Raw genomic sequence first — 120,570 nt, forward strand, 5'->3', positions numbered from 1 at the left:
AACCAGCATCAGCCAGCCTGAACCAGCACTCTGTCCGACAGGGATTCAAATCTTCACACATTGAAATGTATACTGTCACAGATGCTGATGATGCGATTGTGAGCATCGCAGATGCTAAATTGTATCTCTGCTAACTTCTTATAACCCAGTGACCTAAATATATCAATCCCATCTTACGCTATGTAGAACTTGGCTTGTAGTTGTTCAGAAACACACATGCAGGCACAACTAGAGCAATCAGTGTCAAGTGCATTGAGCTCCTCTGCATGGTTTCACATGCAGATGAGCATATGTGCGTTTCACTTCCTGTCTGTGTCAAGAGCATTTGTTTTCCGGTCCGATAACTCCGTTATAAACACACCGAAGCTTCCCACCACAGCTGAACACATTGCAAACATGATAACACAGATACAAGTGATAATAGTCCATGAGAAAGAGGACATGTGTGCCATCATCTTCCTGGTATTACGCCCCCATGCCCTACTTATTATCTTTCTCAAGGATTTTCTGTGTCAGTATTACATCAGTTAGCATAGTCACACATCAGAAATTTTATTTTATTTCATGAAGTACCCAAATGGCCTCAGCGGGGCCTTTTATGAGCAATGGCAGGTGGGCATTATGAAGTTGAAGTGAAGTGCATAGCGTGATCTCAGTGTCAGACTCTCTCGGCAGGTTCCCATGAGTGCGGACAGCAGGCGGCTGTTTGTTTAATACGATGGGATAAAATGATTATATAAGAATGAGCCAGGAGCCGGGGGAAGATGAGTCGACCTCTGCCCCGCTCTGCGGGAGACCGGCGGGATGTCTTCTCTCTCACAGACCCCCGCGATCCGAACATCAAGAAATCCTCAGACATTCTCCAGAACCTTCTTGTCTGTTTTCTTTACATTTTAATTTTCCTTTCATTTCAACCATGTAGTCAGGTTCTGAAGTTTACCTGGGAGATATTCCAAGTCATTCGCCATGCAGACTAGTAAAGATTTACTTCTGTTGCGATTAACTTTTACAACTTAAAATTTGGTGTTACACTGGGAAAAAAACTAAAAACGGTAACCTAAAAACGGTAACTCTAAATAAACTTGTTTTTATTACAGTAAAAATGTTATTATATGAATGTTATGTAACAAAACTAATTTTTATGGGTTAAATCAACAGATTTTTAAGGTAACAATTGCAGGTTACCACTTTTTTATAGTTTACAATAACTTTCCCGGATTTTCCAAGTGCTCAAGTTGACAAAAACACAGTTTTGATTTTTTATTAATTTTAAGGCAGTATGAATGTTTATTTTTTAAGTTGAAACAACATTATTGTTTACAGTGACTTGATTTTAGATCACTGAGGCACTTCTGAAATTATATATAACTATTAAAATATACTGTAGCTTTAAGTCTTAAAGGTCTATTGTATTGTTGTATTGCAACTAAGCTGCAAGAACATCTGGTTACGAAATTTACATCTGACCACTGACATTTACATGTCAATGATACCTATTATGTGTACCAAAGTCTGGTTCACCCAGTTGTGGTGAAGTAAAGTAGTTGCTATTATTCCTAAACAGCAAAAGAACTAAAAATAAGAGTTAAAAAATATCAGTTTACATACAATCTTAATAATAAAGGTTCCAAAATGGAGTTTTTGGCAAAAAGGTTCCTTTTTTTGTTTTTTTGTTCCCCTTTCAGTGAACAGATCTCAAAAGAAACATTTTTCTTACTGTAAAGAACATTTTCAAAATCTAAAGAACCTTTTGTGGAATGAAAAGATTCCATAGATGTTAAAAATTATTTTTGGATCCATCAGTGCCCGTAAAGAACCTTTATTTTTTAAGAGTGTAGCGTTTACAGGATGAAATAAACTCTGTAATTTAACTGATGATTTGAAAGGATTGTAAAAAGGTTAATTTGGACCAGTCTAATTAAAGAAATCAACCACGAATTGCGTAAACGATTGAGTAAAGAACCTCCCTCGAGTATTTACAGAACAACGTTTAATTTACTGTCAAGACCAGCTGCAGCTCAGAAAAAAGCCATGGGTTTAGTTTGCCCTTTCACACACTAAACATTTCGGTTACCTGCTTTTTTCAGCTAAATTCACTGTGATCCAAGTACTCAGAAGAAGAGGTGAACCAGTTCAGAAGGCTGTAAGTGTTCGCAGATATAATTGGGCCTCCTTTAGTCCACTTTCAGGCAGATAGTTTACCAAAGGAAGAAATTCAGCACCAGTACACCTCTCTCTGGGATAAGACGCCCACAGTGAGGGTAAACTGTAAAAACCTCAAACAAGTGACATAGAACCATAGGATGACAGCGAAAGATCTGCCTTGATTAAGATATCCAAACACATGATAACACCAGTCTAGCGTAAGAAAAACACTGACAAATCTGTGTTCATGGGAGGCTATCACAGAAAAAAAGCACTGATTTCCAGAAACAAAACATTGTTGCCCATCTCAAGTTTGCAGGAGTCTTTCCAGGATGTTCTGAAACTGTACTGGAAAAATACTCTTTGGACAGATGAGATCCAAAAGAACATTTTGGTAACATTCAATTTTTTTTTACATTGGTATTTTCCCCTTAAACTTAAAATTCATGTCATCAACACTTACTTTTTCAAAATATCTTCTTTTGTTTTCACATACTTTTGTTCAGCATTATTAATGATCTAGGAAGGTAAAAGCATTTGTTCAATAAAGATATGAACATTTTGAGACCATATTTAAGAAACAATTCCTTCAGAAATCAATATATTTCCAATGGATTGACAGTTGAAAGCATTTATTCACTAAAATATGGTACAGAAGAACATTATGAAACTACATTTCAGAAACCATTCCTTCAGAAATCAAGATATTTCCAATGGATTGGCAGGTAAAAGCTTTTTTCAATATGGCACTGAAGAACAATTGTAAAGCACATTTTCAGAAACAATTCTTTCAGAAATCAAGATATTTCCATTGAATTGGTAGGTGAATGCATTTATTCACTAAAATATGGCTCAGAAGAACATTATGAAACTAGATTTCAGAAACCATTCCTTCAGTAATCAAGACGATTCCAGTGAATTGCTAGGTGAAAGCATTTGTTCAATAAATATGGGACTGAAAAACATTTTGAGACCATATTTAAGAAACAACTTCTTCAGAAATCAAGATATTTCCAATGGATTGGCAGGTGATTTTTCAATAAAATATGGCACAGAAGATCATTATAAAATTACATTTCAGAAACCATTCCTTCAGAAATCAAGACAATTCCAATGGCTTCACAATGCATAGGTGTTTTTTGAATGAAAGAACTGAAAATCTGTATCTTCAGATAATACATCTGATGGTTTCCCCCATTTAAAGAGTGTCATTTCTCCATGGATGCTACCACTTTCAAAGGCAGAGCTGGGATTTCTTCCATCCGTTTTTCACACAATGTGGAGACAGAAAAATGCTTTTGTTGATCCAGTCTTACCTATGGAATCGGGGCGTCGCCTGGGGCCCCACGGCCTGTTTCAATAGGTCAGACATTCCAGCATCCGTGTTCTTTTGTGAACTCCAGCTCAGAGGCTGCAGTGGCCTTTAATCCGAGGGTAAATCACCGTAGACCAGAGTCCCGTACGGCCCTGCTCCACTTCCACTGGGGGATTTGGCTGATTGGGGGGTGACGAAGAACTTCTGTGTGAAGGTGGTCAGGCGAGTGATTCGTTTAACTTATGCTGGAAGCGAAAGAAACAACAAACTCGATTCGCTGCCCTTGTCTGCCGTGACTCAAAACTGAGCGTGCTCTCCCAGTGTGGGGCCGCACTCATTCCCGACTCGTTTAATCTGTCACTTGTGTCTAACGTCATCCTCTTTTTGTAAAATTCGTCCTTTTGTTCTTCACAGCTCCTCTCATAGTCATGTGGACCCATGATCTTATTCACTGACATGGAAAAGTCATTGTCTTTGACATCTCAATAGACATAAATAAAGTGTTTTGCTCCAAGAAATCTCATAATCGACTCATTTAGGAGGAAATTCTGAGACAAAAGTGATTGCTAATTCATACCCGAGAATTTTGTTACCTCTCCTGAGCAATATAAGGCAACTTCTAAAACATTTCCTCGCTTAAAATAGGGCACAGGGTGGGTTGTGGTCTATATTTGTGGTTCCTCTGAAGTCAAATTGTTAGATACAAAAACTAGATATTCTTTTACCACAGAGGAATATGTTATTGTTTAGATGCTGATCTTACGTAAACGTTTTATTTAAGTAAAAGTGTGTTTTTTGGGGGGGTATTTATAACCATTTTTACTACAAATACCATGGCTAGTGTAGTAAAACCATGGTTAATTCATGGTTACCATGGTTTAACTATGTAACCATGGTTTTTTGGTTTTATTTGTAGTAAAACCATGGTTAATTTTCTTAAGGGGAAGAGCCTTTAACATCCATAAAATCTTAAAAATAAAGGGAAAATAAGAAATTTTCACAGTGATGCCACAGAAGAACCATTTTTGTTTCTTAAAGAACCTTTCAGTGGACAGAGAAGAACCTTTTGTGGCATGGAAAACATGCTCTTCATGCAACCATCGATGCCAATAAAAACCTTTAATTTAAAAGTGTAGAAACTTTCCATTTCACAAAAGGTTTTTAAGATTATTAAAATGTTATTTTAAGAACTGATCGCTGATATTTATCTTTGGAACCCTTATTTTTGAGAACTTCTGAAACTCTAGACGAGATTATACTGTGCCTGTAATGCGAGATTACTCTGGTCTTTAGCTCAAGAAACAGTCTCCATTTGCTCTCAGTGCTGTTTAGGAGACACAGATGTGATATTAAAGGTTTCATCTGTTAATTGTATTTCTTGTGAGCAGGAAGCAGGCTGTGAACGCCTTCATGAGGCTGGGAGAGTCTCTCTCGTCTGGGTCAAGGCAGGTCTGTTTGTATACAGTCGCGTCAGAGGCTCCGCCCACGAGTGTCCGGGGCTGATGCAATGCGAATATAAACCGACCTCAGCAGCATCAGAACACGACTGTGATACCGGACGCGCCCAGAGGACATCTCTAACATTAATATTAATTTTACCGATTATAGGGTTTTAGTATTAACTTACAGTGTTTCTATTTATGTTTAACATAATTTAATAATTTTAGGATATTTATTTATTGTCTACCACGGTATATTTTTGAAGGATCAATCGTTATTGGTTTAGTAATTGATCACTGGAACATTCTTCACTGGGAGGCTTTGCTAATTTTTTCCATTAACAGCTGAAGAAACGGATTTGTCTTTTTTTTATTCTTGAGGTAAGATTTCATCCCGGTTTGACGTTATTTAATGTTTCTGAACAGTTATGATTCCCTGGCCTGGTTTTAAGCTGGTTGCACTGTTTTTGGCGTTTATTTTATTGCTTTATTTGATTAATTTAGAGTCGGTTTGTCTCGGCGTGACTCATTCGTGTTTCATCATATTTCCATAAATCCGTTCAAAAGGATGCATTCGTTAATCAAACATACTCATCTAATGATCTGAAATACTGATATGTTAGAAAACGCTGTCAAAGGCTGGATATATTAAATGAGGTGATTTAACGGGTTTTATTGGCGTTTTATAAATTTTTCCGGTGGTTGTTGATAAAAGCGGGGGCGTAACGTTATCCTTCACACACTGAGCATATGCATATGTTTTTATTTTATCAATGTTATTATTATTATTTTATGTTATACAATTGTTCACGTGGCTTGAAACGGACATTTAATACGTAAGTTTCCTTGTCACGGTATAAAATGGTCATCAGAATCTGATTAAATACATTAAACGAGTCACCCAACAGGAATAAATACCTTAGTCGGTTATGTTCAGCTCAGTTTTGTTCCGAATATATAAATATAGACTGAAGAGATGCCGGTATTAATACTTGATGGCGATGCGGCGGATGCTGATTTTGTTGTCGGTGCCAGTTTGTAATTTTCCACTCAGCACTCTCTGGGTCACGTGACCTGATCCCAGGTTTGCTGAGGCGCGGCTCCGCTGAGGGGACGTGCGTTTGCTAAACCGCAGGAGCGCGCATCGACAAACCTTCAAAGATTTCTGGAGACGCTATCGATTGTCAAATAACCAGTATGGAGATTGCTTTACAATTTCTGCTTTATGAAAAAAAAAAAGATTGCATAGCATATTTAAGGTCAAATGCGTGCAAATCTTTGTTTAGGCTATATTTAACTAATCATCTTAACATGCAAAAGTGTTTCTATCTTGAGGAACTTACAGTAACTCATTCAAATATTTTCCAATGAACGCCATTGTTTCCTCTTATGTAAAGATGTTTCTGCAATGCTGTTGTTGGTATTTAGAGACTCACCAATTTATCAGCTACATAGAAAAGAGTGAATGTTGGTAAACAGTAGCCTATCAGTCAAATCTCTCACAAAACACCAAATTAAAGCCTCATAGGTGTGTATGTCCCCCCCCCCCAAAAAACCCAATTTTTTCCCCACAATGGTTAAATAAAACCTAAATCCTTGCATAATAAGGAGACTATTTAATTGTTTTACATTACAGAATAATCAAAGTCCCTGCAAATAAAAAGATGAGTCGTTTTGAATACGCTCCAGACATGGACAGCGGTCACTACAGAAATGAGTTCAGCAGCTCTCAGGACTATCTCACCAGAGTCTCCCTCAATCGGTAAAACTTTCATTTGATCTAGACGAGTCACTAGTAGTGAATTAGTGAATAGTAGTGAATAGCCTCTTCAAGATTAATCGCTTTTGGTATTCCCCAATTGTAAGTCGCTTTGGATAAAAGCGTCTGCCAAATGACTAAATGTAAATGAATAAATCATCTCTTATATCTAGATATCTAGATCTAATGCACTGGTGTGTTTACAGAATGGAATATACCAATGTTATAATGGCATCCAGAAAACTGGACATTTTAACATTTACAATATTTAATAATAATAATTAATTTGAGGTAAAATGCTTGCAAATCTTTGTTTACGTAATATTTAACTAATAAACTTAAAGTGCAAAATGTTTCTCGCTTGAGGAACGTTAAGTAAAATCAAACCTATCCTTACATAATAAGGAGAACATTTAATTGTTTTACATTTACAACAACACAAACAAACAAACAACACCCCTGCAGCAGTTACTATGAGTACATGAGGTATCTCAATGGGTAAAACTCGCTTCATTTCACCTAGACAAGTCACTATAAGATCTTGCATAGAAGATTTTTCTTCTAGTCTTTAAATAACATTATAAGCACAACAAGAAAAATGGACGTTTTAACATTCTTAGAACATTAAAAATAAACATTCAATAACGTCATATTTTGGGTCACATGACCCGATGCCTGTTTGTGGAGCTGAGGCGCAGCTCTGCTGAGTAATGTGTGAACATGCCCTTTTCTAAAACCATGGCGCACACATTAACAGTCCTTCAAAGATTTCTGGGGACACGCGATCGACTGTCAAATAACCAGTTCGGTTATTTCTGGTTTTGAGACAAGAACACCCAAATTATAATTAGACTACAATGAAGATGTTTCAGTAATAATAACATTTAACTAATTTGAGGTAGAATGCTTGCAACTCTTTCTTAATAAACTTGTTTTACATTACAGAATGAGCAAAGCCCAAGCAAATACAAAGATGAGTCGTTTGAACATCGCTCCAGACATAGACAGCTGCAGTTCCAACAGCAACGAGTACACAAGTTATCAGGACTCCAAAGTCCCCCTCAACGGGTAAAACCTGCTTCATTTCACCTAGACGAGTCACTATTAGTTAATAAATCTTCTCTTATGTTGATCTAATGCACTGATGGTGTGGTTACAGGATGCAATATACCGACGTGGATGCGGAAAGCCAGAACTTCCTCACTGATCACCAACTGGGGAAGAAGAAATATGAAGCTGAATATGTAAGTGGTTGATCTGGTGTGAGAGGTTTCATCAGATAATGCCGTTTTACACGTATAAATCTCACTGTTCCTGTTTTTCAGAGCTCTGGTTCGGCGTCGTTTGGTATGTCAGTGTTTAACTTGGGCAATGCCATCATGGGAAGTGGAATCCTGGGACTTGCCTATGCCATGGCCAACACTGGCATCGCCATGTTTGTGTGAGTATCGAGGTGCTTCTTTATATATCCGTGCTGCCAAAAACATCCGTTTTAAAACTTTACATGCACATTTGCATGAGCTGATACCACCCAACTTTTCCAGTTTTAAAAGAGTTAGCAGTGAGTTTAGGGCTTTTGTAATCTATGAACACAATGTACACAAACGTCCCCGATTTACACGACTGCTAATTACCTGATTAGGATAATTAGTGCTGTTAATGAGTACAGCAATTTGCCCCAGATTCTGTTCGGTGTAAATCTGCTGCAGTCAGTCGGTTCGGCTCTGGTGAAGGAAGTAAATGCAAGTCGTGCTTCTTCTTAGTGTTAACAAACAAAGTCGTACGTGTTAATCTGGTGATAGAGGAGTTTCTGCCGGTTATGTAAAGGTGTTGCAGGTGGAGCAGTGCTGCGTTTTTAAAATCGAGTCTGTCCGGATGCCAAATCTCCAGGAGTCCATCAAAGAATGACTTCTTACGTGACTGAAACAGGATTTCCAGTTTGCACAGTAAAATTCTAATGATATTAAACCAGAATTTGAGTCAGTGCATTGCTTTGAGTCAGAAAACCTTTACTGTGCGGTCGAGGAATGGGTTAAATAGCAAAGATGTGACTGTCAGCTCCAGGCATGTGAAGTGGAAATCTACTGAAGGTCAGGCAGGTTATAACGGGATCAAGCGAGCTGCAGACAGTGGAATGAATGAGTGTGTGAGAATATAATCACGTCTAATCCATAGTCACCTCCCTCTTATGAACACGTTTGTGTGCGTGTTCGTAACGTGACTCATTACAGATAGTCAATTATGTCCAGTTGTCAGGCGAGAAAATGCTTGAGGTCATCTTGTCTAACACTGAAAGTCAACATGAGCTTTCTGTTTTTCTTAATGCATATTCCTGGACTTTCTGTGCACAGTTTGTCCATCGTAATCTCTAATGAAAGCACAGTTTTTCATATGTAAATGCTTCATGGTGACTTTAACGTTTGGTGGTTAAAGAGAGCACTGCAACCCATGGGAGAGTTTGAAAGCGATTTTAATAATTCAGACTGTGTATTGTTCGTTTCTGCAGGATCCTGCTGGTCGCCGTGGCCATTTTCTCCCTCTACTCAGTCCATTTGCTGCTCAAAACGGCCAACGAAGGAGGTTAGATTCTCTCTGTGTGACTATGTTTCTATTTTTAACCGTGATAAGTATAAGTTTTAATGCTCTGTCCCCTCCGTCCAGGTTCTCTGGTGTACGAACAGCTGGGGTACAAGGCCTTCGGGATTCCCGGCAAACTGGCAGCGTCCTGCTCTATCACCATGCAAAACTTTGGAGGTACGACTAGTAATGTGAATCCAGCTAACAGGGAACGTTTTTCATAAATGTGAGGACAAAGTGTTCTTAAAGGAATGTTTATGGAACGTTCTTGTAACTTTATTAATATTCATTATACACTCTCGTAATGCTGAGAGTACATTTGTAGTTGCTGAACATTCTGAGAAATGTTTTTGTAACCTTTAATCACAACATGAAAACTAGACATTTTTAGAAGTTTTAGAATATAAAAAATATATTTTTTTAATTAATTGATAAAGATAAAGAATTTTTTAGAACCTTTAAATAACAATATAATCAAAACAAGAAAATATTAGCATTTTAACGTTCTTGGAACATTAAACATAAATGTTCAAATAATGATATATTTTGGGTGAAAAAAATAGTAGAATGTTGCAAGAAACGTTTTTGTAAACTTTAAATAATGTTATAATCATGACAAGAAAAGAAAGTGTTTTGACATTTTAGAATATTAAAAATAAACATTGAAATAATGTTATATTTTGGGTAAAAATGAAGTTGGTAAAATGCTGCAAGAAACAAAATTGTAACCTGTAAATAACATTATAATTGCATCAAGAAAACTGGACATTAAAACAGTTTAGAATATTAAAAATAAGCGATCAATTAATGTTATATTTTGGGTGAAAATAAAGTTAGTAGAATGTTGAACCTTTAGATAACATTATAATTGCATCAGGAAAACTGGACATTAAAACATTCTTAGAATATGAAAAATAAACGTTATTTTCGTGTGAAAATAAAGTTAGTAGAATGGTGCAAGAAACGTTTTTGTAACCTTTAAATGACTTTATATTTACGACAAAAAAACTGGATTTTCTAATGTTTCAGAACTTTAAAAATAAACATTTAAATAACATTTTATTTTCAGCGAAAATAGTTAATAGAACATTGTAAGAATCGCTTTGTCACCCTTAAATAACTTTGTAATCACAACAACAAAACTAGGCATTTCAACATTTTAGAAACATTTCAAAACAATGTTCCCACAACGTTTTTATAACCTAAACTTGTTACTTGTGAATGTGTGATACTTTGGTTTGTTTTAAGGCGCTAAAGTGTTTTCAAACTCTCTTTCAATCCCAGCTATGGCAAGCTACCTCTACATCGTGAAGTACGAGCTGCCCATCGTCATTAAAGCCTTCTTGGACATTAACGACAAGTAAGATTTCATTGATTTCCATCACGTATGTGCATCCGTCTGGCTCTTAGATGATGTCTGGAGCTGTGCGAGGACTGGACAGCACAGGCTGATGTTGTTGTGTTGTATTGGAACGTTTTCCAGCTCTGTGTAGAATAGTGTGAGCGCTTCATTGTACAGCTGTCCGTTCAGTGGGGGTCTGAACGTCTGTTCAGAGACGTCGATTTAGAGCTTTGTGACAGTGACCTAATGCAACAAACACTGACATCAAAGATTCAGGCCCCTACATGGAGCCCCTGCACACAAAGCTACATGACAAAACTGAAACACGCTCTAGAGTTTTGTGTTTGTAAAACACGATGTTGCAGAACAGCTGCGTGTCATTTCCGCAGCATGCTAATATCGATGTCTGTGGTGTTTTTTCCAGTGCGTGGTACACTAACGGAGATTATCTGGTGCTGATCGTCACTTTGGCTATCATACTGCCGCTCTCGCTGCTTAAAAACCTGGGTAAGTGTTCCCAATGTTATTCTAAAATGATAAATAAATGAAATTGTTATAAACAAATTACTGTAATAAAATTAAAGAAAGCAAAGAAATGTGACAGTTTTCATGTTAATAAAAAATAAATACAATTATTAATAAAAATATTCAATGCAAATATTATTATTATTATAATTATTTATTACTATTATTGCTATTAAAGTATAATTTTTTGTGGAAGTTATGAATAAAATAATAGATGCAATCATTATTAATAAATTTGTATTATTTTTATTATAAAAATTGTCTGTAAAAATAATTAAATAATATATAAATAAATGTAATACAATTTTTAGAAAAATTATATATAAAATATAAGTGGGTGACTTTTGTGCTGATCCTCAAGATTCGTGTTTCAGGTTATCTGGGATACACTAGTGGTTTCTCCTTATTGTGCATGGTGTTCTTCGTTATTGTGGTGAGTACTGACACATTCGCCTTAAATTGCTCGTTTAACATAGAAATAAATACGCAAATGAAATCTAGAGTGTCACTCCAGCTGCTATTGTTATTCTGATGAGACGATTCCTCCTGCTGTTGTTCTTCAGGTGATCTACAAGAAGTTCCAGATCCCCTGTCCGTTACCGGAGAACTTCATTAACATCACAGTGAACGTCTCTCGACCACAGGTCAACACTACAGATGAAGAGTGCTGCAAACCCAAGTACTTTGTCTTCAACTCACAGGTGCGAGATGGTTATTTGCATTAGGATATTTACATTCGAGAGAAAGGAGTGTGTGGTGGTCTAACTTTATTGTTTTATCTTAGACTGTGTATGCGGTGCCCATTCTGACCTTTGCGTTTGTGTGCCACCCGGCTATTCTGCCCATGTACGAGGAGCTCAAAGAGTGAGTGCGACTTGAACGCTTCAGTATAAAATGCTTCATCGCTAGAAGTTGCGTTTTGTGACTTCAACCTCGCTATACAAACTAACTCTTTCTCTGACTTTCTATCTGCAGTCGTTCCAGAAGGAAGATGCAGAATGTTGCAAATGTCTCGTTCCTGGGAATGTTTATCATGTATCTGTTGGCTGCTCTGTTTGGATATCTGACCTTCAACGGTGAGCAAAATGCAGACGCACAGCCACATCAGAGCCTGAACGTCTTCCAAATGTGTTACGACACATGTTATAGTCCAATGCCAGGTTGAAATATACAGTGAGGCAGTGTTTGTTTTAAACGGAGGTGTGTCTGTTAGAGGGCACCGGATTGAACCGGCAGAAAGGCTCCGGACGGTTTCGTAAGTTTTGGGAAAGAGTCAGAGGCGTTCAGCTGTTTGCCGCAGCAGGAATAGAACACCATGTTTGATGTTTTTATGTTTCCCCGATAGACAGGAATCGTTATGCAACGCAGGGATTTCTCAGACTCGGCGAAGGGAAAATAAACATTTTTGTGGGATGGTTTGTTTGATGTACAGGACAAAGTTACAGCAAATTTGTTGACAATAAAATGTGTTTTTGACCACTCAGAGGAGCGCAACTAAAACTAAACCTTAAAAAACATGTTTGTTACTTGAAAAAAAAAAAAAAGCATTGACTGAAAAAAATAATAATATTAGAAAAAATCTACTTTTTTATTTAAAATGTTGGCAGGGCTACATTTCAAATTTTCATTTGGTTAATTTATTTCTTATTTTATTGTTTTAGTTATTGAAGTAGCAAAATAACTAAAACTACATCTGAAAAAACCCTAAAAATGACAATAGCACTACAAAATTGCTAAATCTTTAAAAACGAAAACAAAAAATGTAATAATAAAAACTAATTCAAAGTATAATAAAAACTATAATCACATCTAACAAAAATATGTTTTAAGAATATTTTACTAAAGTTTGCACGAAGTTATGAAAATGTTATTTCTGAATGTTCTCTGAACGTTCAAAATGTCACGTTTTAAAAAATGTTTATCCTTATGCAAAATTTAAGGGAACATTCCATTTGATCATTTTGATACTTTTAAATGTTCTCTGTACATTCTAAAACGACCTTTAAAGGCCAACTCACACTGCACTGACAAATGCCAACAAACTAGTCTAACTAGATCAGTGTGTTACCCCTGTTGGTGTTGGTTGGAGTTTGTTTTCACCCGACTGAACATGCTTTTAAAAAAAACTGTAACTTGAATGCAAAATGTAAGTCGCTTTGGATAAAAGCGTCTGCTAAATGCATAAATGTAAATGTAAATGCTTATAGATATAGAGTTGGTCGGTGTCTGTTGGGGCAGTGTGAACATGACAGTTATTTTTCAGAAGATTCTAAATCCAACAGTCAACTTGAGCCAACTTGTTTGTTGGAGTTTGTTAGTGTTTGTCTGTGCGGTGTGAATTAGCCTTAACATTTAAAAAATGTCAGGCGAACGAGAAAAACAAAAAAGTTCTGCAAACAATGATAATGTTTTTGTGCTAAGGTTTTGAGAAAATTATAAAGACCAGATAACTTGGACGAATGTTTTATTAGCTGGGATATAACCTCATTGGACTGAAATAGCACTTCAAATCTATAGTAAGTCTAAAGACTGTGTTTTTTATTCCGCAGAGGCCGTTGAACCCGAGCTGCTGCACACTTACTCAAAGGTCTACAGCTTTGACGTGGTGCTTCTGATCGTGCGTTTTGCCGTCCTGACCGCCGTGACGCTGACGGTGCCCGTAGTTCTCTTCCCAGTGAGTATTCCAGCACATTTACAGGCCTGGAAACGTACGTAAACGTTGCAGGAGTGTTGACCGAATGTTTTTTTAATGTTTCAGATCCGCACCTCAGTCAACCAGCTGCTAGGCGCCTCTAAAGACTTCAGCTGGCCGCGTCACATCTGTATCACCGTCGCTCTGCTCGTCTGCGTCAACATCCTCGTCATCTTCGTTCCCACCATCAGAGACATTTTCGGATTCATCGGTAGGTGTGATACAGGAAGTGATGTCATCACATGTGTGTGGCAATATTATTGCAATATCATGTTTTATATTGTAATTTCAGTTATTTTGTAATAATTTTGTATTTCAATATTCTCATATTATACAAATATATTTGTATTTATTTTAAAACATTAATATGTAACCTCTGAACTGCATTATACAAGTTTAGCATCATTAATATACAATTATAGTTTTATTCATATTTTGAATTTTATCATATTTTGTTTTTATTTTTATATCTTCTGATTTTATTTTAATTTCAGTTAAAAATAAGTGTTTATACTTTTTAGTAAACAAAAATGAGAAATGTTGCCTTGTCAACAAAGTGAAATAAAATTAGATTCAAATTTTAAATATTTGATTTAATTTAATAATGTCTTTATAGTTTTATTAATTATGATTTTAGTTTGAGTTATTTTAGTAATAATAAATTAGAAATGTTAACTTGTCTACAAGCTGAAATCAAATAAGCTTGCATCTTTTTATATTTATATTTAAGTTTTTAATTAAAAATTTTTTTAACAATATTTTTTCAAATTTATTTGAGTTCATTTTTTTTTTTTATTCAAATGTTTTTTCGTCTCTGTGCAGGTGCGTCCGCTGCTGCTATGCTGATCTTCATCCTTCCCTCGGCCTTCTACATTAAACTGGTGAAGAAGGAGTCCATGAAGTCAATCCAGAAGATCGGGGTAAGACATGATCTGACCGAACATGTGTGTTCTTGACCTGCGATCGACTCAGTATGTCTCATCACACTCTCCTTCTTCTCAGGCCACTTTGTTCCTCATCATGGGAATCATGGTGATGATCAGCAGCATGGCTTTGATCATCGCGGACTGGATCCACAACGCAGGATCTTCAGACGAGCACGCCGACGGCCACTAGTGGGCGTGTCTTAACCCTGATTGACAGGCAGATGGGCGGAGCCGATTCGCTTACGCTACAACTGAGAACTAGAAGAAGCTGCTCTATTTTCAATGCAGAGCAAAGACAAACATCCCATTCTGAGAGAATGTCCTGAACTTTGTACAGTATGCTGTTAGGCCACACAGATGGTGATCCACTCGTATTGTTGTGCTTCTTTTTTTGTTGATTTGCTTTTCTTTTGTGTTGTTCTTCCGGTACAGCTGAGTTTTTCGGTGGTGCGTCGCACAGGAACATGTGCAACATGAGCATCGTATTCAGGTTAGGCGTTTCGTACTCACAACCAAAACTGATTTCACGATCAACACTGAGCGGAGCGTCGCCTGCAGATGCGTGTTCGATTCGTTTGTACGTTTGCCAAAAATAACAGTGTTTGTATGTAGAAATGCACTTCCTCTTTTTCAGCAAATGTGAAAAAACTGTAATTTCGCACATTTTGGCTGTGCTTTAAACGCATTCGTTTTTGATGCCATTTATACTGTACTACTTGAGTCACCTTTACCTGTCGTGTAGATCTACTAATGAACAAATTGATTTGTAGTTGTTGATTTCACACAGGAACGGCTGAGTGAATTTACTGTAACTTATTTAAACCTGGACGACAGCGATAGGTGCTTTAAAGTCAACATGAGCTGAAGCAAATAGGGAATGTGTGCAGAACATCCTGGCAATGTTTTCTCAAGCACACTTATTCTAGTAACGTTATAAGAACCTTCCAGTAACGTTAACAGAACATTTGTTCAAGGTTCTCTGGTCTCTCAAAATATTAGCGTAAAAACATTATTTATACATTGTTTATAAACACTTCAGTTGGACATTTATCTATAATTTTTTAAACACTAAAATGCAACATTCTGAATTTTAAACAAACGTTCTTCTAGTAACATTAATAGAACGTTCGTTCAAAGTTGGACGTTACTGTAACATTTTTTAAATGTTGCTACTTGTTTTAGAATGTTCAGAGAACATTCAAAAGTAACTTTCCTATAATGTTTGAAAAATTCTAATTCGAATGTTCCATTGACGTTCGCATAACCAACAAAAAAAGTTGATAAAACATTTATAAAAATAGACGTTTTGAACGTTATAATCAAAACTACTCATGGTCTAATTATAAACATTTTGCCATTGCACAATATCTGAAATAACTATTCATCTGACATCACATCAAGATGTTTACCAATAAACTATTTAATCATTGTTTTAGACTGTCGTAGGTTATTCAGCCTTTCTAAAACATTAAGAAAAATGCAATAATAATGATAATGGTTTCACTCAAGTAAACGAGTTGCTGGTTGTCGTTTCATGTCGACTTTAAAGCTTCACAGTATGATTGTCATTTGTTTTGCTTTGTAAACCGCAGAATCGAATGGCAGATCGTTGTTACCGAGGGGAAATGAGACTGTTAGTGTTCAACTTGACTTACCATTCAGTGTTTGCCATCGGCAGCTTGAAGTTATTCCCTGAACGAGAGACTGATAGACAGAGGAGTGTGTGTCGTCCACTAATCAGCCGTTATGAGTGTGGTGAATGGAGAGGTCACATGACCACCGTCTCACACACACACACACACACACACCTCACTGTGCTTCCAACAGTTAAACCTCATATGTCATCCAACCTGTTACTCTCCAGCTGTTATTTATGGAAAAACATCAGTGTAATTTAATATATTTTACTATATTTATATATATATTGTATATATGTGTACATACCACTAAATGAAGTGTATATATGCTGTCATTTATTCTTGTTTTTTTTCTCCGTTTTGCTCAACATGTTTGAAATATGAAAATAGCTTTAGATGTTCCTCTGTGTCGGGGCCCCTGATCGGCCCCTCTTCATCTGGCTGTGAATGTCAAACTAAGCACAAGGTTCCTATCGTCTTGTGATCGCCCCCGACACACACACACCTTTTACATTACTACTAAAATGCTGTACTCAAACTCGAGAGGGGTGAAGCGCTCCTCATGTACAAGAGGCCATTCCTGCGAATGATACGCTCTTGTTTCAATGAAACACTATGTATATCATGTAATTAATGTCTATTAAAGGTTCATGATAACCCATACACGTGTCATTGATTTTATTTGATAGAAAACTATTATTTCATATTGTTTAGACACGAGACTGGTCAAGCACACATCGTTTTACATATTCATTTATTTACAAGATCAAATATTTCAGAATGAGTCCCATTGTTTTAGTAATCATTGGTTACACATAATAAAAGCTCAAAGAAACCTGAAAATGTAATAAAATAATGAAATTTAGATATATATTTTAAAGTATTATTATTAGAAAGTGTTCATTTTTTTATTAATTACTTGTATTACATTTGAACAGCATACATCAATATTTTAGTGAACATTGATATTATACCATATTTAATCATTTTTATTTAAAAAATTTTTTTTTCATATTTTCACACATGAATTAAAATGAATAAATTGACAGGACTTGCTGTTGTGTGTTTATGTGTTTATGGACAATGTCGTCCTCTGATGGACACTTTTTATAATCCTTGCATGTTATTGTTCATCCGAAGCATGCCGCTTGGATTATATACATTATATTGTAAATTTTTAAAAGTGTAATCACTTGATCGCTTTAAACAGAAACACGCAATAATATTTATGAGAACAGTAAACACTATAAACACTTTAGCTTCGAGGTCAACAAACGATAGAAAACGATTTTGGTGGAAAGGAAATTTAGGAAACAAAAAGAGGAGGAGCCATGCGTCAGCGACGTGCTCTCTTATTGGTCAGATTTATTATAATTTATGTCTAAGGGACCAATCAGCTCTATTGATGCAATTAACATAAAACATCCTGAGATTTAAAATAATACTCAAGGAAGGATTTATTCTGGCTCTGACACTTAGTATAATATATCAGAAAAATAGTATAGAAATTAATTAATAAAAATATTTGTTTGTTGTGAAGAAATGGTTTATATTATATTATTATTATTATAACGTTACTTATTTTTTTTTTATTTTTTTTTTCGTGACGTATTGTCAAGTATGGTGACCCATACTCGAAATTGGTGCTCTGCGTTTAACCCATCCAAGTGCACACACACAGCAGTGAGTAGTGAACAAATGCACACACATACACACACGCACACACACACCGTGAACACACACCCGGAGCAGTGGGCAGCCATGCTGCAGCGCCCGGGGAGCAGTTGGGGGGGCACCTCAGCGCTGGACATTCACTCCCCCCACCTACAATCCCTGCCGGCCGGGGACTCGAACCCGCAACCTTTCGATTACGAGTCCGACTCTCTAACCATTAGGCCACGACTTCCCCTATTTCAGCTTTATCATTTTTTTTGTTTATTTTTCGTATTTCCATTCCTCGTTTAAATGCATAGATATATATACTGTCAGTATATATATCTATGGTTTAAATGTACTGAGCAAGTGGAAGTCCCTCTGGTGGATTATTTTAAATGTTTTATCCACAGGAAGAAGCATCAGCCGCTCTACCGAATTCTTCTTCTGTGAACCTTAAACCCTACGTGATGACGCGGTGAGTCTCCCATCATGCCCCGTTGCAGCGCCACCCAGCGGTGAAGAGGCGGAACTGCAGCTACTGACCCACATGTGGCCGGACGCCTTCAAATTTATCGCAGCTACGAGCCCAAATGCTCATGAAAGTACACGAAAAGTGTGTGTTTTTGTGCTGAGGAGCGTCCTGCGTGCTAGTATATGATCTGAAGCCCGTGGAGGGACGTGCGCGGAGGTGAGTGTGTGCTAATGACAGCAGATGCTAACACAGCTAGCCGCGTCACACTGATAAACAAGAGTCTGAACTTATAAACACGGCATGTAAACTGCTCGATATGTGTCTATGTGTGTTACCCACACTAATTATTCATATAGGACTAACTTAAATGAGTATAAAGCGCTGTAAAGGCCTCTATTATCGCTCAAGGCTGCTAATGAGCAACTCAAACTTCAGCTGTTCTGAGGAAATAAACAAAGCAAATAAAGACACAGTGACTGAGTTGCGCTGTCATTATGATGATCTTTATATATCAGAGTTGTGCTTTGTTACACATGTTTCTTCTTTAAATGTGCTGGTACAGTAAATCAGGGCTCAGAGCTGCTGTTACCCAGAGCCAGAGATGCAAGAGGGGCCAGGAAAGGGTGAGTGGGGTTTATTCATATCTGGACATGATGCTTTTTTAACTTTACATGCACTAAACTGAACTTGGCATGTAGGACTGAGCTGCTGATTTTAGCTGGGAGATGCATGTTATATTTTATTGCATCATTCTGTAAAAGGTATTTAATAAAACTTTGATTTTTTTTCTCCAGGCGGGCAGAACTCTGATGAGAGTTTGGAGGATGAGGAGGCTCCGCGGTGCCCGATATGTCTGAACCGACCCAGACGGACGGATAGAGCCATACCCGACTGCTGCAGACACGTCTACTGCTCGGCCTGCATCCTCCGCTGGGCTCAGGTCAGCTGCCACTTCTGATTTAAAACACTTATGCATACACATATATAGAGTTGAACAGCACATTAGAAGCTGTAAGCCGTAACAATTTTTCACAATATGACAGTTTTACTGTATTTTTGAAGAACTACATGCAGACTTGATGAGCAGAAGAGACTTATTTAAAAAAAAAATCAAACTATAACATTTAAGATGACAACAGTAGTCAAAAATCAAACAATAATAACTATATACAGTATATACATGTATATAATAACTATATATATGTAACAATAACTATATCCAAGCAACTGAGTCCTTAGCCATCTTCAAGAACCGGTTAAAAACACATCTCTTCCATCTTTATTTGACCCTCTAACTCTAGCACTCTCTATTCTAATTCTATTCTTTAAAAAAAAACAACACTTGCCCCTTTTAGACTTGCACTTTATTCATTTACAAACTGCTTGTTTTCTTTAAAAAAAATAACTAACACTAGCTTCGCTAATCTTTTTTTATTGTGTCAATTTCTTTCTTTTTATTTATTATACAATTAACAAAAGCAAAACAGGCCTCTAACACTAGCTTGCTCTGTTCTTGTTCTATTATATCTGTTTTCTTTTTATTTATTATATAATTATATATAAAAAAAAAACTTGCTAGTGTACTGCTTTAAGCTAACCGAGACTTGTCATAGCACTTGCATATCATTGCTCTTTTGTTGATTTTGATTGCTTCCATTGTCCTCATTTGTAAGTTGCTTTGGATAAAAGCTTTGCTAAATGTAATGTTTTACGTTTTAATAGTTAAGTGGTCTAAATGTATTTATATCGCCTGTGGGAGGTGTAGGACCATGAAATGTTCGACCGAACAGATTATAAGATATGAGCTATCTTTCATGTAAAATTCTTAAATTTTATCTATAAATTCAGTTAGAATAATAAGACATCATTAATATGTAATGAGTATCAACAAAATATGAAACCAAGCCACCAGTAGGTGGCAGCAAGTCACTCAGTGAAGCATAAGTGAACGAATGAGTCACTGAATCATTGACTCACCTGATTTGTTCAAAAATGCTGAAGGATTCAGTAATGAAACACTGTTGTGTGTTGGTTGGAGTTGGCAAAAGTTCTGCTGTGGCTTTGTTTGAAACTATTTTCACTTACTGTCAGTCAGTCGATGTTTACAGTGAATGTACTAAAATTAAGTCAAATCAAAATTCTTTCACTTGCCCCTTTGAAAAATCCACTTATCTCGGACAAGCATTAATGTCGAGTCCTGATTTATATGTGTAAACCAGAATATCTGTGAAAGCTTGTGCATGTGGTTTTTGATCACTTGATCAGTTTCTTAAAAAGCTGCACAAAACCTACAAAGTTCAAACTCAATTTGTGCAATAGTTGTTTGACCAGTGAATATAGTGTTCCTTTATTATTGATCTGCTTTTACGGTGGAAAATGTGTAGCGTTTGGTTGCTTAACGCAGTCTTTTAAATGCCTCAAACCCCAAAAATAACTAGCATCCATTCTAAAATTAAAATGGCATCAGTTTCTTATACAAAGACCCAACTTATACAGTGTAAAATTATTACTGGAAATATGCCAAAGTATTGTTTGAAAAATTTAGTTTCTGTTAAGTTACGTTATAACTTATATTAGTTACATTTATAATAGTAACTATATCTATCTATTTGTATTTGTTTACTCATTTTTTATTTATTTTATTTTAATCTAATTTGTAATTAAAAATTTATTTTAGAATATGTGACCCTGGAGCACAAAAGCAGTCTCAAGTCGCTGGGGTATATTTGTAGCAATAGCCAAAAATACATTGTATGGGTCAAAATTATTGATTTTTATTTTATGGCAAAAATCATTAGGATATTAAGTAAAGATCATGTTCCATGAAGATATTTTGTAAATATCTTACCGTAAATATTTCAAAACTTAATTTTTGATTAGTAATATGCATTGCTAAGAACTTCATTTGGACAACTTTAAAGGAGATTTTCTCAATATTTAGATGGTTTTGCACCCTCAGATTCCAGATTTTCAAATAGTTGTATCTCAGCCATATTTTGTCCTATCCTAAAAAACCATACATCAATGGAAAGATTATTTATTCAGCTTTCAGGTGATGTGTAAATCTCAATTTCGGAAAAAAAACACTTAAGACTGGTTTTGTGGTCCAGAATCACATTGTTTTTTTCTGTATTTTGTTATGGGTCCCCTAGCACTGTGTGTTCCTGTGCTGTCAGATATAACAGTCTGTATAATCTGCACACTGCTCAGGTTGTAATGTGTAATGTTGTGTGTGATGGGCTACAGATGGTTCAGTCCTGCCCGGTGGACCGCAGACCCTTCAGCGTGATCTACCTGCAGGGCATCAAGGTCAGACGTGCTCCTGATGTCCTGTACATCTCAGTGAGAGGCACTTATTCCTGATGAAACTGAGCTTCTCCTCTCCTCTGCGTTTCAGCTTCCTGTGAAGGCACTCAGACTGTCAGAGCCGCACACGTGCTGCAGTCAGGATGGCGAACGAATGTGTGGTGTCTCTGTGTAAGTGCAGTGTGTTGGTGTTTGCATATGTTTGCATATGCTGTTTATCTGATTATTTAATAGGTAATTGTGTCGTTAACAGGGGAGAGACAGGAAACACAGAGAGAACGCAAGAGAAAAGAGCTACCGCCAAACAGAAATGCCACAGAAAATGTATGTGCTTCGTTATTGATTCATGTCTTGTTCATGAGGTGGTTGCATGGTAGTGAAAGCGTGATATTTCAATATAAAAGAATATTCAAGGTTGAACTTGTTAATTACAACAGAAAATACTTTGGATTTGTTAGGTCATAATAAATTAATGTATTGTGAACCAGAGTTACTAACTAAACTAAAATTAAAAGCTTTTTTTTTTTTGCATGAAATAAAATGCCTATTTAAACACAATTTTTTTTTTTTTACATTGCATTTTAATTTATTTTACCTTGATGTACTAAAATAACTAAAAGAAAAATAATAAATAAATATATAAAAAGTAATAAAAAATACAAAACAAAAAAAACCACAAAACTTTAACTAAAATTAAAATGGAAATAAAAAAATATGATAAAAATAAAAAAAATTATTAACATTTTATTAATGTTAATAAAAACTGTAATAGTATCTAAATGTGATCCTAAAATATAAAGAAACATGAACATAAATGAACATTAATGTAAATTTCAACTTCAAATGTTAAATATGTTGATATTTTTTATATTTTAATTAATTCATTCATTTTTTTAAATTCCGAGTCTGCCAAATCTAGTTCTATATTTCCCCATATATTTATTAATTGATTGCTGTGATGAGCTCTGTATAACAGAACAGAAAAGTGACTTGAGAGCTCTCCAAATTTATTGAGATAAATGTCTTTCCCCCCCACAGTAGGTGATTTGGATGCATCTGTGGATAAAAACAGAAAGGTGAGTCTTTAGCTAAATGTGTTTGGGTTTGGTCTTATTTATCACATATGGACGAAACAGGAAGTGTTAAGTAGTATTTATGTGTGCAGGTGAATGGAGACTCATGCCACTCTCTTCTGCTCACTAAGCATTTTCACTCATCACTGCCCAGCCAGCAGGGAGCGACGGTTGGCACACTGACACAGATCATGTAAGCACACACTGACCTAATGGCAGAACACCATGTGACTTTTGTTTTTGTTTTTTTTTCTGAGCAGTGTCTCTTGGTTGCATGTTAAAGTGGTTTCTGTTTTGCACTGTAGGACAGGATCTGTTGAGGTTTCTGAGGAGGGACCAGACGGCGTCCAGTGGAGGAGAATAGAGAGAAAACGCAGGTGGCTTCCTGCCTCTGTACCTGTTCTCTCTACAGGTGTGCCCAGGTGAGAAGCATGTTTTCGATCAGCTTTTATTTTGAAAATGTTAATTTGAAATGTAGTATATGTACAGTTTGACTGCTATTTCCTTTTGTATGCATGTCCCTTATTTTGGCTTATGAACTTATCAACTTTAAGGGTATCAATCCGTTCGCACCTGCTTCTATCAGCTGTCTCTGCCTCTCTGAATCTGCTGCTTTCTGAACACACAGGTAAGTCCACTCAAAACCAAATTGTCTTTAATTTATATTAAACAACATACATAATTCTCAAGTTGTTATTTGAAATTTGCTCTTTAGTTTTTATTTACGTTTTTTCACCTTGTCTTTTCAATTGAGTTTTGTATTCATTAGTTTTGTTTGCTTTATTCTTAGTTTTTTTCTTAGTTGTCTAGCTTCAGCTTATTTAGTTTGTATTTTACTTTGTTTTTTAGTTTTATTTTATTTATTTATTTTAGTTTTAGGGCTGCCAAAGTTAATTTGCTAACAAGTATTACATTTTGTTTTCAATGCTATTAAATGGTATTTTATTTTGATAAAACATTCAAAATTATAATAATAAAAGGTTTTATCTATTTTTATCTCTAAATAAATTAAATTAAACTTGAAATTGAATTAATTTAAAATTTAACAATTTCCTAGTGCTATTTTGTTATTTAAGTTACCAAAAATGTTTTAATTTAGTGATGTCTGGGTTAATTAGCTTTTTGTTAATAGGGCCCTATGAAATCCATTTTATTTTTTCCCAAATTCAGTTTTATTTTTTTCTAAATTCATTTTTCTGGATTTTCCGTTTTCTTTTTCGTTTTAATTTTTCTGGACTCCTTTTTAATGGTCAAATGAAATTTTATTAATCAAAAAGTATGTCTAATTAATTAAAATCATGAAACTTATACAATTTAACATTTAATTTATTAAAAGTATAACAAAAATGACGTTTATTTTTTTCTCACCTTATGTTTTGTTACCAAATTCTGTGTTTTAGCATGTCTAATTATTTGAATGCATACAAACAATTTTTATTTATTCTTACAGTAGCCTTATGAAATGTTGTTGTTTTTTTTCCACTCAGAAATTCTGTGTTGTATATTTACATTTTACTGGTTATCAGATGAAGGCATAAAACATTGATTTAATTTATATTTTAATTAATGAAAATTAAACATTTAAATTTTTGGCAAATAAAGGGGATTTACTATTAAAATTAAAATATTTTGTGATTATTAAAAAATAAATAAATAAAGTTGTATTATTTTTCAACAGTAGTAGTAGTAGTATTACGTATATTCTACTAAATAATAGAAATATAGCCTATTTCTGGCACAATGTCTTTTATTTTGACGGGTTGCCGTGAATACCTTTAAAGTTCTGTGTGTGTTATATGACTCTAGTTTTACTCAAATGAAATGGCAAAATGCTCGTAAAGTGACTCTGTCAGATCAGTTTTGGAGATGTTGTTCATGTATTTATGTCCTCATTGAGACGGCAGACGCTGAAATCACCGCGAGCGCCACGTGCGCTGTGTATATAAAAAAAAAAAACGCGTGTCTGCTCCTTTCATACAGAGACATGCAGAATTCATATTTAAATCAACTTTTGCGGCTTAATATTTACAGATACTAGTCCATATCGCGATTTGATTTAAGTGTAATGACCTACTTTTGATTAATTCATCCAAACTTTGACAAATTCCGTGACATTCCGCGTTAAACTGTAAATTCCGTTTGTATGACTGGATTCCGTGATTCCGTCTGCGTTTTCTGCAACGCGGAAATCATAGGGCCCTATGTTAAAAATAATAAATCTGTGTTCCTGTATTTTTTTTTATTTTTTATAATTTTTTATATATATATATATATATATATATATATATATGAGAGAGAGAGAGAGAGATTCTGGTAAATATCTTACCTTTTTTAGGTTTAAGGTTTCAACTTTATAATAATGAAAGTTTTATGAAGTACGTATTACAAATGAAAACTAAAATGTTGTGCCCATTTTATTTTCACTTCTTCCCGGTTATGTTACGTTAATTTTAATTTCTTTTAGTTTTTATTAACACTTATTTTATTTCCTATGATTATTAGTTCCTCATGGCATAGTTTGTGCCGTCACCTGCCCCAAAGGTGAGGAAAAAAAGGGAACCAGGGGTTCTGGGTCAAAGAACTCAGTGAAACCAGCAGAAAATGCTGCTGCTACCAGGCGCTCCTCTAGGCATAGTCGGTCTGAGGATTCCTCAGCCGCACAGTCACAGCCAACAGATTCAGATACCACGTCTTCTACACCACAAACCATAAATGATACTCATGCTTCTACAAGCAGAGGGCAGCAGGGGAGCAATCCGAGGTCTGGAGCAAAGACGAGAGGACGTCCAAAGAAGGTGAAGGTGGAGAGACCTGAGGATGAGAAGCAGGAAACTGAGGTTCGAAATCATGATGATGGAGTCACAGAGAAAACAGAATCAGAGGAATCAAAACCAGACCAGAAAGCAAGTTCTGATCAGATCGATGGTGACCAAGAGCCAGTCGATACGGAGGAGAAGATGGAGGTGGAGAATCAGACGAGTCCTGCTGAGGATGAACGTGCCTCCTCTGATGCCAGTAGCCAGGAAGAGGATACGGCAAAAGTAGAAGAATTCGTAACTGAGAGTACGGCTGGAGATGAAGACAATCAGATACCACAAGAAGAGAGCAAGCAAGAAGTGGAGACAAATGAAGAAGACCAAGTAGAATTAGTGAATGTTCCACCAATACAGGAACAAGATTGTCCATCTCCTTCCTGTGCAGAACTAGAAGAGTCTCAGTCTGATTCCCAGGATGCTGAATCATCTCTGCAAGCAGAACCAACAGCTGAACCTCCTACAGATGCTTCCGACCAGATTGTAGATCCAAAACCAGAGCCTGACACCACGGAAGACTGTTCGGACGAGCAGGAATCCAGTAGTCCTCCACCTCTCAAAGAGTACAAGGCCGCTGAACCGTCAGTTCCAGAAGAGAAAGGCGTGCCAGAATCAAAGGACACTAATGCAAGTTGTCCTCAGGATAACACGGACCTCATTCCTATGGAGTGTGATTCTCTTGCATCTGAGATTGAAGCCCACATTGCTGAAGCTGAGATGGATCCCACTGGGAACACACCTCAAATGGATGATCCAAAGCCCAAATTTGACTCTTGTAAGGAGGAAAAAGGCTCAGATAAGAGGGAGCGGGAGGGACGATCCCGCAGGTCACGCTTTCACTCGCCTACAACCACCTGGTCTCCCAACAGGGAGTCTAGGAGCGAAGGGTCTCGCAGGTCAAGGTCTCGATCACGGGATCGTAGCCACAAGACCCGGTCCACGTCTCGAAACCGCGAGCAGCAAGAGGAGGTACGGGATGGCAAGCGGAATCGGAGCCGTAGTCGTAGTAGGGAACGGAGTCGCAGGCGACGTAGTCGTTCCAGAAACCGATCCGGATGCCGGAGCCCGTCTCAGGAATGCACTGATCACGGTGGCCACTCTCCTCGCAAGAGAGAGTCTTGGGGCGGGGATGGATGGCGGCGCAGGGGCGATGGTCGAGATTTCCGCAATTCAAATTGGAGGAATAATGCGGAGAAACCTGGGCATTTCTCATCAAGAGAGCCCGTTTCGTCTGACAACGGCAACTTCCATGAGGCATCGCCCGACCGAGGCAGGAGCGAGAACCCGGATTGGGTGCAAGAGAGGGAGAGGCTTTGGCCAGACAGTGATTCCAGAGGACGTGAGCCACGAAGGGACGAAAATGCAGGTGATCCGTCTGCAGAGTCCTGGTCTCGAGGCGGCTGGAACGCTGGGCACGGCAGAGGAGGCGCACACTGGTCATCTGGCCAGCAGGGCGAGCCAGCCGATAATTGGAGGCAACGTACTTCTTTCTCAGGGACAGCAAACAATGCAGAGTCATATAATCGCTTCAACGACAATAGAGCCGTAGGAAAGAGAAAAGAGTCTGAGGGCGCCGAGATGCCGCTGGATCGTTCCGGGTGGTCATCGGCGTCCAGCTGGGCCGTACGCCGAACTCTTCCTGCTGATGTGCAGAACTACTACTCGCGCAGAGACAGGGGAGGCGGGAACAACACCTGGAACAGACAAGAGGAGGATCAAGGTGCACCAGCAGTCCCGAAACAAGCAGGTGTGTCTTTATCTGAATAAAGGCCATAAATTTTTTGTAAATTTCATTCCATTTTACCCAATTCCATCAAAAGTACTTTATGGGTTGTTGAAATTTTTCCCCCTCTGTTTTCTCTAGTCAAATAACACTGATTTAATAACAAATGTGTTTCTAATGCATAGGCAGTCAAGTTTATCAAAAGCCCATCTTGCCAGCTGTGCATTCCCACTTTAGCATGTTCAGGTCATTTTGACATCTCCACTACATTCATGTCTGTTTTCCATATTCCAGATCCCCCCCAGAATGAGCCAAATGCACCGCTGCCAACAGAGGTGGTGCCAGCCATGCCCCCTCCCCTGATGCCCCACCAGATGGGTGTGATGGGGGTCCTCCGTTACCCCATGGGGCCTCTGCTGCCAAGACCTCCAGCCGTAGGTCTGCAGCCTACTCCCCAGTTCAGTTTGCCCCATCCAGTGCCAGTGCAGCTGCACCCCTCTGGGCCACTCATCCAGGTCCCATCCATAGCTGTACAGGCACTGCCTCCGCCTCCACCACCTCCTCCACCCGTGCAACAAGGCGGCTTCACAGCAGTACCGTCTGAAAGCCACCGGCTTCAGGTGAGCATAATGATTGTTATAATTTAAAAAACATTAGTTTAATATTCACCTATCCCTAAATTATAAGGGTTAGTTTACCCAAAAATTGTCATTAATTACTTGTTCCAAACCCGTAAGACCTTCGTTCATCTTCAGAACACAGATTAAGATATACTTGATGAAATCCGAGAGCTTTCTGACCCTCCATGGATAGAAAGGGTACTACCATTGTCAAAGCACATAAAGGTTGTAAGAGCATCGTTAAAAGTCCATGTGATATCCGTGGTTCAACTGTAATTATACAAAGCTACGAGAATACTTTTTGTGTGCAAAGAAAACAAAAATAACGACTTTATTCAATTATTTTTTTTCTCTCCCGGGACAGTCCTCCGCCATTGTCGACGCATGCATGTGATACTGCTCATGCAGTTTCTCGTAGATTCGTAAAATTACGGTGGAACCACTGATGTCACATGGACTATTTTATAGACGTCCTTACTACGTTTCTATGCTTTGACAATGGTTGTACCCTTGCTGTCTATGGAGGGTCAGAAAGCTCTCGGATTTCATCAGAAATATTTTAATTTGTGTTCCAAAGATAAAAGGTCTTATGGGTTTGGAACGACATGAGGGTGAGTAAATAATGACAATTTTCTTTTTTGGGTGAACTAACCCTTTAAATGAATTCATGTATGTGCCATTTTGGTTGTAACATTTGCATACTTTACAGCAGGTTATGCCCAGTTTTCCTGTACCAGGCAAAGGTTCGTTCAAACCCATGCCAACCAAAGTAGTTGCTGGGCTGCCTCCTCCTGTTAGGGCGCCCAGTGTGGCCCAGCCATCCTCTACCACCACCCAACCCGCCTCTTACAGCAAGGCCCATGCTGACAGCTCGAAGAAAGAGAAGGCAAGTCTTGCACATTTAAGCAAACTACTCCACGCAAATTTTGATATTGGTTCCTAAAATGCATTTTCCTTTTCAAACAGAAATTGCAGATCCAAGAGCTGGCCATCAATGAGGTGAAAGCAGCGATTAAGCCATATTATCAGAAGAATGAAATCAACAAGGAGGAATATAAAGAGATTGTACGGAAAGCTGTGGAAAAAGTAAGTTCATTTTTAGGAAAAAATAAAATGTTATATATACACATATACAATGTGTTTCTATTAAAAATATTTATATATAATATACATTATATGAATATAAATATATGTAAATATTTTCTAAATATATACTGTATATGTGTGTATTTATATATACATAAATAAATATACACAGTACACACACATATATGTGACCCAGGACCACAAAACCAGTCATAAATGTCAATATTTCAAAATTGAGATTTATACATCACCTGAAAGCTGAATAAATAATCTTTCCATTGATGTATGGTTTGTTATGATAGGGCAATATTTGGCTGAAATACAACTATTTGAAAATCTGGAATCTGAGGGTGCAAAAAAAATCTAAATATTGAGAAAAATCGCCTTTAAAGTTGTTCAAATGAAGTTCTTACTAATTAAGTTTTGATGTATTTACAGTAGAAAATTTACAACATATCTTAATGGAACATGATCTTTACTTAATATCCTAATACTATAATAATCTTTTCTTAATTCCATGATATATATACAATGTCCATTTCCATGCATACCCCGAATCACAAACACTTGACGCATCAATACAAACATCACCAACAAGATCACCAAAATATTTCTTATGCAAATCCTCATACAAGGAGCAATCATACAAAAAATGCTTCTCATCTTCGATCACAGAAATATTTGATGTTAACTTACAATAACTACAGATTCTCTCTGCCACTGGTGTATTACTCCATCTGCCTGTTTCTATAACAAGATGATGACTTGAACATCTAAAAAGGAACAATGATCGTCCAGTTACATGTTATACACAGACAGAATTTTTTTTATATATATATATATATATATATATATATATATATATGTTGACTGATTGTCTCTGCCACTTTCAAATCACAGTTGAACTTATTCATATTAATTTTGATTTTAGTGTAATTCCTCTTCCTCTGTTTCAGCATAATGTTTTGCTCAAATTTTTTATTTTGTGCAAACAGCTTTACAAATGCACACAGTAATTGTTTTTCTCCTCCTCTCAGGTGTGTCACAGCAAAAGTGGCGAGGTAAACGTCGACAAGGTGGCCAACCTGGTGAAAGCATATGTTGACAAATACAAACGCATCCGCAAAAGCAAATCCGAAAAGAGCTGAGGGTCGCTGATCTGCTGACTGCACAAGTGCAATTCCTCCAACGCGGGCTGCTGCCGGTGTCACTGACTGGAGCCGTTCTTAACACATTTACATACAAGAATTAAGATTTTTCTAGAGATGACATATTTTGTTTAATTTGGATTTGATATAGTGCAAATGCCCTTTATTGGATTGTTTCATGGCTGTATGTGTGTGTGTGTGTAGGGGTGGGAGGGGATGAAGATCTGTAATGGTGTCGCTCTAATTGCATTTTGCTTCTAAGTTTAAAGTAGCAAAGATAATGAATAATTAAGGCAGATGATTCAAGTGGTATGACTGGACCTGTCCTGTCTCTCTCAGTAGTCCAACAAAGACTTTTCCCTTTAGAAGCATTGAAACAATCTGGAGTACATGTGCATTAGCTTTCTTATTCCCTGCAGATGCCGAATGCGTGTTTGAGTGTGTGTGATTAATCATAATCTTACGTGCAAAGAACACGGGTAGTTTGCTGCTGAGCTGTGATGATTTTGTTGCCATATCCAGGTCCTGTACTTCTGTTTATGGAGTTCAATCACTGTGTCTGTTTACCCTCCCAGAAGCAATGAAATAAACCAGCTCTCTGAATCTCATCTTTTGTCCTTTTACTGATGTCAGATCAGAGTCGAATCAGACCTCTGATACCTCAAACACTCTCATTAACCTTAACAAGGACTCGTTAAGTCAACCTGCCTAGCTTTTTGTTTGCCTGAGATGATTAAGGCTCTCAGAATTGCCGATTGTTCAACTCGAGAGTAGCAAATCTTCCGATGCGTATTGAATCATTTCAGTGTCTTGAACTCTACATTGTGGCTAATGGTCAGTCTGGATCTGAATCACTGTTTCCCAAAGTGATGCCCGAAAACCCTCAGAGATCCATCAGTGTCGGAGAACTGAATCAGTTGAATCATGACGCCTGTGAAAGTGATTCGGAAGTATGTGTGTTTCAATGCGTACAGACAATCGCCCCACAGAAAAACGACTTCGGCTGTAACCTGACTTCGGTTTTACTTATATAGTGTGAAAGTGCTGTTCTGGTGCAGGTTGATGGGTGAAATATAACTTCCATCACAGTCAGAGCAAAGGTCTGTGGCTCAGTGGTATAAGCTCTGCCTCATGGGTCAGAGGCTGCCGGTTCGAATCCTAGCCAGATCTTCAGGAATTGAAAGTGTGGTGTGGTGTGAATGACTGAAGTTGCGGTTGTGGTGAAGTGGTGGGTTATCCAGAGCCCACTGTAGGAAAACTGTCAACTTAGTGTGGAGCCTGGATTTTTAATTAAGTCGACACCTTAACAAGATGTAGAACCACTGCTGATCATTATCCCGAAAGTCCCCAGGGGGGGCGCCTGGATATACCCCCCCCTTCGTGTCCTGCCTTCTCTTGGTTCACCCATCATGCTCCAACCACTCATGACCAGGTGACCATTCCAACCGTGTCAAGGCCAGATTCGAACTGACATTCCTCCAATTAGGAAGGATGCACTCAGACCACTGAGCCACTGGCACTTCCACACCCCAACAGCTTTTTTTGTTTGTTTAATTGGTCAAATCCAATTAAATTAAACCATTTTTCAAGAGTGAGGCTCGAACTCGGGTCGCTCAGATGAGGGCGTGACGCGCAGACCACTGAGCCACCACTTTTTCGAGTCGTTAAAAACGTATATTACAGTCGCTGTTGCATGGGACAGCTTCATGTGCGTTTGGTCAACAAACCAACAGAGTCTCAGGAGCTCCTGACTGAAGTTCTGGCGGTGTTTGATGAGTCTTACAGCTCATTATATTCAAGTTGAATCATGTCCATGTTCAGTGGAGTCAGAAAGATTCGATTCAGTTCAATGCAACCAAATGGTAAATTGTTGTATATTACACTGCTGTTACTTTCTTCGAGACAGAGGGAAACACACACACACACACACAGAGAGACAGACACACACAGAGAGAGACAGACACACACAGAGAGAGACAGACACACAGAGAGACAGACAGACACACACACACAGTGTGTGTATCATTTGGCTAAACATGATCATCAATTTATTAGATATTACATTTCCTCGTTCACCACAGGGCGGGCGTTTTTCTTTCTTTTTACTTTTTTTTATTTTATTTTATGTATTATTCATTTTTAGCGAATGCGAAGTATAACACAATAATACTATTAATATTAATAGTATTATTATAATGTAACCTGAATATATATAGTCTAAAAAATTATTTCTGTCATATTTTCTCTCAGATTATAAATCTAACAATATATTTATTCTAAAAAACGATGATTTTGTTGCTGCACAAGATAATCAATTATTAAATAATTTTGAATGTGAATGAGTTATAGCTAATAGCAGCATTTAATTCACACAATTCGCCACAGGAGGGCGCTCGGTTCATTTGACTGGCATGCTTATATATATATATATATATATATATATATATTTTTTTTTTTTTTTTTTTTTTTTTTTTTTTTTAATGAGTTTAATTAGCTTATTAGTCAGGACAAAACAGTTTAGTGCCATGTTTTCCTCTTATTCGAGTTACAGCTTTAGCGGAAAGTAGCGGCCGTGTAATTCACGCAATTCACCACAGGAGGGCGACATTTACACTAATGTAAGTCACAAATGTAAAAGTATATTTCTGCTCAATATAAGGGAGTTAATTTGACGTTTCGCTGCTTAACAAGGCAATGAACGATTTGTTGAGCATTAAATGTAACATAATTGTGGTCAATAAACATTCTTAAAGAAAAAAAAAATGTTTTATTGAATTTTTATTTTTTTTTGCTGCTGCTTCAAAGAATCAACACTTTATCAAATTAGTTTGAATCAATGCAATAGTCAGTGTTTTCCCTCTGTCTCGAAGAAAGTAACAGCAGTGTAATATACAACAATTTACCATTTGGTTGCAAAACATTTTTTTTTTCTTTAAGAATGTTTATTGACCACAATTCTGTTACATTTTTTAAACAGGCAAAGGATTAACGTACGCCTGTGGTGAGTTGTGTGTATTAAACTGCTGCAACTTATTCTCATATCTAAAAAAGTCTGAATGCCCTCCTGCGGTGAATTGTAATAGAATTGATTCTCATGTCAATAACTTGAGCCACAGGCAAGGCCCTCCTGTGGTGGACTGTGAGTTACAAACAGGTACATCTGTAAAACACATTTAAATTTCGAGTTTAAACGCCCTCCTGTGGTACTTTGTGTGAATTACATTACTGTCACTTCTAGCATTTAATTATTTTGCATTGATTTAGTATATGATAAATAGTTTTTTTTACCTTGTTAGGCAGTAACACGTGAAATGAACTCCCTTATATTTAGTAAAAAATATATTTTTACATTTGTGGCACACATTACTGACAAATTTCGAGTTTAAGCGTCATCCTGTGGTGAATTGTGTTAATTACACACTTTCATCTCGAGTTAGAATAAAAGCTTGCATTTACTTATTTTACATCTATTTAATGCTCAACAAATCGTTCATTGCCTTGTTAAGCAGCGAAACGTCAAATTAACTCCCTTATATTGAGCAGAAATATACTTTTACATTTGTGACTTACATTAGTGTAAATGTCGCCCTCCTGTGGTGAATTGCGTGAATTACACGGCCGCTACTTTCCGCTAAAGCTGTAACTCGAATAAGAGGAAAACATGGCACTAAACTGTTTTGTCCTGACTAATAAGCTAATTAAACTCATTTAAAAAAAATGTAAAAAAAACTAAAACATATATATATATATATATATATATATATAAAGCATGCCAGTCAAATGAACCGAGCGCCCTCCTGTGGCAAATTGTGTGAATTAAATGCTGCTATTAGCTATAACTCATTCACATTCAAAATTATTTAATAATTGATTATCTTGTGCAGCAACAAAATCATCGTTTTTTTTAATAAATATATTGTTAGATTTATAATCTGAGGGAAAATATGACAGAAATAATTTTTTAGACTATATATATATTCAGGTTACATTATAATAATACTATTAATATTAATAGTATTATTGTGTTATACTTCGCATTCGCTAAAAATGAATAATACATTAAAAAAAAGTAAAAAGAAAGAAAAACACCCGCCCTGTGGTGAACGAGGAAATGTAATATCTAATAAATTGATGATCATGTTTAGCCAAATGATACACACAATGTCTGTCTGTCTGTCTGTCTGTGTGTGTGTCTCTCTCTCTGTCTGTCTGTGTGTGTCTCTGTGTGTGTGTGTGTCTCTGTCTGTCTGTGTGTGTGTGTGTGTGTGTGTGTGTGTGTGTGTGTGTGTCTCTCTCTGTCTGTCTGTGTGTGTCTCTGTGTGTGTGTGTGTCTCTGTCTGTCTGTGTGTGTGTGTGTGTGTGTGTGTGTGTGTGTGTCTCTCTGTCTGTCTGTGTGTGTCTATATGTAATATATATATATATATATATATATATATTTTTTTTTTTTACACACACACACATGTACAAAAAAATCTGGCAAATTACTTATTTCCATTAGTAGAAATATACTATATTTGTAATAAACATAATAATTCGAGTGTGGACGCCCTCCTGTGGTGAACTGGGTGAATTACACTAATACGGCCATTTCCTTGCTAGAAATTATTTTCTGTTGATCGGAATGAATTAATTATTTAAAAATATTTTAGTCTTCTTTATTGAACTATCCAATGACAAAAATAAAATGTGATGAACAAATTATAACCTCCACAAACACGTAAGTGTAGAGACCGAAGCGGAAATCACGCGCACCTGCCGGAAATTAACCGCATCACTCGACACGTGTATAAAGCAGGGACCTCTCAGATAACAAACTGCTCCTGTGTTAATAATCCCAGTAAATTATTATGAATTTACCTGTTTTCCACGCTCGTGTCTTATTCCTCCCGCCACACCATGGAAGAACATGATGATGTTAAAAGTGCATACAATATTACACACTTTGTGTGCGTCTTTCTAATCACACACACCTGATTCATTTCTTCTCTTAATGACGCTTTTGATCGCCACCTTCATGTTTTGTGTCTGAAATGTTTAGTACACTCATGATTAAAAGTTCTGTCAATCATATCGATTTCTATTCAGATTCTCATATGAGCTGCTTTATGAAGCAAGACAAGAGTCACCAAAATTTCCCATCAGCTCAGACTTTATTCACATATGCAGAATATGCAAATATTTATTTACGGTATTAACATTTATGCGCAATGCATATCCCCTTGCACACATCTGTAGATAGTATCTTCTTCATGCACCTGTTCTGTAGGTGCCACGTTGTTTGATCATGGCTAATTGCTTAACAAAAAATAAAATTAAAAAGTCCCTTGGTAGTATCTGCAAATAGGTTGCACCATTGTACGTAATTTCTTTATTTTCCTGCTGAGATCGAGACGCTTATGCCGTCTAGTGGAGCGGAAGTAGAACTGCACTTCAGTTTCTAACATAAAAGTCCTATTATAGTGCATGCCAAACGTTATTCAAATTTAATCATCGAATATATAAATAAATAAAACGAGAACTCAAGGAGGTCAGTCATTTGTGAGGCTGAGATTAAATTGTTTTTCAACAAATCTTTGATTTCAAACAGCAAAGGAACATATACCAATTTCAGAAAAATTTATGAGGTAAGGAGAATAGAATGCATTTTTGTGTGTGTTTTTGTTTTTTGTTCCCTTTCATAGGTCACATCAATGCTGCGGTGACATCACCGTATGGGAACACCCTTTGGTGTGACGAATGTCTGAAGCCCTGTACCATCCTGCCAATCCTATTGGCCAAATATGTTTAAGCATAGTATATCTGCGTGCCGAACGCTATTTCACTCAGATTTCATTTCCTTCAGGAAAGCGTTTTTCTGTGCCCTAGAAAGCATCCCGCGTTCTCAGCGATATTTTTCTTCTCGAGCAGTATTTAACTCCTCTTCGCAGACGCGATGAGTCTGGAGAGATGTAAGGGTCCATGTAGCAGGTTCATCACGGCAGGGACCACTCATGGCAGGTGCGTTGTGTGTCTGGGCCTGCATCACGTGCAGGCGGCGCTTAGTGGCCTGTCGACATGTTCCCACTGTGACGGCCTGCGACCGAAAGTTCTATGCGCAAGGGTAGAAGTTTTCTGTAAGGTCGCCCCCGCGTCCAACCTCCGCCGTGTCACTTCTGCGGTTACAGAGGCGCCGCTCGAGGCGATGGCTTGGAGTGATGCGCTGGAGTTATCTCGCTCAATCTCCCCCAATCGAGTGCAGGAGGTCAGCGAAAACTTTGTGGAGCCCGTAGTTTTCGCCAAAGAGGATCTACGGCCCGCCCCGGATGCCTACGGTGCAATCTCCTTCGGCTGCATGCTGTATGACAATGACGTTTTGTCTGTGATTCCGCGCAGGCCCAGGGAAATAGAGCGACGTTAGACGTTGACGGCGCGCTCGCGCTCGTCGTCTTCACACCGCCAATGGGGCTCCCTGCGAGAAGGCACCTATGGCACCCCCTCGTAAGGATTGGGGTCCTAGGGCTTATCCACCAGCGGAAAAGACTAGACCTGAGCTTGACGGCGAAAACCGTCTTCAGGCTCCTAATAGTAGTTCCTGATCCTTCTGCTGTTCGTCGAGGACTGTGCCCTCCACTAGAGAGAGCTGTTGGACCGCTAAAGCATATCCAACCCTCTCACTGCAGTCCCCAGACTCAAATATTGACTATCTCGCCGCAGAACGCGCCTCGAGCAGCATTAGAGCGTGCCACCACTCCGAGCGCCCCCTCAGACAATCTGCATGCTGCAGCCTTCAGGGTTTGAGGGATGGCCCAAGGGTCTGGCAAGGACGGCCCGTTTATGACGGCCCACAAACCTGCCGATTCATTGCTAGCAGCGGGGCCCGATATGCATCCTGTTGGAATGAATCCTGCCGTGAACACGCTTCAGTACCCAATACAATGAAACACAGCGACCTTAACACATGCAGTTCTCCTCCCTACGGACACCACAAGTTTTCCGTGCTCTGAAATTCTAATGCATGTGGACACATCACAGCCGCAGACGGAGGTCTTGAGACCATTAAAGGATTTTCGAGCCACGTGGGAACGCCTGCCCGACATTTCGCAATGGGTATTACGCACAATTCGTTACGCATACACTATTCAGTTTTCGAAAAAGCCAGCCTCCTTTCCACGATCGGGAGTTCAAAAGAAACCGCAGTGCTGCGACAAGAGGTGTCATCTCTGCTGCGGAAAGGGGCTATAGAAGAAGTACACCCCTCTCAGACGGAGTCAGGTTTTTACAGCCAATATTTTGTTGTGCCCAAAAAAGATGGCGGCTTACGACCGATATTGGATTTACGCCGCTTGAATCTTGCACTCAGAACGAGCAAATTCAAGATGTTGACGGTGAAATCTATTCTGTCTCAGATTCAACCAAACGACTGGTTTGTCACGATCGATCTGAAGGATGCATACTTTCATATTCAGATCATCAAGAGACACAGGAAGTTCCTCAGATTCGCTTTAGAGGGCAAAGCGTATCAATACAGTGTTCTTCCTTTCGGGTTAGCCCTGGCTCCACGAACCTTCACGAAATGCATGGATGCTGTTCTGGCCCCGTTGCGGCTCCAGGGCGTTCGTGTGCTAAATTACCTGACCCATTGGCTGATATTAGCGCAATCACAGACTCAAGCACGCTCTCATCGAAATCTTGTGCTAAATCATCTAAACAACCTGGGCTTACACACGAATCTCCAAAGCAGTGTTCTGATCCCTTGCCAATGGATAACCTTTTTGGGGATAGATCTAGATTCTCGCATGGGGGGTAGGCTGTTTGACAAGGATGCCCAGCCCACGGAACATCGGAGGCACAGCGAGGGTGGCACATAAACAGATTGGAGCTGCTAACGGTCTTTCTAGCTCTCCAACATTATTCAAGACTGCTAAATGGCCGTCATGTGTTAGTCAAGATGGACAACACAGAACTAGTTTGTATGCCTTTCCTCCGATCCGGCTAATTCCAGTGGTGCCATCCAGAACACGGTCAGACAGTGTGGAGCGACTGAGTTAATATGTCTCCGTGGTGGCCCACTCAACCGTGGTTTGCGGAACTGATCGGTCTGTTAGCGGGCTCTCCGTGGGAGATTCCCATCAGACAGGACATGCTGTCGCAAGCACGGGAAATGATCTGGCACCCACGGCCGGATTTATGGAAACTATGGGTGTGCCCTCTGAGCGGAATGAGTTAATATGTCCCGGTCTTTCAGCGGAGGCTGCCGAGACTATAGTTATTTCCAGAGCGGTTTATACAAGACGTTTATATGCCTTCAAATGGAAACTGTTTACTACTTTGTCTAGGAGTCGTGATATGGATCCAGCTTACTGCCCCATCGCTTCAGTACTGGAGTTTCTTCAAAGTCATTTTTCAGAGGGAGTAATGCCAGCCACTCTTAAAGTATACGTGGCAGCTATATCAGCTAACCACGCGCACATAGATGGCATTTCAGTGGGCCTGGTCTCTCAATTTATGCAGGGTTCACGACGGCTGCGGCCTTTCCACCCTGCGCGAGATCCATCATGAGATCTGTCCATTGTATTGCAAGGGCTATCAGGACATCCGTTTGAGCCCTTGGAAACTGTGACTGAAAAAATCCTGACTCTAAAGACAGTCCTATTGTTAGCTTTATCCTCCCTCAAGAGAGTTGGGGATTTACAAGGTCTTTCTATTTCACCTTCGTGCATGGACTTCTCAAGGATTGGTGAAGGTTTTGCTGCGACCAAGGCCTGGTTACATTCCTAAAGTCGCTTCCAGCAGGTGGACTTAGAAGCTTTCTCTCCCACGGAGTTGGGGTCAGAAAATCTAAGCCTTTGTCCTGTGAGGGCCCTGAAGATCTACGTTGATCGTACAGCCCAATTGCGTGAGTCCAACCAGCTGTTCGTCTGTTTTGGGAATAAGAATAAAGGTTGTGCTGTCACAAAGCAACGCATGTCCCATTGGCTGGTTGAGGCTATATCCTTAGCCTATGAGGCACACGGGCTTGCTTCGCCTTTGGGAATCTGAGCTCATTCCACGAGGGCGGTGGCTTCATCGCAAGCCTTCCTTGGTGGATCTTCTATGGATGATATATGTGCTGCGGCAGGATGGGCCTCACCGAGCACTTTCGTCAAATTCTACAGTCTGGATGTGACTCCTCCTGGCTCCCGGGTTCTTTCCGCTTGAGCAGATGCTTTCCTCGGATCCCAGTTATCTCAGGTACGTCAGGCGTGATGGTATAGCGTTCCCATACGGTGACGTCACCGCAGCATTGAAGTGACCTATGAGAGGGAACATCTCGGTTACGTATGTAACCACGGTTCCCTGAATAGGGAACGAGATGCTGCGGTTCAGGCCGTTCAGTACCTTTGATAGCGTTTCCTTAGTCCATGAAATCTGAGTGAAATAGCACGTGGCACGCAGGTATACTATGCTTACGCATATTTTAGGCAGTGCCAAGCGCTATTTGGCCAATAGGATTGGCGGGATGGTACAGGGCTTCAGACATTCTTCACACCAAAGGGTGTTCCCATACGGTGACGTCACCGCAGCATCTCGTTCCCTAATCAGGGAACCGTGGTTACATACGTAACCGAGATGTTTTTTTTAATGCACTGCATTCACCGTATGTGCGAGACATCCGGTGTCATTGGCGTCCAGTTTTTTTCAGCTGGTTATGCTGCTTGATAGGGTCATTGTTGCAATTATAAACACACTATTCTGTAGCGCAAACAGTTTTGTTTACTGTCTGGTACACCTAAAGAGTTGGAAGTCTCACACATTCACAGGAAATAACTTAGTTTTATGTTGTAAAATAAGGTGGACAGTCTGTACTCCAATACGATTCTTATAAATATAAAGGTCAAATTATCTAAATATTTGTAATTTGATATTGGAATAATAAAACAGATTTTTTTTATACCTTTCTTTTTATTTTAAGATGAAATAAGACCCAATGTTCTTGACCATGTTTGAAAGAAACGTAAAAATGTAAATAAATAATTACATAAAGATATTATTTGCATTGTTAAATTTGACAGGTAAAAATAGCCCGCATCAATCGTACAGAAATGGAAAAAAAAAAATAGAAATGGTTCTCAGTTTTGTATTTACTGCAATGTAGATTTTTTTTTAACTGCACTACATAAAACCCCATTAATGATCGAATTATCTAAATATTTCTATATTTTACATATATGGACATATTGTGTAGCTTTAGTCTCCACCCCAATTTCTCAATATGCATAATAAAAGTCACCAACTTTCTATTATTAAAAACCCTAATCAAACACACCTGAAACATTTCAATCCAGATGACTGGGGGTCCCCAAGCAAATAAAGGCATGTCAACAGTATGTCAAAAATGTTCAGTCTTTTATTTAAAAACTATAAACAGTCACCAAAGTAAATGAAGCCAATCTATATCAGACTGTTAGATATATGTATCATCGCACACCCTACAGACACTGCAGAAATGGTGAGGGGGTGGGGGGAAGGGGTCGTGACCCCACTGGGATGCTAACACAACAGGCAATAATAAATGTTACACAATACACAGCAGAGAGGACAGCCTGGGGTCCGGGAGCCGGAATGTGGCGTGGTCGTAAGAATGGATGAAAAAAACAAAAAGAAAAACAAATAAAAAAATCCCACACTATATTAAGATAGAAAAAAGGTCTGGAGGAAAATATCATACCTGCACAGAAAGCAAAGAACACAGGAGAAAACCTGTATAAAACTCCATGTATTTAAACCAATTTACAAATACAAAAAGAATCAAGTACGGGCGGTCGGGCTCGTACTCTTGACGCTTACAGTGAATACAGGTTGAGGGGAATACCTTCAATATGTTTTTGTCTCTTCTACAAAATGACATATGATATATTATTTCATACTCTTTCAGCCAGCAAAATGAGTTCTACAAGTTATAATAGTACAAAAAAGGGGAGAAAAACAAAAAAAACAAGAACACAGTTCCACAAAGAAAAACCTGTAGCCCTCCGCCACCCCTCCCAAAACTTTACAGCATCAGTACCGTCGCAGAATATTTACAGGGTTTAAGTACATTCATCCACTGCTGAGTATAGAATCACATCTCAAATGAGTAACCAGGGGTTGAAATAAAAATGAGTCTGAACCTACTAATGTAATGCTTCTGATAACAGTGGGCAGCAGCGGCATGAAGGAGGGTGATTTAACTTTATATCTATTCACAAATATTTACACAATTTTTTTTTTCTCATTTACTCATATTGGTATTTATTTCAATAATAAATAAGTGAAAATATAAATCGACTCAAGTAAGAAAACCAAGCTATCAAGTTATAAAGAAAAAACAAAATCTAGCCACACCTCTACCGCCCCGCACCGTTGTCCACTTGCCCCACCCACAGAATCCCCCCACGCTCCTCTGGGACTATAAAAATGTGCTCGTCGGGCCAGGCGTGAAGAGGCGGTTAGAAGAGTGAAATGGGCGCTGGTTTCTGAGTGGCTGGTGGAAGACCCGTGGCAGTTTGTAAGGGAGATGGTGGAGAGGGACTGGGTGGAATGGAGAGGGAGAGAGAGAGGCAGAGAGAGAGAGAGAGAGAGAGAGAGAGAGAGAGGGAGAGAGAAGGGTGTGGGAGGGGGGTTTAGGGAGACGACCCAACACACTTATGGTGACCTGTGTGGCAGCAGAATGGGGAAATGGGCTTCTCGTCTCCTTCCGAAGGTTGTTTTTTGGGTTGAGCTGAGCTCAGGCCTGCAGAGAGCGCGTGAGTTCGTAAAGGCATTTCGCGAGCGTAGTGGAGACCTCCATAGTGCTCAGCGCCAGCACAGAGAGATGATTTTCATGCCGCCTTACCAATCTGAACACAAACACACAACAAAACAGACACTGATTACATTTATGAAGTCTACTTGCTTGATTTTTTCTTTTTCATGCTGTAACTATGGAGGACCAAGAATGCCACTTAAAAATAAAATGAAGAATCAATTTATTGATTTAAGCATTCAAACATAAAAATGTATATAAATAAATCACTTTTAAATGGACAAATTAATAGACATATTTAAAGATGTTTATTTAATTCAAGTTTTTAAATGGAGTTTAATAAAACAATACATTTAAAAAGTAATTTTTTAATGTATAAATAAATAGACAAATTTAAAACTGTTTATTTAATTCATGTTTTAAAACGTAGATGAATAAAACAATAAAAAGTGCATTAATGAATATTTTTAAATGCACATTTTAAAACAATTTTTAAAATTGCATTTGGCAAACACTTATCTCTCTTTATTTACCAATTGGTTTTCTTTGTCCTTTTGCCAAATGCTTTTCTTGATCCGTTTGTCAATCGAGTTAAAAAATGCCATTGGACAGTACACACGTGGGAGCAACCAATCAACTTTCGCCTCGATTTGAAGAGCCAACCCCTCTCTCGCTTGTAAATATAGCACGCCTTGTCATTGGACAGTGAGAAAAGCTATACATCATTACAGCGGGAGTAAGAAGATGGATTCAAGTGACGCAAAATTTCAGGGGAATCTAAACGTGTTTGGAGAGGGATTGTGGATGATTTGTTAGTTTTAGCTGATTTCTGCGATAGAAAGTCTCCTCTCAGTTATCAGGGGCTGGCGCAAAATGCGGCATTGGCATCTTAAATTAAATTTGTCTATTTATTTATACATTAAAAAATGACTTTTTTAATGTATTGTTTTATTAAACTCAATTTAAAAACTTGAATTAAATAAACATCTTTAAATAAGTCTATTAATTTGTCCATTTAAAAGTGATTTATTTATATACATTTTTATGTTTGAATTATTAAACCAATAAATTGATTCTTCATTTTTATTTTTAAGTGGCACTCTTGGTCCTCCATATGTAACAGGTGAATGCCAAAGTCACATTTCACCCCAAAATAAAAAGAATATTTACTTGCATTAAGAACAACAATAACAGTATTAATAATTACTAATAATAATTACTGATCATTAATAACAATAAGTGAAGTGAAGTGACATTCAGCCAAGTATGGTGACCCATACTCAGAATTCGTGCTCTGCATTTAACCCATCCAACGTGCACACACACAGCAGTGAACACACACACACACAGCAGTGAACACACACACACACACCGTGAACACACACCCGGAGCAGTGGGCAGCCATTTATGCTGCGGCGCCCGGGGAGCAGTTGGGGGTTCGGTGCCTTGCTCAAGGGCACCTCAGTCGTGGTATTGAGGGTGGAGAGAGCGCTGGACATTCACTCCCCCCACCTACAATCCCTGCCGGCCTGAGACTCGAACCCGCAACCTTTGGATTACAAGTCCAGCTCTCTAACCATTAGGCCACGACTTCCCCTAAAAGCGTAAATTCCCCTTATTCGAGGCACGGACGGGGTCTATAAATAACAGGCATTATAATTTTGATTATAATATAAAAAGATTATAATTGAGTCTTTTTGCATTGTTAAATTTAATCAAATTAAACATTTCCTACATTATTCTGGCAGAAATATCAATTTTATAGATTTTTTTTTTTTTTTTTGTAAAAATATAGAAATTGTAGAAATGGTACTCTGATTTTCATTACTGCAGGGCAGAAACTTCTGAACTGTAGTCTGTACTCCAATAAAATTCTTATGAATATAATATCAAATTATCTAAATATTTATATATTTCTATTTTAATATTGGAATAATAAAACTGATTTCTTATACCTTTCTTTTTATTTTAAGCTGAAATATGACCCAATGTTCTTGTTTGAAAGAAACAAAAATGTAAATAATTACATAAAGATATTATTTGCATTGTTAAATTTGACGGGTAAAAATTGCTCGCATTAATCTTACATAAATGGATCCATTTCTGGAAATTGTAGAAATGGTTCTCAGAGTTTTTAATTACTGCAATGTAGAATTTTTGTACTGTACTACAAAAAAAATGATGAAATTATCTAAATATTTAATGATATTTAAATACTTTACAGTAAACATAGGCTATTACATTTCTATTAATATTAGAAAAATAAAAACAGTTTATTTTTATTTCTTGATATACGACTCCAAAATGTTCTTGACAGTACTAAAAAGAAATGTGATTATATATTCCCTTTTGGCATAAATGATTGATTTTATGCCACAAATTAGAAACAACCACATTTTACTTACTTCCGCCCACAATCAGAGTACTTGGCGATGCTCTTTAACGTTAAGGCAGCAGTTAGTCTAATGTGTTTGGTCATTGGTCCCTCTTTATCGTCCTGAGAAGGGGAAAAAATAAAACAACGTTTCAAGCTTTACACTTTTAAAACCAGCACATATGTCATTGATTTGGCATGATGTAATAATACTGACTGTGAAGTCCCTGAACACCAGGTTTCGCGAGCCCCTACGTAAAGCCATCAGAGCTGCACTGGGATGGTTTATGAGCGCTTTCTGTGGTCTGGGAGGAGGTGGAGAACTGCTGACCGCAGCTGGAGGAGACCTGCACATCAGCACAGTCACAATCACCATCACAATCATCTACTACCTTAAACCAGCATAAGCTAAAGAAATCATACACACTTGGAAGTGTTGGGGTTGCTGCCTTGCGTTTGCTCCTCCAGTTTGAGTGCGGCTAAGAGCGCTTCCCTCGAGCAGTGCTTATCCTGCAAAACACACACTGATTAGTCAAACACACACATATATACAGCAAGCAGGGATAGAAGTCATTATCACTGCATCAATCGAAAGAGAGAAAGATGGGATCTTGCCTGAAGGTGCGTGATGAAGGATAGTCTCTGGCGAGGAAACGGTTCACAGCCCTCCCACTGGCACTGCCCTGGGTACGCGTCTTTACTGCCATGATAGGTAGCTGCATGGTAAAACACCTGTGACGGCGTGTCAAACCACCTGAAACAACACATTAAAGTTAGCATGAACCATCCTTCTCAAGACAGGCATCTATAAAGCAAAGCACATCACATGCGTCCTCACCGTTTGCATGCCTGCCACAGACATCTGAAGTTCTGTCCAGGTTTCCGTGCTTGATCTGGAGAGATGGCAGGTGCTGGAGAACTCTGATTGGTTCCCTGTGCAGCCGGATCCACTGGAGGTGGAGTCTGCACTGACACAGGCTGCTGCACACATGAATAATCAGTGAATTTTGTAGAAGACTTAAAATTAACTTTATAAAATGACAAGCATGTTGTGAATTTACAAATTCTTGTTTGTTTTTTTTACAGTAAATGCAAGAAATAAAAATATAGTGCCATGCATTCTGAATTTCATAGACGCATCTAATTTTTTTCTTGCACTTCAACTCAAAATAAAATGTATAAATATCGCTTACTATTCAAACTGGGTACTTGATTTGGGTCTAGAATTATATTTGTTTTCTTTGATTATTTTATGATTATTTCTCTCATTTTGATTTCTCAATTGCAGGTGTGGCCTTTGCCATTATTAACAGCTCTTAAATGAGTTGTTTTTACATTTACTGATACTTCTGCATATTTTGTAAGCCTGGGGAAAACTGGGTGACTGACCGGAATGTTGCAAATAATTTCACTATTATGCAAGTTTGAGTAGTGTGTTGGATTTATGCATCTGTTTAAAATTTATTAAGAGCAAGAATGTTTTTCAGCCCAAAAACAACAGAAAAACTAAGATTTACTATAAAAGAATTGTTGCATGATAGCATATAAAAAAATCAATAAGTAACTAAACTTGTTTCTGATCAAGACACTACAGTTGGAACAGGGTAAACATTTACAGATATCATATTTCACCAGTTAAATAAATCACAGCGAACATGGCAAGCCAACTGTTTCGTGCAACAAGTTTTCTGAAACATTAAATATACAAATGATAAATAATTTAATAAGCACTAATCTGCACAATTTTCTAGCAATGAAATCTATACATGGGACAAAATACTAATTTCAATCTGTTGACATTGTAGAGTTAAAGGTTTCCACAGAGAGTATTTTGGATTGCTCTTTCTATCACTCAATTAATCTATATTAATCCAATTTACATTAACCTAATAAACTATCAACAGCCAGAAAAAAAAATATACATAAACCAAGCAAATGTTATAATGAACAAACCCCACCTTAAAAACCATAGAATATATTCAGTAATAAATCTGTCAAGGTTGGTCTAAGTGCTGAAAAAAACTCAGCCTTTAAAGATATGTATTGTAACTGTAATCAACAGATGTAAATAGATACAGTGTAATAAAATAAACTGTGTATTTTGGCTACTTTCTTTCCACTAGTCTGAAAGACGACAAGTTATGGAAGCAAAGTAGCCTAAAAACTCATTGACCAGTGCATGAAAAACAATGGTTTTGTCTACAGTGCTATTATAAAAAACAAGCATTAGGTTGTAAAGGCACAATTCTGTAAACGTGAGTGAAAAACGCATTACCTGAGCATTGGTTTCAGGAAGCGGCGAGGGCACACTTGGTCTCTGCTGCACTGCATTCTCTATTGCTACTTTTGCTACTGTGCATGGGTCTGCGCCTGCCGGCACGGCCACCATGGTAGAGATGTTACCAGCATTGTTGGGGTCGCTGATGGTTACTATCCGTACGCCCATTTTGGTTGGGATTCCGGAGGTACCTCTGTCCCCGTCCTCCAGCGGTCTCTTCAGCGGCCGGCTCTCCGAGGTGCCGTTAGCGGGAGGCAGCGGTGGCCGCGGCTCGGAAACGGGTGGAGGTGGGGAGTGGTTATGAGGTGGGTGCTGTTGCCTCAGGCCCAATGTCTCTGAGTTGGGGCCGTTGGAGATCTCAGCGCCGTGGCTGGGCCCGTTGGCCAGGCGTTCTGCCTGCTCTGCTTTGGCAGTGTCCTGCTGAGGAGCAGCAAGAGAGTCCGTGAGGCCCAAAGCCCCGTGCGCTTTCTGAGGCGACAACACCTCGCCGTTCCCCATGTGTTTGGAAGCCTTGTGATTTGGAATGTTTTTACTCGGATGGGTGGCGTCCGTTCGGTCAAAGTCGCACACGCCGTTCACAATTAGCTTTTTAGGGTCAGAGAGCATCTGCTTCCCAGGGCCGCCGCTGTCACCGCCTTGCGCCGCAGGGCCGTTTAGCGCCTCTGCTTGGCTGTTCCCTGAGTGGTATGGAGGTAGACTCGAGTCAAACTTCCTCCCGTTGAGCAGCTTTGACGCAGGTCCATCCACCTCTGCGGATTCACCATTGCTGGCTTTAGCCGAACCGTCGGTGACGGAGTTGTTCTCCATGACCTCGATCTTGCGCTCGTGGATGTGCAGCCCCGTGGCGTCCTTGGCCGCCTCCTCCTTTTGGCAGATGATTTTGTCACCTCGGAAAGGCGGAATGGGCGTGGCTCCCGCAATTGGCAGAGGCGGAGTCAACTGTAGGCCGACTGTGGGCGGGGTTTGTGCTCCCTGGCCGGGGAAGCCAGAGTTTGGCACTACTGTGAAGGTAACTTGGTTGCTGGGTGTAGCCTGCAGAAGGGTGCCAGGGGTGGGGGTGGAGATGATCTGTCCTGGGAGGATGGAGATGGGAACGGCACCGGTCGCCTGCAAGGGGCTCTGCATAAGTTGCACGTTCAACTGCGGTTGAGACGGCATCGGACCGCTGTTGGTCACCTGGTATACGACTTGCGGGCTTGGCGCCCTCGTGCTCGCAGGAGCGGGAACTTGCGGAGCGGGGAGTATGAGTTTTCCACCTGGGGTGGAAGGGCCGAGTTTCGGAAGCAGTAACTGTTTGATCAGACTGGATTCTGTGGAGGTAGGTTGGGCTGGGGGTGGAGGAGGGGGCGGAGTCTGCTGAAACTGCCGCTTGACAGACAGCATCTGGCTGACTGTGTTGGGTGGGGCTTGCTGCACAGGGGCGGGGTTAGGGATCGGTGCATTTGGGGAAGCGGGAGACTGTGCGGGCTGAGGTTGGATGGTATGAGGACTGGGATTGGTCAGTACGATTTGATGGATGGCTGGGGCGAATGCGGTGTTGGGTTGTTGATTCTGACTGACGATGACTAAGCTTTGCTGTTGAGGTTGAGGCTGTGGCGACTGCGCTTGCGGTGCAGGTTTGGGGGCGATATTTTGAAACGCGACACGGTTGCTAGTCATGCCTGAGACAGTCACGACCTGCCCTCCTGCCATCAGCGAAGTGCAAGGTGCACTGACATACTGAGGCGGCGTGAGCACCACAGCCTCTTGGGAGGGGGCACCTTGCTGTCCCTGAGGGGCTTGCAGGCGCTGTTGGGCCACCGAAGGACAAACACCTTGCACTCGACCTGTAAAAACATGTCCCTGGGCCAGTGGCCCCTGTTGGATCAATGTAATGGGAGCATGATGGAGCAAGGGCTGCTGGGTAGGTGAGCCACTGTGGTTGGGAACAGCAGGTGCAGCCGTGGCCGTGGGGATGGAGCTCCGGATCATGGCTGTTTTGAGGATGTCATTGGGTCGTATGGGAACTGGGGTGGTGGCGGGAGGGCATGGAGGAGGAAGTGCAGCTTGTCCTGGTGGGTTCATGGGGAGTCGTGGAACAGTTGGGGATGGCGCAGGAGCACTGGGAGCGTTGGCGTGCGGCGCTCCATGCATGGTGAAGGCCACCTGTGGTGCTGCCTGGCCGGCAGTAAGGCTTGGTGCTGGTGCCCGGACAAGCTGCCCTCCCATACCAGGAGACAGCACTGCATGGACAAACAAGAAAGAACAAATCAGCTATAAATGTGACTGGCTTATCGCATTAAACACTGCATGCGCTTTTTTTTTTTTTTTATTCTTACACCTGGGTAAATTAAATCTGGTGTTCAAGTTCAGCACTGCACGATGGGGTTAACTAGGGTCTTATGACTTTCATGATGCAGAAAACATGGCAGGAATTGCAGATTCATAAAAATGGAATAGGTTGTATAACAGAATTTGGCAAAATCAAAATATGGCACAATATGGACTAATGTCTCTTTTTTCTTTCCTTTTGTAACGCCATGTCAGCTTCTATAGCTGTGCTGTGTTTCTGCTTTTACAATTGTCCTATTTATGTTTATTTTTTGTTGTTCCTTTAACTATGATAGTAAAGATCTATTCTATTCTATCATTTCATTAGGGCTGGGTATCGAGTTCGATACTTTTTAGGCACCGGCCGAATTGCCTCGATACCACCGAGATTCGAAAAACGTCTTGTCGTTCGGTACCAAATTTCAATACCTAAGGGGTTAATCTCATTAACGTCAGTGAGCCAATAAGCCTGCAGCACTAGGTGTGTTTGACTAGAAGTGACGCGGTGCTGATTGATCAGTGTTTGACATCCACGAGAGCGTTTCGAAAGGGTAAGGAGCAGTCTGCTCTCTATATCGCTCAGTTTTGCTTACTTGACACAGACTGAAGCTCGCGTGACATTTCAGCGTCTGCCGTCTCACTAAATGAGGACATAAACACATGAACAACAGCTCTAGAACTGCTCTGAGAGTCACTTCATGAGCATTTTACCGTTTGATTTGAGTAAAACTTGCATCATATCATATACACACAGAACTGTAAAGGTATTCCCGGAAACCCGTCAAAATAAAAGTTTGGTTTAACTTGGAAGACACTGCGGCAGAAATATATTAATATTGTTCAGCAGAGTGTACATACTGCTACTATTAAAATTATTAAAACTCTTATTTTTTAATTAATGATCACACAACATTTCTTCCATGTTTTAATTTTAATAGTAAAATTTTGTTTGCCAAAATAAATAAATGTTTTATTTTCAATAATTTAAACGAAAAATGAAATGTTTTATGCCTTCATTTGAAAACCAGATACAGAACACAGAATTTCTGAGGAAAAAGAAAACATTTCATAAGGCTGTTTTAAGAATAAATTTGAATAAACTAAGTAGTTTTTATTCATTCAAATAATTAGACATACTACAACATAGAATTTAATAACAATAAAACATATTGTGAAAGAAAATAAAACATCCACTTATGAAAGTGGATAAAGATTTTAAATTTCTTGAAGTCTTTAACAACCTAGAATAAATGAATAGAAATGATGATTCTGTCTGAGCTATGCGTTTTAAAACGAGCACGCACTAGTGTAAACTGAAAACTATTTGAGCTTTATTAAAATTATTTGTACTGATTTATTGTGTTGGCTATATTTTGTTCCTTTGTGCAGTGGCTCAGGAGATGAGTCTTTGAGTCTGTATACATGTCAACAAGCTGAAAAAAATAAAACCAAAGTTTTTTTGAGATAATGTAATCTTGTTAAAACTGTTTTCATAATATTGGTATCGAAAAAAGTATCGTTCAGGAACCGGTATCGAACTCAAGGTATCGGTATCGAACATTTTTGAACGATACCCAGCCCTACATTTCATACAATATATTTTTAAGGACCATCACATCACACAATCCTACTTTTTCATCCATGCTTCAAATTGTAAACCTGTAAAGATTCAGTTCAAATTTAATTTGATTACATTTTAAAAGATTAATTAATTTGTTAGTTTTATGCATCCATTTGATTACCACAGTTTCATAGTAAATCTGTATTTAATCATAAAACAATGAATCTGGAAATTCTGTTGCTGTTTTTTTTAAATAAAACAAATAATATTGTTAAATTGTTAACATTTTATGAATTGTACTGATCAGACATCATTTTGAAATTTAAATTGAGTTAAAATGGAATTCAGAAAATTTAAAACGGAAAACACAGAATTTGGGGAAAACTAAAATAGAATTTTGGGGAAAAAAATTCATAGGGCCCTAGGTTAACTTTCTTATTTATATATTTACGAGGGAAAAAAACTTTTGTTGTCTGAGGTCTTCTGAAACCGTTTGAAGTCCTTAAGACACTGGGAAAAAAAAATTGTGTGAAACTTTATTTCTGTACAAAGTGAATTAATATTTAATGAGGTTAGCACTGAAGCAGCTTATGATAGGTTGTATGATAACTCGCTATAACATTACAACTTCACACATCAACTACATTTTCACACTGTATAGTTTTCGCACCACAATTCATAGTTTGTGAAAATGCCCTTTCATAAACCAGGGTGTTAAAAGCAGTTCTATATTCCTTTTATAATAATTATAATGTGATCAATTAAAAGAGTTTTCTAAGTCCCTTTGGATAAAAGTGTCTGCTAAATGACTAAATGAAATAAATGAAAAACAACATGTACAAAGAATTTAAACCAGTTAAAATGGGTTTTAACCAGGTTTTAAAAAGTTTAAACCCAAGATCAAATGTAGTGTGAAACATCTTTCTGAATTGCTAGACAGAGTTCTTGGACCAATAATAAAACAGTATCTCTACCTGACTGGGGCTGAGGGGTTTCTGAGGGAGCTTCGTGTTTGGAAACTGGTGCAGGACTGGCCTGCTGCTGCTGCTGATAATAAAGCTGGACGGGAAGAGGAATCGGCCTCTTCCGCACACCAACCACATGGATTTGAGCCTGTCCACTCAGCCGTGTGTCCTCCACACGCTTCACCGTGTGATTAGGAAACAGCGTCCTGAGAAACACACAAGCACAGCGTTGATATTGCGTTTGAGTGATTTTCAGCATTCAACATTTACCATTTGGGACGGCACAGATACAATTTCACAGCATCTGCCCAACAGTTCCATTGATCTCACCTCAGGCATTTGTAGAAATTATTGGATGTTAACACGCCACCCCGTGCCATCTTGCTGCAGGTCGCCAGATATTCAGAGTACATCTCAGAGCGAGAGACCGAACCGTCTGGATGAACCTCAAAATGAGCATTTAGCCTAACAAGAGCAGAAAGCATTCATAAAACACTAGAAAACATAACAGATTTGAGAAATGCAAGAAGGAAAGATGTAAATCTTACCACTGAGTTGTGAATTTCTCTCCATCTACTTCCACAATCCCAGGTGGAGGCGTAGACTGCACAGGAACCCTGTTCACTACAAAGAAACAAACCCAAACACACTGTAAATACAAATTGCATAAACTCCTTTCTCATTACTTTTCCATTTCAACACACATTTTTTGTGGGATATTTTTAAACCCTACCTTGAGACTTAAAGCAGTAGTAGCCTGTTTAAGAAAAATTATCTTCTATTTTGTGATAATATTACTCAATATCATGAGGAAATCTATTTTTGCATTTTGTCATAAAACTGCGATAAAAACAAAATTTTTGGTGGTAAAAGTAGTCAGTAAGTTTTTTTTCTTTTAAATAAAAAAAACTTTTTCAAGAGCATCAACAATATATATATATTTTTTTTAAAAGGAATAAAAATATTACAATCCAATAAAATAAGTTTGACAGACAATGAGCTCTTGATGATGTAAATGTGCATTTTGTTTTCCACTTCATTTTACAGTGCCTGTTACAGTGTACCTATACATTTAAGTACTGATTAATGTTAAATAACTACATGTACTTACTATGACGTCAGGATGAGGGGTTTGTTTACGGTTAGTTGCATGTAATTATGCATAGTATATTACTACAGCAACGACATGTAACGTATAACAAGGACACCGTAAAATATGTTACTGCATTTTGCATCTATCCTATCCTGCATTAGTGTAAATCACTTACTCTCTACGGTTATTAAAAGAGAAAGTACTTCTTGTGATATCTGAATATGCAATTTTGTACATCCCTAGTACACGCAAAATCCGACAGCGGATACATAGGCCACTTACCAGCGCCAGGAGTGCCTTGTGTAGGTGGGGGAACGTGCTCAACAAGGTGCGGCCGAACCTCTGAGACCTGACTGCTCGAGGCCTGATGCTCGATGAGTTTTACTGTCGTCAGGGCATCCGATCCGAACGTGTGAAGGTCCACTGACACCAACCGCACTAGAAGATCTGACATGCACACATGCAAACCATGTCAGTTCACTGCTCCTGATGGTTAGTGGTGCCACAAAATTTGGCAACATCACAATAAATGAATGGTTTTGGGGGAAGGAAATCGTTGACATAAACATGAACATGTACCTATGCTTCTCTCCACGGAGGAGATTTTAGAGCACGTGATCTCCCCGAGCTCGGCCAGCTGGTACAAGACCTCCAGCGCGGAGATGACCAGCATGATGTCCGGCAGCGTCAGGAGGGCGATGACTTCTCGGTACGACTCTTGATCCACATACTCGCAGATCAGAACGCCGTTATCCTCCACTTTGCTCAGGTTCCCGAGAATTTCCATGGCTGCAGGATGCAATGGAAATAATTAGCAACTCTCAAAAGGAAAGGACAAGGTTTAACGCAGCGCCATTTTTTGAGAATGTGCGAGTTTAAATTTGACGTGGTTGCATTTGTGCGAGTGCATGGTTTGCGCTGCTCCAAAGCGTCTGCTCCAACAGCGTGCATTGCACAGCCATGGCACATTGTACCAGGAGTCAAATTTCATTGATCACGTCAAGAGGGACGCTGTCAGAGTGAGTGGTTGGAGTGTAGAGCCTGGTTTATACATAGGGTTGGGGTAAGTCGTCACTTCAGTACGAGCACGAAGGTACACGCCGCACGCGGGAAAAATTACGCCAATTTTGAGGAAACAATGGCGGATTTGGTTTTCAAGCTAAAGTAAAATAAAAGACCGTTTCTTGGTATTCTTGTGGAAAAAACATGCAAGTCCTGTCACCGACAGCCAGTTTAGTTTTACTTTTCTTTTTGTTTTCATTTTGAAAAGCTTGTTATCTTTGCTGTTCACCTCACGTCACACTATGGAGGCTTTCTTTTAATTCTTTTTCATTTATTTGAGTCCTCAGTGTTTGCTAAGCGTTCTGTAATTTATTAGTCTTTACATAATACAGCAGCATGTGGTGTATGCCATGCCTTATCTTACTCGTTTTTGTTAAGTTTTGGCAAGATCGTCATTGTAGCCTACTGTTTTATTGTTGTTGTGCTTTTTAATTAAGAATAACAATGAATCCATCTTTTGCTTTAGTCTTAAAACTTCTATGTATAAATAGAAGCAAAACAGACAATTATCTTTTTTTATAAAACGTGACATCGCAAATTCGAAAGCATCCGAAGCCCGGCTTATAACAGCAAAAGAGGAACTCCCGTTCACAAAATTCAAATCACAAATAATATTACCGATGAAAAAGAAATTAATCACTTTCGTTACCATATAACTATGAAGTATGATAAACATTCAGCAGCATGCACTGATTAATCCCATGTTGTAGCTAAAAACAAAAACAAATTGCGACCAAATTATGTGCTCGAGCGACTAACTGAGAAAGTTAGTCACAAAAGAGCAACCAGGTTTAATGGTTTAATGGCATGAACAGTTCACCCTGAAAGATGCTTACCCCTCATTTTGAGAAAACGATCCCGTGACAACAAACACTTCGTGATGGTGTGAAACATCAGATGTGTTGTTCGGAAATCAACTGGATCCAACTGAAGCTGAAAAAGGACAAAGAGAAATTTAACAAAAGATACAAATGGGCAACAGATCCAGATATGAAGCCTATAGAGTGCTGCAGGGATAACATTTATAACCTAGAAACAAGAATTTTAGCACTTCTGGTTCCATCATCAAGTCAGTGGGCTATTTGAATGGGTTTTTGGTTAAATAATTGAATTAAGCTTTGTGGTGAACCAAAGCTCAAGATTTTGACATTTCATTCTGTGACATAAATCGTATCAGCAACTCCCTGTTTGTGATTAAAGCTTTTACTTTTCTTGAAATAGCTAACAAGCATCTAAATGAGACTACAGAGGCCATTTGAGAAATTAAACGTCATCATGCCAATCAGGCAAACTCATCTACTATTCCACTTTTACAATTGCACTCTAGCAAACTATTCTAAACCAAACTTTGAAAATTAAGAAGAAAGTTTAATGGTATTGATACTGAAGTCATGTGATGATGGTGCAGCTTGTTTATAGCGTATACGTGTAGCTTTTTACTTCTGCCTATTTGTATTTAGGCCTTAAATTGTGTTTCATTTGTTAAGATTATCATGTTGAACAAAACACATAAGTTGGTTAGTCGGTGTTTTAACGTCATGTTGGCTTCTTTAGCTATTTGCATGGCAAGTAACGAGTTGAAAAAGTAAAAGAGCTATGTAAAAACCTACGTATGCTTAAGAGTGACTCTAAAATGGATTCAGATTTGATGGTGTGAAATTTGTTTGTGGATTAAGATCTCTTAGGAACACCTAACAAACACCTTCAAATCAAATTTTACACCAAATCTGAATCCATTTTAGAGTCACTCTTAAACATGTCTAAGAATCATGAACATTTGTTGTTCACAGAGTTTATTTTCTGCAATAATCCAAAAGCCAATGGGAAAATCCTGTTGGGATTTTTGTAAAGGAAACTTGATGTAAACTTGCATGTTGGCTGACAAAAATGTGTCAAAATTGCAGCACTCTAGACAGATGTAGATTGTGGACTCTAACCTCTCCGGCGACGTTGCCGAGCGTGTCGAGACCCAGCTGCCGCAGATGGACGAAGGTGCAGTGTGCACACAGTAAGAGGAAGCGCAGACATGTGCGATTAGCTGCCAGGAGTTTGATGTTGGCCTCCTCGAAGGACAAGTTCCTCAGAATCATTGCCACCTGCAACACCCGCTGGCCCTCGACGTCTCCGATGCCTACGGCACGTGCCGGGTGGAAGAGAGGAGTGCAGACGCCCCTTGTCTCTAATCCAACTGAAAAAAATATACAATGCATGCTTAGCGTGAAGTAATGCTTGGTTAAAACATATTGACTAATCAAAGCAAAACTACACTTCATTGAGCGTCTTCACCACATCAAATGAGAGTAGCCGGGACATAAACAACCACATACTTTGAGGTGTGCAGCTCTTGTCTGAGATGAGATCTTTGACTTCATTGTCTTCAATGACATCTTTCCAAAACTAAAATAAAAATAAGTGTTAAGAGCACAAGAACAGATACCATGCAAGAAATGCAAATTGACATCTTTTCTTACCCTCACAAAGTCTCGTGACGTTTTCTCCTGCCAGTCTGTCCCAAATAGAGCAGAAAAGCTGCCTAATGCTGAAAGACAAACATATGTAACGTTAGCATACCCATGCAGTCCCAAAGTGCAAATACCCTAGTAAATGCAGTATAAAACTTACAGTCGTCGAAGACTCCCGCGTGTGCCAGCAGCAGTGTGACAAGTTTGGGCTCTTTTTCTAGCTGCATGGCGTGTTTGCTCTCGTTGGACAGGAGCGTGCACACATTAATGGCAAAGTCCACTTCGTTCGGGAGCCCAGACAGGAGAGACAGCACCAGTTTGTTGTAATCAGATGGAGGGACGAAATCCGTCGACAGCCCATAGCTTTGGCGGAGATAGTCTGTCAAACAAAGGACAATCAAAAGATAAAGATAAATTTATATTTCTAGAGATTTTCTGAAGAAACTGTGAGCCGTAATTGGCCATGTGTCTTGGAGGTGGCTTGAGACTCATACAAAACTACACTCAGCCAAGTGTGAATACATATAGTTGTTCAGAACACATATGTGACCCTGGACCACAAAACCAGTCTTAAAGGATTAGTTCACTTTTCAAAAAACTTTTGCTGATAATTTACTCACCCCCATGTCATCCAAGATGTCCATGTCTTTCTTCAGTCGAAAAGAAATTAAGGTTTTTGATGAAAACATTTCTCCATAAAAGACTTCATTGGGACCCAAACGGTTCCAGGTCCAAATGACAGTTTCAGTGCAGCTTCAAAGGGCTTTAAACTATACCAGACGATGAATAAGGGTCTTATCTAGCGAAACGATCGGTCATTTCAAAAATAAATAAAAAAGTTTAAGTTTTATAAGCACAAATGCTTGCCTTGCTCTGTTCTGTGATGCGTGTTCGTGACGTCACGTAATACGCAATTACGTTGAAAAGGTCACGGTTGAGGTAGGCGGAAGTACCGAGTCAGTAGGCTTTTTAATATTAAAACACCCAGGATACGCACACGAAATGGGCATTTTAAACGATAAACTGACACAAAGACATTTGAATATGTGTATATGGTCCTCCTTCTGCACATTTGTAAACACTGACTCGGTACTTCCGCCTAAGTTTTTTCCACCTTTTCAACGTAATTGCGTATTACGTGACGTCACGAACGCGCATCACAGAACAGAGCAAGGCGAGCATTTGTGCTTATAAAACTTCAACTTTTTTATTTATTTTTTAAATGACCGATCGTTTCGCTAGGTAAGACCCTTATTCATCGTCTGGTATCGTTTAAAGCCCTTTGAAGCTGCACTGAAACTGTCATTTGGACCTTGAACCGTTTGGGTCCCAATGAAGTCCATTTTATGGAGAAATGTTTTCATCAAAAACTTTAATTTCTTTTCGACTGAAGAAAGAAAGACATGGACATCTTGGATGACATGGGTGTGAGTAAATTATCAGCAAAAGTTTTTTTAAAAGTGAACTAATCCTTTAAGTGTCAATTTATACATCATCTGAAAGCTGAAAGAATAAATAAGCTTTTTATTGATGTATGGTTTGTACTAAACAAAAATTAGGTTTTGATATTTACAGTAAGAAATTGACTAATTATCTTCATGGAACATGATCTTTACTTAATATTCTAATGATTTTTGACATAAAAGAAAAATGCAAATTTTGACGCATGCAATGCATTTTTGGCTATTGCTATAAATGTATCGGTAACTGTATGTCTGTCTAATAGTACACTGTGTGTACTGAGTATACGTATGTGTATATTACACATTGTCATCTGTATAAGTCTGTACGCATGTATGGTAATGTCTATATGTAAATTGTTTCTGCACTGTCTGGAGCACGCTCTCAAGAATTTCACTCATGAAGGCACATGTGCTGTGGTGATGTGACAATAAAAGTGATTTGATTTGATTTTAAATATACCCCAGCGACTTAAGACTGGTTTTGTGGTCCAGGGTCACACATGTAAACTTCACTTCTCCCAAAAAGATCTACATCAGCATGCGGAAGTTAGGGGTTTGGTCCAATGAAATATTGTTTGCATTTTATTTTTACAATCCTGTTCTGCATGTAGATATACAAGATAAGATACATGCTTCCTGAAGTACGGCAACTGGGTAATAAATAGGTACCAACGCTAAACTTACCTCTTAACATATTCTTATCCCAGTGTAGTTACCTTATATTACTCTGTATTTTATTAGATAAGTACATTGTAAATGCACATACTCTAAAATAGTGCAACCTTTATATGAAATTTTTTAGGATCAAAAAAGATGTCTCAATAATTGAATTTATAAAATGTAAAAGTTTAACAACAATGCCCTGTGAAAATTTTTATTTTATCAGAAATTGTGTCGGTTTTATTTTTTCTGGATTCGGTGTTTTATGATTTAATACAAATGTATTATGAAAAAAAATTAATTAAATTCAAAATGAATGCAGAAAACTTTCATTATTTAACTTATTTACTATATTCATGGCAAACTCAAGAACAATAACATTTAAAACAGTCTTAATTACAACTTCAGATGAACTGTACACAATTTAACTTATTTAATATTATTTTCCAAAAAAAAAGAAACAAAGAAAGAAACAAGAATTCCTTTTTTCTTTTTAGCAAATAAAGTGCTGCACATCAGAGGTTTATTGTTAAAATTAAAACATGGACGAAAAAATGTGTTGTATGATATCCCTTCAGGAAATAATGCTTTATTAATTTTAATTAATACTCTTTTATTTTATTACTATTACTTTGAGAAGTACAATCTACTATAAAAAAGTAATGCGTGTCAATTTTTTTCAAATTAAACCAAATTTATTTTTGGCAGGCTGTCACGAAGATCTTCGAGTTTGTGTGTATCTGCTGATAGTTTTATCAAATTGTGAAATGCTGGTCAAGTGACTCTCAGCGCAGCTCTGGAGACGAAGTTCACGTGTTCATGTCCTCATATAGTCAGACTAAAACCTACCCCAACCCTTATGTAAAGGGAAATATCATCTGTCTCTCTCTGCAAGGAGTGCAGGAGTATTATTTCCTTCGTGCATTAAGAGTTTTCACAGGTGCAGCTCCAACACACACTAACCCTTTGAGCCAGCTGTGTGTGTGTGTGTGTGTGTGCGTCTGTGTCTGTGTCTGTGTCTGTGCATCAGAGAAGCAGACTGGGCTCATCTGTACCTGATACAGTGTGTTGCTGGTAGTTGTATGACGTGGGTATTGCACCAATCGGAAGCAAATGTTTAGGATTCCCCGGCTGCTCCTCTTCATCTTCCTCTCCAAAGTGATGCACCTTTTCATACTTCTCTAGATAGCTACAGAGAGACCAGAAAAAGACATCAGCAAACAGAATGACAGACAGATGGATATACACTCATGATTCCAGGGGAAATTTAAGAGACACGAAGATTTAAACATCCAGACACAATTATTCACTGACCGGTGACCACCTGTTTAAAAGATCGAGTGGTTATAATATTATCGTAAACATTTCATAGCATTTTTTAAATTGGCAGACATTGGTTTCTGCGTTTAGATGACTGTTTGGAGGGATAATGTTTGAATGTCATACGATTCATTTCCATGAGCAAATTAAACCACCAAACCTGCGTCCCTCGGGGACTGAGAAAATCCATTAGCATTTAGTTGCTACAATTTTTTAAATGGTTGATGCCAATAAAATATTTAGAGAGTAGAAAGGATGACTGCCAATATGATAACCATACATAGTAAACAATCTAAATGGGACACACACAAATCTGCTTTAAGGAACAGTATTTTAGCCAGAAGTGACGGTTTAACTTAAAAAAAAAAAAGCCTTAATGATGGATTTGGTTCTTATAAACATGCAGCTTTTGCTTCACAAGTCATAACTTAATGGACTGGAGTGGTGTGGATTATTGTGATGTTTTTATCAGCTGTTTGGACTCTCGTTCTGACGGCACCCATTCACTGCAGAGGATCGATTGCTGAGCAAGCGATGCAATGCTACATTTCTTTAATCTGATGAAGAAACAAACTCAACTATGTCTTGGATGGACTGAGGGCAAGGACATTTTATGCCAGTTTTAATTTTGGTGTGAACCATTCCTTCCAGATGTTTTTATACATTATTTAATTTAGATTTGACAAGATTTCATAAGTGACACCAAGCAGAAATTTTTAATCAGCCAAATAGACATTGACACAGATTAATCAGTCTGTCAAATGCAAAGAGAATACATACATGCAAAAGTTGCAACCTAACATAAAACACACTTGATTAAATCCCCATTAAAAAAACTTAAAACAAGGTAACTGCATACTTTACCATCTCACACAGCTCTGTAACCTCACATACTGAAAGACGGTCAGAAAGCACAAGCTGTTTATTCCAGAGAATCAGGGATCAACCGTATTGAGAGTCTAATAGTAATATTCACAGTCCTGCTCCGGGTGAGTATGACTCATGAGTGGTTCCCTCAACTGAATGAGCTTTCACTTACACACACACACCTCCCACGTGCTACAATACAAACACTATAAATAGCTATCTGCACACCATAAACACTAGAAAAAAAACACACTGTACTGGACACACACAGCGCGGACAGAAATTTGCTCACTGGACTGTGTAATTGTTTTATTAGTGATAGTTGATATAACTGAACAAGATAACCAAATCCACCTTAGAAATGCTCTCCCTTTTCAAACGTCAGTTTCATTAATTAAATCTTTGTGAATTTTAATCTGATATGTAAAAACTTGTTTGCTGCAATTAAAGGGATCATTAAATAATAACATAGCATAAAACTATGTTATTATTTACTCACCCTCATATGCTTCTAAACCTGTATGACTTTCTTCTCCATGGAAAACAAAAAGAAAATATTTTGACAAATGTTGGTAACAAAATGGTTTCAGTTTCCTTTAACTTTCACTGTATTTTTTTGCCCATATAATGGAAGTCAATAGGAAATTAAACTGATTGGTTACCAACATAACCAAAATAACTTTTAACATTTAAGTCAAACAAGTTTGGAACGACATTAAGGTTAATAAATAACGACAATTTCAATTTTTGGGTGAACTATCCCTTTAAATTGTATATCAACGTTATATTCACCACCTGCAAATCTGTTTTTAGCCTGATTACAGGCTGATGTTTCTTGAGACACTAAATGAGGACCTTGTGAAAGCATCAGGTTTATTATGTACAATTTAAGGGGGCACTTAGTCGTGTTTCTGGAGATCAACCTTTCTGCAAACTTTAGCTCCAGCACTAATCAGATACACCTGAGCCAGCTAATTAAGATCTTCAGGAGGACACGGTAAATACAGACAGATGTTGAAAGCAGATCTCCAACAACCATTTATTTTTCTTTCATAAACCTAAAAGGTAAAACACCGCAAACCGGTTATGTAAATACAGAAATGAAGCTGACAAGAGGAACTATGTCATTCAGTCAGTGCTCACGTGAACGGCCCCATTTCTGACTGAGGTCCAGACAGAGAATTACTGCCCTCTACTGGAGACACAGAAGAAAAAGGTCAAGTTTAACCTGCAGGAGCTGCTGAATATATGGACTGTGACTAGGAGAAAATCAAATAGGACCCAAGACAACAGTTATTCAACAAACATCTTCAAAACAGAATATACGCAATGCAGCTTCTCAATATTACAGTAAAAACCTAACTAAAGCGGTGCAGGTTGGGGATAACCTAGAATAAGTTAATAGGATTTATAACATGAATACTTTACCATAACATGACCATGAGATTCTATATATTTACATGCAAAATTAACACTCAGTAAGGTGAGAGCAGACTGACCAAAAACAGATCTGAGACCAGCAACAACTTGGCTGGACGGCTTTACTCATAAATGAACAGAAGAATGAAATTATATTCTATGTGTTCCGACAATTTGCATTCAAGGTTAATTTGCATGCAATTTAAAGAGTTAGTGTTCAATCTGCAAATAAACATTCACAAAGCATTTACAAATCAAATAACTAGATATAACTTTGTTTGGGAGAGACATTTGATGCTTATTTGAACAGCAATAAACATAAGTTTTACTAAAACATGTTATTTCAAGGTGTTCTTTGGTACAATGTAATTACACAATTAAGTACAGAGTTATATTGATTAACAACACGTTTACTACAGAGTTAGGCTTTGGTTTAGGGTTAGTTACTTGTAATTATCCATACTTAACTGTTATTAGATGTAACAAGGACACTAAAACAAAGCATTACCAAACATTTCTAAAAAAAAAAATGCATGTAAAATGTTACTGGGAACATTAATATTTTACGAGCCAAATGAACACAATCAACCAATTTGCTAAAATGAATCAGAGTGAATAAAAATTAGCCTCAGAAAACTAGAACGCATGCTCCCACATGCTCCGATACACTGTGCATAAAAAATAAAGCTGCCCTGTCCTTAAAAACTGACCATTTGCCAATTAAGACATTGACATGTGTTGTTTAGCTGCTCTCCCCTCTTTAGTTGGCAGACGGAGTGCCTGACTGCAGATGCCACATTTAAATGACTCATTTCACATGCTCCGATCGGTGCTGAGCGGTTCAGCGGTAAGCTCATCACACCACAAACCCAAAGACCCAAGTTCAAATCCCAAGCTCTTCCTCAGCTGCGACGGTGTAAACACACAACCGAATTCCTCTTTTCGGCGTGAGTGATAAGAGTTAGACTACACAATGTGTCCTAATGGAGACACCTGTTCATCTGCAATCCATCAAACAAGTGCAAATGAAATCCTTCATTTTTGTCTGAAGACTCACACTAGTGTTAGCTGAGACGTTTTGGAGCCAGCAAGCGTTTCTCGGTCTACGTGGTGCGAGTGAATCGGACTAAGTGAGAGCCGACAGAAATGAGGATCCTGCTAAAGCAAGATCTTCAGAATCGCTTCGGCTGTGGAAAGGCCTGTAGGACTTTTCCCTCGTTTGATGTGCATGGGATGCTCCCGAGGTAAGCCTTGAACACTTCTGAAAAATAATCTTTGTAAAGTACATCTGTAATTAAAACATTCCACCATCCTTTCTGATCCAATCAAAACACCTGCAGCTCAAATCATGTTACTAGTTTTGAGTGTTATATAGTCTGATATACAGTCGGACAAACAGGCATAATATGTAATACTGCAAAAAACCATTCAGAGATTCTCTCGTTTGATGTTGCAAAAAAAGATTCTTTATCACAAGTACTGGATTTCCTCCGAGCAATCATGTCTGTTTAAACTCTTTGGCTTCGCTTCCAAAAATCGTTTGAAAATCCCTGAGAGACGGATACTGCTCAACATGACACAGACCTCTCCAGGATTTCAAAAACAACTGGCGTTACATCAGAATTGAGCAGCACTAAGACCTTTGATTATGAAAATAAAACCCAAAGAGAGCATGCCTAATAAAAATATGCATATGCTGCAAATAAAACCAGTTAAAGCTCACGCAATCTCTCCATGGAGCACTAATTCTGTCCTCCGTACGCCGCTCTCATGAGGAAGACACACAGGAGAACAGCGTTTTGCATCCCTCGTCGTTCTGAGCTCTCGTCGCCGACAAACAACCTCTCCTGCAATGATTGTGAGGACGGTAAAGTACACTTTGCAGAATGGTAATTACGATTAGTCCATTGCATGGCATTGTACGTCGTCTCCTCACGGCCCACACAACGCTCCCTGCTGCCAAGTCTGTCTGTCTCACCCCCCCATAACCTACTAAACTAGAGAGAAAAGCACGTGGAAAACCAGCAGCCGCACTCACTGTAGAACAGACAGCAGTGCTACGGCCGTACGCTACTCACTGCTGATACTACAAATATATAAAAACAGGAAGATTTTGCATGTGTTACAGCTGGTGAAATGTTTTTAGTGGTTTACACACGAATCAACCGTGTGCACGCTGTAAAACACCATTAACCACATTTATAAACACACAAACATCAACCTAGAAAGCACAAAACACATTCTGTATTGCAAAATAAAGTGACAGTTGAAGTCTGAACACACCAGCGCAGATCCAAAACAATCATCCACCGTTGTAAAATTTACTGTCCCTTATTTAAATATACAGGACGCAGCCCATGTTATAAAATTTCTATAAGAAATACTTGTCAAACCAGATAAGACTCCTATAGACCAATGCAAGTGACAAAAGCATTCTTAAAAGTGACCCAAATACAAGTCCCTGTAACTTCCTGATTTAGATTTAAACATCCTTCCATATTAACAAGTAATGTTGCATTGAAACATTTTATAGAGACCCATGTGTAGAACTCAATAAGTGGTGACAAACTAAGGCCTCATTTAGTTTTCATCTCATATTTGAATATACAAGAATCAGCACATGCATGTTGTGAAGCTTGTATAAAAAATACTAAATATCAAACCACAAAAAACTGCCTTCAAAACAAAAGACTCCTATAGACCAATGCAAATGACAGATGCATCCTTAAAAGTGACCCAAGTCCAAAATAGCAATCTAAACACTGTAAAACATTGATTTAGATTTAAAAAAGTCAATTTAAATTAAAATACAATGTTGCATTAAAGCATTTTATATAGGGACAAAAGCTGAAACTAAACGGTATAAAAAACATCTAAACTACATCCTATTACAGAGTTTTGTCAATTATTGAAATATACAGAACCTGCCATTAAAGCAAAGTACTTCAATGCAACTGACAGATGCATCCTTAAAAGTGACCCAAGTCCAAAATAGCAATCTAAACACTGTAAAACATTGATTTAGATTTAAAAAAGTCAATTTAAATTAAAATACAATGTTGCATTAAAGCATTTTATATAGGGACAAAAGCTGAAACTAAACGGTATAAAAAACATCTAAACTACATCCTATTACAGAGTTTTGTCAATTATTGAAATATACAGAACCTGCCATTAAAGCAAAGTACTTCAATGCAACTGACAGATGCATCCTTAAAAGTGACTCAAACACAAGTCCAGAAGAACCATTTATCACTGTAAAACTCCCTGATTTAAACTGTACTTGCCACATAATGATGCATTAACAAAATAACATGAGCTGATATTAAAAACACTGTCAAAAGTCTGCTTTTTGCAATCAACAACAAAGACACACGATCCTCTAAAACACACGCTTTCGAGTCAGAACCGAGCCGCATGTTTGAGTGCATCAGAGCAGAGAAGCGCCTGTAAACATTGAGCACATGTGCTGGAGCTGATCAGAGAGAAAGAAACTGAATAAGAAAGACTCACCGAAGGTAGTACTGTTTCAAAACAAAAGCAGCATTCGAGCAACTCCTGGGGAAATTGAAATCCTCGCTCAGTTCGGCCCACTGGTTCTTGTCGGACACCTGTAGGGTGATGAGACAGGTGAGAGGGGTTCGGTTCAGATGCAGGACCGTGTGTGTGAGAGAGTGTCTGTCTGTCTGTGTGTGTGTGTGTGTGTGTGTGGATGCTAACTCCCATTAGCACTCCGGCTAACTTACACTTTCCCATGTGAAATGAATAAATCAGACCAGTAGCAGGGAAACAAGGTGCTCCGAGAAGAACCCCTCCGAACCCCCGCGTCTGGACCGCGGATCTGGCGCGGTTTGCGGCTGTATTTACATCGAGGAATACACAGGCCTGAGTGCGGCCTACAGTCGCTCAATCCTCCGCCACACGGGAGAGAGAAAGCCGCTGATGTACACGGCGGGTCCGGACGGGGTTCGGTGCCCCAGCCTCGGTACGGGTAATCTATGTAAAAGCCGCCCGGTAATTTTGAAGTGAGTGTGTGTGAAAGTGTGTGTGGGGCCAGTACACACACACACACGTACGTACGTACGTACATACATACACTCACTTATTCACATACATACATACATACATACACTAACACAGGCCGATGCACCGAACCGAGCCGAGGAGTGGAGTTGGAAGAGTGTGTGTGATGAGAAATGTTAAGTTTAGTGTGTGTGAGGAACTTACCTTCGCGAAGCCCCCTAAAGACACCACTCTCATATACAGAGTGCCCAGGTCCAGCTCCTTCCCACCCACCACGGGAACCTTTTTAAACGGAGATCTGTGGAGAAAAACAGCCCAATTGAGCCCCGTCCGGACCCCTCACGCGCCCAGCGCGGGTCACCCAAGTTATAATAAGAGCGAAATTCCCGCTCACCCTCTGCTGTGGTGAAATTGCCGCAGCTCGTCCAGGAAAGCCTGTCCTTTCCTCCGCTGCTCGGGGAGGTTTTTCCCCGTCGAGCTCGCCATCGTTTCGCTGAAATTCGGTCAAACCCCCGGCTCAGATTCGGTTCCTAAGAGTCCGGGGATCCCATGCTCCGGTCCGCTCCGCTCCGGCGCGGCTGCGTGTTTGAAAAGTTAAAGAAACGACGGAGGATGAGAGTGGAGAAACCCGCTCCAACGGCAGCCCGAGCAGCACACAAACCCGAGCGAGCTCAGTCCAACGGCACCACGGCACCGCTCATGGCTGCACGGGAAAACAACGGTACCGGCTGCGCCTGTGTTGGGGTTTGGAGTGGGTTTTTTGACAGTGCGGGACGGACGCGGCTCCGGTTTAATCGCGCACACTGTGAAGCAGCAGAGGGATCCAGTTCAGACAAAAAGACCCGAGGCCGCGCGGCTCCGCGGCGCCCCCCAGCAGGCAAACGTCGGCACTGCAACCGCCACAGCGCCGCTCATGAACAATAGACGGAGCTAGCTGGAGCGAAGGGGGTGTCGCGAAACTCTTCCAGACCGTTAAAAAACTGAAGCCTGTCATGAGCGTTGGTTGGGGGAAGGGAGCTGACAGCTTACACTAGCTAAAAAGAATAAAATTCAAACAGTGGCTGCGCCCCAAATGACAAACTATACACTATGTACTCAACCATGTAGTGTATGAATACATAAGGTTATTTTTGGTGCATACCAAATCGCGTACTTATGCACAGTTTTATGACGTTTTGCAGTATAAATAGTGCAAGTAATACGTTCACACTGAAAATTTCAAAAATAAAAAGTGAACTTTAAATACCTGGATGATGCACTTTAAATACCCGAAAAAACGAAGTGTGGAAAGTTGAACACTTAATGCACTCAACTGTTGCAACTTTAATTATGTCACGAAGGGGGAGGGGCTACAAAATAACCTTATAAAATTCATACACTACATGGTTGAGTACATAGTGTGTACTACTAATGTATAACTATGTAAGTGCAGTGTATAGTGCGTCATTTGGGACGCAGTTCAACATTCCACGTTTTTTCGGTGAAGTACATCATCCTGGTATTTAAAGTGCACTTTTTCTTTATGGAATTTTGTTATTAAAACAATGTCACGTGTAATTTGAACTACTAACAGAGTTTTGCTATATTCTGTATATTTCATAGTGACTTTCATTCTGTGACACATACCTGGAACAGAGCGCTACTCTGAAATAAACATTAATAGCTTAAGTTAAACCGTGGTGTCTGCAGTTAAAGGAGCACAATCTGCGCTTTGTTCCAGCGGATGGACCGTAATTTACTCCCGGTCCCTTGTAATAAGCGCCGGGCGGATATAAACGACACGGGGTGACTACATTCAACCATTACACGCACCCCTCTCAAGTTATTCTGCCACAAAATGGCGGAGCTCGACGCGAAAGACCCCATTTTGTCAAGCAGACGATAAGAACAGTTCAAGGAAGCGGAGTTTTGTATTTTTAACGCTATTTCGAGCGAGTTTGGGATGGTTTTACTGCGCCTGCTGATATGTTGACTCGTCGCGCGGTGGAGAATAATGTCCGCGCGCTCTGGGTTTGAAGCAGCTCGAGCGCTGCAAGAGTCAAGACACACGAATATTTATGTATCTAGCTAGATCAGATTTATATAATATTTTAAATAACACGTTATAAACTTGATGGGAATTCATTTTTATGTATAGCCTGGAAGATATTTGACTTTAATATTCTGGTTAATTAGATTTGAAAACCTAGTTTGTGTTCATTTACTATATAAATACTCTGTTTTCGTATTTTAATATCTAAAGTCTTGTACTGTTAAGTTGTATAATAGTTTGGTAAGAAATGCAGCTGGATATGAATGCATAACGTTAGCTGTGCATGCGTTTATGTGCTGGATTCTCACGGTGATGGAAAACCTGGAGATATCAAATCTCTAGGCCTAGAAATGTGATGGAAATTGTTAAATATGAGCATCTTATGCTTTTTCTAAGTGCAATGTCTTTAAAATGATTTTTCAAACATTGCATATAGAAATGCACAGACATAAAGACTGAAGGATTGAGTTTCCATGCAGCTTTACTTCAGATAAAAACCTGCATCATCAGAGGAGTTATTAGACATAAGCCACTCTACTCTACCAGATTGTCCACCTAATCTGTTTAATATTAGTGTATCATCTGATGAATGCACGAGCAGAATTATACATCCAGTCTTTGCTAAATTCAGACAACCCCAGAGACTAAATATGAAGGTTTTGAAGGGAAAAGACAAGCTGTAAGTATCCATATATGATCAATAAAAGTGGGTAGAGTGCGCCATCATGTGATTAAACATAGAAAATATTGCAACGTTTGAGTCATTTGAACCAAGAACACACTTGCATGAGTTTGCCAAAGAAACACATGCTTAATGTTGAAATGAGTCAGTAAATATAAAATAAGTTGACAAGAATTGTGATTATATGTATCAGCATGCTGACTGAAAATAACTTTCTAATAAATGTGGTAATGCTTGACGCACCAAAATGCATGTGGACAATTATTTTCTCAGTTATCACAGAGAGCATTATAGTTTTTATTATTTTGAATCAGTTTTTAGTAATTTTACTGTTTTTGCAATTTTAATGTCTATAATTTAATTATTTTAGCACATTAAGTTAAACTAAATTAAAATTTAGTTTAGTTTTCTTGGCAACTGACGGAAATTAACTTTCTAATAAATGTGTTCATGCATGTTAATTAGTTTGGACGCATTATTTTAGTATCACTGAGATACTAAAATGTGATTATTGTAGTTAAGTTAAAATAAATTAAAATTAGATTTCTTCACAACTGATTGAAATTAAAAAGTTTTGTACATTTTCACTACAAAGACAAAATGTTTCTGTTTTTTGATTTACCATTTTATTGCAAGTTATTTTTTTATGGTTTTAGTTAATTAAAATAACCAACTGATTAGACTGCACTGGTTAAATCAAATATAAAATGCTGTTAACTTTAGAGATTGTAGTTTGTGTTTTTCAGCACACACAAGCTATTATAATCTCATATCAAAGCAATGCATAACAGAAGAGATTGATGTAGTAAAACTAATTTCTCTGTAATATTATCCTGATATTTACACAATACCAGTACAAATATTCAGATAAAATAAACTTACCTGGTATTCTGAACAAATTAGTCGCTGTTGAAGTAGGCTACAAGCAAATTATACACTTTATTTGACAGAATGCAAAGACTCAAACAAAACAACAAAAATAAGCTACATTCAAAACAAACATTTTCTTAAAGTGCTGGAAGAATATCTCTCACACAATCTGGCGCACAAATATATAATTAAAAGAACCATATCCAAAAAAAGAGAACAATTACCCTTACACATAAAATTTATATTTATAATAACCTTTCTGTATAAACCACAACTCTTGAATAAACTGGAAAAGATTTAGCATTGGCTTGGACAGTGTAATAAAATAAAAGCCCAGGTGTTTATGGGTATGACTGAGTCAGTAGTATTTGTGTGGCGTAAAGGAGGTAGCATTTCATTTAATAAAAGCTGGCTGTTTGACCAACTTAAAACATACAAATTAAACCGCAGTACCTGCCAAAATAACCATCCTGACTAAATACAGTTCTGCAAGGGTGTTTGATAATAAACCACACCTATATTCCAACAAACACAAATTTAAGGCACATAAACCCTAAATCCTCTAAAATAGCTTTTAAGATGTGCTCTAAAATGATGCCATTCAAGATTCAAACATGAATTTCGCTTTGGTTGCCATAGAGAGGTGTTTCTGCATATTATGGGGTGTCAGATTAGAGCTGGAACAATGAGAGTGGATTCATCTACATGTCTCTTATGTAATAAAACAGTGCTCTCAATGTAAATATGAAATAGAAACAGTACAGTAGACATGATCTGAATGCCCCGCAGCACATCATACATAAAGACACACACTTACCGCTTTACCTTTCCAACATTCTGCTGCTTTTTCTTATGAGCTCAGAATACATTGACATACAGTGAATAAATGATTTACGGTATTACAAAGTAATGCTAACACATTTATAACCCAATCAGGAGTCAAATCAGATCATGGATTGACTTAAAGTAATGGATATTAAACAAAAGATGACGATGATATGAGTTTGTGCATAACCGTGCGTAATTTCAAACACTTAAACTAAAGCTATAAATGCTTCCTAACCTCTTAGCTAAAATAATGATTATTACAGTAGCAAAAGAAGAAATTAAAAACAATGTGAAAAGAGTATCCGAGGCATATTCTGATGATTTTTAGTATGGCACAAATGAAAGCTTGAGACAAACATTTTGACAGATGCCAAGAAAACAAACAGATTGTCACATTTAATTGAATTTAAATAAAAAGAGGCTAAGACAGATGTGCAGTATGTTTAATAGGTTGTTCTGAATTAAAAGTCTAAGTTTCATAGTTGGCCGCTAGAAACGTATTTTCAATGTTTGGAAAACATATTTGCAATGTTTAAAACGCACAACCAATTAAATGTTCTGCACACGTAAGAGCCTCGTTTTTATTTAAATTAACTTAAATATAGCATCTGACAAAATTTGTATATGAAGCCTGACCCTCACCACAAATGAAAGCCTGAGAAGTTTTGACAGATGCAAAGCAAAAAAACTGATTATGTCATATTTAACAATGTAAATGAAAATGTGGCTGTTAAAGACAGATGTGCAGTATGTTTAATAGGTTGTTCTGAATTAAAAGTCTCATTTTCATAGCTTGGCCACTAGAAATGTATTTTTAATGTTTGAAAATGTATTTTCAACATTTAAAAAAATACAACAAATCAAACAGACTGCACACATCACAGCCTCGTTTTCAATTAAAATTAAATATGGCATCCGAATAAATCCGCGTGACGCTCCACAGTCATAACTACATATCCCAGCATTCTTAGTTCTTCACCCTTCTCTTATTGTTCATCTCAAAGTAGGGTTCGTCGCGTTTGCTGGGTTTAGTCCGTGCCGTGTGTTTCTGGGTAGTGCTGTTAGGTGCTGGTTTAGTAGTGCTGCTCACAGTGGGCGTCTGGACAGGAGGGTTACTGCTGACCAGAGGTTTCCTGTGGGTTGTTTTAACGTTGACCGTTCGTGTAGCAACAGCTGTGTTCTGCTCTACAGATTTACTCTTGCAAGGTTTTGCGAGAGAAATGGTCTGTTTGGGATCATTCGGAGCCAAGCGAGGGGAAACGGGACGGCCCTTCCTGGACTCTAAGTGCAGGGCGGAGGCAGGGGAAGGCGGGCGTCTCTGGGCGAGCCGCGAGCGGACGGGTGCGGGAGGCGGGCGTGCGTCGCGCTGCACAGATTTCTGCACAGATGTCAGTGGGGCTGAAGATTTAGGCAGCTTGCAGGTGGGTTCGGGACAGACGGGACTGCGAGCTTGCGATGGAGATCCACGCGGGCGCAGTTTGGTCTTGGATGCAACGGAAGGTGCTTTTTGGGAAACCCCAGTAAACTGGGGAAGTGGGCTTCTTTTCGGGACGGGAGATGAAAGAGGGGTCATTTTTGGTGAAGCGGTGGGCGTATGAAGAATCTTCTTGGGTGCGGCAGCTCTGCGAGGCATCGAGGGCGTGGAAGCGGGCGATTGGGCGACGGAGCGGGGTGTAGGGGTGTTGGGTTTGGACACAGATGTTGTGGAAGATGACGATGAAGAGGACGATTTTGGGAGGAGGTTAACGGCTGTGATGGGGTCCATTGTGGGTGGCTGTGCAGCCTGCACGCTGTGGGCGGGGCCTGAGCCGGACGGGCCTTTCTGATAGGCTAGAATCTTCTGCTCCAGAGTGGTGAACTGCAGCACGCGGTCGGGGTCGTATTTCAGCAGAAACCCTTTCAGAGTGTCCCAACCTCCACCCACACGCACCATCACGTGCTTCCCATGGAGCATCTAAGAGAGATGACTTTAATTAGTAAGCAAAGTAATGAATTTTTCACACGGAATTAAATACTAGTGATGCAGAGAAATAAATTTTTACAGAAATTGAAATTAAAGTATATTTAATCAAAGTATTTTATAATCAACACTCAAATGAAAATTATGTATACAAATATGTAAATTGCAAAAACAGTATTTATTAGTTAATTAGTTTATTTAGCCAAAAAATATCAATTATTTAATCAAATGTAATAATCCACATTTAAATAAAAACTAAGATGTATATAAATATGTAAAGAAGTTTTTATATATTCGATTTAAAAAAAAAATTAATAATCAATTATTTAATTAATTTTAATTATCAACACTCAAATAAAAACTTTATTTATTAGTGATGCATTGAACATATTTTTCCACAAAACAAAAGTTTTTATCTATCAAGAAACTCAAATAGAAAAATTATTTAATAATCAGAATTTAAATAAAAACTGAGCTGTACTAACATATACACTGCACATTAGGCAGTTTTTATAGCAGCTTTTTAATTATATAATTCTGTTTCAACTCCAATTTATTATTGAAATATAAACATTTAAAATTTTTAATGATCTTCTATGGGCTTGAAATATTTCCTTATTTAAATCAAAGTCAGCGCATGAAAAATGTGAGCATTATATTTAATACAACAAGTTTGCACTACACCTTTAATTTAATCCTTCTATGCAGCCTTCAGTCATAATGTTTTAAGCTTTGGCTAATTCTAATGCTTTTTAATGTGATATGTTATTGTATAGTTCTCGCTGTTATAGTTTTTTTTTTTTAAGCAATCAGAAATCTGAGGGCCCCCCCAGGCCCCCTCGTGGCTACGCCACTGGTTCTGCCTAATCTGGATGTGTGTGTTTGTGTACGAATGTTATGACAGTTCAGCACATGCTGGTTAAACAAACTAGACTGGCTTTAGTGGATTGCTACAGTAGTTGTGAATGAGAGCTCCATGGCAACACAACAGCTAAAGACAAGGCAAGCGCGCTCGGATGAGTGTGTTTGCATACGGTTTATCTGCTCTCCTGCAATGTGATTTTAAGAGAATGAAAACAAGATAATGTAACAGCGCTGATTCTTATAATCAGCATGAAATGAAAATTCACCTTACCTAAATGCAAGTTATAGAACTTGATAGATGAATGTGAACAATTCATCCATGCATATGTTTCTCATAATGTTTCACCATAATGTCATAGCTGGATCTTCCAGTGAAAGGACACTTCTCTTTGATGAAGTTTGCAGGGCTTCTCTAATCATCTAGTGCTCTTAAACCCCGCCTCCACTTTAGAGAGCCACGCCCACATCTCAAAATCCAATCAACAACTGATACATAGAACCAAGTCCCGCATTACATTTGATCATTTCTGATCTTTTACACTCGTGTCACAATATGCAAGAAAAGATCTGTTGCTACTTCCACTTTATTGTGACTTCAAAACTGTCCCTAAAACCTGCTCCTACCCTGATGAACAGGATCTTGTCTCCGAGCCTGTAGCGTCCCTCAGACAGATACTCGATGGAAAACTTCTGTGTGCAGTTACAGGGAGGGTCGTCCTGGTCCGCACGATCCTACAAATCAGAAGAGTTTGTTCAGGTGAAATGAGAGAAAAATTTGCAAGATAAACGTATGAACTTTCAGCACTGAACTCAGGACCCGAGGATGTGCCACTGGTTATTTGGCTGAGAGACAGTGAATTTGTTAGTTTAGGGCAAAATCATTCCCCATGTGAAGCATGTCTCTAAACAACAGCTGCTTTTACACACTCAACAAACTCAACTGGAGATATATGATAACTGAGTCAGAACGGAGACAGATGCTGAACCTCGTCATGGAGGAAATCATTCATAAAACATTTTCTTAAAACCAGTAATACTCCTGAACGTTTACAATATTTCAGATTAAGCCAGTCGTATTTTAGTATGAGATACTATTATTGTTTTTTCTAATTTTTACTTTGAATTAGATTTTATTTGTATATTTTTCACATTTGATTTTAATTTCAGTTAAAGTTTTAGTCATTTTAATGTGTTTTTATTTATTATTTTTTAAATATTCAATTCAAGTTTATTTGTAAAGCGCTTTTCACGATACAAATCGTTGCAAAGCAGCTTTACAGGAAATTGTCTATATAGTTTTTAATAAAAATTGTTCATTTAGTTAAGTTATTTTAGTACTTCAACTTAAACTTTAGTATTAATATTATATTATACAGTATGTGGAACAGAATGCTGTAATATATCACTGTAAAATCTCTTAATTATGGTTATTAGTATCTCTCTAACACACACACACACACACACCATATAATGTACATTTTGCAGGTTGTCATCTGGATAATGCATGCATACAGATCCAGCTATACATACTGTATACAAACTCTAAAAAGACTAGGATAATGCTTCAACTCAAACTAAAAGCCTGATCTCAATAAGTGTGTGATACTCACAGGGTGATAGAGGGCTCCGTGCTGACAGCACACAGTGAATGTTTTCACTGGAGACGCGTGATCCGTCATCATTAGACTTTCCTCCAGTTCAATTTCCTTCTCCAGTTTAACCAAAACCGGAGGCTCTATCCCATACCTAAACCAACAAACAACACACCCCATCAACACAGTCCTAGCAGTTCCCAAATCCTAATGTTTTACATGTTAGTTTGGGTTTTTGTCCTTATCCGCTTATCACAATTTAACTTAATTATGCTATAATGCCCATTAAATAGCATAAATAACTGCTGATTTTCTCACACAATAAAATAATGTCAAACTCAAATCAGAATTTCAAATTGTGACCCTGTACTACAAAAGCAGTCTTAAGTTGCTGGGGTATATTTGTAGCAATCGCCAAAAATACATTGTATGGGTAAAAATGATCCATTTCTCTTTTATGCCAAAAATCAATATGATATTAAGTAAAGATCATGTTCCATGAAGATAATTTGTAAATTTCTTACCGTAAATATATGAAAACTTCATTTTTGATTAGTAATATGCATTGCTAAGAACTTCATTTGGACAACTTTAAAGGTGATTTTCTCAATATTTCGATTTTTTTGCACCCTCAGATTCCAGATTTTCAAATAGTTGTATCTCAACCAAATATTTTAGATGATCTATAAATCTCAATTTTGAAAATTTTACACTTAAGACTGGTTTTGTGGTCCATGGTCACAATTAATTTGGTAAGTTTCAAGGTAATAGTCAACATTCAGAAGGTCATTATTGCAAAATAAACCCCTTTACATGATACATTATATCCCTTCTTTACAGTCACTGTAGTGTTTTCTAGAAACGCTAGAAATTCAGATTTGTTTTAGATTCTCTACAGCACAATAGCTGCTCTAAGCGCTATTGACTTAAATCCAATTCACTTAAATCCTGTAAAATCTGTGTAAATTTGCCCTCCACCCAACTTTAAAGCTCCTAAAGCAGCCCCTGACCGCTGACCCCAAAGCACAACCTGACATCTGTCAGCTGCGGGATCATCAGGGCCGGTTCGCTTACCTGGAGACGATCCGTCCAATCTCCAGCAGGCACAGACACACCTGCCGCGGCTCTTTATGTAGGACTGGGGAAGGGAGGGAGAGCCGTTACCATAATTACTTAGTGATCATTCATGTCAAAGTAATTAAGCCTTTACAGACATAACAGATACAGGGTAAAATTTTAACTAATAGATATCACTATACATTTAATTAATCCTAGTACATTAAATTTTTGTTACATGTAAATATGCAATGAAGTAATATTTCATTAAAAATTCCCTTAAAATTCTTGTTTATTGACATTAGAATTAAAGGTTTTTACAGAGGAGATTATGTGCTTTTGTTCATTTTATTAGCTTGTTTCTAAGTATTACTATTTTAGTTTAATTTATTCAAGTTTATTTTTATTTCAGTTTTAGTTTTTATCCATTTCCTGTTAATCTTTTTGGTTCTTTAACTTAAACTTCAAATAAATGTCATTTATTTTAAGCGTTTTTGCCATATAAGAGTCAAAGGTTTTTTAGGTCTCCGTAAATCAGAAAATACTGTCACCAGCAAAAAAATAAATAATTTAATTCACCATGTTTTTAGAAATTGACAAATGTACTACGTTCCACTAGTTATAGAAGCAAAATAGCTTAAAATCTCAAAAATGACCAGTGCATGAAAAAACAATGGTTTTGCCCACAGTGTCTGGAGACTTGAATGGGTTATATAATGAAAATCAAATAATTTAACATTTAAAAAAAAAATACTACCCCAAATGAAAGAAACTTGCATTGACTGATCTTAAAATATATCAGTGCCTTTTTCTGTCTTAAGATGCACACCAGTAATGTTTTTTCTAAGGCACGTTTATAAAAAATTACTTAAATGTCCTAATTGAACTATGGCCTAATCCTGGTTTAGGCTAAGCCCTGTCTATGAAACCGGGCCTATATATTCACAATTTCAGGGCTTAAAACACCAAAAAGATAATTAATTAACCATTCAGCTCAGTAGTAAATGTTGTTCCTCATTTTTAATGCAAACAGGTCAGCCAATCATAATTTTGGAACAAATATCAAGACTTTAAAAAAAAAAAAAAAAAAAAAAAAAAAAACTTCAAGAAAGTCTCTGTTTTAGCCACATGCACCACTGACATTCGTTTGGGTTTGCAAACTTGCTGGCCTATCTCTCACACCGGCCCGATTACAGGTCACATTGAGTTCTGTCAGATCCCATCCCATAATGCACGGTGACACATGGACTAATAACTGGCTCTCTTAAGGACAGCAAGCCTTAGGGCTGTCAGGTTAATGACTTACACCCCAGATCGCTCACACTCATTATCATCATGGATTTATGGAGAGCCAGGGATGTGCAGGGCCGCAGATCAACTGACGTATGCGGCCACAGATCCTCTGAAATGATTACGGCCCGTTAAACAGCTCAGAGAGAGACACACAGGCACAGCGGGGCCACAGAGGATGGACAGGAGGACACTGGTCTCGGTTTAAATACATTAATTTAACCAACATGATTAAAGTCCAGTTCTAATGGACTGGCAGTGAGAGATTGACAGATGGTGGCAAGACTGGACAGGTGCAGGTGAAGTCTCTAAAATTTCTTGTATTGATATAAAAATAATCAGGAATCATAGCAAGCAGATCTATGAAATCAGTTTTGTTTTTTCACAAATTTGGTTTTATTTTTTCCCAAATTCTGTGGTTTTTGGTTTAATTCTTTGGATTCTGTTTTAAAGCTTTATTTTATTATTATTGTTATTATTACAATCAAAAAGCATGTCTAATCAAGTGAATTTATAAAATTACTACAACTTAATACATTACAAATTTTAACAATACTATGAATTGTTTTATTTTTTCCAAGATTCTGTGTTTTGTAAATGTATTACCATAATAACAAATAAACAACAACAAAGTGAAAACAAAGCTGAATAAGCAAACTTATGCAAAACAGTGATTTATTATGGAAACTAAAATATGGATGGAAAATTTTGAAAGTGATATTCATAAAATGTTTTATAATAAACTGTATTATTATGTAAACTTAAGTTGAGAAGTACATTCTACTGTACAATAATATATGTCTGTTACAATTTCTTCAAGTTAAACCAAATTTTGGTGGTTTGTAGTGAAGGTATGTGTTTCTGTGTGTATTCTGTTCCACTTTCTCCATATTGTGGAAATCACATGGCCCTAAGCAGAGTATCACTTCACTTCATTAAGTTTTGTTGCAACATTGCTTTAAATATTATAAATAAATATGTTCAATACAGAGCTATCTGGAGAAGTATTTTGGATTAATGTGGCAGTACATCCAGCATGACAGAAATAGAAACTAGGCAATGCAAAAAACATCCCATTCTGCTCGTGGCTGAATAGTACAATAACTTAACTGTTAACCACTGCGGTGATACACTGCACCTAGACACCGGATCAAAAGTTCTCTTACCCAAACCCTCAGACTCAAACAGATATGTCTCGTCCACTCCTATGTGACGACACCAGGACAGAAAATTCGCTGTGTTGTCTCGAGCGAAAAACGATCCAGGGGAGGCGTTTTTCTTGAACTGGATTTTCTTTGACAGCAACTGTTAACAAAACAGAGACGGGAATTACACACAAACAGTCCTGCGGTTATCCGAGCTGCATAGCCGCCCACCACATCACACGTTCCTTACACACCTGTGTTTCCGAGTCCTGTGGGATTTTACTCTGCAGAATTCCAACCAGACGACACAGTTTGACACCGTTATCCAGCTCCTCCATGAAGCGTTCGGCTATCACCTGCTCACCTACAAAAACACAGATATCTATGTTTACAATGACCTCAGAACAACTGTAACTGACTACATTACTAAATAACCTTTAACTGAATTCAGCATCATTAAGCCATCACGAGCTGGCTTTGATAATCAGAAGTTCAATATCTTCATGTAGAGGGAAAAACAAGGCTTTCCTGCCAGTTATTTTTACCAGGATTGTACTACATACTAATATAATAAAACAGTGACCAGATTCAGTATACACCTTACTGATAATGCATACTATACACTGTTAAGCAGATGTGCCCAGAATATAAACACAAGTTATACAATGCGCTCACTTGTACACTAAGCATTTTCCCATTGAAAACTATTCCAAAAAACTCTGTATACACTATATTAATAAAGCATATCACATACAGGCAAGCAGATGAGCGTGTCGCACAAAGTTTAATCTTAAGCATTTTTTTATAATAGTTTTCAATGGGTAGAACGCTTAATGTGTTGCATACATGCTTGCTTGTATATAGTATGCATCATGAATGAAATGTATATTGACTGTTATCTTTTATTAATCACTGTATAAGTACACGTGTACACGTTAAAGGTGCAGTAATTAATATTGACAGCTGGCGGACTGACTGACTCTACGCTCACGTGGGTTGCCAGACTGAGGATACACAACAGAGCTTTCTATTCCTCTGGTCACAGAGCTTTTTAACTGGATACTGAGGGTTTTTAGGTCAGATAGAATCTGCGATCTGGTTTGCATGGCTGCAACACACTGTGTTTTCCACAAACTGGCAACCTGGGGTATCAAAATCCTTTTGGGTGAACTGGCAGTGGGTGGAGTCACAGAGCAAAACAAAAACAGACATTCCGATACAGAACACACATTTCAAAGTAGAATAACTGGCTATAGCATTGTTTTTTGAAGAAACAAGTATGTGAACTTGGCATGCTTCCTTAATATCTGCAAACATGTGGTATTTTTATGCTTTAGTACAGCCGAAATATTACTAAGAGCACCTTTAAGTACAAGTTGCATCGGGACAACCTTCACATTGAGGCAAAAAGTCACTTTTCAAAACCTTCACTCTCTCGGTTATCCTCTTTTCTGGCTTGCCTAACCTTGCCTTCATCTAGTTGTCTAATAAACCAGGCATTTTATATTGTGAATATTGTTTGCCCTTTGCCAAATTGTTCCTCTTTTGTGAGTCACTTGCAATAAAAGCATCTGCAATTTTATGGATGTTTTGCCCTCCAGGTCTCCGTGCCGGTCACGTGACTGAAAACTACAAATAACAAATAAAATTCACACTTATGGTGTAATTACCTACACCCTGTCAGTGGAAAATAAACGAGGTCGGCAGCACAAAACAGTCACATTTTAGTATTTTGTTCAAATTCCACAACATATTCACTGTATTATCTGAAAGAGGACTATAGGATTACAAGTGCTTAATGTAAAAAAAATAAAAATAAATACGTTTATGGGTGAGCGTTCTTTGGCCCGGGTGAACATGTTCAGCATGTGGACAGACAGGTAAGGGCAACACCCTCCATTATTTTACAAAGACCGAGAGATTGAGTTCTTGTTTCGGGGGTCGTATATCACCGTTATACGAGAGCAAACGTCGTTTCCCACACTTCTTTGCTTGATATATGAGGCTTTGGGTTTCAGTTATTTGACCGACGAAAGGAAAATACATTTAGACTAATAATAGCAGTAATTTTTCGCTTTCATGCACTGAGAGTGAGTCATAGACAGCTTGTTTTGCGTGAGCAGGTTTACCCAGCATGCCGCTCAGCCAGATTGCCAGATCCTCCTGCATGGGCACCAGCGTGGCTTCGTGCCGCACCGCCAACCACTGGTCATACTGGAAGACGTCAGCCAGACCCGGGCCGGGCCGCGGAGAGCGCAGGCCGCGAGGACTCTGTAACGGGACATCAAATTTCTCGCCGAACCAAGCCTGAGAGAAAGAAAGCGGAAAACCAGATAGCTCAACACAGAGAAACACACACAAAAGGGTCTCGGGGCCACAGTGACCCCTCACACAGATTCCACGCTCTCTCTCTGGAAAGATGGGACTCTGCTGAAATCAGGACAGTTTGCAAACACATGACAACTTACACAAACGGAGTAATAACATTTATATAAAACAACACTCTCATAAGAGAACTTGTGGTAAAACCTCTCACAGACTTCACACACAAACATGCTGAAGTTAAAAACTTGGGCTTAAGTATTCAAACAAACCCCTAACCGTGAGTATGAGTAATACTACTAGTGATAGACACTTTTATTGATTTGACTGCACTGAACTGACCTGGAAAATGACAATGTTCTAAAACAATGTTCTTAACTATTTGTTAACCGTTTTAAAAACTTTTTGAGGGGTACGCAAATGTTAAGGGAACATTGCATTTATAATTTTGCAAACATTATATGAATGTTTCTTTTGAAAGTTTTCTGAATGTTCCGAAACAAGCAGTAACATTAAAAAAAAAAAAAAGTTACACGAACGTCCAACTGAAATGCTTTAGAAATAAAATGTTCCATGAATGTTGTATAAATTATGTTTTTGCGCTAACATTTTGAGAACATTATTAAAGACCAGATAACTTTGAATGAAGGTATTAATATTACTGGAAGAATGTTTATTCAAAATTTTGAGAACATTTTTAGCTGGGGAGCTGCTTTATAGCTGAATCAAATTTGTTTCATAATAGATTAATTTTGCAACAAATATTGTTATTGAAGTGAATTGAACCAACACTTATTGAACTGACTTGAGCTGAATAGGCACTATTGTCTTTTAGAGCGGTTTTATAGCAGAATTTAGATTTGTTTCATAATTGAAGAATTTGATCATTGATTCTGTTATTATATTGTAGTTTAGTACTTCAAAGCTGCTTTGACTATAGAAATAAATGTGACTTGACTGAGACTGATGCAAAGCATCTGTTTGAAACACACAAACCACAAAATACTCTGTACGGCCAGATCTTTAAAAGAGCCTAATTCACATTGCTGTGCTGGGAATGACTGAAAAACAAAAGCACTATTTTAAAAATCACACACAAGCAGGCCACTCCGAGAGAAATCCCATAACCCTTTCTGAACATGAACCCTGCTGTTCCCACACATGCATCAAACTCCCATGAGGAACAGAGCGAGCGAGCGCTTCAGGCTCCTACTAATCCATATGGAGCATTTCTTCTGCTTGCGAACAAAGCCCGACTAATTAAACAGGAAAGCGTTTCCATGTGGGGGTGTTTTATTCATATTATATAAAACATCCAAGATTACCATTACATAGCAGATTACGGCCAGCTCAAACTTTATTGGAATGCACTGTCAGTGTTTGCTTGTGGACCACTCTAATTCTCACTTATGGTTGTTAACTCAATGCAAACAGTCTGGTGTCTTCAATCACACACGCACACACAAATGTTGCAATGGCATTACATAATGTGGTCTGTTCACACATGACCTCAGATATTACAGATGGATGGTATGGATATGTAGCATTAAAAATTAAAATGTTAGTTTATTGTTAATTTGACAAAATAAATGATAAATGTCATCAATTTCAATCCAAACTGTACAAAATGTTTGTAATGCAGTATTTAAAGTTACACTTTATTGTATTATTTTTTCAAATAGAATAGAATTTTGACTTCTGACATAACATGAAATAATTCTCATCTTATCCACCCACCAACATAATTTTCTTCTAAAACCACATTCAAACTATCACACTGTGACACAGCGGCTGGAAACACAAAAAAAGCTGATCTTGGGGATGCAGGTTCGAATCCACTCTCCTTCTAATTCTATAAACATGCAAAAACACATAAATAAAATAATAAACTTGCATACCTGCAAACCAGCCTGAATCGCCATCATTAATTAAAAGAAAGATTCAAGTCCACATTCTGAAAGAGAGACAGATAAAACGCTGTTAAAAGCAGACACACATCAGCTCAGAAGCGTCAGTAATTTCCTGTAAACACAAACACACACAGTTCATGTCAGTTTACTCCACTTAAACAGTCTGTCCCATCACAGGATGGATAATATCGCCTGCAGCTCACTGTTAAATGTTTAAATGTTTTTTTTTTTAAAAATCACTGTGACCAAAAACCAGAGAGCAAGCAGCAAGATTAAGACAGTTCAGTCAACATAAGCACAGCTGAGGAAACAAAGCGAATGTCTCCTTTCCTTAAACACACACACACACTTAACACACACACACTGTCAGTGACACACTCATGTGAATCCTAAATCTCCATCTCCTCACCGAGACGCTCATCTGAGAAACACACATAGAGATGAATCCAGTCCAGCTGCCAGCAGACAATGCACCTGAACACCTCAAAGTAAATCCCACCACACACTCCTACAACGACCCGCTGACAGAGGATACGAGTGTGTGAGAGAGAGGGGGGAAACACAGATTGACTATGAAGCCGCTCAGCAAACCCCCCCCATCCAATCCCAGCCAAGCATTTACAATGGTCCTATTGTTACAACCCCCTCGTTTGCTCTCTCACACACACACACACAGAGTCCAAGGTTCGTTCGTTCGCTTGCGCTTAGTCCTTCACAACAAACTCCTCTATGACAGCACACAAAAGAATCTGGAAATTTTTTGAAGGGCATCAAGAGAATAAACAATTGCTTTCTCTCTACACCCAGACACAAAAAACCACAGAGAGCGAGAGAATGAGTTAATTACAGGAGGAACAGCATGAGAGCTCAAATCAGGCACATCTTGTGTGCACTTCAAGCCCACAAAATGTCAAACGGCGGAGAAGAGCGGAGGACACACAAACCCAGAATTGATGTCTGTGGGTTATGAAGTGGGTAGCAGTGTGGCTCCGGGTCTCAAGGGCCACATTCCTCTGTCAGAACATAACGGGCGGTGGAAAGAGTCCGTCACTAACGGACACACTGAGAGCCGAGAGACACATCCAACTGCTCTGTGTTTATTTACAACAGAGTATGCCTCTAAAATGAACCAGGTTTCTTCGAAGAAAAAAAATGGGTGTTCGGTGTGAAATTAAAACAGTGTCATTTACTCACGTTGGTCCAAGGCATGGAATTATCTTTTTCAGACAGAGAGATATTTAGCAGATTCCCAAAGTAGATGGTAACAAATAGTTTCAAGCTTCAAAGGGACAAAAAAAGCATGAGTAAATAATGACTTAAAATTGATGTTCTTTTCAGAAGAATTTAAATATGGACTAGATTTATGATGCATTACCAAACAATCACTTTAAGACACGACTAATTAAAGCTTCAGCCTAAATTACATGATTCCTTTTATGAAAACGAAGATCACATTCATCAGATTCTCCAAAAATGGAAAGTGACAAATAGCTGTCAAACATAGGACAAAAAAGTATCAAAAATAATAACTAATTAACTATTGCATCTACATGAGTCTGGTTTGGTTTTATAATTCACTTTTAACATAACCTTAACATAAACATGGAACTTGAAAACACTTTGATGGAAAAGTACATGAAAATTCTATTAATTCTTAAAATGATAAAAGCATGAGTAACTTCTCAGCAGACGATTTGCTCTCATAAACATCGCCCTCAATAAAAGACACGCCCACAAAAAAACATAAGAAATAAAGAGTGACTTTTGCTGCAGAAATGAGGCTGGGTGGAACGTCAGACTGAACACAAAGTGCTCTAACGTTGTAATCCTACTATAATGAATGTCTGCGTGAGTTACAGTCGATTTGCTGCTTTAATTAAATGTGACGACACAAAGGGAGCGAGGACTGGGGGTGTCCACATGGCTCCTCGGGTCACCACATAATCACGTAAGAGGATCACGCTTCCAGACGCATCCCTGTTGGCCGGCTGCTCCTCCTCCCTCTAGACGTGAGCCGACACGTGGCACATGCATGTATGCAATGCGTGTTTGTTTGCATGTATGTGCACCAGTGGCTTCCACATGGGTCCCAAAAATAGCCGGCCATCAATCAAAGCTCCTCCCCTTCCTGCTCTTTTGTGGCATTGCTTGTGATCTTAATTGGCCTGTCAGTTGCTTTCACTAGTAGGCAGAGCCATCAACACACACACAAACAGAATTAATGGTCCCAGAGAGGATGGGCGTCCGATAAACCACGGGTCAGAAGCCCATCCTCCATAAAGCAGAGTAAAGCTCCTCTTATACACCTGCCACCAGCTCTGGAACAGTTATCTAAAAAAACCATGCACACCACACTTTTAAAGTTATTTTTCTGCACCAGCACGGAGAAATGTAGCATTAAAGTCCAAACAGCTGATAAAAACATCACAATAATCCACAAGTAATCCACACCACTCCTGTCCAGCAATTAATGTCTTGAGAACAAAAAAGCTGTGTGTTTTTAAGGAAAAAAATATTTTAACTTCAAACTGTTGCTAAAATACGAGTCCATAATCCATAATGCTTCCTGCAGTTAAAAAAAAAAAAAGTAATCTTGTCTGAATCAGGAGAGAAATATGCACAGATAAAGCAGCATTTACAGTTCTAAACCAATATGTGGGCGGATTTTGTTGTGAGATACAACAGGAGATGGACCTTTTCACTGGAAGCAGCATTATTATGGATTACGGACTCATTTGGCCAGAAGGAACGATCTGAATGTAAAAACGTCTTAATGATGGATTTGTTTCTTACAAGCACGCAGCTTTTGTCTTCACGAGATGTTAGTTAATGGACTGGAGAGGTGTGGATTACTTGATGTTTTTATCAGCTGTTTGGACTCCCATTCTGACGGCACCCATTCACATCCATTGGTGAGCAAGTGATGGAATGATACATTTTTCCAAATGCGATGAAGAAACAAACTCACCTAAATCTTAGATGGCCTGAGGGCGAGTAAATTTCATTTCTGGGTGAACTGTTTATTTAACCAACACATGGCTGTGTCTTGAGCTTCCTACCTAAACAGCATTAGGTGCATTAAGTTGCAAAAATGTTCAAACATGCTTGTAAAGACCCAAAATGCTGTCTAGTTAGAGAAATGACACACATTTTGGGACACAGTCAAGAATGAGACCAAATAATTGAGACTCTACAGGCTTTAGAGAATCACTTCACACAGTTTGAAGTATAATCCCTATTGAAAAGACAAGAGGAAAAACTATGTTCTCATGATTCTACAATTACAAAAAGCTGCAATTCACCATAACAAAACGATCAACACAGCTCAACATAACAATGACCTCACCGCAATGATTCAGAAATAAAGATCCAGAATTGCACGCCAATCTAAAGCCTAAAACAAGAGCAGTTCACACATTAAAATAAAGGCTCCAAATGTTTGTTTTTTTGCAGCAATGCAACAGAAGAACTGTTTTCAGTTTCCCAAAGAACCTTTCAGTGAACAACAGTTTCAAAAGAACCATTTTTTCTTTAGTTTGAAGATCATTTTAAAATCTGAAGAACCTTTTTCCACCATAAAGAATCATGGAGAGGTTCCATGGATGTTAAAGGTTCTAAATGGAACCATCAATGCCAAAAAAGAACCTTTAGATTTCAGAGTGCAGGACACCAATGCTGGCACTTAAAACCAATGGAGACACTCCATGGCATAATGTAAACAGAAGCTGCTGTCATGGTGATGCAATGACTTGCTATAAGGCACTAACAATTAAGCAGTCAGCAGAGAACACAGAGGGTCTGCCTCACCCCGTCCCACTAATCATCTGCTCTGGGTCATTAATAAACGAACAGTAATCCAAGATTCATAACAATGACCAGCATGTGCACCAGAGATCATGGGAAATTAATCCCAGCATTCATTTATTTCAGGATTTACCCCCTTCTCCCTTCTCAAGAACCCCCCTGATGCCGCGTATCAGGCAGATGGTCGGTAAAGTTGCAGAATATGGGGTGTTTTTGGGGAGGCTTACATGTGCTAGTGTTCACAAATATAACATTTACATTTATTCATTTAGCTGACGCTTTTATCCAAAGCGACTTACAATTGCTATATATGTCAGAGGTTGCACGCCTCTGGAGCAACTAGGGGTTAAGTGTCTTGCTCAGGGACACATTGGTGTCTCACAGTGGATTCGAACCCGGGTCTCTCACACCAAAGGCATGTGTCTTATCCACTGCGCCATCACCACCATATATACAATCATATTATGAAATTCACACTATATATTTGCTAAATGCATGTTCAAGAGCTTATTGTGAACAATTCATCCATGCATATGTTTTGTAATGTTAAATCAAAATTCATAACTAGACCTTCTGGTGAAAACGACAGAAAATATAATCAGAATATGCAAGTAAAGATGTGTCACCAACTTTAAAATAAAAACTTAAGCAACCTGGAACAACAACAGGTAAACAATAAATGTATTTCCTTATGCAGTTATATGCATCAACTCTTAAAACATTTTTAAAAAAAAGTTTCCTTATTAGTGGTTGATTAATATGGGGTTTCAATAGCCAGTGCCAACACCGATATCTTGAAAGCAGATTTGTGGATAAAACTGTTAAAATTACATAATTTATAAATGAGAACAGTTTAATCGTGGCAACCGACACCTGTTTTACCCAATATCTATAAAAAAAATCATTGCTATGGTTTTAAGATGTCCAAATATCGGTTGGTTTATCGGTCTATCGCTATAGTTTTTCTCATTGTAAGCTGCTTGGCATCAAAGTGTCTACTCAACAAATAAATGCAAGTTATTCACAACATGCCATAAAAGAATAACTCAGCTTCCTGAAATGTTTTACTGGCACATTTAATCTGTTAACAGCACTTCAGCATGACCAAGAAAATCTTTGGCGATAAACAGAATTCCCTGCCAGAGCTCAAGGACATGCTGAAAGCTTTATGGCTGCAGTTTCCATCAGGAAACACCTGCAGTTTTCCCCTCCTCTGGTGCTGGATGTATAATTTAGCACACACCTCTGAGAGATGAAGCTATAAAGCTCCGATGATCATCATAATGAGCAGTTTTAATGAGATACGTGGCTGAACATGAAACATGTTTGGGCAACATCTCAATGTCCCTGTAGAAACATGTCTATATCAATCACCACTGATACATTCAGAGACAGACAGTTCAATATTTTAAGATCATATTAACTCAAACCATTAGAATATGATCAACTATCTCAAATATGAGCATTGTATTTTTAAATGCTTGTTGATTCATCACGCATTTCAATGGAAAAGTCATGCAACTTCAGTGTAAATGCCAAAAATAAACAACAAAACCCCGCTTTTCTGACTTAAAACAGCTTTGTTGGCATTTTGTTTGCTTTTCTAATAAAATTATCTTTAAAAACATGCACATAATGATCAAATAAACAAAGTCCTCTCTCTCTCTCGCGCTCGCTCGCTCCCTCGCTCACTCACTCACTCACTCACTCCTGTCTGGTTTCTCGAGTTTGGGGTTGAAAAAAACAACACAAATAAACTCACCAGCGTTAAATGTGTGTGTTTAGTTGTATGTAAGTAACTAGTTGTTTCTCCTCGCTCCGCGGCTGCAGGGTCGTGCGCGCGTTGACGCGCATCAGCTGAAGCTCCACGCTTCTTGGAATGTTCAGTTGAGAGGGATTCGCGGTTCAAAGCAGCCAATCAGAGCAGAGATCAAAAATCTCAATGGAAAGGGGCGGGGACATGAGAGCAAGTGGGCGGTCCCTGTTTCAATGCACTACTACATTACAGTAGAGAAAGTATTGGTTTATATATACATACGTTACATATATCCCAATATTTAAGTACCAATGATAAAATAAAATATTTTTATATAAAATATATTTTTTTTTTAATTTCTCATATCACTATTTATTTATTTAATCAAAAGGATTCAATTATTATATAAAATAATTATATAAGAATTATATTAACAAATAGAAAAGGCCGTAGCACCAAACACTCATCCGAAAGTCCAGTAGACCAATAATATATGGTGCGTAGATCCAAAAAATACAAAGGTTTATAGACAAAGAAGATCCTTGTTCATTTATTACTCAGAGGTCACTAAATAGTGCACTTTTGCACTTTTTTGCACTATTTAGTGACCTCTGAGTAATAAATGATATAAGCCTTTTTGGACTGTTTAGATGAGTGAGGATCTTCTTTGTCTATAAACCTTTATAAGAATTATATTAAAATATTTAAACTCTTGATAAATAAAATAACATTGAATTGTCACGTCATTCTCTTATTAATGCTATAATAAAATATTTAAGATCTCTCTGTGCTTATGTTAAAATAAAATACATAAATGATGGGAGGGGGGTACTTAGTTCATTTGATGATTATTTGCTTGTTTTAAAATATTTTACATATTATATATATATTACATAGTTAATTAAATATATAGTATATAATGTTATAAAAAATATATTCAATAATTAAAATCTTGAAAAGACTAAAATAAAAATGTGATTCTTGTATTAATGACACAGTATCTCCCTGTAATTAATTTCAAAATCTCTGTAGCAGTTATGATTGGATGTTAGATATAGGATAAAACTGACTCATAATCACAAGGCAGGATTTGTTTCAACAGGTAAAATCTGATTACGCCCCATGTGTCACACGGGATTAAACTGGCCTCTCTCCACCCATAAAAAACCTCAAACTCAGTTAATAAAAGAACATAAGCAGTCATTCTCTTAATGGAATTATGAGGCCAATCATCTAGAGATTAATAAGATTCAGCAAAGGAATTTGCGAAAGGACGGATTTTACAGTAATAAACAAAACATTCATGTTACTAATTGCACTTTAAACATTCAGAAAGCGCCTCCATGCGGACGCTGTATGGAAGACAGTCGGCGCCTACATCTCCCAGAAGCACTCGCGCGTGACGTCACGGCACGGCCGCAGCAACAGGAAGTGCTCCAACTGAGCCGTTGCTGTAAGATAAGGTAAGCTTTAATATTCATTTAAATTATTCGCGGTTTTATTCGGAAATATAATAAAACAATAAGTGTTTATAGCTTCATATTCGTTTACACGATCTAGTATTTGATTAAAACAATTAACGTTAGCGTATTTATTTTCGTAGAAGCTAACTTAATGCTAGGCTTCTACCAAAACATTTGACAATTACCTTTTAGTATTTCTGAAATCAAGTCATATAATGTGTATAAATAAGCCACAACATAACAGTAGTTGCAGCAAATCAGCTTTCCGCTGATCTAAGCATTTGTAGAATATAAGAGTGTGTATTTATGAAAGGAATCATGACTTAAGTCACAGTCTAAGTGTTTGTTGTGCTCTTCAGGAATGACCTGTACACTGGAGAAGGTGCTGGCCGATGCCAAGTCACTGGTAGAGCGGCTCCGGGATCATGACAGTGCTGCTGAGATCCTGATCGAACAAACCACGCTGCTGAACAAGAGAGTGGAGGCCATGAAACAGGTATCAGTGTTTGTTCTCAGTCTGTCTAATGGGGATGAGAGTTGTTTTACTCCTATTTCTTGTTCTTTCAGTACCAGAACGAGATTGAGGTGCTGAACCAGGTGGCAAGACACCGGCCACGCTCCACGCTGGTCATGGGCATCCAGCAGGAAAACCGGCAAATATGGGAACTGCAGCAAGAAAACAAAGGTGTTAGGAGGGTTTGCAATTAAAAGCTGTCGCTGGATGTCATTTGAGGGCTGTTTTATATCTAAATCCACACATTTCTCTCGACAGAGCTGCGCACGTCACTGGAGGAGCATCAGTCTGCTCTGGAGCTCATCATGACCAAATACAGAGAGCAGGTGTTTCGCCTTCTGATGGCCAGCAAGAGAGACGATCCTGCTATTGTCACCAAGCTCAGAGAACAGCACACTAATGTCAGTCTTAAAGACGGTTTTTATGACATTCCCTCTAATTCTGGTGTCCAAATAGTCATTCAATGTGTTTATACCGCAGGAGATGCAGGCGCACATTGAGAAAATAAACGAAATGGCCACGGTGATGAGGAAAGCCATCGAGGTGGATGAAGGGCGACTGTGTGAGGATGAGGAGAGAATCAAACGTCTGGAGGTCAGACACACTAAATAAACCACATTGTATTCGTTATTAAAATATATTGCAAACAATGGCACAAAATCAATGTAAGAAAGATGAAAATAAACCGTTATATTAGGCTGATATCACTTGAAGTCAAAATTGTAGTCTGTTACTAATTACATGAAGAAAATTGTAGTTAGTAACATTATCTATTAGATTACACATGTTAGGTAATGTAATCCGACTAGGGTTTCATTACTTTTGATTTAACTTGTTTAACACAGAGATTTAAAAGTCTTGCATCATACTGATTCAAAAATACATACATAAATTAAATATATTCCATTGTGTGTTAGCAACAGTGCATTAAATATTAATTTATGTAGGGGTTTCCCAAAGTGTGGTTTGCGAAGGATAAAAGCTAATAATTCATTAAATCATATAAATGTACAATTAAAATAAATAATTTAAAAATAAAAACAATCAGATAGAACACTTATTAAAATAATATTTTATACTTATAATTTTATACAGTAAATATTTTGTAATTTTATAACATTATACAATTATTATATTAATACAAATATTTTTATATAATTTAATATGAAATATTTAATTTTTATAATTTTTTTTAAAGTGCATATAATGTGATCATTAACCAACATCCAAGAACCGTGAATATGTTGCTGTGCTGTTGTTATTGAAATAATAAAATTGTAAAATCTCATATTAAAATATTTAGTACTAAAAAATATAAACAATCAGATACAACACTTATTAAAATAATATTTTATATTTATATAATTTTATACAGTAAATATTTTGTAATTTTATACATTATACAATTTGTATATATTAATACAATATTTTTATATAATTTAATAAAATGTGTTTACACAATTCTAAAATATTTTTATATAATTTTTTTCATATGTTTTATTTATCTGATTATTATTTTGAGTATTTTCAAATGTAATATTAATTATTTTTTTAAATCTGATTGCATTATCCAGCTTACATATAATCATTTACCGCCTAGCCCTATACCGCAATAAACATGACACTTGTAAATGTTTTGTATGTTGTTCTGTGCAGCTGGAGAACAGCGGTCTGCGAGAGCTGTTGGGAATCAGCCGTGAGGCGTTTCTGGTGCTGAAGAGAGACGACACGTCTGACAGCACGTCTCTCTCGCCGCTGCTCACCAGCACAGACGTCAGTCTGAGGAAGAGCTAAAGGCCGTCAGAGACTCCGAGTTTACAAACCATCGTTCAGAGCTGCCCTACAAATCCCACAATCCTCCATTACAGGGTCACACGCACTCACTGGACATCCATCAGTCATTCCGCATGAGGGGTTTTGCAGGAAGGGCCTGTGGAATCTGTCAAACACTGAAATCCGATTACTTTTCCACCTCTCCATCATCATGGCTTCAGTCTGGAAAAGCCAAATCGACCGATTCAGCCAAATGAAAACAATCATTTTTGGAACAGTAAAATTGGCATATTGTGAATGATTACTTCACCTGAAAATGAGACTTTGTAAAGGGAATGTCACAATGTGACATTTTAATGAAAAAGCTTGTTGTTTTGTTTGTTTCTTGCTCATGTTTGTGCCTGTTTTATGTGGGTATGAGAGGAAGTAGCATTGAAAGTGATTAAAAGCATTGAATGAACTGGCTGTGTCCTTCTCTAGTTTCATGCACAGAGAGTGTTGAATAACTACTCAACACTTAAGGTTTTACACTATCTTTAATTTAGTATTCAGTTACATGCGTTATTGCATGTAAATTTACATTTTATGTAAAATGCATTGCAAATGCTGTTTCACGTCGACTTTGAGCTAATTATCAATTCATATGAACATGCAATTAAAAAATAAAAAATATTTTCTTCTATAACATGTAAACAAATTTATATAATTTAATTTTTTTTACCATTTTATTTTTATAAATAGTTACATTTTATTTGAATTATGCAAAATCTAATGTGAAGTGATTCCTCACACAATCCGATTATTTCCAGACGCATAAAATCAAGCCCTGCCTGACATTTCTCATCGATTCACTCACAATTGCATCACAAAATGCATTGCAATTATTTAATACTCTAATAAAACATTAATGATGGTCTGTCACATCAAAAGTTCATACATTTCTCACATTCAATAAAAGCAAAACATCTGGGGCCTGTTTCATAAAACAAGTTTACCAAATAAACCAGGTTTATTTCAGGTAGTCTGGTTTATTGTCAGTTGATTTGGTTCAAAATAAGTCAGAATAAATTGGCTGGCTTATTTGGTAAACTTGTTTTATGAAACAGGCCCCAGATCTCATTCTAATCGGTCTTGGAATAGAAAACAATATCATTTAGGTGTTATGGCACAAATGACAACTTTATTAAACATTTAAATTTCATACAAAACAGAAATAATGCTTACTGCTACCACTTAAAAACAATTTTAAGCATTACTGCATGTTGTAAATGCTTTAGAAAAAGTTTGCTTCTGTGAGAGACACAAAGATCTCATGAAGAAACCCTGAGAGGAAACCAGAAGTGTATTGATGAATAATGCAATACTACTGATTTTGCAAAGCTGGAGTCTGTCAAAGATCGATCTTGGGTTTATGTCTCCATAAGAGCTACACATCCAGTTATAAAGCACAGAAAATGGCTGAAAAACATTTCAACTCCACAGACTCTCAATATTCCCCTTACATTGCATTTAAAATCCTCATTACAAGTGGGTAACACCAGCGCTGTAAAGTAGCAGTCAAATACCCACAGGAACACAGTCAAAATAAGCTCATTATTTCTAACCTGAACTCCAAACCTCGGTGAGGATCCACTGAGACTCATATGCGCTCAGACACAGAAAACACTCAAACATCAGCCGTAGAGGCTTACAGTGGCTACTAATGAACACCGGTTCATTTGGTCTGCAATCGCAGAGTGTTATACATTCATTTTAATGGTGAACGTCTTTAAAAATCGCTCATTCACTTGTGTGCTAACCAGACGTAGTAAAAATGTTAAAAGAATCTCCACTGAACGTTTCCTCCAAGCTGCTAAAATGCATCTAAAAATCACACTGTGGCAGCTGATGTATATAGTAGAGGTCAGTTGCTTAACACTTATCTGAAAACAAGCACTGCTGGGAGCCTAGACAAAAACACACATAAGTGCACGTGGTCAGTCTCACACCGTGTGAGAGCTGCTCCTTTAACCGCCATCGGCTGCTCGTCTGAGTCGTTGGGCTCTAAAAATCGAGCTCAATCCTCATGTATGTTGCTATAGGTCTCCACAGGCTTGAGCAGCCGTGTTCTGGAGGAGAAGGACTAACAGTGATCTGACTTCAAGTCAAAAGTCACAGGTTAAAGCAATAGAGGTGTGGTTTCGCCAGCCGGTTCTGTGCGCTGTGTGAGCTGGCGAATACGTCCGAGGATTCGGGCTGATAAAGATGGCTTGTGGTGGCTGGGATCCAGAACGTTGGTCTTCCTGCGCTCTCGCTCTTGCTTCCACATCACGTATGGGCTCGGCGGGAAAAACTGCCGCGATTTCTCTCGATACAGCTGAACGACGATCCCCGAAACCCCCAGAACAACCCACACGGTGATCATGATGAAATCTGGAGAGGTGAAACATCAGACACGACCAATACATTGACCCACGAATTAAAGCAAATCTAAAATATTTTTTTAGGCTGAATCATATTCTTTATCTATCACCTTACTTAAAACACTCAAGCTCAACAGCGTTTTAAGGGAAGAAGGACTTGTGTCATTTCAAAGCTGTTTTCAATGTATAAGTCATTATTGTTTTATTGATATTATAATAATGATTTTTGTATCTGGGAAAATGGCACATCATATTCTTGTAGACAAAATGAGTTGAGAAACCATTTATGAATTAGTTTGTGTTTTTATGCATTACAAATTCAAGACTTCACACTGGTTATGTCAGCATCAAAAAAACGGATCATGACTTCAGTCACTGCCATTATAGTCAATGAAAAAGTCTACAAACCTATAAATAAATCTCTTACATAGAAAAAAAATAAATCCAGTGTTTTCATCAAATTTAACTTGACTAAATAAAGTAAATGCTTTAGATTGCACAACGCTGCCAAAAACAATGCAAAAATCTTTGGTGGATCAAAATATAATGCACAATCAACACTTTATCACATTTCACTTTAATCAGGGCAGTAGTAACTGATTTCATTTAACTGTGCACAAGCATTTTTTTGGCTCCTTATCTTGGATTTGGGGTGCATTTTTGCTAATTTTAGTGGTATTTTGCCCCAAGCCCCTGTTAATTTCCAACCCTGGTCTGCAGTGATCTCATACATGGCCTACAACTTCAATCCCTGCACACCTACCGATATCCTGCAGCGGTACGGAGATGAACACTCGGCTGAAGTTGTGGTTGAGGAGGCGTTTGAGGACATCCAGCGTGATGTAGGACAGACTGGTGTAGGTGTAGGCATTGACGGCCAGGACCACTGTATACGCACCAACCACTCCACATGTAATTATATTGCCCTGAAACATGCAGACAAACGTGCATTTTATTTAGGTGTCGAATATGAGCTTATATCAAATGTATTTTTCTGTATCTCACCTCTCTAGGCCACCTGATGAAGAACAAAGGAACAAACACCATAATGCAAGCGAACACCACCCAGAACACCACATCATTATGGAATATAGGAAGATCACCTGGAGAAAAACAGAGAGATTAAACAACAAATCCATAAAATGAAAATGATTAAATAACTAATAATAAAAATGATCACCCACATCTTAACAATCAACATCCAGCAAGACTATGAAGTGAGATTATAAAGAGATCATTCTCAACAGATGCAGAAGCAACATTTTTAACTGCATGAACGATGATACATTAAGGTTTTTCAAACATGATTTCTTACCAAGTGGAGTGAAGAAGATGATGGATGAGATGAGAAATCCAAGAATGAGTCCGACCACCAACACGCAGACCATGACCGAACCGAACCGCCACCAGCTCATCACCATGACCACGCCCCCGACCACGCCCATCAGCGCTGTCAGAGCCAATCGAACTGCAGAGACAGTCAGTCAACAAAAAGACATCAGATAACAAGACATAGATCTCAGCTGACTAATTAAGAGTACATTAAGACGTTATTTTGTATTACAAATGTTTTATTTAAATATGCAAATGACGCATTATCTAATTAAATATGCACTCATTTGCATACTTTTCCAGAACAAAACAATTTTGAACCTGGGTTTATCCAATGTTTAATTTTGATGACATGAGTGATTTTGGATCTCTTTTCATCTCTCCACAAACCAGAAAAAATAAAATTCACCATATTTTAAAAAGTACAATGTTATATAGATCAAGCAAATGATATAAGAACAAACCCCTTAGTAAAAACATTCAGAATACAGATAAAACTGTAAAGTTTGATGTAAGTGCTGCTGAAATGGGGAAAAAACTCATTTTGAGAAACTGCCTTTAAAAGATATGTATTGCACTTAAAATCCTCAGATGCAAATAGATAAAGTGCTATGAAATTAACATTCAAATGTGTATTTTAGATATTTTCTATTCCACTAGTCTAACAAAAGACAAGTTGTGGATGCAAAATAGCCCGAAATTACATGAAAAAAACATGGTTTTGCCTGTAATGTCTTGACTTTAAAAAGTGCTTTAAGAACAAACTTGAGCTAAGGTTGTTCTGATTAGTCAGCTGTATGATGAGTCATCAGTTGTTATCCATCTTAAGAAAAGCAAAACATTTTTTAAAAAATGCTCTTCCTCATTTCAGCCATGCCTGTCCTGTAACACGCAAACATCTGACAGACAGCTCTACATGATGCATTTGACTGGGACAGGCTGGTTTGACAACTCCAGCTGCAATCCACAGCACATGACTCTAATCCTCAGAGAGTTACGGCACAACAATAACCTCAGTCCTCTGTGGCGAGAGCTGCTTTCTGCACTCGTGACGGCTGTTGAGATTCACTGCTGGCAGAACCAGTTTGTGTAGCCAATTTCAGTCCAATTGAACTGGAAAAATAGTTCTTGGGAACAGTACAAATCACCCAGAATGATGTGAAACTCATTACAGGTCTAAGAGGCTGAGCTGATAGAAATACTCTATGAGGTGATCATAAACTTCAGATCGGTTCAGGCAAGCACTAATCATCTAATTTGACAGTGATTCAGTGCATGTGTAACTCTGCAATGTGACTGATGGACTCACTGTTGTATTCCAGCGGTGTGGTTATGGTGATCACGACAAAGAATACAAACGCCGTAAAGCCGAAGCCCATACAGAACAGCTCTGAGAAAACACAGAAATAGACATTTTAATGGAAACGATAGGAGTGATTACCTGCAATAAATTCCGTCAGTCTGAATCAGTGTTATTTTACTATCACTACTATTATAGTTTTTAATATTTTGAATGAGTTTTATTATATGTCGTTTTTATTTTTCCATTTTATTTTGATTTTAGTTATAGTAATTTTGTTGCGTCTTGGTAATTTTTATTAGTTTTTGATTTTTTTATTAGTTTTTTTTAAATGTCTACGTAGTTTTTAATCATTCAAACTAAAGTTAAATTAAAACTAAATGAACATGAGAAATTCTGTATTGCTAACAAACTGAAATAAAATAAATATTAAATAAAAGTTTTTTAAAAATTGGTGTTGAAATTAAATAAATGTTATAAAATTAGGCTAATATATAATATATTTTTAAAAAACTTTTATTTAATATTTTGAAATGTTTTATTTTTAGTTTTCATTTCAATTTTAGTTTGCTTCATTAATTTTGCTGTGTTTTTGTCATTTTTATTAGTTTTAGTTTTTTTATATGTCTATATAGTTTTTTTAATTTCAGTTTTAGTTTTAGTTATTTTAGTATATCGAGTTAAACTAAATGGAAATGAGAAATGTTGCTTTGGCAACAAGCTGGAATAAAGTTAGAATAAAGAATAAGTTTAGTTAATGTTTATTTTATAGTAACAAAACAATCTAAAATTCATTGTTTTAGTTGTAGTTAACATAAGAGTCAGGCATACAGATCTGCAATAAGTTTAACAAGGCTCCAAATTTAAACAGGTCATATAATGAAAAATCTAAATTGAATAAACGATTTTGAGCTGCCAAAAACACCATTTACTGAAATTAAGAAGCACAAATGATTCGTTTTAAACTTCACTGTATTTTTTAGCTTCACATAATTATTTCACATGTTCACACAAAAGGCTTTAAAAAAAACACAGCTGCAAAAAAAAACAGCCGTTTCATTCAAAAGGAGAAAAGCTTGAAATGGTCATAAAACACTGAATAGACTGTTGTGCAAGAAGCCTTGACTAACATTGCGAGTGGACATCGATGTATCATATGACCCCTTTAAAAACATGCCATCCATTCAGAAATGATGCAACTACAGTTGTGTTCAAAATAATAGCAGTTCAACATCACTAACCAGATCAATCACTGTTTTTGGTAGAAATTATATTTCTACATGGCAAATATTTTAATAGTAGGTGTGGGAAAGTAATAGAAAACCAACAGACTCAACAGTCATGATATGCACGCAGTTGATTCTGTGTAATTGAATCATTAATTGAAAATGGCGTGTTCAAAATAATAGCAGTGTGGAGTTTAATTAGAGGTAAATCATTCTGTGAAAAAAACTGGTGTCAAACAAGTTGCCCTTATTTAAGGACGAAGGCAGCAAATGTTGTTCTGTACATTTTTCTCTGAAAATCTGAGTAAAATGGGTCGTTCCAGACATTGTCTTTGATTAAAAAGTTGATTAGAGAGGGGAAAACATAAATAAGTGCAGAAAATGATAGGCTGCTCATCTAAAATGATATCAAATGCTTTAAAATGGTAACCAAAACCAGTAAGATGTGGAAGAAAACTGAAAACTACCATTCGAATGGATCGAAGAATAGCCAAAATGGCAAGGACTCAGCCAATGATCAGCTCCAGGGTGATCAAAGAAAGTCTAAAGTTACCTGTGAGTACTGTAACAATTAGAAGACGCCTATGTGAAACCAAGCTATTGGTAAGAAGCCCCCACAACGTCTTAATGTTGAAAAAATGAAGAGGTTACAATCTGCCAAAGAACACATTGACTGGCCTAAAGAGAAATGGCGCAACATTTTGTGGACTGATGAAGCATGATTGGTCTTTTTGGGTCTAGGGGGCGCAGACAGTTTGTCAGACGACCCCTAAACACTGAATTCAAGCCACAGTACACTGTGAAGACAGTGAAGCATGGTGGCACAAGCATCGTGATATGGGGATTGTTTCTCATACTACGTGTTGGGCCTATTTATCACATTCCAGGGATCATGGATAAAATACTTAAAGAGGTTATGTTGCCTTATGCCGAAGAGGAAATGCCCAGGAAATGGGTGTTTCAACAAGACAACGACCCCAAACACACCAGTAAGCCAGCAGCATCTTGGTTCCAGACCAACAAGATTAACGTTATGGAGTGGCCAGCCCAATCTCCAGACCTTAATCCAATTGAAAACTTGTGGGGTGGCATCAAAAATGCTGTTTCTGAGGCAAAACCAAGAAATGCAGAGGATTTGTGGTCTGTAGTGCAATCGTCCTGGGCTGGAATACCTGTTCACAGCTGCCAGACTCCATGCGACACAGATGTGAAGCAGTTCTCAGAAACCGTGGCTATACAACTAAATGTTAGTTCAGTCATTCACAAGAAAGCTAAATCTTCAAGCATTTTTCTGTTTATACAGTAAATGTTTGACTTTGTAAAGAAAAATGCAGATACTGCTATTGTTTTGAACAGCCTAATATTCCCTTTTCTTCACTTTCTGTAAACTAATAACAAATGTGCTAAATTTTTCTTTATGTTTTGAAGAAAGAATAGTTTTTAGAATAGAATGTGCAATGTTCCCAATGCATGTGTGTATTGAAGTAAAAGTTATTATAAGGACTTTGAGCTTTATTCGCTTTTTTAAACACACTGCTATTATTTTGAACACAACTGTACATCATCCGCTCACCTCTGACTTTCTAAAGCTCTAGCAAAGACTTTCCCAAACCTAAAATACTTGGGGCATATTCAGTAGACCGACAGTGATTAATAGCAGTAACGTGGTGTGTTTCTAAGAAAAGCAAGAAAAACAAATCTCACCACATTTGAAGAAGCGGTGTCCCACAAAACACACAAACAGCCCAGCCAAACCAATCACAGTGAAAAACACTTTAGTAGACACTCTCCCTGAGAAAATTAGAGAGAAAATACATTTAAATACCACATCAAACCTGTCACAGAAACTGTTCAAAAGCTAAAGACAAAATATCACTTCAAGTAGGATTTAAAAGTGGCAAATGACCTCAGGAATTTCAGAGCTTAGGAATCAAATAATGCAGCATTAATTTAGATTTTCTTTCATCTTCTCACCCAAATCGCTGCATCTGTCCAGCGTGGAGTTGAAGCTGCAGGCGTATGTGTGGACGGGGATGTAGGACGCTGACGTGTTCAACACTGGATCTCTCACAATCACCGAGAAAATCACACCCTGGCCGGGAAGAGAGCTGAAGGAGAACTGAGTCCGGTCATGAGAGGTTAAAGACACCACCTGAAAGAGTGAAATTAAATGATAAACTAAGGGTGTTTTCAGACCCGTTAATCATTTTACTTCATCAACAAGTATATACATTGCTTAAATTTATTAGGCCACCACCACTCAAAGTAAGATTTGTGCCACAGCTGCTCTAAACTAACAGTATTGGTGGTTACAAAAATCTTTTTTTTGTTTGTTTCTGTAATGGTTAATCAACCAGTAAGCTCTTTAGTCACAGCAGCGCTATGTTAAAATATAATTGATGTTATTATCCATTTTTAATTTTCTGTTTTACAAGAGAGGCAGAAAAAAATGAGTAAAGCACTTTTATTATTTTTTATTCAGATGCCCAATTACAGTTAATAAAAACAGAGACTGTGGAAAAGTACATAAAAACAATGCCAGCAAGAATACAAGCAGTTATCAAGGCCAAAGGAGGCCATACAAAATAGAAGTGATTATGTGTGAATAAAGACTACTTAATTGTTTCAGTTTGTCATTTGCCTAATAAGTGACAATAACATATTTAGTTTTTTACAAGTTTTTGGACATCTGAATAAAATAAAAAATTTTAAAAAATGAAGTGCTTTACTATTCCTGCCTTTGTTGTAAAACCGAACATTAATGGATAATAATAATTATATTATATTTTAGTATTAGTATATATATATATATATATATATATATATATAAAACATATAATATATATATTACTGCTGTCAAATGATTAACCGCGATTAATCACATCCAAAATAAGTTTTTGTTTACATAATATATGTGTGTGTTCTGTGTATATTTATTATGTATATATAAATACACATACATGCATGCATATATTTTGAAAATATTTACATGGCTATAATATATTTATAGTCATGTATTTTATATTATAAGTAACTATATTTAATATATAAACATAACATTTTTCTGAAATATAAACATGCATGTGTGTATATTTATATATACATAAATATACACAGTACACACACATATTATGCAAACAAAAACTTTTATTTTGGATGCGATTAATCGCGATTAATTGTTTGACAGCACTAATATATATATATATATATATATATATATATATATATATATATATATATATATTTTTTTTTTTTTTTTTTCATTTATATATTAAATTTTTGGAATGTTTGAATATGCATATGAAAGTTCAGGCGATCTTGAACCGATGGTGTGGATCCAAGTGCGATTGTGTGTAAACTAAGGGAGATATACATAGAGATAACATACCAGGTTATGAAACAAACACTTTAAACTCACTAAAAATAATTTAACAGCTACAAGAGATAGCAGAATGTGGTAAGGAAGGACAGAGAGAGAGAGAGATTTCACACACCTTTCTGCTGTTATCCTGCACGTTCTGCACATTGGCCACTCTCTCCAAACTTCTGATCAGACTCTGCTCCGACAGGTCGCCCTCCGGCAGGAAGTACTGATACACCTCATACACCAATCGCCAACGAGTGCTGGAACCCACATCCACGTCACACGCCGGTGGAATCGCCCTTCTGAAAAACATCATCTTGTTTAGACTGATTGACTAATGAACGTTTGATCTTCCAATCCTGGAAGCCACAATTTTAAAGGGTCATGAAACACTAAACTGCATCATTTGTGTTGCACATCACAGAAGGCAATATTAGCATCAATACATTTTAACTGCAGGAGAAAACTGGTTAATTTTGAGCTTTTCTGTGCTATGTTCATCTTCTAAGTAGGGCTGCACGATAAATCGAAATTAAGCAGAAGCTGCGATTGTCATGCGTATCTCTCAGTGAAGGACAGTTCTGTGATCAGCAGTAAATCTCCATCTGAAGGCCAGAGGAACTCCAAATATGCCCCAAAGAAGAAATCCAGGAAATACCTATCGCTGCAGCTGAATAAACAGATTTAAATGCTTTCATTTAACGGGACTAATAAACACACGACTGACAATATATGGTTTATTTGAGTTCTTATTATTTTCATTATAATAAAGTATATCTAATGCAATGCTAATCGACAATGCTAATACTATGAAATATGTTGCGTACCTTATTCTGTGTGAGAAGCCACATCATCTCACAGAAGGATTTATTTCAAACACTCGGCTGAGGTTATGAAGTGATTTTGGAGTAAAAACATGTTATTAAATGTGGTATTTTCACGTGCTTTCAGATGGAGCAGCATTTACTACACAGAGCCGTAGTTCACTGAGAAGCTACGCAAACTGCGGTCATTATCGCGATCGATTTCTTTGATTTCATAATAATACAATTATATCCTCTGCGGTTTTTTTTTTTGCTTAGCTTGTCAGAGAACTACGGCTATTTGTAGTAAATGCTGGAGATGGAGATTTACTACTAATCACAGAAGCGGCTTTACTGACGAGATGTGCGTGACAATCGCATTCGATTAATCATGCAGCCCTATTTCTTATAATCTTCATTAGTATGTGATGTTTTCACACATTATAGTTCAATGACTCATCGGTGCCTCATAATTATTAAAAGGATGGTGCTTCTCTTAATTATTTATGAAAACACATTTACTGTGGCAGATGCCTCAAACTGTGAGATCAAAACAATAGAGTCAAAAGCTATTATAAAAGCAACCGTGCTTTCATTTATAAATGTATTTGAATGCAACTGGGTGTGCATTTATTTGTGCATTAAATAATATCTGTGTGTAATTTACTATGAGCTTAAAAACCAATGCATAATACATTTGTTCATTTTGTTGCATGTAACGGCAAAATTCAACATGCATTTTTAGGAACATTTGATGCACTTAACTCAATAACCAATGCTGAAATAAGGGGTTTCATGACCCTTTAAAAGTCCATGATTTTATTAAATTCCTCTCACCTTCCATATCCAATGTTAGCAGGTGCAAAGGTAATCATGGTCTCAAACAGGTTGTATTGCAGGTAGATGTTTGGATCAATCTCCAGCGGGAATTCCTGATTACAGGCTCCAGGAACTGGATCTGCACACACACACACACATTACCCATACACACTGAATGTACTGTATTACAGTCAATAGTCTGTTAAGGAGGGTGTATGTGTTGCTCATTCAAGTAATTTGTGTTGCTCATGTCGGCATGCAAGTAAAGAGTTGGTTCTCTAACCAGTGCTGGTGTATGGCAGAATCACACCAATTCCTGCCGCGCTGCTCCCGTCAGTGGTCTTCAGGAACCAGGAGATGATGGTCTGACTCGGTGTTAAGTTGGATAACAGACCAGCATCTGCTGCCGTGACCGAAAAACCATAAAGTGGGATCTGACCAATACACAAAAAAACACAACCTATGAATGGACATCAACACATACACACTCTAGAGCAGTGCTTCTCAAAGTCCGGACTCCGGTCCGGATCCGGACCCGGAGGGAATTCAATCCGGACCCGCTTCTATTTCATATTTCAAGAACACTAATTATATTTCCTACTTTGATAAACGCACGTTAAACTTGTAAATCATTTGTTTATTTATTCTTATTTTTTATGTCTTTTTGGAGAAGGTCCGAAATTGCATGCAAGATATTGAAACTTTTCCTTCATGACATTTGTTGTCATCATGACATCCAGTGAGCGCATGACGTTTGACGTAATCGGGTGACATTTCACAGCTAATATTTTTATTTTTTTGTTTTGTTTTGCTATCACTTATATTATGGCAATTTGTCCTATAGCAGTGCCCAGTGTATACATTTATTTGTGGCGGCTTGTCACAATATCAAAACTGACCGCTACAAATAGATTTTCCAAAAGGCTTATACTTCGTTGAATAAACTGAGCACTGCGCTTTTCAAAAATAAAATGCTGCGCGGGTGTTTTTATATGAATGTATCTTTTAAAAGAACCGTCCGTTTTCTTCAGAAAAGCTTTTTTTTTTTTTTTTTTTATTTAACACTTATTTACAAAACACAATTTACAAAATCTCTCGTTGGGAGACTTATAAGCAGAACATAGTTAAACAATTAAATGGAACAGATTACAATAAAGAAAATATATACAAAAAAAAAAAAAAAAAAAAAAGTAAAATAAAATAAATTAAGCAAAGGCACTTCAGTCAATAAGGCATGTCAAAGTTATTCATATATATATATATATATATATATATATATATATATATATATATATATATATATATATATTGACCTCGGTCTTCATATATTCTTAAAATAAAGTTACATGGAAGCTTTACAAGTTACAATGACAAATATTTTGAGACATCTTCACATAGAGAGTAAATGTTGCCACTGGAGTCTTTCAGAAGTTTCAAAGAAGCAAAGTATTCCCTCAATTCAATTTTAAACACCATTAGGGATGGATTTTTGTTTTGCCATTTACATTTATGAATATGGTATTTACCCATAATTGTTATGATATTATACATTCTAAAAAGTTCCTTCGGAAGGTTTTCATTACCAAAAAGAATTTGCTCTAACTTTAATTGTGTAATTCTCTCCATTTTTGTTTCCAGCCAACTCAAGACATCTTGCCAAAATATTTTTATCACTGGACAAGAGAAAAACAAATGTTCAATAGTTTCATCTTCCTGGGAACAGAACACACATGGCTCCACTTCAAAACCAAATCTCTTTTTAAGCATATCTGCTGCTGGATAATATCCATTTATAATTTTGAATTGCATTTCTTTGATTTTAGGAGGTATAGGCCATTTCATGAATTTGATGTATTTATTCGTTATTTTGTCATCATAATGCCTTATTTTTATATTTTGGTCAAAATCATGAAATAGTTTACATTTGAATATTTTGCTAATACACTTGTTGTTACATTTTTTGCTATTTAGGGGAATTTGGTTTAGTTGCAGTTTAGGCAAATTTATTTGACTTTTGGAATAATGTAAATAGTTTTGTATCATATTTAAAAGGGCTATTGGTATTGCTTTACATACCTTATTATAATCCCTTATTAAACTTTGTATATTAAATTTTGTTTTAAAATCCGTAAACCTAAGAAAATTACCTTGTTCATCTAATATATCTGTGATGAAAATGATTCCCTTTTCAAACCAATTTCTGAAAAAAAGTGTTTTTCTACTTATTGTTATCACTCTGTTGTTCCACAAGGTGGAGCCATGTGGTGTAAAATTATGAGTAAATACCATCTTCCAGTAATGGAGAACTTGTTTATGATATTCAGACAGTTTTAGTGGCAATTTGGATACCTCAAAATCGCACTTTAAAAGAAATTCTAAGCCTCCCACTTTATCAAAAATATTTTTGGGAATATGATACCATAGAGATTCAGGTTTATCTAAAAAGGCTTTTACCCAGTTAACTCTAAAAACTCCAACCATAGATTCAAAGTCAATTGTTTTTAACCCCCCTTTATTATAGTCCTTTACAAGTTGTGATTTTTTTATATAGTGCGTTTTATTACGCCAGATGAATTGGTAAATTATAGTGTTTGCTTTTCTTATGTTTTGTGAACTAATATAGAGAGAATAGCTTGGGTAAATTAATTTAGAAATCCCTTCTGATTTTGACAATATGTTACGTCCTAAAATAGTTAAGTCTCTTGTTAACCAAAGATTTAGGTTTCTTTTTATTTCTTCAATTTTCTCTGTTATATTTTTGGATTCTCTTATTGCCAAGTTGTTAGATAGATGAATTCCCAAGTATTTAACATCATTCTTAACTGTAATCATCTCCAAGTCTGTCTCAGTGCAATTATACAAGGGTAATATTTCACATTTTTTTAGATTAAGGCAAAGGCCTGATGCCCTTGAAAAAACAGAAATCGCATTTAAAGCCTTCTGAAGAATCGATTTGTCCTTTAGAAATATCACTGTATCGTCAGCAAATTGGCTCATTTTCAATTCGGTATCACAAACTTTTATTCCTTCAAGGTCTTTATTATTTACTACATAATAGGCCAAAAGCTGCGTACAGAGAATGAATAATTTTGGTGAAATTGGGCAACCTTGTCTTATTCCACAAGAGACATTGATTCTTGGAGTGATGCCTGATTGAAGTGAAATATAACTGTATATTTGGTCATAAAACATTCTGATTACCTTACAAAAGTTGTTGCCAAACCCAAAAAGTTGGAGCGATTTCAGTAAGAAGTCATGTTCGATAGAATCAAATGCCTTGAAAAAATCAATAAACAATATTAAGCTTTCTGTGTTAATAAGGCTCTGGTAATCTAACATGTCCATAATTAATCTCACATTGTTATGAATATGTCTACCTTTAATAAAAGCTGACTGAAATTCGTCTATTAAATTGTTCAAGACATTTTTTACTCTGTTAGCATATACTAAAGCTAGTAATTTATAATCATTGCAAAGTAGAGTTATAGGTCTCCAATTATCTAATAGTAATAAGTCTTTATTGGGTTTGGGCAACAAGGTTATCAGACCAGTTTTCATAGTAGGGGATAACTGACCATTTTTTATGCAGTCGAGATACGCATTAAATAATAAATTTTTAATATCTGTCCAAAAAGTCTTAAATTCTATAGATAAACCATCAATGCCCGGTGATTTACCATTTTTCATTTGTTTTAAAGCTGTTTCAATTTCTGATAAAGTTACATCTCTTTCTAGTAAAAATTTGTCTTCATCTGTTAGTTTTGTTACATTTTCTTTTACACTATTCATAAAGGCATCACAATCATCACTCTGAAATTTTTCCTTATATAAGTTGCTATAGAATTGACATACTTCCTCTGTTATTTTATTTGTGTCTTGAATAATATTTCCATTTTGGTTTAATTTTGTTATACATTTTTTAGTCTGTCTCCGTTTTTCAAGGCTATAAAAATATGATGAGTTTTTTTCCCCCTGCTCAATCCATTTGGCTCTTGATCTTACAAAGGCGCCTTTTGCCTTTTCCAAGTATATAACATCTAATTGGTTCTGAAGCATGTGTAACTCTTGTGTCTCTTCTACAGTTATGTTAGGTTGTCCACATAATAAACTTATCTTTTCAACTATTTCCTTTTGTTTACGTTTACGGTTGGCGGCTATTTTCTTACCAGTTTCAATAGCTTGTTGCTTTACTCGAAATTTAAACCACTCCCACTTACTTATATCTGACAAATCCATGTCATCAGTTTCAAGACATATTATTCTAATCTGACTACAAAAGTCTTCGTTCAGCAACAAGGCATTGTTAAATTTCCAAATATTGATTGATTTTTGTTTTTGTTTGACTATTGAGAGTGACAAACCAATAAGACAATGATCCGTGAGAGGAGATGATTGAATATCACATTTTGGTGTAAGATTAGTAATATTTGGAGACACAAGCCAATAATCTATCCTTGAGCATAGGTTAACATCTGCTGGGTTGATCCAAGTAAATTGCATTTTGTTAGGGTGTGTCACTCTCCAATAATCTACCAAGTTATTGGATAAACAAAAATTGTTTAACATGTCATTATATTCTGGTTGCAACCCCTTGGGAGGTTTCCTGTCAAGCCAGGAATTAGGTGCTATGTTAAAATCACCTCCTAATATTATGCTATCCGTGCCATAAGTTGCACTCCATTCCCTGATAGCTTGAGTTAACTTTAACATCATATTTTTATTGAGAGACCTGTTGTTGTACCCATATACATTAATCAAAATCATCTTGAAATCAAATACTTCTACCACAACCATTAGCCAGTGACCTGCTTCATCACTTTTATAATCAATAATTTTCCCCACAAACCTAAAAAATAAAATCATCACTCCTGCAGAGTGAGAAGTTCCATGTGAATACAAAATATTGTCTCCCCATTGTTGCTTCCAAAATTTTTCATCGTCCTTATTAGAATGTGTCTCTTGTAGCAAAATAAGGTTGGCTTTGACTTCCTTACAAAATAAAAAAATGGCCTTACGCTTAATGTTATTCTTTAAACCTCGAACATTTAAAGAACTAAAAACAATAGACATACGAATGAAACAAAATACACGCTCTTAGATGCGCTTAGAAAATAGGATTTCAGGCAGGAATGAAACAATCTGTCATAGATTTGAACTTTGACATTAACAGTAACAGACCCCTTAATCAAACTTCTGAATCAAGGTGATGACACTAAACTTAACCTGTGAAAGGTGCCTCCACTCTTTTTCCGTCTATAATAGCATACCCTTCCTTCAAGTAAGCTTTCTTCCCGTTGCGTCTGGCCTCCTGTACCGTCGGATACAGCTTTGCCCGGGCTTCACGATCTTCTTTTGACCAGTCCTGTCTAAATTGAACATGCAGCTCCTTGCAGACTCTGGCCTCCCTCGACCTCCTCCAGATCTCGTCCCTCGTCGTCCGCATACCAAACTGCATGATGATCGGTCGTGGTCTCATGTTGAAGGCGGGATCATCTTTCTTTCCCAGACGATGGACAGTATCAACCTTGTCTCGTAGTTGTTCCACTGAAATCGGAATCACTCTTGTGAGAATGCCGATCACCATCTCTCTTGTATCCTCGTTTTCCTTCTCCGGTAGCCCGATCAATTTGAGATTCCATCGTCTTCCGTATCGCTCGATTTCCCGGCATCTTTCCTTCAGCTCCTTGTTCTCTTTTGTCAGCCTATCCACTTGCACTGTGAGTTGAATTATTCCATTTTTATTTTCTGTCACCTCTTTTTCGTTATTCTGGATGCGCTGTTCAAAGTTTTCAAACTTTCTTTCGAACGCATCCAGCCTTTCCTCAAATCTTTGTGATAGAGTGTGAATAGCATCGTATATGCTTTCCATGCTTATTTCTTTTGATTTATCTCTCCTCTTCAGTTTTTTGGGATTTGGACTCTGTAACGGAGTGTGGTCGCTCAGAGGTTTTGCCCTCTGCATCTCTTCTTCAACACATTCGTCAAAACATGCGTCACGTATCCCGTCCATGCTGTAGTCATGATCTTTTAAGCTATCTTGGTCCTGAGTATTAGCCATTTTTTTTTCTTTTTCTAGTGTATTATTTTGTGCGTCTTTTCAAAAAGTGACTCACAATAGTCTTTTAAGAGTGTTGTTTACCTCACAATGGCTTGAGGGGTGACTGTTGTTCAAATTTAACTATTTTGAATGTCAAAATCACTTTTTCTGTCGGACCCTGCGACTTTTGCGACTGCTCACTCCGCCATCTTGCTCCTCCCTCTCCTTCAGAAAAGCTTTGTCAATTTTCATTTGGTCTTTCCTGTAATGGCTGATAAAGTAGCGCTTATTTGATTACAGTCGTTACCGGGGAAACAGCTATATATCACGCTCCAACAGCGCCTCCTGCTGGCAGAGAATCAACTTGCATTTGCTAGTCTGCGGGAAACACTGGTGTCTGTCAGCAAACATAAACAAAAAAGCATGCTTCAGAACTGTTTTGAGAAGGTGCTTAAGTTTTGAGCCATGTATTATTACTATGAATTAGGCTACTACTACTACTATTACTATATTGTGCCCTGCAATAACCATTTACGCAAATTCTCTTTTGATATAAAGGGAAAAAAAGAGCCTATGTATATATCGGCCATAGGCTGCCCTGATTTCTAAATATCGGCATTGGCCAGAGAAAAAACATTATAGGTCGACTTCTACTGCTGACACTTAAATTAATTGTTTTGCCACTTTTGCACTTGTTATTAAAGTATTTTGAATGCAAAGGGAACCTTTTTTTTTTTTTTAAATTAGTGTTTATTTGTTATATGTTATGTATGTTTATTAAAAACACGTTTTGTAATAACCAATTGTTCCGGACCTTTGACACTGATGAAAATTCAGATTTGGACCTTTGAATGTAGACTTTGAGAACCCCTGCTCTAGAGGGATAAAGGTCAGGTGGAGAATATTATGCAACAAATACAAGCAAAGTGCAACCATTCAAGCCCTGTCCTACATTCACTTGGATTTACTTACACCAGACTATTATTAGGGCCCAAGCCTCTTTTTTTTCGACTATCTTTTGGGGGCCTTAACGTGCCCAAAAACTCTTGAAAATTGGCACACATGTTGGAATCCGTGGCCATTAGGACGCCACAGAGGCTGGGACCCAGACGTGGCACAGGGGCTCTACAGCGCCCCCTGGAAAACTGTCAGAAAACTTGATGTATAGCTCACACATACTTGCACGTATTCATATGAAACTCGGTACACATATAGCTCTCAAAAAGCCAAACAACTTTCAGAGTGCATGTCATAGGCTCCACCCAACAGGAAGTCGGCTATTCAGGGCTGTTTAAAAAGCGTATGCTCTGGAATTTGATATACTCCTCTGAGGATTTCCAAACGATTGCCACCAAACTCGCTGCCACCAAACTCGGATGCTAAATTGCGAAGAGATTTTTGATATCTCGAACGGTTTGCCCGTGGCGAGGCGATGAAGTTATGGCGAAAAATGAGAAAAAGGAAATGCCTAATAACAGCCACATACATTGTCTGATGTTGATCAAACTTCAGTGGTTTGTTCGTTATATGATGCCGATCGCATAGATGTGACTATTAGGAGTCAAAGTTATAGTGCCACCAACTGGCTGCAGGAAGTGTGTCATTTTCAAAATGCTTTGAATTCAGCATCTTATTTTTACTCGATTTGCTTCAAACTTCATCAGAATAATGTCAAAACACGGCCGATTTAAAACTGTGAAGGGAATATTGATATCTAAAATTCTGTTGCCATGGCAACTTGTCAAACTTGAATATTCTTTTCTGGTGATTTTGAGGCAGATAACATGTTTAGAATGTTATGAAACTCAACAACTCTATAGTGCCACCTTTTGTCAAAAATGGGAGGGCTTAGCTTTAGCTACAGACACCAAACTCGGTACATATATTGTTCTAATCAAGCCGGACAACTTTCTGATTTACAGTCATTAGCTACGACCAACAGGAAGTCAGCTATTTTTATTTTTTGGGAATTTCAGGCTTCAAATTAATTCATACTCCTCCAAGCAGAAACAGTAATTCACACCAAACTTTTTTCAACATGATGACAAGATACTGAAGATGCTAAATTGCGAACGGATTTAGGATATCTTGAACGGTGTTTTAATGGCAATTTATTAAAAAGTTACAGTAAAAAAGAGAGCACTTTTTTATATCTTTTAAGAGCAGCTTCCAAACACCTCATAAAAAATTACATACACAGAACAAGTCATTCTGAGGAAATGTGATTAATTCTATAACTTTACAATACACTATGGGGAGCAGAAAATTAAAAAAAACTTATCAGACATCTGATGTCACTCTGCTTCTGTGTGTGTGGGGTGGGGGGTGGATGAGTGTGTGAGTTGAGTGTGGGTTGAGAGGGTGGGTGGGTGAGAGAGAGAGAGAGAGAGAGGGTCTGTTTAAACTTTTGATGCTTTAATAGTGGTTTAAAAGTAACAGTAAAACAGTTCAGCTGGCAGATGCAGACTAAGCTGCAATGCAGGCAAAAATATTTCACGAATGCTTAGATTAATAAAGTCGTTAAAAAGTGCTTATAAATCATTAAAGGTTTTGATAACACTTTATAATTAGGTCTCATTGTTAACATTAGGGAATGCATTAATTAACGAACTAACAATGAAAAATATTTTTACAGCATGTTAATTCTTCATTGATAGTATGAACTTACAATGAACTAACAAGGAACAAGATATTTTTAATGTTAGAAAAATAGTCATGTTCAAAAGATAAAACTTTAAATTTTAATAAAATATTAACACATTTTAGAATTAATATTGATCAACATTAAATGGTATATAATTATTAATGATGTTAACTAACAACAGTTAAATAATGTTTTTTTAACATTGGTTAATTCACAAATAACAAAGTATTAACAATATTTTTTTCCTTTATTTGTGTTAGTAAAAATTATTAATGTTAGTTCATGGAAAAATAAATCATTAAAAAAATACTTATAAATCATTAAAAGCTTTGGTAACTGTAATAATGTCTCATTTGTTAACATTAGCAAATGTATTAACTAACATAACTACTACCAATGAAAAATATATTTTCACAGCATTTATTAATGTTTGTTGATGTTAGTTAATCAAAATGTTTGTTAATTCACAGTGCATTCACTAATGTTAACAGATAAAACATTAAATTTTAATAATGTTTATTAGTTTTGAATATTAACTAAAATTAATAAATGCTATATAAGAATTGTTCATGTTAATTAATATAGTTAATGTTAGTAACTGAAACCTTATTGAAAGTGTTTTTGAAAGTTTTATGTGTGTATGTTTCACAGTCTTGATGATTTGGATTAACCCTTTCATTGCTGAATCCCTCAAATCCAAACTGCCAGAGGGTTACTGTAAAGCATGTGCTCGCTGTGCACTGTTTTCCTGATGCCACGGGGGTGGCGGTTGCATTGACGGCTTGGGCCCATCATCGCTGCTTGCAGCTTTAATTACTATTATTATTACCAGATTAGTATTATTTATATACTACTGCAGTTTTTATTAATAATTTGACTTAGCTTTTATTTTTATACTTTCACTTTTCCTTTTCATTTTTATATGTGCTTTTGTCATTTTTATTATTATAATTTTTTTACTTTGGTTTTATTAAATATTACTAGTACTTACATTTGATTTCTTTTAAATTCAGGTTTAGTTTTTATTTATTTCCAGTTAGTTATTTTAAGGCTTGTACTTAAACCAAACAACTTAACTGAAATACGTATTTATTTATTTAAGTTAACAACATTTTTAACAGTTTGTGCTTTAGTCTTTTTTTAACAATAACTCCATTTTTGAATATCCATGTGAAAAATAAATAGGAAAAATACAACCAGAACCAAGGCCACTGAAAAGTGGACAACACAATTGCACTCTATAGACGCAACATTCGTTTCGAACAGCATTTAATATTGACTTCAACTGTGTCTGAACTGGGGTTTGTGCTCAGCGCACTACAGCTGCATGACTGCTGACATTATGAACAGAATGCATGGAGGAGTGTGTGTGTGTGTGTGTGGAGATCAGAGCTTGTGATTAGACTCTCACATGATGTCTTGCTCGATCAGCCCATGGAACTGGGTCAGCTGGGGGTGTCTGTGTTTCTTTCTTGTGTATGGCAGTGCATTATGGTGCTCTGTGTGTGTGTGTGTGTGTGTGTGTGTATGTGTATGTGCATGCCTGTGCAAAGAGCACTGCTTTGTGTGTGTGTGTGTGTGTGTGTGTGGTCTCTTACCGGTGTATATGAGAGTGTGACATTGCGGTGATGTGTATGAAACTGCAGTGTTAAGAAGGAAATGTCAGCAGGAATCCGGGAAACAACAGCTTGAACCGTCCCGTTCACTGGAACACTCACGTTCTGGAAGGTTCCCAGAGAAAACATCACACGGTCTGCAAAACACATACATATATATATATAAACTGAAAGCATTTAAACTGAAAGCAGGCAGAGAAACCAGTGAGCACTTCAAATAAGGAAGTGGCTTTTGACAGTTGTGATTTGGTGTAGAAAGATGTTGGCTCATGGTTGCTCTGACTTCCTGCCCGACCATGAAATCTGACATGATAATCAAGTCATCTGATTTCATAATGACTCACACCTGCTGTACATCAAAACTACACTGAAAAAATCTTCTTGTGTCCAAACCTGCAAGACGATGCCTTTACATGCAATACACAGATGTCGGAAGGAATTTGTGTGTTTCTATTTTATGGCAACATTTCTAGCACTAAGCTGCCAATCCACTAAATATTTACTTGTTTTCCTGTAAAACCCGTTCTACATTTTTTAAAGTTATTTAACAAACAGTTTTAATGTCCCGTCCTCAGTTAATTTGTTCAAGTTGAGGTCTGCAGAGATCTTGAAGACTGAAATCCCTTCAATCTCTCTCTCTCTCTCTTTCTCCTTCAGGAATGTGCAAATAGTTTCTAAATTGCATCTCGTGGATCGTTGCTCTGTTTCATTGTCGTCAGTGCATCGTAAGCAGGAATGAGGAGAATTAAAAAACACTGAATGAAAATACGTCACTGCTACAAAATACCAGAACATTACGAAGAGGCACAAAATTACAACTGAACTATATTAAAAACAATCAGACTCATTTAATCAACAACACCTTCCCTTACAGGCAGGAGATCATCAAATACTCCAAACATCAGAAAAAGACAAGCGTTTTACTACAAATCTACTGTTTCCTTAACCCTATAAAGCCTATGGTATCATATTTGATAAATTATGATACCTCTAAATTAACAGCATGATCAAAACCTGTTGCACACAATTTATTACATTACTTCTGTCTTCTGATTGATAGTTTAAACTTTTTAGCAAGTAAAAGGTATTTTATTATAATGTAGCAAATATGATACAAAATATAAAACACATATGCAAACGTCTTTTATATTTTGTCAAAAGGTTCTGTCGCATTTTATTTTTTGCATGGTTAAGACCATCATTGGGGTTTAGTGAGCAAATCTGCTCAGCTGATGCTCTCATACATGAGTTTAGTCTATTTCCTAAAGGATACAGGCAGTAAACGAATGTAAGAGACCTTAGAAAACAGGAATACACCTCAGACAAACAAGTTAGTAATTGCAATATCATATAGAAATAATAGGGGGAATTGAGTGCGTTTGCATCAGTGTTGATGAAGATGTTTTGTTTATGTTACTCACTCTCATCCTGAGCGCGCGTGCAACTGACCCACGACAAGACGAGCAAAACCAAACATTCTCTCTTCAGTGGCATTTTCCCGGATCAGTCCAGTCTATAAACACGCTCTAGCAGAAGCGACCAAATTTGAGACTCATGCCGAAGCTTGTCGTTTAGCCTCCGGAAGTGTCACTCTCTGCTTGGGTGCGCTGCAATGCAACAACTTTTGAGTTGTATATATGTTGCCTGTAGCACGCAGGCGCGACTGTATGGCATCACGTGATGACGCTTTGAACGCGCTCGGCGGAAACGGAAACGGAAACGGCCGAGAGGAGCCAACATGGCGGACAGGCTAACGCAGCTTCAGGATGCTGTTAACTCCGTAAGACTCATTTACATGTTAATTTTATGACTTATAAGCTGCAGAAGAGGTCAGACGTGTGCAAATCATATGCATTCAGTCATGTGTTACATGAAGTCACATTGTTTGTGTAAGAAGTTACATTAATGTACTGTAGCGTAAGAAGGTGTTAGCATAGCATGCATTTGTGAATAAATAAACAATTAAAATTTGCGCATTAATTTGTACAGAAAGAAGCTAATACTGTATTTAAATAAATATATATTATGTTAAATAAGAAATAATGCTATATTAAATACGAATTCAAGAAATTTAAATCGCGGTCAGCACTTAAAAAAGTATATGTAATTGTTTTTATTTATTTGTGACATATACCACAATATTGTGTTATTAATTTTACATATTTTATAAATATATATTTTTAACTTATGACATACAACTATTGTTTTATAAGTGTTAAATTATGTACTCTTGTTTTTACATTAAAAAAACAATTAAAAGAAGTTTACGATGCATTATTCATAATATTAGCACGGAATTCTAATACTTTTTATCATGTTTAAAGAGCAAAGACAAGTCCAACAAATATATATATTAGGTTGCATGCATGCACTGTGTGTTTGATACATTACACGGTCTGCAAAACACATACAAGAACACGGTTGCATCAATATCTGATTCTTTACTGTGCCAGTATTATAATATAATCTCAATGTTTGACCCCATGAGCTGTTTTCTCAATTTTTTTTATAACCATATTTTTATTTTAACTATAAATACACTGTGTGGTTATGTATATACATTTTTGACAACTGACAAATATAAAGCAGTTTGAATGCACACTGTGGGTGTGTTTGTGTTTTAGCTGGCTGATCAGTTCTGTAATGCGATTGGAGTCCTGCAGCAATGCGCACCACCTGCCTCCTTCAGCAACATCCAGACCGCCATCAACAAAGACCAGCCCTCCAACCCCACAGAAGGTGCACAGATCTGTACCAAACATCAGTTTACAGCAGCGCTGTGTTGTTTAATTGACATGTTTTCATGTGTTCTTCTAGAATACGCTCAGCTGTTTGCAGCACTGATAGCAAGAACAGCAAAAGATGTTGATGTGCTGATTGACTCTCTGCCCAGTGAAGAATCTACAGCCGCATTGCAGGTATGTTTATACACAGTGTGACTGGCCGCTTGAAATGTGTATATTTATCCAAGCCAAATGTATTGGTGGCAATATGGGTGGCACTTCCGTATTTGTTAAGTGGCACTCAAAAAATCTGAAAGAAATCATTTAAAATAATAAGGTTATCAAATTATATTTAACCAAATCCATAAAAAAATTGTTACTTGTAATAAAATAATCTTTTATGTGCTTTTATTTTATACTTTAGTGTGCTAAAATAATTATATCTGAAATAAAAATTAATACTATATAGACATATTAAAAAAAAACTAATGAAACTAAAAAACTAAAAATGTGTTGTACATTTATATTAATATATATTTATAAATTATTGTAGATGTGTGTGTAGTTATATGAATTTATATAAATTAAGTTAATATATATGATATTGTTTATATCATGTATAATGTAAATTTGTTAATTTTAAATTATTTATTATATTATTTATAAATAAAATAATTTTGAAGTAATGAACTGCTCATACCATGAAGCAAATGCAAGCAAATCCACTCAATGATTTAATAATATAGGCTAAAACTTATCAGCACTGAATTCAACGTCTGTGTTTTTTAAAGCATGGTATATGAATGGGATTTTCCCATATATAGGATAGTATATATGGGAAAATATAATATAGGACCTCCCATATAACCCTATATTTCACCATAAATTATTTATATTGCACTTCTGGCTTTGTGCTTACTGTATTATGTTATATGTGTACAGAGCCAATTACAGTTAAAGGGTTAGTTCCCCCAAAAACGACAATGAGCCCATTCACCCTCGAGGCATCCTAGGAACGACTTTCTTCTTTCAGACAAATCCATTCGGAGATAATTAAAAAATATCCTTGCTCTTCCAGGCGTTAAAATGGCAGTAGGTGGGGTTTTTTCAACAGTCCAAAAGTAGTCAAATAAAGCGCATCCATCCATAATAAAATATGCCTCACACTTGGGCTGCACGATATATTGCATGCGATATTTAATGCGCATCTTGTAAAGCCTAATCAGCAGTTAATTTCCATCACGTGCGTGATTTCACATGGAGCAGCATTTACTACACAGAGCCGTTGTTCACTGAAACGCTGCGCAAATCCACATTCATTATCAACAAATTTACATTAATATTCTTATAGGCTACTTCCCAGATAGCAACAAATCTGGGCCTGGGCCAAATCTGACTTACATTCGGCACTTCTGGGTTCATTCTGGCATAGTTTTTTTTTCAGTCTTGAATGCAAACATTTGTGATTTTATTTTATTTTTTTTTATGTACAATGGATTGTGCCAGTTAAAACAAAAAGCAGGCTCATGTATTTATGACATCAATTGCTTGGCTATATACAGCAAAACCAGTGAGCTCCAGTATGTTATTTTACAGAGCTTTTAACACTGGAATCTCCGACCATGCAATCAGTTGATGAACAGCCTTATTCATATATCAAACTAGGCTATATATTAGTAAATTGTATATATATCAAATTATTTTATTTACAAGTTTCGTGTTTGTTTTTCCCGTTTTATTCGTTGCATCTGAAAATTACTTCATCTACATATCTACACTAGTAGTACAAGCAATTAATGTTCAGAAACAGTTTTTTTTTTTTAAATATAAAATTTTTTTTAAAAACCTGAGTTTCAGTGTCACATGATCCTTCAGAAATCATTCTAATATGCTGATTTGCTGCTCAAGAAACATTTCTTATTGTTATCAATGTTAAAAACAGTTTTGCTGCTTAGTATTTTTGTGGAAATAATGATAGCACATTAAGATGTAGAAAAGAGAGAGAAATTAATAATTTTATTCATCATGCATGAAAGTGATAAAAAGTGAGTGAATACATTTAAAATGATTTGTATTTAATAAATGCATTAACAAATTTAATATATGTCAAATGCAAATAAATGCTGTTCATTAAACTTTATATTTATCAAAAAATCCTGAAAAATAAAGTGTATCACTATTTCCACACAAAATATGAAGCAGCAAAATTGTTTTCAACATTGATGATATTTAGAAATGGTTCTTGAGAGTCAAATAAATTGTAATGATTTCTAACAGATCATGTGACACTGAACACTGGTGTATTGAAGAAAATTCTGATTTGCGTCACAGGAATAACATTACATTTTATAGGCCCGGTTTCAAAGACAGGGTTTAGACTAAGCCAGGATTAAGCTATAGTTCAATTAGGACATTTAAGTCATTTTTATAAACATGCTTAGAAAAAAACATTACTGGAGTGCATCTTGAGACAAAACAAAGGCACTGATATATTTTAAGATCAGTCAGAGCAAGTTTATTTCAGTTGAAACACCTCAGACTTACAGTTTAGTCTAGGACTAGGCTTAAGCCTCGTCTGTGAAACCGGGGGTTAATATATTAAAACTGATTAAAATTTTAACTTTTTATTTTTAATAATATTTCACAATATTGCTGTTTTTTTTTTTATCAAATACATTCAGCCTTGGTGAGCAGAAGATATTTATTTCAAAATCATTAATAATTGTAATGTTTCCAAACTTTTGGCAGGTACTTTAATAATAATAACAATTCTATATACTGTACTATAATATATTATTGTACTTTATTATAATATATTATATTGTTATCATGATTATTAAATGCTGCTTTTTATTTTTTACAGGACAATAGTATGTATTATTACAATATAAGATATCTTTTAATGTGCTAAAATATGTATTTTTAATAATAAGTGGTCAGATTTTCCTCCTTTTGTCTCTAGCTGATCACATGCCTGGTTTTTGTAAGAATAATATCAATATTTAAAACAACCACTTAATTTGTAAACACTTATAAATGCTCTAATTTAAATTAGATTGTATAATGATAAAAATTATGATTAAAATTCAGTGGTTGCATCTAATATTAAATGGAAAGAGCACATGCAAAGCCTTTGTTTATATGAAGAGACTTCTTTTCAGTTGTATTTATTCATTTGGGATTTGTTTTAAGGTTTTAATTTAGTTTTGTTATTTGACATTTCAATTTCATAAAGAAATGTGCAGCATTTTGTCTGAGAAATAATAAAATGACACCTTTTCATTTATAATTTGTCTTAAATCTTGAAAAAATTGTATCGCATTAGGAGATGAGTGAATCATTACATCCTTAAATAAAGCCTAATCTTATACGTTTTCTATTGTTATTGAATTTGTTTCACAGGCTGCTAGTCTGAGGCAGTTGGAAGAGGAGAACCAGGAAGCTGCAGCCCGTCTGGAGGAAGTAGTTTACAGAGGGGACATGCTGCTGGAGAAGATCCAGTCAGCACTAGCAGACATCGCCCAATCACAGCTACGCACATGCAGTGGAGTCCCTAGTCAGTCGACACCGCCAGAGTCGTGACAGCAACTGACCCCAACCACACATGGACTATATCGTCTGTACACAGCAGGGATTTTATACTCATCCTTCATGGATCGCAGGAGATCTTGTGTTGAATGTACAGTTTGTTTCTGGACTGAAGAATGATTCTGATTTCATTCTGTTAGTGCCCGCGGTTTCCCATCGCATGTCTTGTTTATATGACCTCTGATGTCGTTTTCAACCCGATAACCGTAAATGTTCAGCATCCATCACTATCCGAGTATGTTTTTTTCATGCCAGGATCATGCGGTGTTCATTTTATTTTGGATAAAATTTTGTCTTTGTGTTTAACAAATAAAAAATGTTGTATGAAGTGCTTGTTATTCTTCGGGTGTTTTCACACCTGTTGTTTTTTTCCTATCACTTCATTTATCCAACTAAAATGTGAAAACGTGAAATGCTGCAATTGAACAAATGCTTTGGTTGGTCTGAAATGTATAAGGAATTATATCCCCAAAATTGGAAATGTTAATTTAAATATTTTGTAAGAAAGGACAAGTACTGTCCAAATACTTTCAAATGGTTGCTAAATTATTATATCTTCCTCTCATATTTAATCTGCAGAAACGGACTTTGATATCACTTCTTCATGGTGATAAAGAACTTAGTCTTTTTTATATAAATAGGAATATTTATAATAATTCACAAGTAAAATTAATAGCATATTTTAATAGTTTTCTTATGCACTAAATTATTTCTATGCCGCAGCCACGCTGATTAACGCGTGACATATACGTTCTTCCATCCAATAAGAACGCGTCTTAACCAGGGGCGGATCTACCAGGGTGGCACAGCTTTTTCGTGCCACCCCAAAATTATCACAGAATAAAATAAAAATTTATGCAGTGTTTCGTGTGCTACTTTCCAGCCGCGGCGATGACAGCGTAACGGAAAATAATGGCAAAAAAACAGTGGCCTTTCTGCCATATCGGACGAAACAATAACATGAAATCAATAAGTAGATGCTGATCACGAAAACTAGAGTT

General features: G+C 37.3%; 7 protein-coding genes across 14 annotated transcripts; 4 read left to right on the forward strand and 3 right to left on the reverse strand.

The window, feature by feature from the left end:
• Window positions 1-4,975: 4,975 nt before the first annotated feature.
• Window positions 4,976-16,154, forward strand: LOC306858709 (sodium-coupled neutral amino acid symporter 2). 2 transcript variants are annotated; one of them, XM_079399375.1, is made up of 17 exons: window positions 5,003-5,280; window positions 6,536-6,661; window positions 7,604-7,726; window positions 7,818-7,902; window positions 7,984-8,099; window positions 9,165-9,238; window positions 9,320-9,412; window positions 10,520-10,595; window positions 11,002-11,084; window positions 11,477-11,535; window positions 11,666-11,803; window positions 11,887-11,966; window positions 12,078-12,178; window positions 13,652-13,776; window positions 13,861-14,005; window positions 14,617-14,714; window positions 14,797-16,154. In XM_079399375.1, exons 2-17 carry the CDS (start codon window positions 6,564-6,566, stop codon window positions 14,908-14,910), a joined length of 1,608 nt encoding a protein of 535 aa, XP_079255501.1. In that variant the 5' UTR covers window positions 5,003-5,280; window positions 6,536-6,563; the 3' UTR covers window positions 14,911-16,154. The 2 variants fall into 2 exon arrangements, with proteins under 2 accessions (XP_079255502.1, XP_079255501.1); XM_079399376.1 differs by lacking the exon at window positions 6,536-6,661 and having other exon boundaries at window positions 4,976-5,280; window positions 14,797-16,149.
• A 2,373-nt stretch (window positions 16,155-18,527) lies between these two features.
• On the forward strand, window positions 18,528-30,862 carry LOC306858268 (uncharacterized protein). 4 transcript variants are annotated; one of them, XM_079398708.1, is made up of 15 exons: window positions 18,528-18,701; window positions 19,048-19,108; window positions 19,280-19,425; window positions 21,732-21,794; window positions 21,883-21,962; window positions 22,045-22,115; window positions 22,830-22,867; window positions 22,957-23,057; window positions 23,170-23,286; window positions 23,419-23,492; window positions 25,367-27,424; window positions 27,695-28,020; window positions 28,730-28,906; window positions 28,987-29,106; window positions 30,144-30,862. In XM_079398708.1, the coding sequence occupies exons 2-15, from the start codon at window positions 19,087-19,089 to the stop codon at window positions 30,252-30,254; spliced, it is 3,504 nt and encodes a 1,167-aa protein (XP_079254834.1). In that variant the 5' UTR covers window positions 18,528-18,701; window positions 19,048-19,086; the 3' UTR covers window positions 30,255-30,862. The 4 variants fall into 4 exon arrangements, with proteins under 4 accessions (XP_079254834.1, XP_079254835.1, XP_079254836.1 ...); XM_079398709.1 differs by having other exon boundaries at window positions 22,833-22,867; XM_079398710.1 differs by having other exon boundaries at window positions 28,733-28,906; window positions 30,144-30,861.
• Window positions 30,863-40,602: 9,740 nt separating this feature from the next.
• LOC306858266 (AT-rich interactive domain-containing protein 2-like) lies at window positions 40,603-66,661 on the reverse strand. 2 transcript variants are annotated; one of them, XM_079398705.1, is made up of 21 exons: window positions 66,249-66,661; window positions 66,059-66,152; window positions 65,345-65,442; window positions 59,281-59,414; window positions 56,263-56,481; window positions 56,112-56,179; window positions 55,968-56,037; window positions 55,578-55,828; window positions 54,477-54,573; window positions 53,158-53,367; window positions 52,861-53,025; window positions 52,034-52,109; window positions 51,816-51,950; window positions 51,495-51,691; window positions 46,647-48,871; window positions 45,210-45,352; window positions 44,987-45,125; window positions 44,799-44,881; window positions 44,589-44,718; window positions 44,403-44,494; window positions 40,603-42,091 (listed from the first exon to the last, which is right to left on the reverse strand). In XM_079398705.1, the coding sequence occupies exons 1-21, from the start codon at window positions 66,338-66,340 to the stop codon at window positions 41,980-41,982; spliced, it is 4,830 nt and encodes a 1,609-aa protein (XP_079254831.1). In that variant the 5' UTR covers window positions 66,341-66,661; the 3' UTR covers window positions 40,603-41,979. The 2 variants fall into 2 exon arrangements, with proteins under 2 accessions (XP_079254831.1, XP_079254832.1); XM_079398706.1 differs by having other exon boundaries at window positions 45,210-45,349; window positions 66,249-66,435.
• A 2,818-nt stretch (window positions 66,662-69,479) lies between these two features.
• LOC306858217 (GAS2-like protein 3) lies at window positions 69,480-88,090 on the reverse strand. Of its 2 annotated transcripts, none has more exons than XM_079398644.1 (9): window positions 87,972-88,090; window positions 82,394-82,449; window positions 80,303-80,480; window positions 78,428-78,537; window positions 78,195-78,333; window positions 75,757-75,820; window positions 74,701-74,836; window positions 73,715-73,822; window positions 69,480-72,220 (listed from the first exon to the last, which is right to left on the reverse strand). In XM_079398644.1, the coding sequence occupies exons 2-9, from the start codon at window positions 82,418-82,420 to the stop codon at window positions 71,234-71,236; spliced, it is 1,749 nt and encodes a 582-aa protein (XP_079254770.1). In that variant the 5' UTR covers window positions 82,421-82,449; window positions 87,972-88,090; the 3' UTR covers window positions 69,480-71,233. The 2 variants fall into 2 exon arrangements, with proteins under 2 accessions (XP_079254770.1, XP_079254771.1); XM_079398645.1 differs by lacking the exon at window positions 87,972-88,090 and adding an exon at window positions 82,815-82,979.
• Window positions 88,091-89,120: 1,030 nt separating this feature from the next.
• On the forward strand, window positions 89,121-92,404 carry LOC306858469 (FGFR1 oncogene partner 2 homolog). Its single transcript, XM_079399037.1, has 6 exons — window positions 89,121-89,428; window positions 89,788-89,924; window positions 89,996-90,113; window positions 90,201-90,343; window positions 90,423-90,536; window positions 91,599-92,404. Exons 2-6 carry the CDS (start codon window positions 89,790-89,792, stop codon window positions 91,734-91,736), a joined length of 648 nt encoding a protein of 215 aa, XP_079255163.1. The 5' UTR covers window positions 89,121-89,428; window positions 89,788-89,789; the 3' UTR covers window positions 91,737-92,404.
• Window positions 92,405-92,870: 466 nt separating this feature from the next.
• LOC306858726 (transmembrane 7 superfamily member 3-like) lies at window positions 92,871-114,925 on the reverse strand. Its single transcript, XM_079399406.1, has 12 exons — window positions 114,680-114,925; window positions 113,241-113,395; window positions 103,245-103,395; window positions 102,980-103,100; window positions 101,470-101,641; window positions 99,950-100,127; window positions 99,680-99,766; window positions 96,759-96,839; window positions 95,433-95,585; window positions 95,123-95,220; window positions 94,881-95,043; window positions 92,871-94,127 (listed from the first exon to the last, which is right to left on the reverse strand). The coding sequence occupies exons 1-12, from the start codon at window positions 114,750-114,752 to the stop codon at window positions 93,874-93,876; spliced, it is 1,686 nt and encodes a 561-aa protein (XP_079255532.1). The 5' UTR covers window positions 114,753-114,925; the 3' UTR covers window positions 92,871-93,873.
• Window positions 114,926-114,974: 49 nt separating this feature from the next.
• LOC306858727 (mediator of RNA polymerase II transcription subunit 21-like) lies at window positions 114,975-119,895 on the forward strand. 2 transcript variants are annotated; one of them, XM_079399407.1, is made up of 4 exons: window positions 114,975-115,038; window positions 115,883-115,997; window positions 116,076-116,176; window positions 119,384-119,895. In XM_079399407.1, the coding sequence occupies exons 1-4, from the start codon at window positions 114,997-114,999 to the stop codon at window positions 119,561-119,563; spliced, it is 438 nt and encodes a 145-aa protein (XP_079255533.1). In that variant the 5' UTR covers window positions 114,975-114,996; the 3' UTR covers window positions 119,564-119,895. The 2 variants fall into 2 exon arrangements, with proteins under 2 accessions (XP_079255533.1, XP_079255534.1); XM_079399408.1 differs by having other exon boundaries at window positions 114,980-115,038; window positions 115,895-115,997.
• The last annotated feature ends 675 nt before the right edge of the window (window positions 119,896-120,570 follow it).

The sequence above is a fragment of the Barbus barbus genome, assembly GCF_936440315.1.
Source record: "Barbus barbus genome assembly, chromosome: 39".
Taxonomy (NCBI): domain Eukaryota; kingdom Metazoa; phylum Chordata; class Actinopteri; order Cypriniformes; family Cyprinidae; genus Barbus; species Barbus barbus.

Coding starts and splice junctions, on each gene's coding strand:
- LOC306858709 (XM_079399375.1), top strand. CDS start 6,564: ATGAGTCGTTTTGAATACGCTCCAGACATGGACAGCGGTCACTACAGA. Junction 11,536..11,665: donor TGGTGTTCTTCGTTATTGTG/GTGAGTACTGAC, acceptor GTTGTTCTTCAG/GTGATCTACAAGAAGTTCCA. Junction 14,006..14,616: donor AGACATTTTCGGATTCATCG/GTAGGTGTGATA, acceptor GTCTCTGTGCAG/GTGCGTCCGCTGCTGCTATG.
- LOC306858268 (XM_079398708.1), top strand. CDS start 19,087: ATGCAAGAGGGGCCAGGAAAGG. Junction 27,425..27,694: donor AGCAGTCCCGAAACAAGCAG/GTGTGTCTTTAT, acceptor TCCATATTCCAG/ATCCCCCCCAGAATGAGCCA. Junction 28,021..28,729: donor CTGAAAGCCACCGGCTTCAG/GTGAGCATAATG, acceptor CATACTTTACAG/CAGGTTATGCCCAGTTTTCC.
- LOC306858266 (XM_079398705.1), bottom strand. CDS start 66,340: ATGGCGAGCTCGACGGGGAAAAACCTCCCCGAGCAGCGGAGGAAAGGA. Junction 53,368..54,476: donor TCGTTTTCTCAAAATGAGGG/GTAAGCATCTTT, acceptor TGCATCCTGCAG/CCATGGAAATTCTCGGGAAC. Junction 52,110..52,860: donor ACAAGGCACTCCTGGCGCTG/GTAAGTGGCCTA, acceptor GTTTCTTTGTAG/TGAACAGGGTTCCTGTGCAG.
- LOC306858217 (XM_079398644.1), bottom strand. CDS start 82,420: ATGATGGCGATTCAGGCTGGTTTGCAG. Junction 80,481..82,393: donor CGATTCAGGCTGGTTTGCAG/GTATGCAAGTTT, acceptor TCTTTCTCTCAG/GCTTGGTTCGGCGAGAAATT. Junction 75,821..78,194: donor GTTTGAGTCTGAGGGTTTGG/GTAAGAGAACTT, acceptor TCCCTTCCCCAG/TCCTACATAAAGAGCCGCGG.
- LOC306858469 (XM_079399037.1), top strand. CDS start 89,790: ATGACCTGTACACTGGAGAAGGTGCTGGCCGATGCCAAGTCACTGGTA. Junction 90,344..90,422: donor TCAGAGAACAGCACACTAAT/GTCAGTCTTAAA, acceptor TTTATACCGCAG/GAGATGCAGGCGCACATTGA. Junction 90,537..91,598: donor AGAGAATCAAACGTCTGGAG/GTCAGACACACT, acceptor TGTTCTGTGCAG/CTGGAGAACAGCGGTCTGCG.
- LOC306858726 (XM_079399406.1), bottom strand. CDS start 114,752: ATGCCACTGAAGAGAGAATGTTTGGTTTTGCTCGTCTTGTCGTGGGTC. Junction 113,396..114,679: donor CACGCGCGCTCAGGATGAGA/GTGAGTAACATA, acceptor TGTGTTTTGCAG/ACCGTGTGATGTTTTCTCTG. Junction 100,128..101,469: donor TGCAGGATAACAGCAGAAAG/GTGTGTGAAATC, acceptor TCACTCTTTCAG/GTGGTGTCTTTAACCTCTCA.
- LOC306858727 (XM_079399407.1), top strand. CDS start 114,997: ATGGCGGACAGGCTAACGCAGCTTCAGGATGCTGTTAACTCC. Junction 115,998..116,075: donor GCCCTCCAACCCCACAGAAG/GTGCACAGATCT, acceptor GTGTTCTTCTAG/AATACGCTCAGCTGTTTGCA. Junction 116,177..119,383: donor AATCTACAGCCGCATTGCAG/GTATGTTTATAC, acceptor TTTGTTTCACAG/GCTGCTAGTCTGAGGCAGTT.